Source organism: Anoplopoma fimbria, chromosome 24 (genome assembly GCF_027596085.1).
Source record: "Anoplopoma fimbria isolate UVic2021 breed Golden Eagle Sablefish chromosome 24, Afim_UVic_2022, whole genome shotgun sequence".
NCBI classification, from domain to species: Eukaryota; Metazoa; Chordata; class Actinopteri; order Perciformes; family Anoplopomatidae; genus Anoplopoma; species Anoplopoma fimbria.
In genome coordinates this window covers 5,085,264-5,229,442 of record NC_072472.1, presented here as the reverse complement: position 1 = coordinate 5,229,442, position 144,179 = coordinate 5,085,264, and the positions used below count along the sequence as shown (strand labels likewise).

The window sequence follows — 144,179 nt, the reverse complement described above, 5'->3', positions numbered from 1 at the left end:
GATTAGGAGATGAGTTTTTTAAAAACTCACAGTCAAGTGAGGTGAATTCAAGATTATGTTACTCTATTAAAATAGATAGCGTCGTCTACATCCCCGTCTGGCACAATTTATCGTAGGTGTTAATGTCCATGTACAGAGCTCTGCACAAGGATAATATATCTCAAATAAGTTGAGAAGAAACTGACAAGGTCAGAGTGTTACATCCTATCTTTACCTGTGTGCACTGATGCGAGGGAGATGGAGAAAAAAAATAACAGTTCAGATCACTTATGCACCCTTTAAGGCCACAGTGGGGCCTTGCTCTAATGGATTATCTCATTTGAAAATAATGGGCTCATGTATGTGAAGAGAAGCATGTAACACATTAGCATGATCAAAGGGGTCACCGTGTTGGGCGGCTCCCATACACTCATTTCCAATTCTTTAAGGTAAATGTACAGCGAGGTGAAGGGAAGGGGAATGGATCCCCTCTGGGACTCGCTGCAGTTCAGGGAAGCTGGTGTGAGGACGAGCCAGTGTGCAGGTGCAGCTAATACACCGTGTTGAAACCAATGTCTTCACTCACAGTACAACTACAGCATAGCTTGTTTCATGTGACCTCCTTCATCATTGTGATTGATTTGATCCACCAGAGCTTGTTACATTGGGGAGAGATGATAAATGCTCAACGTCTCCTTTACCTCCCAACGTATGCATCTTCGTTTTAAAAGAACCGGAAATATTATAAATAGAAAAAAAAAGATATCATTTTTCTAGTTGGCATTTGTTTTGGTCAGCGACCCTTTAAAATAAAGCGATGTGTACTCGGTAACTTGTCGTGTACTTGCCATTGATTGTGAGCGGTTCAATCAAAGGATAATGTCGCCTTCTCAGACTGGACTGTTCCTGTTGAATATGTTTTAAAAGCTTTCAAAATTGACATATTAATGTATGTATATGAACCCACTCTAATAAAACATACATCTCTCTCTGTTCCAGACAAAGCAGCCTCCTGCCAGTCGAGTTCTTTTGCTCCTCGTTATCGAGTTTTATTTTCCTTTGAGGGTGGCAGTTGTAGCAGTTTATTTTTAGTTTAGTAATTCACAGTGTTTTTGATCGTTTAGGAGGATGCTCTGCTCCTACTGGCTGGCCCAGCCTTTCTTTGTATTTTTGTTCCTTTAGGCCAGGCCTCCAGGCTCCCATAGTTTTGGTTAATTTCTGGTATAATTTATCTCCGGTATGGCTTCCTTAAGATAAGCTGCTGATCACAAGGTTGGACTAAACGTTTTCTTATTAGACCAACAAAATATATATATTTTTTCCAGACCTAGATCAATACCAATGCTATGCTAACCTTTTAAAGCTAATCAAAGGCAACAGTGCCTTCAATGAGCTTAAAAAGAGAAGCTTTGTACTTGGCTGGACTTCAGCACTATGGAGAGAGACACTGTTTACCTGCTACCAGCAAGACAGGAAGAAACGGTCAGATTCATGGAATTAACCTTTTTTTTGGTTTATTTTCTTTTTGTGCTGTTCTTGTTTATCTTAGTGCATGCTGTATATGTTCCAAACTTTGCTATTTCATGCAGCTCAGTCACGCATAATGCGTGTGATTGTTGTGATTTAGAGGGATTCATTTTGTGCAAGCACTCAGACGACTCTCTGTGTAATGAACGCAGATGCTTTTCAAAGTGGTGCTGGAATTCATTTTTTTCTCTTAGAATTGGACAATAAATAGAGGCAATTGATTGGACAATAATAGCACAGTCTTGCAGATTTCAATCCACTACAGTGGCTATTCCAGTTAATGGGTCTGTGTATCATTACAGCATGATTTCACGGACCTTAATGGAGAAGAACTTAAAGTAAAACGTTTTTTTTTTCAGACATACTCATGAAAAGATTAGGTGAAACAGATCAATGAAAACAACAACAACAACAACAACAATCCATGAGGGTAAATCTCAGTGTGCATTTACCTCTCCATGCCTGACTGCATAACACACACAGAAAACAACCCAACAGCAACGAATTAGGAAAAAAATGAAGCAAAAAAAAAATGTTTGGCAACTCCAGGGACAAATATCCGTTTCCTGGGTGACAATTTGTCATTTAATTAGCGAGTGCACAATACCAGCAGGACAGTCACCCGCCTTGGCTGTGCCATCCATCATGACAATATGCCACCAGTATTGTATATCCATAATCATTCTCTGCAGATGGAGAATGGGAAAACAATAAGCCACCTTGCGTTACTCCCTCCCTCCCTCTCTCTCTCTCCCTCTCTCTCTCTCTCTCTCTCCCTCTCCTCTCTCTCCCTCCCTCTCTCTCTCTCTCTCTCTCTCTCGGCACCAAAGACGAGGTAAAGGTTGGCCTGTTGTTTCCGGTTGCCATTTAGAGGACATCTATTATGGAGATGGCAGGGCGCTGAGGGTTGGGCTCCCACCAGGAGCCTCCAGCAGGCAGACACAAGTGAACTTTGTCGCAGCGCTTCTTTCCATCTCCCCTGTCACACTCTAGCTTCTTAGCTAATAAAGTAGAACTGACTAACCTTTAATAACAGAGATGACCTTTGAGCAGGGAAGCATGTGAACATGTGGGGATATACGGTCCAAGATGGTGGCTGTAAGTTGTCGGGATCATGAGCTCAAGTGGCTCTCCAATTTGCCTGTAAAAGAAATGCACGTCTATAGATAGACATGCTGGAGGTGAAGATATAAATCTGAAACCCCTTCTTTTTATCTGCAGTCTGGCCTTTTTTATCCACACTCAGCTGGCATTTCCAACAACCACAAAAGTTGTTTTTATGGCATGTTCAAACTGAATTTGTTGATCAGGCAGAGAATTAAGCCAAGAGCTTTTCAATTACACTGATTATCAAATTTTCACCACCATGGCAAATGTCTATCCATTTGGCATCAGTGTTGAGAAACACATTTGTTTCACCTACAATGTGGTCTGTGCCACTGCATATTGGGGCCATCATAATAAAAAATAAAAAAAAGGAATTACAGAACTGAAGGTAATGATCTGCAAAAAGTCTCAGGTTTCCAAGATCACAGTTGTAAATTGAGTAAGAAAAAACTCAAATTTGCGACATTATTCAGTCATAGATTTACCGGCAACCTTGATATTTTCTGAGATAAAACAGTCAAAGGTGAAGAGAAAAAATATTATACAGTAATATATTACAATAACAACAAAAACCTTGGAAAAAGAGTGGAGTTAAAATTCAAAAATTGCTTTACTTTGCAAGGTTGGACACACAACCTCATCACACCACAGATGCGACTGATAAACACTTCAAGCTAACTCTCAGGATGTTAGTCAGCCATCATCTGTGGTTCATCACAAGCATTTATGTTAGGTGCTTTTTCTCTGTTGTTTTCCGTTCACACATTGACAGTTGGACAGTTGACAGTAACTTATTTTCAATAGTTGGTTTTGTGTTAGCTGCTATGAAATAAAGGACCAGCCTTCTTGTAATCAAAAATATTAGTTTTTCATGTCTACTTTAATGAACCTTCTAGATTATAAGTATGTATTTATGTTCATGAAAGAACACGTAAAAAACATAAAAGAAATAACACAGAAACAGAATTCAGACGGCTGGCGTTACCATGGTTTCGCACTCAACAATGATTATTTTCTTGTAAATTCATGACTTTTTGATCTTGCAAAATATTTGTTATATGTTTTGTGTTGTAATTTTACCACTTTAATCTGAAACCTAATAATTACCCTCTCCCTCAGCTCCATGATAATTATTGTCTAACCTACAATGGTCCTAATACGCTTTGGTAGCTCTGGTAGGACTCATTTTCCATTTGGGTGAAGCTAACAGGCAACTGCATGAGTTTAAAGCAGTGATCCCTTTATGGGTTAAAAAGTGGCAGATCATATCAATCAGAGTCAGCATTTAGCACATAGCAGTACAGCTACACTTTGCTAAAATGAATTGAAGTGAAGTGATTATCTGCTGTGGCTTGAATAGATATTTGACCACAAAGGGGTAGAAGAGGACACACTGCGCTGATGTGTAAGCAAACAACACCTTCCAGTAAATGTGCTAATAAAGATACAGAAAGTAATTAAGACAAGATAATAAAAGACACAAAACAACAACAAAGAAGACACAAAAGAGGATTTTAAAAAGCAAAAGTAACAATAAAGAAGATTAAAAATGTAAGCTACAACTACCAGAAGACAAATTAAACAGCGGATTGAAAATTACAGTGCAGCTACCAGAATATAATAAATAGTCCTGCATAGCCCCCCATGAGAGGTCTGGAGCAGCAGGTCAGAAATGTATTTTGGCCCAAAACCATTAAGTGCTTTATAAAGGCAGAAAAACAACGAGCTAAGAGAGGCTAATTAGCTCTCTGGAGCCCCAGAGCTGGGAAGATGTCTCATCACTGCCTTCTCATATAAAACACAGAGCCATCTGATTCAATGTATGAAAAGATATTGATTACAGCTATTCTTTGCTTTCATTACATTATAGGCCAGCACTTATGTGGTTTAAACTGCTCAGATGCATAAAAAAAACAACTTTAATCGTGCTGGCAAAACACAGCAAGTGGAGAAAACAATAAAAACTAGTAATAGAAATAAAGGAGTGGAAAAAAAATCCCTTTGACTCACTGCCTCCCACTTTAGCAGCATGATTGGAATATTGCTCGCCCTTTAGGGGGCTGTAACATGCATCTCTGGCTTTGATGAAGTGATTAGCAACATGCTGTTACCTCCAATGACGGCCTCAAGGAGAGAAGGAATGAACGCTGCAGGCTGGAGAAAGAAGAGGAAAATAACCAGAAAAAGTCCCTCAGCTGCAGGAGGAAACTGTGCGTATGAACATTTGGAAAGAAAAGTAAGTGGGGCACTTTCAGGATTTATCTGTTAATAAAAATGTTTCGGTACACTTGATGAAATTGCGTCACCTCCATCTCTAATGGGAGACTGCACCATAGCTGTTAAATGTCCACCAATGACATGTTTATGCTGCCTAGCTTCAGGCAGCCATTTAATGCTGTTAAGGCCTCGATGAAGTGATCAGCACCACGCTGACCAGAAGGCAAAGACAGCGAAGAAATGCAGAGTTTTCTACATCAACGTGTAATGTATGCTGTTTGTTCAGCTCAGTTTCATTTGAGCCCAACAGGTTTTGCCTCCAGCATTGTCCAGACTACACTGTTCAGGGACTATGTGGTTTTAAAGGTGCCCTACAGATTTTTCATGTAAACACATTCGTTGTTTCTCACAAAACACATGTTGTATTATTGAGGCGTAACAAACTGTTTTATGGCATTTCCCCGATATAGACTTATACCTGAGGAGGTGTGTGATGGCTCATTGAAAATGGAACAGTATCACCATTAAAATTGGCTTAATTCACATTAAACAATGGATTTATAATATTATCAAGAACAATATCCATTACTTTATCAAATTATCATCCAGGTCATGACCAGACAAACACAACAGCCCATCCACTAAACTCTTCAACTGCCAATAGTCTTGCTCGCGGCTACTGCTTCATAAAGTCCAAACCAGGTTCTTTGGGGTTGCACCAATGGATTAAAGCATTCATTAGCCGTTCCATTCAATTGTCAAGCATCCTATATTTTGTCTTCTTATTTGTATTTTTTTTTTTTAATGGTTTCAATGTCATCGGGAGGTTTGCATTGCATTTATCTGATTTCCCTGCAGGTTTGAAGGAATGTTGGCAGATTTGTTTTGTTGTATTATATATTTATATATTTTCTAGTTTACTAAATGTTTTGCTTGATTGTAGAAGTGCACATTTTACCTTTGTTACAGAAGTGGATACTCATTAATCCAAAAATATGGCCAAGGACATGTTACAACTTTTCACTAAGATTGATGAAAGAAACTGTATGAGAAAGTACATTGAGTTACAGGAGCCAGCGTAACCGAGGCGATGGCTAGGAGAGGGGGCGTGACTCCAAGGGTCCATAACTCAAGAGTGATGGGCGACCGTGTTAGCCTATAAAAAAGTTGATTTGTTGGAGACAGTGTGTGTGTCATTAGAGAGAGAGTTGGCCTGAGAAATGCTTGCGGAGCGGGACTTTAAATCTACAGTAAATCTTCCTTTCTGGCAGCAGCTGCCTCTGATGGAGTAAATATTAGATAGTAAATGAATCACTGTGGAAGGAGAAACTGTGAAAGTCTTGTTGAATCACAGAGCCTGTGCTGCCAGGAAGCTTCTACAACAAAAGCATGCAAATGTAAATCACATGCAGAAGTAAACAAATGACGGGACAGATAACAGTGAGGGAGCGAGAGGAGGAGGGCTGGGGGTAAATGTCATTCCGGTGAAGGCGATGGTTCAGCTCCCCTGCTTGGTTAAGTGCCATATCTAGAAAAAGAAAGTGACAGCAGAGGCCTGCCAGCTGGAGGGAAGGCGACCGCTCGCTCTGCAAGAATCTGAAAACGTAACGGCTCGGCCGGTTTGTGCTGTTCCCCACGGGGTAATGGTTCAGCATAATGACGCCGATGTAAAGAAACTGCGGACCACCCACCAACAGCAATGAGTCAAATGTGCGGCCGTCCCATCAAAGTTCATTCACTTCAAATAAGGAAAGCTGTTACGGCTGCATCTAAGCATGGCGAATGCAAACGCATGCAAATGAGTTACTGTGCAAGGATTTATTGAGGCTAGTACAAGCTGAGTTGTTTTGCTTCAGGGCCAGTGTTGTAGTGGGGCGGCTGTGGCGTAGTGGAGAGCAAGGTAGTTCTCCAATCAGAAGGTCGGTGGTTTGATACCCGGCTTCGGCAGTCGATGTGTCCTTGGGCAAGACACTTAACCCCAAGTTGCTCCCGAAGGCTTGCCATCGGTGTGGACTGGATGTTGCATGAATGTTAGTTAGAGTCTGATGGTGGCACCTTGCATGGTAGCCTGTCATCAGTGTGTGAATGGGTGAATGATATGTAATATACTACTGATTGTAAGTCGCTTTGGATAAAAGCGTCTGCTAAATGACTGTAATGTAATGTAATGTAGTCTAGAACATCTAAACCGAGACTAATTCATGACCAAGACCAGAGTGCATCAACACCAACACAAGACCAAAACTTTAAGGGGGTTGAGACCAAACCAGGGCAAGACCGAGTCAAGACAAAGGATCAGACCAGTACAAGTCTGCATGACACAAACAAATAAGTGTAACAAATTAAGTGGCCGCTTCATTCACTTCTTTTATTGCCATATATACTTTATGTTTGTGTGTATTTGTATTTCCTAAGAAAATAATCAGAGTATTGCAGGGGGAATTTTATGTGTGGGTATTTTCCTTTGTTTTCTATGAGCAATCACAGTAAAGATGTTTAATAAATCAGACAATGCACAGGCAATTTAGTGATAGTCTCAAAGAGGACTTAACTCAACAAAGTCCACAACTGCATGGCTGAGATAAGACCAAGTAAGAATGCAGTTGATTCAGAAATGAGACCAAGACCTTCAAAGAGACCGTCCTTAAGACCAAGAAAGATCCCAACTACAACTACTACTACTACTACTACTACTACTACTACTACTACTACTTCAGGTTTGAGATTCAGTTTAAACTCTTCTGCATTGACTTAGTGCAAAAAATGTTTCTGCCAGCTTCAACAACATCTTAGTTACCATTAGCATTGAGCAGGAGTGTGATCTGTTTAGCATCCCAGGTGAAGCTGGTGGCTTTATTCCTCAGTGAAAGATGAATCAAACTGAATAAACTCTTTATCTTGACAAGACAAAGCCCCTGCTTAAGAAAAGTAATTAATGAAAGCTATTAAAACCGTTCGCATTCGTTGGTATTTGTTTGAAACGTTGCTGTGGAAACAAAACAACATAACCTCCTGCTGGAAGCATTGGGTGGTGATGTCCTATAAATAAAGCTGACCTTTTAATGCAATGCCCTGCTTCTGTGTCAAACATGTGTCAAAGCAACTTCACCCCCAGGTCTGAGCCCAAGTCCACCCGATGCATAATTCTAAATGGGAGAAAGGGACTGGGAGATGAAACCCCCGCCCACTTTTGTTTGTCAAAATCCTCAACGCTGGGTCAACAAAGAAGGCACAGCTAGAATAAATTGGAAAATAGTGATATGGGGTGCTGGATTTGATGATTTTACAGTTTTTCAGACCACAAATGAGACTAATATTCCATTCCATTCCATTTTCCGTAACCTGCTTATCCAGTTAAGGGTCGCAGGGTCTAATATTACAACCCTCAATCCCTCCGTATCACTGCCTGCCGTTGGGGGATGGTAGAAGAGCCGGAGCTCGATCAGGAGACACACCGTGGCTGTAACAACCAAAGACTGTATATAAGGATTGGCCATAGTCGTCGTGACGTCATCCATTGGTTTGTGGAATGTGGTTTTAAGATCTTGAGTTTGGAGTTTTTTAAACTGCCGCCATCTTGGATTTTGTCCGTATCCTTCTTGGTTTTTTTTGGACTGCAAAGGGCTGACGTACTCCAATCAAACCTTTCAATCGTCAGCGTTTTTACTGTTTAACAGCAACCACACAAAATACAATTACCTCAGCAGTCAATTCACATTTCTACTCTGTGAAAAGAATAAAAAGAAAAAGCCGGCAGGAGGGTGATCCAAACGAGTATTAAGTGCTCATGAATAACTGTCTGTGCCAACGGACAGATTACCAGATAATGTTTTTCGTGTACCAGCAGGGAGACGCTCGCTTTCACTGAGCACGGGGCTCTGCCTCGACAAAGTGCCTCCGCTTAGCTTTGAGGCAAAGTTTCCCCCGCCTTTCCCCGTTAAAAAAAAAAACCCTGTAAACCCTATTTAGCTGTTTTATTGAGATTAGCAGACAAATAACCCTCCACTGCTTTTTTCCTGCTTCTGTTGCTTAGAAACAGAAAGAAACTAATGGGACAAAACAATATGCATAAGACAAATGAAAACAGTCTCCATCACAACAATATAATAATAGTGTAACAAGCTCATGTGCAATTCACTGAAGCACAGACAGAGCGAGGGAATATAAAGTCAGATATTCAGATCAGCTTGTTTGCTTCTTTGATGCATTCACATTAGTTTTTACTACTGAGACTTGTGATCTTCATGAAAGAAAACGAATATTTTGAAAATCAAAAAGGAGACAGACGGGGAAAAGGAGGAAAAGCGACAAGGTTTTCTTTCCCATTAGAAGCTGTTGCTCGCATGAAACCTGGGTGTTTTTGCAAAAGTTGCCAGGTTGGCTTTCTGCAGGAAACTCAAAACATTGCAAATAAAAGCAGTTGTCCTTCAGCACAGTGCCGGTGACTAGTCCAGGCAGCTGCAAAACAGGAATCTGTTTTGATACAATTCTCAACCTTTACATATGTAAAAGTATATGCTGTTGAAGGCTCTTCAAAAAACAATAATTGGTTCTGGAGTCGGGATTTTTTCTTTCTTCACATTTTTGAAATGTTTCATAAGCAACTCGTGTTATCATATGTTTACATCTTTATGGATGACTGAACAGAATATACTTTTTAGGCTTTCACCTTTCCTTAAGATTCACCACCCATCCATCAATTAAGTGTCAATGTGTATCAATATCCAATCACAGCTTCTCTTTTCTTTTTCCTTCCCCTTTATCCATTAAACACCAAACCATAAATATTTATTTGTTGGTATTTTGTACAGATTTAGGTTGTCATTTACACAAAAATGAACACACTCCTTCATTATTAGTCATATTCACTATTCATTTAGTTTAGTGGATGGGCTGTTGTGTTTGTCTGGTCATGACCTGGATGATAATTTGATAAAGTAATGGATATTGTTCTTGATAATATTAGAAATCCATTGTTTAATGTGAATTAAGCCAATTTTAATGGTGATACTGTTCCATTTTCAATGAGCCATCACACACCTCCTCAGGTATAAGTCTATATCGGGGAAATGCCATAAAACAGTTTGTTATGCCTCAATAATACAACATGTGTTTTGTGAGAAACAACGAATCATGAAAAATCTGTATTTAAAACCACATAGTCCCTGATTTATTAAAAAAGTTAAGAAATTGTTAAATATGAGCAGAATGTTAATGTGACCTTTAGTGAAACAACTGACATTTAAATCAACATAATCATTAATTAGAATAGTCATTTTAATGAATAAATCTCCTGAAATGTTAAATATTGCTGAGAAAAACTAGTTATTATGGCATTATTGCAAACTGGTTTCAGCTGAGGTCCCATGTGGCAAAGTGCACTGTTAGCATAACCACAAACACCTACAAATGTTATGAAAATGGCGTTCATTTATAATACTTATTAATAGAAAAATCTAAAAATGTCAACAGATGTGTGAGGTGGAATATACTGGTGTTCCACAATGTCTTAAGTGAGAGATTTAGGCTATCATATCGGCAAATAGCTATTTCTGAAAATGATCATTTTCTTATTAGAATTGAATTGTTTCTAATCTGAAATTACACGCAGGCCGAGGGCAAGGTATTTAAAATAAACCAGAGCATATGTCGGCAATAATCATCACCATTCTACTCATATTCACCATCATAGCCATCACCGTCATCAGCTCCATTATCATCATTTCTCTATTTTTTTGTGTCAGCATACACCTACAGACTGCACTGTAGCCGGGCAGTGTGGCTGCTCAGTAATCACACTCTCAAATCTGCTCCCTCAGACTCTTCAGTCTCCGGGGATTAACGCTGACAGCTCTACAGGGAGTGGAGTAGATAAAACAGTGTGGTCCGGCTCACACAACTGATGCAGTTACATGCAGGGTCTGAACACACACAGCATTTACTTCTGTGGCAAAGTCAATTAATGTCAATGGAATCGCTGTGATAATGGATTTGCTCATGGGGCTGAAGTAAATCCGCACACCTTTTCTCAAATTGGTGAATCAATAGGGTTGGGTATAGCCTTAAAAAATTACATCGTCAGTACCAATATCAGTAGTCTTAAAGGGATACAGATGCAAACAAATAGTCATTTTTTTCTAGATCAGGGCACAAATAGGATCGATTGCAGGCACCCTTTGACTGGAGACGTTTCAATACTTCTTGGTACTGGATTATTTTGGCCTATACCTTAAAGGTATTGAGTAGCGTACTTTAACCCAACCCTATGATCCAAAAATGTTGGGTAGTGGACCGGTAGCAATCTGTCTTTGCGGTGCTAACCTTTGAGGGAAAAGGTTCAGAGAGTAGAAAATAGAGGAAAGCTATCGGGACTTTTTCGCTGCCAAACAAACACAGGTCTTTCATCCAGGAGACAGCTGTTCATGTCCTGTGCAAAACTAAAAGTAAATTTCGACATTTTGTCACATAATGACTCATTTGCCACACTAACTTCATGTGCTGACTGTCTGAATGCATTTCTGTTGTTGGTATTAAAGGGTTGATTCACTAAATAACAAAAAAAACTTGTATTCTCATTTACTTTTGGTGGTATACAGTCATGCAGATAGTTTCAGGTTCATAGGCTAAGATTGTGAGATATACTTTATATATACAAAATTGTGATCTTGGAGCAGCACAACCTAAATTCGAATTACCTCCATTTGATTGGGATGGAGATATACAAACTCAGAGGCAGGACATATAAAACCAAATCAAAGGAGATATATTTAATGCACATCACATGCAAGGCATCCGAAAAAGACCATAGAAGTGTACACAAATAAAAAAAGACCACAGTGTTTTGGGTTAATGTTCTGGTGTTAAAAATATATCATTGTAATTTGGGTGAACCGACCCTATAAATGGCAGAGTAACCATAATTCCTAAAATTCCATAAATCTATCACGTCATCTACGTCGGTTCCCTTTGGAGAGACGCTCGTCTTGAAAAAGTGGAACGGGCCACATTTAAATCACACAAAAATTAAGAATCCTGTCCTTGTCTGAACTTGTTCAACTTCATTCAACTTAACTTAATTATCCCCGTGAAGAGGTCCCGATTTCTGACAGACTTACTTTGTGCAGGAAATAAATGTGGTGGAGGATGTGCAGTTTAAAACCCCCGAGCAGTGGATGAATACTACCCACCTAGAATCACTTAACCTTGCGTATGCTAATGTGTCGGTGGGAAGCTGTGACACAAAAGACCAATTATATAGTCAACCTAAACCTTATGTGCTTAAATAATACTCTCTAAGCACCATCAGCTGACGAACAAATTGGATATATCACATTTTGGAAGTTAACATTTAATGTGTTATCTTTCTTCCTCGACATCAGCTCGGCTCTTTTATCGGTAATCAGATCTTTTATCTTCCGCGGAGCCAAAAATACCCCCAAAAAACTCATCTCTTTTCCGATATGGTGTCCTTTAGTTTCTGTGTGTTTTTTGCTGATAAAACCACTGTGATGTTTTCACCATGACTTTTAATCAGACGCACCTTCCAGCGAATGCAGCTTCCTCATTAGCATTCACTGCGTTCACCTCGGTGCACCGCTGGCTGCTCTCGTTCCCACTCGCAGCGCTGTCTTCTTCACTGTAGGATATGATACATAATGCATGTACTGCAATGACTCCCCTCTTGCTCCCTCTTTTTCCTTTCCCATCTCCCCATCCTGTGGTCCAATGAGAATAATGGGTTAAAGGATGCAATATTAACACAAAGAGAGAGATTTATTCCCTGCAAAGCCTACTGAGCTGAAGGCTTATATGAGCAGCAAACATAAGCAAATATATGAATTACCTTTACCTTTGGCAAATATGTTTTTATGTCAACATACTCTGTGGACTGCTGAGGATGAAGTGATAAAACATAATAATGGGCAAACACATCAGGTTAGTACAAGACTGATAAAATCATGTTTTTACTGCCAAACAAGCTAACAATGTCAAGACAAACATAAAGAGATTACAGGAAGTAGAACTGAGGAAAATAAAAGAACGTTGATGTAAAAGCTACATTTAATCTCACTTTCAGGTATTTGGCTTACTTTCAAAGGATCAATCAGTTTCTTTAAGCAACGTTAATTGACTTAATTTGGCCATTATTATATTAGGCAAACTTATCTGAAAGAAGAATCAGGTATTATAAAGGACGTTTTGGTTGCACTAGGTTTTGTTTTTAATCCTATATAAAGTGATTTAATAATCCTGGCTTGACCTTTCTTGTTTGCAACCTTCCTGATTGTCTGATGTCTGTTGCCCTATCAGACTTAGTAATTAAATTGGCGAGTGCAATGTTATCCGCTTATAGCAGTGGTCCAAACTGCTTGAATAAAACCCAATTGGTCTGGAATTATTCTCGAAATGGAAAATAGTAAAAGATCAATTGTACCTTGTTAGATGGGCGAACAACCAGAATGTATATTAAAGAAAAGGAATCCAACATGTCAATGGAAAATAAAGTGTTTATTGCAGTAGGGTAGCATTGTTGTGCATTGTTTTGACAGACACCATTAAGCCCTTTTTGTTCTCTTTTTAAATTTTTAGGATGCATATATTTCTATTTTTTATAATTTTTTACAATTTATTAATTTTACGTCTGTACTCAGTTAAAGGAATGGTTTGATGGAAGGAATAAAAACGTAACTGTTAATGTACGAATTGATTTGCAATTTGAAAACCAATATATATATATATATATACAGTACCAGTCAAAAGTTTGGACACACCTTCTCATTCAATGGTTTTTCTTTATTTGTATTTTTTTTTTTTCTACATTGTAGATTAATATTGAAGACATCCAAACTATGAAGGAACACATATGGAATTATGTGGTAAACAAACAAATGCTCAACAAACCAGAATATGTTTTATATTTTAGATTCTTCAAAGTAGTTGAATGAGAAGGTGTGTCCAAACTTTTGACTGGTACTGTATATATATATATATATATATATATATATAGTAAGAAAAAAAGATAAATTGTAGAAAAAAAATACTTTTAGGTCCTTAAATAACAAAAATCTCTCCTCCGCCTTTATTCAAATGAGCACAGAGGTGGAAATTGTATCAACTTCATCCCAATGGGAGTCCGAGAGCAGTTTTCGATTGACAGCTGCTTTTAGAAAAACATCCCAGATCCAGATTGGGCCTGTTCTTTCAAAGAGGAACTGATGTTCACCATCTGCGTGTCCACAATTATCTGTGATGTAGTTTTTGAGCAGAAAGATGGATGCAAATGCATGAAAGAAAGTCTTCAGAAATGTGGGGGGTGAAGATGGAGAAAGTGTGGACTGGAGGAAGAGGAGTCATGCTGGATCACATTGGACACATTTTAAGTGAAGCAGATTTGCCTTTTTCAATGTCATCTCAATTTAGTGGTGGGTTATATCTACAAATACTTAGTCAATGTGACTCACATGTGACCTCAATGATCTCCATGTGTGAAAAAACCAACACAAAATGTACTGGACTCCTCGATGTCAAGAGGCCAGAAAAAAGCCCCTTGGATAAATGTCTTAAAAAACAAAACAGCAAATCCAGTTGTATCGGTACTTCTAAGTGTGCCTTTCTTTATAAATCTAATGATTTTGAGGATTTCTTTGCGCTGCACAGATGCATCATATTTATCTGTCCAACACTCTTCACAGTTTTTAAATAAACACATTCAGGAGTCTGAGCAGAAGACGGGCAGACGGTACATTCGTTTGTGTTGGACCAGTAAACATTGGCCCAGCTTGTTTCACCAAAAAAGAATAGCAGTAAGAATGTGGCTTTGAGTGTTTCCTCTGAAACAGTTGCCGACTGTTTGCTTTCAGCGAGTGATTGACAATAGCTAATGCCATTGTATTAGTTGCCTAGCAACAGTAAAAAGACGCTGCCAGTGCCACTGCCTGTGCAGACGTCTTCAAAACAAAGGCAGGTTGATGCTTATCTGCACATTCCTTCGTCTTCTTCCCGTCCTTCCACACAGGACATCTTGTAGGTGGCAACAAATTCCCTTCAGATTAGAACATCCATTACACCCCTTTATTTATTCACCCTCTTTCTCTTTCTCTGTGTTTCTCTCTCAGTTACCCAGCCTCCACGGTGCTTCTCTCTAAATAAACCTCATCAATCTACTGCAACAACAAAGTCTCCACAGTCTTCAGAGTCGGTCCACATCATGCTCTGCTGCTCCTCAGACACCGTTCAGCTCCAGGCTAGCGGTGAGGATTCAGACACTGTTAAGGCCGGCGAAAACGTTTCTCTGACAGATGACAGAGAGCATGTTTCAGGCCAAGAACCTTCAATTCAAGACCCTAGCCTGTGTGTCTTAAAAAAGGACCTTGTGCCAGAGGATGCTGCCGATGGTTGCAATACAGATCTCACATTGGACGAGTACAGAAAAGCAAAAGCATTGGATGTTTGTGGTTTCTATAAACCATGAACACAACCTTCCCTCCCGTTTCAACCGGGTAATTTCAGTTGCGTAAACTAGAGCAAGCTTTAGAGTTTGATAATTAGAAAACAATCATTAGAATAAAATGTATATTCTTAGCTGTCAGAAGCTATTGTCCATTAAAAACAGCTCTACATCTTCTTAAAATCTGAAGTAATACAAGAAAATGAAGAAGACATCTTCACCAATTTGACAAACGCTGCATATATAAACAACACATCCAAAACCCAAACACTGTGTTTGAAGCTGTCACTGTGTCATTGTACACAGTGACATAAGATTACATGCTATAAAATCCTGAATTAAAGTTCTAAAGGGCACGGGGCAAGTTCCTTTAGGGTTCATCCAACTCCACTTAAACTGCACAAAGTAGATGAAAGTAAGAGGCAAAGGGGTTGCCTTTAGTCCAATAATTAATCATAGGTGTGATTTGGGCGTAATATTAATCAATCAAGCAAATCACATTGTCATATCTTCTATCAGGTGTGCCTGCCTCTGGCCCATTGCTATTTAAATGGTGGAAGCAAGATTTTCTGCAGTGAAAATCTATTTTTTGAAAGGCTAAATGCCAACAAATATGGAATGAAGCTCAACATTTTGTTGGATACATTTTTTTTGTAAATTTGGAAATGATAATATACTTTTTTCTTTCTAAAGATTTGGACTTTTGGGCTTTATAAAGCGTTAGAGTTAGAGATATTTTAAATGTTTGGATAACATAATTTGTGACAAACCTAGGCAGCCAACCACTGGAGCCAACCAATCATTCTTCAAATAATATAATACTAATAATATCACTGTAGCCCGATCTTTATCTGCAACTGTGCAGAATATTGAATTTAATGAGAATGAATAAACATGCAAAAACAAACAGCATTCAAATGTTGAACTTCAACTTTATGAGTGAAGCTTCAAAGCTTTTAAGTATTTGGTACAGACCTAGAATTCTATATTGTGCTTACTGATTCTGAGGGCTCTACGTACTCTATTTGTCGCTGCCCGTTGACAGAGGGGGGCTTGACCTCTATCCTATCAACAGCTCCATTAGAAAGCATAGAAGCAAATTCACAGATAACCCATTTAGCGCCATTGACTATACACCAGGTTTTTGTTGGTCAAAGGGGCAAAGGCACTCTACTGCCTCAAGAAAGCAATGCACCAACAACGCACCTGACCACCACACCTCATGTAAAAATGTAAAAAAAAAAAATTGAAACTAGCAATGACAGTTGTGTTGCACTATGCACTGCTTTGTGGTGGGTGTCAGCTATAACCCAAAATGATAGATGTGACATGTGGGCTGCTATATTTAGTAAGAGGAGGCTGAACATCAAATAAACAACATATAATGTATCTGTTTTTGTGATTTTATGAGTTTGTGAAGTCATATTTACAGTTGAAACTACATCTGGAAAGCTCGGAAACCATCCAATTTCTCTGATAATTGAGAAGCAATTATTCTGTGATATAAAATAGTGTTTTTCTTTATTTCAATGATGGAGTCACTGTGAATGCCGCTAATGGAAGCTGCACTTCCCACTCATGCATCCTTACTATTTGAAAATGGCTTCTGTGATACTCATTAGCACGCATTTCATGCAGGAAGGAAAGAGAGAGAGAGGGAGGGGTGGAGAACACAAACAAAGACTGAGTAAATGGGCAGATTGGAGGCAGAATAGTTTAGTAAATGAGCTGACAATGAGAGTTTCACCCATCAGCTGAACCAGGCATCCAGCCTCCCAGGGATCCTGCTGTGTGAAGCTGTTCACAGAAGAAATTAATGTCAAAGTAATTATGCGAAGTGCTTAAAAAAAAGTAAGAGGATGTGAAGATTATGCATTTCTCGTCTTTTTTTTTCTTTTTCTAAGGAACCGAAACAGATTTAATTCATAACGAGATAACAAAAGGTATTCTGTGTCCACTATGGATTCTGCTGAGGGATAAATTAGTTTTTTAGGAGGTGCCATGTTTCAAACTGTTAGTATTTTTCCACACAGTCTCTTGGCAGTTTGTGAAATTATCACAAAATGCAATCTATTGGTTTTGAGCACGTGGACATGAATTATCTTTTTTTGTGTCGGTTTGCACAACTTCTGTTTCCTGACGACATTGCGCAACAAAAAGACACCAGACTTGTGGCTGAAAGTCATGGGTTTGTTGGACACATCCACCTCCCCTCCTGCCCAACTTAAGGGGTCTTTGTCTATATTCAATACTTCAGCACTAGCTCTGACCTTTGCATAGTCACATGGATCCGTATTATTTGTGTGTCCACCATGAAAAAGCATCCAAATTTACTTTCCATTGGTGTTTTTTTTGTGCTGTCCCAAAAAAAAAAACGGCAGTAAATTTGTGTCCATGAGTGCAAAACCAATAGATTATTATTTCACAACCTGCCATGATACTGGGCTACAATATTCTTACATAAACCATACAAAACAAAGTATGTTTTATTAGTATTTTTTTTTAGACAAATATTACAGTACACTAATAATAAAATATTGTATGTACACTGAAAAATGTCCTTGTTCTTTACTCTACTCTTCTAATTGCATCTGCATACGTCTTTGTAAATGTGATGTGTTGCTGCATCATCAATTATAAACAGTTTAGCTTATTGTCTTTGGCTTTATTGAACTGATTTGGTCTCAATTAAGCCCTAACTCTTTTAGGCTCCACCCCAATTCTTTTCGACTCATGAAATTGGAATAACAACGTACTAAAATGATTTTGCGTAAATATGAAAGTCTTGAGAGTTTGTGCTCCATCCTACATGTTGCCGATCTGAGCTTCCCTAAGGATCGTCACGTCAAGGGGGATGGATGGAGGGCAGTATAGCGTGTTTTTGCAGAATTATCTGTCTGATACAAATAATTCAAATTAGGTGTCCATTCAATTAATATCCTCTAGGGACTTCCACTAACAGGTTACGCTTTGCACGCCTCTGTACAGTTTATGCAGAGTAAAAACAGACACACACAAACAGCCCACACAGTCACATCTGTATTAGATAAGGAGCTATGGTGGACGACTGGTCATAATTTCACTGCAGCAGGCGGAGTATCTTCTGAGGTTAAAGTGTAGACTGCTCAGGGCGACTTCAATCTGCCCCAGTGCTTCTGGGGAGCAGGAAGCCTCGCCTCTGCCCAATCTAATCTTCAATTTAATCCACGACCCGACTGCTTTCCCAGCACCAGCGTCTGCACCCACCGCTTGATCGGTTCAGCAGCAGAAAAAAAACCCACAGAAATGGTCAAAGAGGCTATATTTGTCACTTAGTGCCCGACGGAGCAATGCTTTTAAATTCAGGCTGCCTGAAACTCTGACGGTTTCGTCTCACTTAATATCAAATCCCAGTGGAGAGGGAGGCCACACACTCGTGTTTGGCGAGGGAGGAGGTTAGCAAAACCAGGGATACTTTATTTTTGGCTCTGGTGCTGTATGTTTGAAGATAAACACAAGTCGGTCGTCAGCATCTGAGATTAAAACCTTTAAAACTTTTAAGATTAAAAGTTTTAAAGTATTATTAAGAAAAATATACGATTTTATAACAAGCCGTAAATATCAGCTTGAATATTTACCTTCACAGTCAGTTAATTGGCTAAAGTATGCAAAATCACCAATATAGTTCTCATTCTGTAAATCATGCTGGACCTTCAGGTGGCTCGATTTCTATAAACTCACAACCAGAAACAGAATATGTGCCTGAACCTGTCCAACACCTTATCACTACAAACTCGTCAAATATTGACGCTTGGTCAGTGGCCCCTAAGTCTCAAACTATGATGTGCTAAGCAGCCCTCTAGCTACGTAGCGCTAGAGGGCTAGCGTCAGGGCCGGTGTGTCAGTTTACAGTCGTTACGTGCACAGTGTCTTCACAAAAAAAACTTCCATCTTCACAGTAAGTTAGGTTTAGGCAACAAAACCACTTAGGTAGGTTTGGGAAAAGAGCATGGTTGATGTTTACTTTACTGAAAAACGTGCTCGTAACTTGCGTGTGAAACAAACAGCGGTCTACCTGATGAAAGTCCTGTGTTTGTTTGACCCAACCATATCCCCTCTGCCCTGAGTGGACTATCTCTCTCGTTATACCGCGCTATTCCCCTGACCGTCTAGTAATGACTTGGGTTGGTTTGCATTGGAGACAATTGAAAGCCAACCATCGGTATTTGGGAGAGACTGGATTGTCCTCTCATCGACCATGGGAATAGTTTAACAACCAGAACTCTAACTTTACTTTAAAATGAAGAATTAGATTACTGGGGAAAGTTTAAATTGCATTTTATGTGAAAAGAAAACACTCATATTCAGTAAGGTCATGTATTATCAGCAGATTAAAGCATATAAAAGGTTCAAATTTCAAAGTGAGGACAGGCAACAAATGACTTAATTTACATTGGAGAGCTGCTGAAGTGACCTTAACATGAGCCAAGACTTCATTTAGAAAAACAGCTCAAGTTTTATAAGTGTGTACAATGGTTTTAAATAGATAGACCTTGAAACTTTAATGGATTAGTCTCACTTATCACGCTGTCTGCCTGCTCTACTTACCAAGATACATGTTTATCTTTAAAAAAGGACAGGAAGTTAGCAAGCTCAGGGTAAATATTTTTTTTGTGTGGCGCCTGGGCTTTATGGTGATATTCAAGGTGAGGGGAAAATTGAAATTTTAATGAATTAGTTCCACTTGTGCATTATAGCGGTTTATGCACATAGATGGGCCATGCGGGGCTTATCGAGACGATGATAAATCATATGGTGGGAAGACATTCAAGGTGAAGGCAGAACTGTTGTCCTCTGAGGAGAAAGTAAGAGGCTGAAACTTTGCTTTTAAAACCTCAGACCATCTGATGCGCCGACACTCAGCAGTGAACAGACTCCCGATGAAACACCTGCAAGAGAAACTCAGACTCACAAAGGGATTGAATATATGGATGAAACAACAAAGCCCACTTTAGTTTAAGTTGTGTGTTTTGTATTGGCAGCTTCTACCTCGTAAGCAGAAAGCACTACAAAGTGGGAGCTGAGCAACAAATGTAATCGGTAAGAAGATGAGACTGCTTTTAAAACCCAACGCTGTCTCACAAAGGAAAGAAAACAGCACAGCAAGGCAGCTACAGCTCCTCAGGGAGTTATGGACAGGAAGTAAACAGCAGTGAGTTGTAGCTGTCAGGCAAAATGAAGGTCAGCCTCACTTTGCCTTTATGTGTCCATCACCTAAATGCACATTTTTATACAACAGTTAACGTCAGACAGAAAATAGTGTGCAGTCAATTCTCTGTTCCAGTGACTTGAAGGTTCATTCCATTAAAGCTGAGATCCATACACTTTTATACGGTGGAAACTTTCTAAACAATGTTTTTAGTGCGTCGGGGCTGCAGTGAACAGCTTTACAGACTCGACCTGCTAAATGCTGAATGATGAGGTTTAAGTAGCCTTGATCAATTTTTGGCCACTAAAGTGCAAAGCACCGTAATGGGATGAACAGCCGACACAAATCACTGGCTGAGAACGTCCTTTTGGCTAATGTGTTCGATTTTTTGTTTGTTTTACTTACAGCCTTAACCACCTGAAAAAAGACCACCATTAACTGTGATTTTGAGTCCTATTTTTGTCGAATTTAAGGTCTTACATTCTTCCCCTTTTAGGTCTGGTTTGGTGCGTCACCAACTCCTAAGGAAAAACTACTTGTTAGGCTAGCCAAAGATTGTGAAATTAAGTTGCATGTTCAAGTTTGCCTGGTGTAAAAAGTCAAATAGGTTGGATGCCAATAGACACTCTGCTGTTTGCTGCTGGGTAGATTATGTACAGTGGGTTATTCAAGACCTGTTGGATAAGAAGAGTTGACTACTTGGGCTGGAATTGGTTTGAGAGCGCTGAGTCTAAAGCAATAAATGTGTGGGAACACCAAAGGCGAAGGACCAACAGCTCCCCATTTTATTATAGTATAAGGCGCTAGCATCACTAATATATGGATATATTCATATATGGTTTGAATGTTTTTGTTGTGTAATTAATGAACTAATTTGGAATTCCCTAGTAAATACAGCTAAAAGTCTTAATCATCAATTACTCAGTAAGTTTTTCTTTTATGGTAAATTGTTATCATCTTCTATATAGTTCTTAATTCAGAGTTACTCAGGTACTATTTTTGATGAATTATTAATTATCGTTGCTGATTCTTCTTCACTCCTCCCTCAGTAACTACTCACAATGTTGTGTACTGTTGTAAAGGGTTACCACATGTTTAATGACCACGTTCTTTGAATTGAATTGAATGAACTGACCTGGTTTTGTACCAATAAACAGTGGCTGTCCGTTCTGTTCCAGGTGAATTTCCTTACCTGAACTGCCGTCTCTGAATCAAATGAATCACATTCTGTTCAGCTGTGTGTTCTGTGGTAAGCTTTCTGTCCATTTTCAGGGACACTGTGAAGCTGAAAACCTGTTAAGATCCTTTGTGATACCAAGAAAATGTAACCTATGGAGAAGAATAAATTCGTGACGGGGGGAATTTCACCAGTGGATATTACAATGATAGCATGCAGAGCAGGTTCGGCGCACAATAAAAGCATGGAAGCATTAAACTGCGATGTCAACAATAGGTGCTTTACATTCAAAAATATTGGGGTTTTTTTTCTCAGGAACGAAAAACATAATACAAAGTAAATAAGTGTGTTAAAAGGCTGCATGTGCGTCATCAGGCAGAAAAAAATATTAAATATAGCTGCTAGCCCCCAGAGGCTTATCCATCGCCAGAAAGATAGTCAATGGGTGCCGAGTTGATACAATGGCTACCGCTGATAACGCCGTCCCTTGACCCACAGTGGCGTGACCGAGTTAAAACTTTTAGCTCTGTCAAAACTGTTGCCTTTGCAGTCGCTGTTCCCTCTGTCAGCACTGTTGGCTGATTAACCACCAGGTCAAACATCTTAGTGTTCAGAGTCGTGTGCAGGCAGGCTGTAAGGGTTGGCCCTGAAGCAGTAGTGGGCCAGTCACATGTCACATTAAATCAAAGAACACATGCGGGGATTGGCTGCAAGTAAAACCATACAGATATTCTTTTTTTTCTAGATCGGGGCACAAAAGGGACTGATGAAGACATTATTTGACTGGAGAAGTTTCATCATGCATGATACTGTGTTATTTCCGACGTTACATTAAAAGTATCGAGCCCTTGGTATCAGTATCGAGTACCTAGCCGTGAAGCTGATTTGGTTTTACACAAGACAGGAACAGTGGTCTCCTGGGTGAAAGTCCTGTGTTTTTTGCTCTTTATCCTACGCCCGTTGCTCTGACCATCTCATAATAATGCAGATGGGCTAGTGTGTTTCATTCTGATGGGTGCACCGAGGGGAAACGACCAAGCAAAAGTATTGGAGTTGGGAGTGAGAAAGCGCCATGAGTGCTGTTTTTCTAAATCCTAGCAGGGTTTTTTGGGGGGGCCTTTTCCAAATAAATGCCTAAAAATAAATATACCAAAAGATAGTCTTGTTATTCTTGACAAAAGCAAGTGTTTTCCCATCTGGTTTAGGTTCCAAATCAAGCAGCGCAGCACAATGTTCTCCACGTCAACACTAACAACGAGTTCACAGAGGAAATGCAGCAAAGCAACAAAGCCCTTTTTTCTCAAACAATTACAGGTACATGGTTCCATATCAGTGCATTACTGGACTGTGTTTTCAATACCCTACCAAAAGAACATAAAAAAGAAAAATCTTCTCAGCACTCTGAAACTGTTAATCCGTGGAGATCTGTGCTGCCTAACACCTCTCCTTCCTTTTTCTCTTTTCTTACCTTTCCTCTTTTCCCCTCTTTTCATTCCCTCTGTCTCTGCAGTTACAGCGGGTTGGGATGTGTCTCTCTCTGCTCTCAGAGCCCCTCTGGTGCCCAGTTATCAGTCATTTATTCTCTAATCTCTCCATCCAGCAGCAGCAGCCATGGTCTGGCTCCATATGGCAGAGAGCTGTGGTGGCAGCTGGCCCTTTATCACAGCACAGAACCCGGCCAGGTTACACAGCCACAAACTCTCAGTGAAAACACCAACATGCTGGAGGAAGAGGAAGCAGTGAGACACACTAATGTACACAAACACACACGTAAAAGTATGTAACACATTTTGACAGTTTGAAAATCTACCGCAAAAGAGTCAACAAGCATCCTGGTAACAATACACATCAAGTCAGAGGGCAAATTGGAAAATAGTCCAGGAGATGTGTGAGCCCAACGCCAGCTGCTCATCAGGGTTGCTGCAATTTTTTGCAATTGCTAAAACAGAATCTCTGAAACTTGGGCCTTCTTTATCAAAACGCTATACACACAAAAAACTATGTGTATAACATAAATTATACACAAATTATAAATCTTACATCTCTCGCAAAAGTCAACACTTAATTGAAAACTCCATAAACTCTTCTAAAAATAGTAGTTTTGCATCCACATTTTTCCACACAAACGCCAAATGAATAGTTATTTCCACATGATAACTGCACACTGATGTGCTAAGTATTAAACACTATTCTCTAGATGTTTTCCTTTCTAACATGCTGTGAATATGGCCACAAATGTGTTTATTCTCACTGCTCAGACACTCATAAGAGAATCAGACACAATGACTTTAATGGAAGATGACATGAACATAGTTACTGTACTGTATATATAATACAGTATATTACAAATACAGTCCTCAAGCTCTCCTAAATTGTCTTATATTGATGTGCACACCAAAGAGTAAACCTGAATCCTGTTTGTAGAGTTGAAACTCTGATTTCCAAGTGATCTAATGGGTTACAGTTGCTTTGTCAGGTGCATTCTGGATGCAGGTTATTGAGATTTGATTGAGGTATTTCAATGCACAGTGTTTAGCAAACAACCCACACAGGCTTTAGGTTTTTTAAGCAGGTGTCTAACGATAACCGTGTGTGTGTGTTTATAATTGTTTAAGAATTTCAAACTTAGTGTAAAACCTCCTTTTTACTTTGAGTACAGTTTCTGAAATATGCTTACTGAAACAAAAGACTTGCCCTTTGACTTAGATTTTCTTCTCAATGTGAGGATTTAAAATCCTTTTCATAATCAGTTCAAACAAAGTTGAACCTGTGGAATATGGGGTGAATATTTGTAAAAAAAAAACATCAAATATCTCAACAACTATTTGATGGACAGCCATGACATTTGGTGCAGACATTTAATCCCTCTCACATGGAATCTCAATAATGTTGGTGATCTTCTGACTTTCCATCTAGCGCCATTACAAACTGTAAAACGGATGAAACTGACTTTTCCTGTGTTTAAATTATCCACATTTTCTGATTTCAATGAAGCTTGAATAACATAAAAGACCTGTAGTTGAATAGTTACCCTGCTTTCTCTGATGTGAAGGTCTGCAAGACGACTTGCACATTGCTCACGTAAACCAGACAATATGTCTGAAGTCTTTACAACACACTTCCTGCTGAAACAAGCTTTGGCTTAAAAACCCCTATGTGAACTGACATCGTAGGCAGGAAGACGCCCACACAACCACACTTATTCGTTTCATCTCTGAAACAACTTTATTTTATGAAGCTCACAGAGAACACATTAGTATTCCATCAATGAAGATAAACTGATGAAAATGGCATTATTACTTTAGATTATGACCTCATTTGAGGTTAGATACAGACAACACTTGTCTGAGTCATTTAATTCGGTCTTTCTAACAGGCTCTCTTTCACACACAAATGCACACACATTTTCTCTTTAGAGGGCCCACCATGCCTCCATTGTGCAGTCAAATCCCTTCTAGTCAAGCATCAGCAGCCATTGTGTTTGTGTCCTGTTGTCTGAGTGGAAGACTGATTGAATGAGCATTACAGCAGTGAAAGGGACAGGACCCTGATGACAATCACCACCGTTGGTCTATGATAATAATAATGAGGCATAATGGACAGTTAGTCTCATGGAGCCTGCTGTTTTTCCACACCTGGCCAGCAGCTGTAAGGGACAAAGACCCCAAACCCCCAATGGAAAACACAGAATCCATTAAAGCTTGTCCCCGATCTGGACCTCAGCTAAACAGGCTGCCAGACTGACCTGAGCCAAGTCCGCCCATAAATAACGGGGGGAATGCACCGACAATACCTGATCCCTCATCTCCATGGAGTTGCATAACAATCAGTGCATGCAGTGATTAAGAGAGAGCAGCCGTTCCTAATTCCAAATTGTCACATAAGGACAGGTCAGGATCCTCTTGGCGTCACTTTTTAAGGCACTGGGTACTCCTTGGCGTCACAAAAGCATTTGGTCAGGATAAGTAAAAGCATGGTTTGGGTTGAAGTGTGTATTATTACAAAGGCTAGTTCTGCAGGCTACTTAGGTTGCAAGTTAAGTTAAGGTAATGGTGGCTCAGGCTCTTTTATCTGCTTTACATCCTCCTGGATCCATCTTTTTCAAATATGTTCCCCTTATATGTATCATGTTTTGTCGTATAGATTGTCTTTGTTGTCATCTTATTGAGTCATTACTTTATACTCACAACATCTATACCACATCTGTCTGTGCTAGTAAATGGGTTTTTCCATTTTTTTCCCCTTCATTTTTTTTTTCTGCTGATTTTTCCTTATGTCTTATGCTGCACAGATGTTAAAGCTGCCTCTGGCAAATTTGTAATATTGGGTTATAAATAAACTTGACTTGACTTGACTGTGCAATGAAAACTTCCTACATAGAGACGAGGGACATAAGTTTCATGAAGCCATACCGGAGGAACCAACCACTTTTTCTAAAGTTTCCCCATAAGGTTCGACAGTTTCTTGAAAAGTTCTAAGAAAGACCATATCAGCGCTTGAACACAAACAAACTATCAATATTGTTTTGTATTTCCTTTTTAAAACACACATCAGACCAGAAATACGATTTCTACATTCCCGTCTAGAGGCTAACAGTACACCTCCTCTCGTGTTGAAACCCCAGAATGAGATTTCCGGAGGAGCCATAGATAATAAGAGTTATGAATAAGTAAGAGGTTTCGCCACCAAACGCTGCACTTCAATTTAGGTGGAAACGAGCTTCTCAAGACTCCACAGCACAACAGAGGATTGCATCTTTGAAAATGTTACTACTTTGTGACAAAAGCATCCCACTCTGAGAATCACTTCAATGCCCCTGCCACAGAGAGTTCCATTTGCAACAATCATTTTGTCGGAACAGGTGTCCCATTTTCAAACGTTGAATATCTGGCTGTGAAATGAAGCTTTTCAGAGGAGAAATTCTCCTTTTTGCTGTGATTTACGCTTCAATGTCAAACAGTTGCAGCAGCTATGTGATTACTGCTTCCGCATCCACAAGCTACAAAGGGATTTTGTTCCCCCTCAGCTTTTTACACCTGGATACCAAAATAATAGCAAAAAAAAAGACATACTATATGTATGAAAAATGTCTTATTCATGAACTCTCTGTATTCAAATAGCACACACTCTGATGTTTAACGCACGTTTCTGTGCAAATGAGTATCATAGGTGTGAAGACAAGGTGAAACTTTTGATTAGACTGAAATTCAGAGTTAGAAATAAGGCTTCTACGCCTTGGTTTGCTGCTTTGAGAAAAACAGCATGAAGAATAGGAATACTTTGAAGGATTCTTTTCCACTTCAACGCTCTGTTGGTAGAAATTAGGTTATTTTAAGACCATCACCTCAGTCACCCACTCCACTCTCACCACCTGTCTCACTGATATAAAATCATGGATGCAACAGAACTGTCTCAAACTCAACTGCAATAAATCTGAAATACTCATCATCGGCCCTAACTCCCTCACCCGCTCAGCCCAGACCTTCTCTCTCAACATTGATGGCTCCATCGTCACCCCCTCCACCCAGGTCCGCAACCTCGGAATCATCCTCGACCCCACCCTCTCTTTCCTACCCCACGCCAACCACATCACCAAAACTGCCTTCTTTCACCTCAGGAACATTGCACGCCTCCGGCCCTCCCTGTCCTCTGCCACCACCGAAATTCTCATCCATGCCCTCATAACCTCCAGACTCGACTACTGCGACAGCATCCTCTATGGCTCTCCCAACAAAATCCTCAATAAACTCCAATATGTTCAGAACTCTGCCGCTCGACTGCTCACCTCCACCCGCCGCTACGAACACATCACCCCGGTCCTGCGCCACCTCCACTGGCTCCCGGTCAAATGCAGGATAGACTTTAAAATATTACTCACCACCTACAAAGCCCTAAACAACCTGGCCCCTCCCTACCTTTCAGACCTCCTCCCCCTCCACGCCCCAACCCGTTGCCTCAGGTCCGCCGGCGCAAACTCTCTGAAGACCATCAGGACCACCTGGGGTGACAGGGCCTTCTCAGTTGCTGCACCCTCCCTCTGGAACGCCCTCCCCATCCACATCCGTCAGGCTCCCACCCTATCATCATTCAAACAAGCCCTCAAAACCCACCTCTTCAAACTCGCCTTCACCTGCTAACCCCTGCTCCCCTTCCCTCCCTACCCTCCACTACATGACTCATTCCGCACAGCTTCTCCAGTTTTCTTTTTTTTTTTTAAATGTTCTGTTTGTTTGTTTTGTTTGCTCCTTTGTGTTCTTTTTTTGTTTTGTTTGTCTTCGCCCTATGTAAAGCGTCTTTGGGTATCTAGAAAAGCGCTATATAAAATTAAAGTATTATTATTATTATTATTATTTTGTCAAAGTACTTTGACTCTTAAAAGTTTCTTCTGTTTCTCTCCTATGTCTGTTACTTACTTCTTTGAAGTCCAAGTCCATATATACTTTATTGCATGAATTGATAAAAGCCATGGTTGCCAACAAATAGAAAAGTATAACATTTGAAAGATAACAAGAAAAAGACTATATTTTTCTCAGATTAAACCAGCAGTATTCATCCTGTTGTCTGCTCCATGTTTCCCTGCCACCTTAATAACTCTCTTGTTGTTGCAGATCCAGCCTCTCCCTCCTCAGCTGCAGAAGCCTATTTTCCCCATTTCCATCACCTGAACTTCCCCTCCCGTTTAATTACCTTTTTCCCATTTACCTAATCACCTTGCAGTATATATACCAGCCCATCTCAACTTGTTCCCTGATATGTTGCCAATGTTCCTATGTGCCTCGGTTACCAACCACCTGTATTGAAACCTGGAACCTGGAACCTGGAACCTGGAACCTGGAACCTGGAACCTGGAACATGGATCTGTCTGCAAGCCTGTGTATCTCACTTTGTTTATAAATCACTGAACTCTCTGTCTCTCTGGACTGGGGGACATTTGGGTCCTTCCACTGCTGCTGCCACCCACCTTCTTGACAGGAAAAAAAAGTGAATTCTGATCAATAAAAAAGAAAAAATCCCCGTTTGTATGCACATATGGGAATTAACATAAAAACGCTTCAGCACAAAGTGTAAGCAGAAATATTGATATGAATGTTTGCAGAAGGTTTCTTAAGACAGTTGCTTATCGAAGACACAACACAGATAACAACTAAATTGTTTATCGTGCAACAAACGCACTTCATTTGCACAAATGGTAATTGTTTCCTTGCACCTATGCACTTTCGCTCACACTTAGAGCTCCTTTTTCTTAGCATTCACAATTTGTTCATATCTTTTTTAGCTAATTGATTGTTGTATTGTTATGTGTGTGCTGGCATTGAATATCTGTGCTCTGCTGAAAGCCAAATTTGCGCCCTGTGGGACAATAAAGAATGGAACTGAGTTTTGGAAACATGGTATCCATCTGTTTAGTAAATCTGGAAACCTTGGTTTGAAGTTAAAAAATGAATTAAAAAATCCACCTCACTGGGTTCAGTATTCAGCCGTGGTGGCTGCTGCTTGATGTCGCAATAACGGATGAGGATGTAAACCTTTATATTGGAGCATATGCACACGTCAGCTCTTATCATTGTTAGTTTAGTTGTTATCTGTGTTGTGTCACGGTGCGTGAGGTGCATGATGCTGCACCAACTGATCAGACCTATTAACATGCAGGTTGAGTCCCGTGTCCCTTTTTAGATTCAGTGTCTTAATTTAACCTTCTTGAATTACTCTTCTTTGTACGAAAAAAGCGCCTCACTTTCAAACACTTTAAAATGTAATCGTTGCACTTGTTTAAAAGACAGGCAGGTGCAGCTGGGAGGATGAGGATGAGTGCCAGCGTGACCTCTCCTCACTCACTCCTCTTCTTCATCATCTGCTCCTAAACACATTCACGCTTATCCATCTTTTTAACCCGGCACACTCTTCTCTGCAGCTTTGCCCCTTTTCCTCATTCTCTCTCTCTCTCTCTCTCTCTCTCTCTCTCTCTTGCTGTGTCTCTGCATCAGGCATGATTAATCGCCCACAGACGGCTGTTTACACAGTCTGATGGTTTGAACAGAAGGAGGTGTCTCTGAGGCAAAAGTCAAACTCCCTGCCTCAGCAGAAACAGAAAAGATAAGAGGAGATGAGAGGGAAGAGTCTAAGTGTCCTGGAGTGGGAAAGTTTAGTTCTGCGTTTTGGAATTGTCAATTGAATTTAATTGGCTTTAATTTCCTCACTTAGGTTCTTCTTCAGTACTTCTTAAGAGCAAAATAAACTTTTTTGTAGTAGATTGCATAGGCTCCACCCTCTGAGAGCCGTAGCTATTGGGTTCAATCCTGCGTTGTGCATATGCTGCTGTGAAGGCCTCCCTAACATCCACACTGTTCCACATAGAACAGACGTTCAATAGGGAGGAATTGCTCCCCTACCGTGTCCCCATCTATATTTTAAGCCTATGCTGAAGCCATTACATCCTGCCAGAAAGGCTATTGATACATTTTCAAACGAGTCAGTCCACAAAACACCTTTCGTGTGTTCTCTGGAACCACAGTGGGATTTACCGCTCATGCTGCTCTTGTGGATCTGACTTTTGAACCGATAGCCCAAATCCCCTCCCCAGACAGCGCTCCTCCTAGCCCCAGCATTGGCTAAAAGAGTGAGTGACGTATGCACGCTGTCTGTCTCGCCCTCCTGTCATTCTATTTGAGAGGACGGAAGCGCTGCAACTTGACAGCCAAATGCCTCAATTACACCTGAAGTCTTATCAAACTCCTTTCAGTCCAGAATCTTTTCTCTTGAAGGGTTTTTCTCTTGACCTCATCTGGGGGAGGCAGAAGAAATGAAGAATAACTCAACAACACTTTAACTCTTGTTTATACATTTTGTTCATATTTTTTTCATATTTACAACTATCATTGAATATGTTGTCCAAAGCTATTTTCACCTTTGTAACCTCAAAATCCACATTTGACCAAACAAGGTGACAAATCTGTAAAATGATGTTGAATTATGTTGTCTGCAAATTCTAGTCTGAATGCTGCTTCAAAGTGCTCTCTCACGATAAATGGACATTATGCTGGAAAAATGAATCTTTTCATTTCTATTTTGCTCGAATATAATAGGGAAATAAAAATGACGCATTTATATTTTCAGATATTTAGAGCGAATAAAATCCAATCAGACTTTTCCAAAACACCATGTGGAACTCAAATGCACCCTCAAATTAGATTAATTATGACCAAGGAAAGTTCTCTATGTGTTCTCAATGGCAGACATATTTTAACATTTAACAGCTTTTTATGAATCTTGTCAATGGAAATGCATGAATGAAAACTAATTAGCAGTTATTATTCAATCTGTTTGGCACTCTCAATGTTCTCCTCCTGTTGTCCAGAGCTGTTGTCACTTCAATATATGAAATAAACATTTCGGAAGATTTCTTAAAAGATTCAAGAAGTTTAAACATATATAAACAATTTAAACATTACCTTTAATCTCTGTTTGTGGTTTCTCTCTGCAATTCAGCGATTATTAATGTATGATTTATTTTCTGTGGTTTGCCTTTTACTCTATCCGATCTCCGGCATTAATATGCTAAGTGTTGATATGTTTGTGCTCTCTCGCTGACTTGGTCTTAAAATCACACAGCATGAGAGAGAATTATTTATCAGACACCAGTTTCTCTGACTGCTTCCTACTGTTGTACATTAACTGTTGCACCACAAGCTGTTTGTGCAGATTATTAGAGGACGGTGCCATGTGTTTCTACAAAACATCCTGCAGCAGGAGGAGAAAGGAACACCCTTCAGACTGGAAAACCAATCTACATACCCCAAAAAAGAACCTTTACTCCTATTTTTAAGTTTCTGTAAACTAAAGGAATAAGAGAAAAAAAAACAGCCAGTGCATTTGTAGTCCATTTTTAGGTGGGTGTAGTTCTTTCAAGTGAGATAAGTTGAGCTACAATGCAGTTTGAATCAAAGAGTGAGAGCTTATCTCCAAAAATGACAATTTTCCCTGTAAGGATGCTTTGTGTATGAAATGTTTTTGGTTCAAAGCAACGTCGGTGCTCCTGATGATCATAGAGTTTGTCAAGAAACCAATCTGTATGAGCCACATATATAGTTTTCAATACTATTTATCATCTATTTATGATCCATCTATGATCTACGAGTTCCAGCTACATTATCCAACAGAACAACAGGCTGTCAGTATCCGAACATTTGATTTCCACACATGGTTTTATGTATCGCTGATGATGGAGGACGATTGTGATTTATAGTGTATTGTCAAGAGGCAGACAGGATATGGGAGTTGAGGTACTTGAACCAAGGACATTGTATTTTTTTGTTTTTGTATGGTCTTAGCTCCTAAAGGCCACCGTGATGCCCCCATTACTTCCTGTTTACTCCAAATTCGGTTCATTTGTAATGATTAACACCAAATGAACCAGAGGTAAACGCTAACAGTGTGTTTCTTTCCTTTTTCCAACTACATCAACTGAACTTCAGATGTCAAAGATGGTGAATTATTTTTTAAAAAGCAGCGAAGGAAAAGATAAACTTCCTTTTCATTTTGTAGTTTTTTGGGTTTTTGATCGTCTTACCACACGGACATGCCTGACATTTGAAGATTAAGTTTGTAGATGAGCACATTTGTCAACCAGCTCTGTATACAGGATGACATTCAGATTTCTCAAGACATGAGGAGGAAATCATTTTGTGCCAAATGCTATAACTTTGCTAGATTCATAACTTAATTAACAATGGTACCATGTCAGTTATTGCTGTCTGTACTGTGAGTGTTGTGCTATCTATTGTATGAGTCGTGATTTACGAAACTGTGAAGTCAATGGCAAATTTCTTCATTGTTGACAATAAAGATGATTATCAAAATATGACAATGAAAATCCTCTATCATGATCACGATGACTTTGAGTCCTAAACATTTACTAGCAGTGATTGGAGATGCTGAAGGGTTATACATGTTGATTATTGATATCCAGTCAGCTGTCAAGGTTTTTTTCTTCTGCCTCAGCAGCTTTGTGTTGCTGACAAAGCCCGGGTTTAAATTCTTGAGTGAAGCATTGCGTCCATTGACATAAAACTCATCGATTCGACACCGGACGGTCTCGCCAGTGTCGATCCGCTCGACTTCAATCCCAGGTGGTTTTCCATCAGCGTTGTCATTGTAGCATTGTCCTTCTGTGCTGGTTTAAGCAGTGAAATCGCTTTCTCTATGGCTTTTTCCATTTTTGTTGGAGCCCATAATTACATAAATACTACCATTTATGTGCGATTTTTACAACTTGAAGGTCAGCCTAAAAAATGTTGAAAAGAAAGAGAAATCTCTTGCCCATATTTGTGGGAATTCAGACTGTTGGATCAATCAATAATTGGTCATTTTTTCTCTTGTCATCAGAAATCTTTTACAAATACTCGCTGCCCATGTAGGTTTAAAGTTTAAAAGTCTGAAGCTTTCTCCATCTTGGAGGATTGTTGCTCATGGCCGTTCCACTTTCCTACTGAAAAAAAACCCTGCCCTGTCTGCTAGAATTTACTCTCCCATACAACAAAACTATGAAATACGTTTCTGGGGAAAAGTATTTTGTCTTGGCTTTCATTTTCTTTTGACGTGTCACAAATACGTTTACGGGTACAGATGAGGTCAGCTTGGTGGATGGGTCACAACACAAGGCTTTTACCAAGGAGACTACTGCTTGTGTTCTGTTTGAACCAACTACTTTTGTTGCATTTTTGTTCAGATATCTTCCAATTTTCGTAGCGATTTTAATCCAACCATGATGTGTTTTTTGTTTTGTTTCAATTGACAACATTTACCACATATTTAAAACAGTTTTTAACTGCAACCGTAATGCGAGATAAAACATATTTTTTTGAGAGTAAAGTTTATTTGTCTGGGAATGTCATTTTGTAGGAGACAGGGTTGGAAAGGGTTTCCATAGGTAGTCCTTGCAGTATGATGTACTTTTCCAGTATGTCTGTACGGACAAAAAAGACATATCGGATGTATGAGGATATATCGACATTGTCATGTCTATATGCCCTCTATACTCTAAACACGTTAGACCACCCTTCACAGCAAACACACTGAGACACACAGTGCTCCTGCCCTCCCACTCTGTATTGTAGTCCTGCCCCGTCTGTACGACCAGTGAGATGATGAATGTTGTTGTCATTTCTCCACAGTACTGCAGTTCTGGCAGGAGGGGAATCAATGTGAAACCCCCAGAGAGCCGTCCTGCTCTTTATATCCCTGCCACCGCACGCACACACACACACACACACACACACACACACACAATGACCACGGCATGAGAATTCCAACGACACCTCGTTCATCATTCAGTCTCTCTGTGTAAAGACTTTGAATGTACTTTTTTTCACCTTGATTTACGTGGAGGACAGAGTCAGGGGCATGTCGGGTGCTCGGCCGTGTCTTCTGTCCTGTGAGTTTGAAATGATGGAGCATTCACTGCGCTCTGCATTTGGAGGAAAGTCCTAACTAAGTTTTTTTTTTTTTGGCTGCTAAACTGAATTCCCTTCTGATGCCACATGACATGATATCTGGATACTCAGGTTGAAAGACCATCTTACTATCAATAACTTTCTTTTCATAATGGTTTAGCACCTCCCCAACTCCCCAAATCATTTAGAAAAATCCAGAAAAATGCATTCTGAGGAGGACACAAGACCCTTTGACAATATCTTTCTCAATATGGTGCTCAATATATACAGTATATATAATTTTATATTTTAGTTTCAATGAGTCGCTGGTGTTAGTATCATATCTTATACACTTTATATTTCTACTATTGAATTGTATTCTTTTTTTCTTATTGTCGTATTTTACTTTTCTATTTTAATTGATTTTTTTACTTTATTAACCTGTTATTGCTATTCTATTTATTTATTTATTTATTTATTTATTTATTTATTTATTTATTTATTTATTTATTTAAACATTCCACCTACCTCATGTATAAAAGAAACATTATTATTAAAGGGGACCTTGCTTTCCAAAAGAAGTAAACCTGTTTGTGCAGGCAGCTATCCAGAGCTAAAACGGACATTAAAAACATGACACAGAAACATTATTCTATTCTTTTTTTTTTTCAAATATAAAATCTTAAAGCAACGTCATCAGGCCAAGACTCTGCTTGTTTGTTCTAATTTACTTTACCTGCTTTTGTGGTCTTTTTTATTTTCACACAGGTATTGACCTTCTCATCTAGTTAAGTCTCAGCAAGAAGGCCAATAAGTATATTTCCCAAAATGTCAAACTATTCCTATAAAGGCCCTACACGTCCTGCTTAATTAGAAGTCTGCTCCAGTTAAAGTTGTGCAGAGCTATGACCTATTTGCATGAGCTCACTCCATGAACTAATGAGAACAATAACAGGTGCAACACAACAAACCGGAGGAGCGCAGAAGATGTCAGTCAATCACTGTCTGTACACGCCAACACAGTCCTGAGCGGGGGTTTAATCAGGGATAATAAGTGAAGACACCAGTGTGGGTGGACTGTGGGTACTTGGAGGATTTCAACATCAACAGACGCCAGTGGGTGGCTGCTATTCCTTATAAGGTGACCTGGAGGTCTAAGTATGTGAATAAACAAACTGGTCACACTCCAAACTTATCTGATACCGACACAAACCGCGCTCTTAACCAAGTCCAATGTAAACACTACCAGCGTCATTATTAGATGGTCGGACGTCAGCGACTGACGTGGTATGAAGAGTGAGATAGTCCAAACAGGATGGAAGGACGGGAGGAGGGTGGATGGGTCAAACAAACACAGAGAGGCCGCTGTTCAAGTCCTGTGAAAAGCTAAATGTTAACATTGAACTTTTGTCAGGTCAGTTGTTAGTCATGTGACTCACATTGGTCGCTAGTCAGTCAAGTTAACGCCAACCACGCTCTTTTCCTAAACCTAACTCAGTGCTTTTGTTGCCTTAACATAACATCCTGCGTAGATGGAATTTTATTTTGAAAAAACAAACTGCCCTTGATGCTAGAGGGGTACGTAGAGCGTCACAGTTTGAAGCTCAGGCCCACTGACCAAGCGACCGTTTTTGACAGTTGGGAGTGAAAATGTGTTGGACAAAATGTCTGATCTTGTTTTGTTTTGTTCATTTTTCTGTCTTTCAAAGCGGTGGATCTTCTCTCGTGTATCCTTTTCTGTGTGTTCCGTTCATACTTCCTGCCATGTAATAAAATAACTAAACCTCTGCCAGGTGCCGGCTCCTCTGATGAATAAAACAAAACAACTTTCCCCGGCACACGGCGCCCCAAGCTTATTGTGGCTGCCAGAAATCAGCGTGATGGCAGCGGACACAACAGGTGATTTATCTTTTATCTTAACATTAATGCACAATATGTAAGACTTGGAGTTATGTTCTCACCTCTGGTCTCATTAAAGATGATTCTCCTGTGATGGTGCTGTTTTTTATCTATTTGTCTGCACACAGCGAGGTGTGGTCTGGATTTTATTGACATCTGGCTGTGTGGACTGTTTGTTTTTTGTTGTGAAGGCTAGCAGGCGGTCGGTTCTGTCTCTGACTGAGCTTGTATCATCCCTCGATGACCAGAGACTAAGATAACGAGACTCAGGAGTTCAGATGAGTCACTTGGCCGACCGGCCTCACACAGACACACTCACACACAGAGATATACACAACGCACTCCAGCTGGATACTCCTCTTAAAAGTTGTGTCAGTGGCACCGAGACGTTTTTCTTCGAGTAAATCTTGAACTTCAATGCCTAGAAATTCCTGCAGAGTCTCATCAGTAAACTGCGCACAGCTTGCTCAGCTTTTACAAACCTGCCGTACACCAAAGAGATGAGGAAGGGTGAAAGATCTAACGCTGTTTATTGCAGATTCCTCTCAGCAGCGGTGTTGGAGACTGCTGATTGTGAAGCAGTTCAGATTCTGCCTGGCCGAAGCAGTTCAGATTCTGCTGTTAGTGGGTAGAGAAGTGTTTTTATCAAACACCACAGCTATTCCTGCTTTAAAACCAACATGTTCGTCCTGGGAGGTCAACGACATGGGGTTTCTTCTATTCTATTCTTCTTCTATTCTTGATAAAGGATGTCCTGAGCTAGCCTGCAACATTGTTATCATAGCCAATATGTCCAATTGTGCTTAATTTATATCTGATAATTAGATTTTTTTTTGAAAAGCGATTTTGATTATCAACATTTAACAGGAAAAAATTAGGTTTGAGGATTTTTTCATTTTTGTGAAAGTGTTATCTTTTGGGTTCTGGACTGTTGGACAGACAAACGAAGCTATTTGAAGACCACCTTGGGCTTTGGGAAGTTGTGATAGTTAATTGTGCTCCCAGGAAAAATAAGCCTTATTGCAAAAAACAGGCCAATTCGCAGAGATCAGCACCAGAGGGAAATTATGAGCGTCTTCAGAGACATGGTTGTAACTGAAGCAAACTTATTTTGACAAACTGGGATATAAAATCTAAAATACGATTTCAATTTGTTTAAATCACATCTGCACCTCGTCGGTCAGGACCTGTAGCTCACGGCCTGTACATTTTCTTTTTACCATTGTTCTGATTACTGTGTTCTTGGTGCAAAAACAACAATCATACTTTTCCACTTGGATAATTGCACTAAGCCAAAAAAAAGGCACTCAAATAGCACTCAGCTGAAAAACTTTCTGACCACGTTTGTGCTGTAATTGTGATGTAAGTAACGTCTAATGGGCCACACAAGACGTGAAAAAGCACCATCACCAGCAGCTGGCGGAGCACGCAGGATTATTACACTGGGTGTCATTACTCTTAAAGAATCTTTCTCTGAGGACCATAAACGTCCACAGAAAAGTTCATGGAAAGCCATTCTTTATTTTTACCAAAATTCACCAAAATGATAAGGACTGGTTTGTGGAGATAGCTGGAGGAGTAAAGCGTTGGACTAACGGAGCAACATTGCCACCATCAGCATATATGTAAAGTTCTTATCGGGCTGTAGACATAATATTTCACTTGCAAATGAGGGAATTCTAACAGCAGAGGGGATAAATTAGTCTTTGGTTTTCTCTCTGTCGAGCTTGAAAGGGAAATAAAAATCTAAATCCCTTCTGCACTTCGGAGTTTATATCCTCTAGGACACGTCCAGGCTCCAAAATCGTCTTGAATATAATGCGGTGCCTTAATATACCCACGGTCCTTCTCCCGCTCTCCGAGATGGTGTGACAAGTTGAGCATTATATGACATCTCATGGGACTCAGGGAAATGGGCCACGCTGCAAAAGCAATATCGCTCCGGCGTTGAACACATCACTGACAGCGGCAGACTATCAGAGCTCGTTGGATGCCAAGGGAAATGATTATGGGATCAACATTTAGAGGAAGTGTGTTTTAGCAGCATCAGTGAGGGAGACGATTAAAGCAATATAAAGAAACCTACAATTTGGAGTGACAAGGGAAGGAAATGAAAAAGCTTTGGGCAGCAAAACATTCCCAGAGGACTTATTTAAGACGATGATCATGTCTGGAATGATGGAAAGGAACGGGCCTGTGACACAGAGACAACTAATTCAAATACAGAAGAGTACGTTAAAGGAAAATAAGATATTAGCTTTTAATTTAAACTTGACAGATAACATTTATGTTACATTATTACCGTTCAGGGGCTTGTATGCTCTCACTCACACAATTGTTATTACAGATATTTGCATTGTGATATGATAAATTGATCTAAAGGGAAAGATCTTTATTTGTATTGAAATGGCATTTATTAAAATAGCAATTATATGTATTATTTAATAAGAAATAACTGATGAGAGCAAACTTGATTAGGCTTTGATAATTTTGTTTCATTGTTTTTAGACAGAAAAAGGCACTTACTGTAGGTCCAGAGCAGGTATTAAATGTGAAAGCCATTCTTTCATTCCTAAGATCTGGGGGCTGTTTCAAAGAAAATAAGCAGCAATGGATTTGAGGTTTAAATGCGATACAAACAATAATCTCAAATAAGCAAAATAGAGTTAATGCAAAATGTGTGTAGCCCTCAATTATGCACGATCAAATCTCACGAACACGAACCTCCTCGAGAACAGGTGGCAGTAAATGTAAATGTAAATGTTTAATAAATAAAATGTTAAAATGTTAAAAGTAAATGTTTGACGTGTGCTTTGACAAACTGCTTTAGCTTAGCTGCTAAGCTAAACCACTGGTCGAACCCTGACAGACCTGTCATTCATCACCCTTTGAACATTATCAAATACAAATATACACTCTCACTCTCTTAAGCTTTCTGACAGGAGTCACATTAAATACATCACCTGTGAATTGTGCAGTTTGATCTTTAGTGAAGGAATGAAGGGACTGAGGAAAGAGAGAGAGAGAGAGCAGCGCTAATTGGCTCTCAGAGGTCGTGACCGTGTCAGGATGCTATCGATCAACATGACTACTTCTCAGACGAGGAGATAAGGACACGCCACTCAAAACCTCTCGGCCTCACCCGCCCCCTCGCTGCCAACAAGGCCTGCGTCCTTGACCTGTCTGTCTGTGCCTTGAGAAGTACTACCCGGAGCCTTCCTCGTAGCACTTATTGCACTCGTATTAGTTGCTGCACTTACTGTATTCGTATCAGTTCGCTGCACTTATTGAATTTGTATTTGTTTACTGCACTTATCCTATTCGTAGTAGTTTGTAGCACTTACTATATTCGGATTAGTCTGTTGCAATTATTGTTTTCGTAGTAATTTGCTTCTGCACTATACTTTTGCTCTGGTTTATGCTTTAAGATGCTTGTTTAAGAAAGGAGATGCACTTATGACTTCTGGTGACTAGTAGTTCTCTTGAATACCTATGTTGAATACACTTCCTGTAAGTCGCTTTGGATAAAAGCGTCTGCTAAATGACTGTAATGTAATGTAATGTAATGAGTCTGTACAGAAAGCAAAGAAACATTGTTGAACACACACATGCACATACAACATAAAACGTTGGGTGATGACAAAGATGGAATGCAATAAATGCCCTTTATTGTATTCCTATAAAAAAGCATTCTGGTGATACTTAAAGTGGAAGTGTGATTGCTGTGTGATTGGCGTACTTGTGTACTTGCAATTAAAAAACTGTTTTCAGGCTTAAAGAAAAGCTGTTATATTTTTTCAAAGCAAGTAAGCAACTATTAGGTTCCAAATATGTGATCAGTGTATCTTAATAAGGCCTATTTGGAGCTATGAGAGGCTCCTGACTATGATACACCGGCCTTTTTTATTTTTTATAACTTGGCAATGGGTTATTATCATGAAATTATCATATATCATCCTCCCACATATGGTTAATGGAAGTATACTCAAAAGCCATCTGATGCCCTAATGTAGCGTCTGAATAATACCCACTAATCATGGCTGTTCAAATAAATTAAACAATAAGAGAAATCATTTATCCAAAGATGTGTTAACCAAAACAAAAGCTGACAGAATTTTTTTTTATTCTTAACCACTTTGGCCCCACTGTTGGCAAAACTACACAGTTGACTGAACATAGCTTGAATGAATGAGTGGGTTGTTATAACCTGTACTACTGTACATTAAATAACTGGCTGCAGCTTGAGTTGTAGTGATTCAACAGGAAGCATTCATGCCCTCACCGCCGGCTCCGCAGGGTTTTATCACTCAGGGCGAAACACTGGCTCTATATTGATTTATATAAAAAATGCAAAGCAGCAAGCATCGATATTAAGTCTGGAAACTGCCCGAACGCCGCCGAGCCCCTTCGCAGCTCAAAATGCGGTGCATTAAAATGTCACCAGAGAGCCAAAGTGCAGCGAGTAGGCAGGCAGTTAAATCAAGCAGCTCAGCCACTGACAGGAAACAGCAACCGACTGTGTTTGCATTTCATTTAAGATCAATTTGTATTCCAGTATTTGTTTAAGTGCCTGCTCATCCTATTTACATACAACCATTGATGTAATGTTTCTCCGTCTGACTCAAGGGCATTCATATTTTTCTGTTTTGAAGCATTACTCGCTGGTTTCTCTTTGCATTAGGAGCACAGCTCAGGGGACTGAAAACCGATACTGTTGATGTGTGTTCATAATGATGCACACTGTAGTAAAAGCTTTTTTTTTTTACCCCTCCTCTTGAAACTCATTTAGATTCTGTTTGTTTTGTTGTTTTCACAGAAACCGTTTACTTAAAGCTCTGCTAGTCAACATTTTTTATATAAATGAACCAAAACGACCTTGTGAAGTGAGAAAGGGGTCTCGCACTCGTAGTAATGAACCCACAGAAAATGAACACGATCAGCCTCTCTAAGCTTATTGTTTTGGTTTCACAGCACATTTACTGTACGGTTCAGTCACTCCTTCAGAGTTATTTTTCAGCTATACAAGGGAGACATGAAATATTTAACATTTGGTAAAAAATTCTACAACTGATCAACGCCAGAAGTCAAAAGATATTTTTATTTGGCACATTTTACAGATTATATTTAATACTTTCCATCATAATAGATCAGTAAAAGATTTTCTGGACATATACAGTTTATTTAGTTTTCTGTGTAATGGTGTCTTTATGTCTATTGTTGAAGAAGAGAATTATATATATTATAGTAGTAGTAGTAGTAGTAGCAGTAGTAGTAGTAGTAGTAGTAGTAGCAGTAGTAGTAGTAGTAGTAGTAGTAGTAGTAGTAGTAGTAGTAGTAGCAGTAGTAGTAGTAGTAGTAGTAGTAGTAGTAGTAGTAGTAGTAGTAGTAGTAGTAGTAGTAGTAGTAGTAGTAGTAGCAGTAGTAGTAGTAGTAGTAGTAGTAGTAGTAGCAGTAGTAGTAGTAGTAGTAGTAGTAGTAGTAGTAGTAGTAGTAGTAGTAGTAGTAGTAGTAGTAGTAGTAGTAGTAGTAGTAGTAGTAATAGTAGTAGAAGTAATAGTAGTAATCGTAGCTGTAGAATGTCCTGTTCATTGTTGAGCTCAGACAAAGGATTAAAAAAAAAAATTAAATGTCTAAGTTCATGGGAAGAAAAGATACAAAAAACCAAGGTCAAAAATTCACGTTACCAAGCAACTTGTTCTCATAAAGTGTCCATCTATTACATCCATCCATCAATTTTCCACTTATGATGCAGCAGGCTTAGCGGAGTCTCCCAGACGTCAGCTCCAGCTCCTCCTGGAGGACCCTGAGCTGTGTGTGCTATAAGTGTGCGGTTGCATAATTCAAAGCACAATAAGGTAACAGTTAAGATATTGCTGAAAAACATTTGCTTGAAATTCAAAATTCTAACAGCGCAAAAAATCTTGGCAAGGATCTGGAAGTGAACTCGAGGTTGACAGGTTTCTCTTAAAACCTCACACCTTCATTACCAGCTCCCTATATAAAAAAACACCTTTTTTTTTTAAAACCAAAATATAAACACTTGTTTGTCATCAAACACAGCGATAGATGTTGATAAAATTTCTCATAGGTTTGAACTTAATTTACAAGTGGTCCAGACCTGTCATAGGGGTCATGTGCAATTACTCTGCTGTTATTCATTACAGTACAGTCATTTAGCAGATGCTTTTATCCAAAGAGACTTACAGTCAGTAGTATATTACATATCATTCACCCATTCACACACTGATGACAGGCTACCATGCAAGGTGCCACCATCAGACTCTAACTAACATTCATGCAACATCCAGTCCACACCGATGGCAAGCCTTCGGGAGCAACTTGGGGTTAAGTGTCTTGCCCAAGGACACATCGACTGCCGAAGCCGGGTATCGAACCACCGACCCTCTGATTGGAGAACCACCTTGCTCTCCACTACGCCATAAATTACACTTCATAATTATGTTGACATTACCCTGTTAGACTCTGCAATTTGAATTACGAGTTAATTTAATTCCAAACGAAATAGCCTAACAATATCAGCATTCATTTTAATTGGCTATTGATTCTATTGTGTAACAGTAAAATACCGATATGAGCATCTTAAACTGCAAAACCACTTAAATTATTTGACTCCCTCCCGTTACAGTTATTGATTGCCATGCTGTGGCAAGGCGTTTTTTCATATGGAACCCTTTCTTTTTTATTTCAGTCACAGGCCTACCCTCAGGTGACACATTATTAACAGCATTTGTTATTTTTCTGAGTTTTTCTGCTTTAGCACGTCCCTTAATTCCTCTGCTGACGCTGTTAAAAATAATGGACTTTTTCAATCAGCAAAATGCATCATGAACATGTCCTCATTCACACACAGGTGGCATTAATCATGTTTATGCTGGTCATTTACACAGTTATTTGAAGTTAGGAGCATTTGCTGAATCGAGCACACTTTTACGAGCCCACCGTCTGAGAAAAAGTAAGAGAAAGTTAAGATAAGAATATAAAAATGTTCTTGCATGAGGTCCACCTTTCCATACGCTTTTTGGGAACCTGCTAAACCAGTCCAAAAAGGTAGTACTGTATGTTTTTTTCAATATCAGAATGTATGTGTGAGTAAACTGCAGCCTCTGGTCAATACATCAATTGAACACAATGCGATGAAAATTTGAGGGATTAATTTCTGTTGCCACGTCGATAAATTCAACGTAATCAGTCCAGAGTTCTCCAGCTCATAAACGCCAACACAGATAACACTGAATCAGGCCGGCCAATAACAGGTAGTCCAGATGCCACCAGTAAATCTGGACTTCCACCGTCGATGGCGACTGCTGCTGTGCTACATTATGACTGGGAAGGCTCAGGACAGTGTACATGCTAAACCGGCCATATGGAGCAGATGTTCCAATCTAATCAGGCACTTCTACTGTGGCCTTTTTATTGCATCAATATCGAGCAGATTATATGGGCTTAATGGACAGGTGGCCACATGGCTGAGCATGTGGGAGGTTTAAAATGCCCGACTGAAGGCCGCAGGCATTCTTTGCAATCAACTGAACAAAGAACTGTCTTTGAACATCCACTCATAGTCTGCTAATAGAACTGTCTTTGAACATCCAGTCATTGTCTGCTATCGCTTAATACTTTCACCATTTATCAACTTGGCCTCTGCTGAGGCTTCTTTGAAACTTTATTTTGACACAACATTTGATAAAGACTGGAGGTTTGGCATGGTTACAAAGATCTACAATTTCTTTCACTTTGGTTTTCAGATTGATTGGATTCAGTTTGTTTCACATGGACATGAAACTTGGTGCAGAATGCCTATGTATTCCTTTAAAGCAAACACTTCATCAATGGGATTGTATTTTTGGTTGTTTTGCAGTTGTGCCCAGGATCAATGTAGATGGATTTGAGGATGCTTCAACATCTGTGATTTTGACCTTTGAAAGCAAAAAAAAAAAAATGTCCCATGATATTTTCTACAATATTTATGTCTGCTTAGTGTTTATCTTTAAGGTTTGATTTCCAATAAATGCACCCCTTGATGGCAGAGCAGCTTACTCTCAGGTATCAGACATTATCCCAGAACACATCATCATATTTGAAACTAATATTGGTGGAAAGTAACTAAGCAGGGTACATTTCAGGGATAATAATTGGTTATACGTCTAAATGATAGACTAATAAATTACAATCCACTGTTAGAGACTGAACTATTTTGACTTTCGACCCCAAAAAGACGTTCTATCGAGGCGTAGTTTTCCTTCAAAAGCCCAAAGCAGTAAAAAAAAAAAATGTATATATATGTGAAGTCTTTGATAAGAGAAAAGTTAAAAAAAATAACAGAAATATGTACTGCAGAACTCTTTATTTTCTCACTCTGAGACCATTTGTAGGGGGATGTTCGACTAAAATACCTAACTGAATAGAAAGTTGTTAAAACTACCTGCACCTCCACCATGTATTTTTGATGGGAACACCTCACCGTGCTTGTTTTCCGTTACATGAAACAACTTGTCCAACCATAGAACCAGACATACAGAAACTAACTAAGGGCAACCATCTCAGAAACAACAGTAAAGTCCCAGAATAGACAGTTAATCATTGAAAGAAATAACAACCAAAACCCAAACAGCTCGAAGCTTGCAAGCAGTTGCTGTTTTGCAGTTGAAGTTTGTATGAATACTTCATATCCGTGTCTGGGCCCTGGTATTCAGAGCTTCAAAGATTTTGGAGGTTCTGTTTTGGGAAGACATTTTTTTTTCGTATCATTTAACTAACCCTGATCCCCTGACTCTCAAATCAGCCTACAGATCTTCAAGCAATATATTTTAAAGCCTGGTGAAATAATATGAATGTTTTAGTGTTTTCTCTTTTCAAAACTTTTGAATTCATCTTCTAATGGACTCTTGCTAATCTTAGTATCATAAACAAGCGAGTTGAAGGCTTTGGCCGACATTGATTCTTGCATTTGACATCCAGATAAGTAAAGGGTCATGGAGGGCAAATATAAGCCGCAATACCAGAGGAGGACGTGAAGTCAGATGTGTTGCATTTGCTCTCCGTACTAATCCCGCTCTCTCTATTCCAGCTCAGGACTCACAAAGAAAGAGAGAACATTCCTCCCTCGTTCTCCTCGTCTGTACCAGCCTGAGTTGTGACAATTCAATCTGTTCGCCGTCATGTTCCCTCATGAATTATGGATGAACCCTGCGACCTCTGAATGTGTTGGGGGCTTTACGTTGATCGAGCATCCCTTCGCTCTATAACTCCACCTGATGGTGTCACCCGGCTCGGTGTGAATTTGAAAGGGGTCGGAGAGAAATCAAGGTAATTTGCAAAGCATCAAGGCAAAGCGTCCTGTTAGCATGCCTTAATTCCCCTGTTGGCAGACTAATGACTGACTGTTGTGGGCTGAAACCCATTAGCTGTGCTTAGCTGTGCTCATTCTGGCATTGAGTCCCCTATGATAACAATTAGTAAGCATCATTCCACTTCAGAAGCCAGTGCTCTGACAGTAGAGTCGGGGTCAGGTAAATAAAAGCCGTTGATTTGTGGAAACATGTTTTTATGTATAATCTGGTGCAATCGAGTGCAATTACAAAACATTTTGAGAAGTGATAACAGAATTATAATGGCGCTGGAAGATGTGAAAACTAAAAAATTGTAAGGCCGTATCCTTTTAACCTCTGATGATGATTCCCATTACCAGACCGCAGCTATTATTTACCTGTTTTCATTTAGTTTTTTAGCCAATCTGCAACATGGCTAAAGGGACAGCAGTGCTAATCTGTTGGGTTCCCCTTTGGTCCAGATTCTGGTCCCGACTTAAATATCTCGAAAACAATTGGATGTATTGAGAAAAAATCTTGTGCAGATATTTGTGTACAGAGGATGAGGCCCACTAACTTCTTCTGTTGAAGGAAAGAATCATAAATATCTCTAGATCTACAGAATGGATTGGCACAACATTTGGTACAGGAATTCATGGTTCCCAGAGGATGTCTTCTAATGACTTTGGCGATGCTCTGACTTTTCCTTTAGGCTCAGGATGAAGTTCACATTGCTGGGTTTAAGTAGAATGTCTTGATTGGACTATCAGATGGATTCCTGTGAAATTTCACTGTGACATTCATGAATTTTAATAACTTTTCAACTAGCACCTTTAATCAAACGTTCATTTTGTCCAATCAATGTCTATCACCAAATAACAGCAAAACCGATGACTTACTGTTATGTAAAGGCAGCAGTTACTGTTTATCACAGTGGGATACAGGCTGTTCTCGTACAGCGTTCAAATCTAAAAGTTTAATGGACACAATCATAATACACAGAAACATCCACTTCTTTCAAACTCACTGAAACAGAAGCATAAAATGTGCACCCATGCGCCGAGGGGCAGTGATCTCAATAGCTCACCTGTGATGATTGCAGCTCAGCACTGAAATGACTTCAGTATTGCCCAAAGATTCAGTCAGCTGATGATCTGATGACAGGTTTTTATCTGATCGTCAGCAGAGAAGAGTGATAACAGTGTGCAGTTTGTCATGAAGGATGACCCGAGGCTTGTAGGACACAATTCATCATGGGAAATGTGTCTGGAGCTTCACTCTATGTTCAGTACTTCAAGTGATGGAAACCCTACCAGCGGTGAAAAGTGGGAGCTGACAGGTTCACATTGTTCCAAGTCTATCTTAACCCAAACTCTCACGTGCCCATTAACAGTATGTGTATTGCAACAGTTTGTTTTTTTGTGGCCACAAAATGATCCCTTTCAATTGCAGTGGATATGAGATGGGAGCTGAAATATAAAGTCCTTGTTCTGTGCAAAACTGCATTATACATTCCAGCTGAGGTTTATATAAGGCTTCAACAGCATGACTTCGACAAATCAAGTGGAAACCTTCCAAAGTCAGAGTCTCTTTTTCTTTTGTTTCCTTCCACATGTTGTTTTGCTGAGTCACAGTGGAGGGGAGCAAGTATATTTTGCTGTGTTCAGACTGCAGGCAAAAGATCCTTTTTTTGTTTTTTTGTTCTTGCTATATTGTTGCAGTTTACAATAAACACACACACAAGGCATAAAACACACAGTACAATTACACAAAAGAACAGAAAGATCGACAGGGGATACATGTCAAGAACAAATATGATGCTGCCAGACGAAGGCAATAATTGTAAAGCAGGAAAATGACCCTTCTGGGTAAAAGAAAACAACGACAACAACAAAAGATATATGAGTAGGGAGCTGCCAAAATATCAGTCAGCGTGCAGAATGAAGAAGAGTTTGCACAAATAAAAATTCAACACAGCAGCAAAGCTTGTGAGCTATACAGATAGCTTCAAAACCTCCTGGAAATAGCTTTTGTGAATTAGGTTTGCTAAAACGTATCTGTTCCATCTCAGCAATAGAGACATTTCCGTGAGCCACCTCCTGCAACATGGGGACGATGGAGACATCCAAATTTAGTAATATTATTTTAAAAGCTGCAACCGTGCCTGCCTTGAGAATCAGTTTTTTTTATGGGAACGAAGGGCCCTTGTCCTGTCAGAGCAACCAAATATTGACAAATCACAGTCTGGCTGAGTGTTTATTTTTCCTATTGTTTCGAAAAAACAATTAAATATGTCTCACCAGAAATGATCCATACTGAACAGTGCCAGAATGGACCGTCTCTGAATTTGAAATATGATATGAGGGGCCAGACTGAGACACATCGGTTCAATTCAGATTGGAATCCGATTCCAAACCACCTTTAATTGTGATTTTGAAAAATCATATTTCATGTTGTTTTTTTGCTGTCCAGACTTCCTGAAGTCAATCTTGAGATGCCAAAAACAACTTTTTTTAGCTCTCAACCTAAGCAAGGCCTTCTTCTATTCCTCAGAGTATTTTTGTGTGACAAAGTGAAGCAAAGCTCTTTGTTTTTACTAAAACCAGCTAGTTAGATTGGCTCTGAGTCTAGATCTGAGTATATGTCCAAATACCAATGTGTGTTTCAGATTTTGCACCCAGGCTTCTCTGCCAGCATGGTTTCTGATTTAAGAACATGTTCTCAAGTTTTCATTTCTTTTGTGTCAGACACACTCCTATGTCTTGACTCCCATCGATTTTTGCCAAGCACTTTCTAAATCCACAACACTGTGGGTTGCGTGCAGACATATTGAAGCTGCGGTGGACTGGTGCTAGCAGGCAGCAGGTTTAATACTGACGCAACAAAGAAATGAAAATCACCAGGCATAGATCAGGGCATCACAGTAAAAAAAAAAAAAAAAAAAAAAAAAAAAGAAAGACCTTTTTTACCTCTCTTGTCATTCTGTACTGCAAACCAACATTAAAAATTTCATCTCTTGTCTCCAAGGTGTCCAAAGAAAATGGAAATATTAGGAAATGACATGTGATACATTCCCATAATCTTGCAGATGTGTGATAAAGGATAATCAGGAAGCTCACTGATCTATTTCTTGCTTAATTACCAGTGAATGTGTTTCTTCCCGTTGTATTCTCCTTTAACTGTAATTGAATTGATGTCCTTCCGGGCTCATCTCCTCCACACTGTCGCAAGTGGATCTAATCCAGGACCGAATCGGATGCATGATGAAAACGAGATACAACGTTGGAGGCGGGGCCCCGTTCTATTATGTTGCTCAGTGGCCCATTAAGCAACAAAAGTTTGACATCTGAGCATAACATTTTGATGAAATCAGCCAGATCTTCTGTATCCATACGGTCCATAGAGCAAGTTCACTTGCATTCCCTTTAACCCCGCCTCCCAGCCTTTGGTCTCGGGGTCATTCACATGGACAGGGGAAGGAAAATAACTCTGGATTCATCTATATTACAACTTTATAAAATGAGTCATATAAGTGCAATTCAAGTCTTTTGTACTGGGAAGTTGATATACCCGTAAACAATATCTGTCTTTCCCATTTTAAGTCTATGGAAAAAGTCTTATTGTGATCCTATGGCATCACATGACCGACCCAGAAGTTGGTATTCCACTGTTTGGCCACTATGTCACATTTTCGTCATAGCCCAATGCTCTTCCTGGGGCTTGGCCCAGACTTGGACTGACAATGTGTAAGGTTTTTCAGCCCAAAAAAAGCAATAAAACACCTCGAAGTTAATGAATGGTGTGTGTGTAATTATGTAAATTATAACTGAAGCCACGTTTTTTGTTATTTGAAAGTCTTTCAAATCATAATTTTAATAGAAACACAATTCATTGTCGAGCCTTTGAAACCAAAATATTGCTCCAGCAACAAGAAATATGTTTGGAAATGCACTGACAGATGCTTACAGCCAGTTCTCAACAAACACACTCCGGGCTTTATTCTGTGTTTACAACATAGATGTGGTGGCTGCTTGGATTTCCATGCAAGACACAGTTGAGCTTCACTTCCTCCTCCGCTGGCTCTGGCTCATCTGTGTGGAAGGGGCAGCAGAAGAAACCTGCTCCAGCAGATGGTTGTTGTTTTGGACCTCACTGGATCAGTAAATACTGTTTTTCAGTACAACAGCTTTGTTTCGTTGACATTTCCAACACGTCTGGAATGCACTGAGATCTTATTTTGATCGTGTTGGAGCAACATATTTGTAGTGCTCAGTCATTTTTTAAATTGGCTTCTGGCCACTTAAATTCTATGCGTGTTAAAACGAGTTAAACAGGTTAATATTTATAGAATATGGCAAGGTTGTGAGTTTTTTCCGGTTTTGAGGCGGTGTTTCTCAGATGCTTGTTTTGTATTGCACAAACCAAAAGCTTTACGTGCGTCACGAATCAACCAGGTGTGGTGACAAAAGCAACAATCCCTCTGCAATGTCTAACAGATTTTGTACAGTTCAGAAATATGGCATCCGTCACCACGGTTATTCCCTGCAGAGTGACAAACACAACACAGTCAGCATCTGCCTTTGTGCTTTTCGCAAACGCTGCTAAAATGATAACGAGCCATTGTGCAATCAACTGCACAAACAGATTCATAAAGGATGCAGGCAGAAGACTTTATAGGCAGCAGAAGGTTAAAGAGAAGAGACGCAACATGAGGCGACAGATTTTTTTAAGCATGAATGAAACTCATTTTACAAATCTGTTCACAAGTCCCTGAGATCACATCATGTTCATGCCATGCCCCCTGTACTGAAGCATATGCCTCTGTTAATACAATTATCAATTCACATTTTTCATTTAATTCCTCACCCATGTGAAAAATGTGGCAGGAAGCTAGCCTTTTCTTTCATTCTGTTTATGCAGAGATGCCACCTGTTGAGAAGCCACTCAGTGTTGGTGATGGGGATTTGTATTACATAATAATGTAACATTAATGCGCAACCTTCATTTACACAGTGACATTATATGTTTGCCAAAAAATGGCATCCACCTCAATTACCCTGAATGGTAATTAAGATTTCGAAATGTCATATTGGTAGACAGATTTACATTTAGTTCAGCAGTGACAGGAAAATCCATCCAATAAGATCTGACAGCAGAAGTTGAAGGTTTGAACCTTATTTGTTTATGATAAGCTTAGTTTATTCATATAATGTCGCTGCACTTATTGTATTCATATTCGTTTACTGCACTTATCCTATTCGTAGTAGTTTGTAGCACTTACTGTATTCGTATTAGTCTGTTGCAATTATTGTTTTCGTAGTAATTTGCCTCTGCACTATACTTTTGCTCTGGTTTATGCTTTAAGATGCTTGTTTAAGAAAGGAGATGCACTTATGACTTCTGGTGACTAGTAGTTCTCTTGAATACCTATGTTGAATACACTTCCTGTAAGTCGCTTTGGATAAAAGCGTCTGCTAAATGAATGTAATGTAATGTAATGCTTCTCCTGTCCTGTCCACCCCTTCTTAATCAGCATCAAACCAAAGATCTGACAAGGATAAAGGGTCAAGGGAAAGGCTTTCAATGGACTACTGATTGTAAGTCGCTTTGGATAAAAGCGTCTGCTAAATGACTGTAATGTAATGTAATGTAAGAAAATATCTTAAAGTCATTCAAATCAAGTGGTTTCAATATAATATCACGCCTAACAAAAGTAATTTGCCTATTTTCCAGTCCGAAAGTACTGCTTACAGCCTACAGGTGGTAGAAAACAGCGTTCGTCTGATTTCCGAGGTGCATTTGAAGGCGGCACAACTGGTCAGCTTTTTTTTTTAATGATGATTTAGTTTCACTTTCTACTGCTGCAGTCACACCTGGCATGATGTCCTCAATGGAGCTTATGAGATGAGTTGAACTCCTTTAAAACTAAATACATGTCTTCCAATGTTGGCTGAAACACCACCACCTCCACCTCCTCCTCCTCTTCCTCCTCCCATAACCAACCCACCCACCTCCTCCCAGCTCCGGCTGAAAGGTGAGGCGGTTCGCTCCCTCTAGCGGCGGAGAGACTCGCCGGAGCGTCACAGCGCCGGTGTCCGTCCCCCCAGTCAGTCACAGCCAAAGTTGCCTCTGCTCGGGGGAGGAACAAAAAAGAAAAAAGCAAAGCGAGGGGGTAACGGGGCTCCATAGTTTTTGTTTTTTCTCCCACCGCCTCCTTTTTCTCTCTCTCTCCCCGGCTGAGATGAGGCGGAAGGAGAAGCGGCTGCTGCAGGTCGCCGGGCTGCTCATAGCGGCTCTGCTTTTCCTCCCCAACGTCGGGCTGTGGTCTCTCTACAGGGACAGAGTCTTCGACAACTCACCGGAGACTGCGGACGGTCCTGGAGGCATCCCCCAGATACAGGTAGGGGGAGCTCGGCCGTGGGTTGATGTCTTTCCATGGCTGTGCGTAAATGCCATAATGCGTAAAAACCATAATGCTTAAAAACCATAATCCCATTCTTCTCGCTGCGGTGTTGGCAGAGACTTCTGTGGGTCAACCCCTCCCTCCCTCCTCACCAATACCACCAACCATGACATTCCCATACTGTGTGTGTGTGTGTGTGTGTGTGTGATTTACAAAATGGACCACTAGCAGAGGCGGTCAGGAGGAGCCACGTCGCCAACCCCGAAGCTGGTTCACAGTGAAGTTACAATCACACCGACTTCAGGAAGTTGTCCTACTATGTGGAGCATAGTGATGCGTTCAGGGGTTGACAGGCATCACTGGCTTGGTATGGTTATGTATTCACTTCAGTTTGTTTTGGGTAACACCCCCACCCACCCCACCCCAATGTAATCATCTTTTTGACATATGCATTGTTTGTAATTGCTAGGTCTGCAACTTATGGTTTATTCCATGATTATGATTCATAATTGAGTTTGTAATATAATAGCAACTGTAGCTGCAATGTTAGGTTCCCGGAGGCCGAAGGTGACTTGTTGAAATTGCTCGTTTTGTTTTGTTCAACCAACAATATTCAACTTACCGTACAGAATCAGCAATTTTTTATTTATGTTTTTGGTAAACGAAACTATTACGATTGTCTTTTATTTTATTTTTTAATAATTTGATTAATTTAATTGTTTCTTTCAACAGTGTTTTCATGGTATACGTTATGGTATGTAGCAAAATGAAAAAAGTCCATGTGACACCAAAGTCAAAAAAAAGTTCAAATCCCACACAGTAAACTACTGGGAGACAATGATTTATCACAAATACGTATAAGTCCGTTTGTTTTGAAGACAAATCAAAAATCCTTAAAGATTCCTTCAGCCAGAAAACAAACTATGGCCCCTATTGTGATTCAACTCAACTGAAGTGGCAGCCAAAGCATTGATGGACACTTCTTACACCACAAAGTTTTAGGTTTCAGGTTAATTTATCTGTATAAATGTTATTTTCTATTTATTATATATTCATATCTAATGATGTATTCGTATTTTTTCATATGTCATACAACACAAAGAAGGAGATATTCCATTTCCTGTTGCCATGTTGCTTTGGTTGAGGTGATTTCGTGCACTTTTAAAAGAGTTTTGAAATCAATTTGTCTGAACAGGAGACAGAATATTTCTGCACCAGAGGGTGAGAGAAAGAGTCGTAAAGGGTTTTGGAATAACTTCAAATGCTTGGGGTTTTAAATGTTCGACTTCTCTCTATTTTTTTTAGGGGAAACCGTTGCTGTGGCTTGAATTTAATCATCAAAGCCAAAGTCTTTAAAGTATAAGAAAAAAAAAAAAAAAAAATGAATTAATGGGAGGCACAAGCTGGAGCTTGGTTGTTTTCACGGGTCCACTTAAAAATCCCAAAAACCTCGCCAAACCAGACCCTATTTGGCAGACAATAGTAGCTCCTCTCATTCAAATGAGGCAACTCTGCTGAAAGGAGGCTTTCAGTGATGGTATGTGTGTGTATGTGCATGTGTGTGTTAGTGTGAGCTGTGGATGGTGGTGTTGTTTGTACAAATCCAGCAAACCTGCGCGGCTGGAAGGATTGTAGAAACTTAGTGAGAAAGACCAAGTGAAGGCATTCAAGTACAATAACACTGGAATGAAGGGTCAAATAGCTCCGTAAACAATTATTGTCATCATCAATTCATCATTCAGTCTCTAAATGTTCACAAGAACCCCCTCAAATGATTAAGCCATTGTGTTCGGCACAGATTGTCTCCAAGGATTACTTCTTTCAGCTCCAGATTGTATTTTATATCTTAAATGACAATGAGATATGCTGAATGGGATGAAGGACACATACAAGGCCTGTTGCATATTAGCTCAGTCCTCCAGAGCAGCTTGGAGCCTACAAGTACCAAGAACAGGAAATCAGTTGCTCTCAATTCAAGATGACAATTGCTAATGACTACTCAGCCATCATTATGTCTATTTATTTATTTTCTTTAACTTGCGTTCCTTCTAATGGCCATCAGGGGCAGCTTCTCTAATTGCAAAAAAAAGAAGTGTGATTGTATAGAGGTCTATGAGAAAATGACCCTACTTATCATTTGATTTATTTCCTCAGTAAACATGAGTTTATGCTCTCAATCTCTAGTTTCAAGTCTTCTTCAGTACAGCATGATGTTCATTTAGCAAATTATGGTCCCATTTAGAGTCAAATAGACCATATAGTGGAGTATTTGATTGACAGGTCCCTGCCATATCCGGCATCTTAACTTCACTCTTCCGCATTCCAAATATGGTAACCTCCGTTCATCGGTTCCAATTAACCAAGATGGCGACGGCGAAAGCGACAAACTCAAGGCTTCATAACGGCAGTCCACCAACCACTGGGGGACCTCACAATGAGTACGTCCACTTCTTAGAAACAGTCTGTGAACCGTATACAGAGTCTCTATGACTAGGTCACTCCTCCACAGTCCAAATACGTTCACCACCGTCCACTGGTTGCAAAAATCAAGATGGCGTTGGCCAAAATGGCGAATTTGAGACTTCAAAACTGAAGTCGACAAACCAATGAGTGGCATCTTTGGCAACCACGTCCATTTCTTAAATACAGTCTATATCTTCTGCACGTTTCTACAGAACATGTACGTTATATTTCTTTTGGTGGTCCCTGTACTTTTTCAGCATCTAATGCACCTACGTCTTGACCAACTGTTGTCTGCTTCATGACTTGTCACCAGGGCTTTCATTTTTCATTTCCCTTGAACAGAAGGCCTTCCTCAGATGTAGATATGCAGCTGGAATCCCGACCTAAGCACAACATCACAGTGTCTCTCTCTCTCTCTCTGAGAGGTTGACCCTCTTGACTGTGCTAACACTGCATTACCCAACACAGTGATGTGGTAGTAGTGTAAGCTGTAATCATGTGCCCCGTGCATACGCTGCGTGGATGAGTGTATTTCCTGCCGCTCTAGCAAACAGCCTCACAGCTTCCCCGCCGTGACAGTGACAGAAAGGTAATTTGCACATTTTCTGTGTCTTATTAAGGACGCCTGTTGAAGCAGAGGTGGCTCAGCTTCCTCCTGTCTGCTCCAGCAGCTCAGGTTAAGTGGAGGTTAGAGAAGATGAGAGCAGCAGGCAGAATTAAAACAGGCATATCAGCCACATCAGTCTGACCAGCTGCTTGCTGTGCTGCCCGAGCTAACTGTCTGACAGCGTTGGCTGAGATGCATTGAATGTCCTCGTGACAAAAACATGGCAGACTTGTGCAAATGGCATTCCCTCCCATTCAGCTCCGGTAAATCAGGCAGGGTGGGGACATCACTGAACATACAAGACCAGTTGAGCTTCATACTGTACATATTTCTATTTCAAAGATCATAACCATGATTACGTCATGACGTCACAGTTATTTATAACGATTATTGATTGACTTCAGGCAGTCGTGTGAAAACAGGCATCACTCTGGGCTCTGATTAAATGATAGGCGCTTGATATTTTTGATAGTTTGACTAAGTAATTTGACAATTGTATGAAAAATAATCAATAAGGGGTGCAACGGATCATAAACAACTCACAGTTCGGATCGTGTCATGCTTTTGAGCGACAGAAGGACAAACATTTGAACTTTAAGAATGCTCCCATCACCATTTTTTGCTGCCTTAACAGCTCATCGATGAGCTACATCGGCTGATAAAGGTTGTTTTTGTTGTTGTTTTGTTTTGATAAAGAAGCTCGTAAACAAGGATCTCCACCAATTTTAAACGTGATTCTTTTTTAAAGTCATTTATCGTGGTTATTTGTATAAAACATGCCATTTTTTTGTAGTTTTAATGATGTATTACGAGCCTCTTAGCTAGTGTTAAACAGGTCACAATCATAATTTCCTCTCTAATATCTATCTTATATTGCTGTGAAAAAATCTCCTTCAAACTGCAGTTTCACTCCAAAAACGACATTTTACGAGATAACATTTGAACACACATCAAGATAAAGTTATGATTTACCTTCTCCCAATGCTCCTTTTCACTAAATAGAGCATGAACGCATCACAATGTACCTCAATGCGACCTCCGTACGGTAGCTGTTAGCTCTGCTGTCGTCTGCAATGTGGCATTATCAGGGCTGATCGGCAGTGAAACCTCTTTTCACACTATATTGTTTGGACTGTGTAATTAATCTGCGGTTCATATTGTTATTAAGGACTGAAGGAATTTAGATACAGTAGAGCTAAACCTAGTCTGAAGTGTTCAAGGTGTGTTGGCCCCAATCAAGAAAAACATGATTGGACAACATGTCGATATATTTCTGTATATATCTATATATATATGTGGGTCAGCGTCTGTTTTTGGTGAAACTTGTTGGTGGATGTTCCCTCTCGCTAACTGGATGCAATCAGCTCTGATAAAAGTCCAGGAGATAAAGTGTGCTCTTGAAAGGGAAGTTGGTGGAGATTCACGGCCGTGTCACAGAGAAATGAGAATCATCCAGGCTTCCGTACACTGGAGGCTACAGTTATGAGCCACACACTGTAGGCTGGATTACTGTTAATTCATCACGGCAGGACCTTGTGCTTTTCCCCTCTGACACACGTACAGTACACTCCCTGACTCACACACACACACACACACACACACACACACACACACACACACACACACACACACACACACACACACACACACACACACACATTTATATAGCCTATACTGCTTTTAGAGCCAGTAGAAGGTCGGTCAGCGACAGTCTGGTTTTATTAATGAGTAGAGCTCAAAGTAAACAAGGACATCTATGTAGAACAGCTGAGGACAAGGTGAAATCCCTGCTGAAAAAAAAAAAATAAGAACATCTTTAAATGTCTTATTTCCGCCTTAGAAGTCACAGATTGTAGAACCGAAGCATGCCAGGCAAATCATGACTTTTATTTATTTTTTTCATAAACACCCCCAGTGTTTCAGTCTGATTTTGAATTCCCAGGCTGTCTGCTTGTGATGTATTCCTACCCCACAGTCACAATGCAAATCAGATATTTGTTTGACCTCTCTGTCTTCCAGGGCTCCCACAGGCCTCGGGGGGGAAAAAAACAACAAAAAAAAACATTGAAAGTCTGACATTTGTCCTTTTGAGGAAAAAATAAACAAAGCCTTGAAGCTTAATTCATTTACTTTTTTATCTGTTTCCAAAACCTTTCGGAGGAACACATGTTGGCTTTAATTAGGCTGCAAGTGCGCTCCGACAAGATTGGACCCCAATGAAACTGTTTCATGGAATAATTTGCTTTGTAGCCTGCGATATCTAATATTTTTCATAGCGGCATATTAGGAGGAAAAACCGTTAACTCCTCTTGTAATGTTATATAATGTTAATGTTCATTATGCAGCAATTTGACAAAAAAAAAGCAATTGACAGTTTCTCCGTTTGATTAATTATTTGGTTGAAAACGAGTTGACATGTTTCTCATCATGAAAACTGAATCCCAGGAACCGAGATAACCGAGACACATGAAGTCATCTTAATAAATCCGATTCTGATGCTCTTCCTCGGCTGCTCCGGCGGCGTCGAGCTACTTTGACCCGCAGCTCCCTGTCTGTTTCCCCTCTGCTGCCATTCTGGAAAAAAAACCAAAAACATTAAAGATTAATAAGAGTTTAGCCCCTGGTTCTGTTAAAAAAATCTCTCCTCTCTGCTCTATTGACATCCTGCGGGAGAGAGGGAATGATGTTTCATGCCAATAGCAGGCAGTGGTTTGAGAAAAATGCAAGGGGAACCTCAAGGCCGCGCCTTCAGGAAGCAGAGAGTCCAAAGTGCACGGAAACAAAATTTAAATTGAGTGGGTTTAGGCTGCCTCTGGCCGATTGCATGGTGCTTGCACAGGGGGAAAAACTGAGATCTCCTCAAGGCACAGTTTTTTTTTTTGGGGGATTTGGGAATAAATGCAGTCTGCAGTGAATTTCCACAAGTGAAGGGGGGGGGCTCTCTGCAATTAAGAGAATTGCATCATCTCTATGAATCCTGTGAGATGAAGAGCAATTAGAGAGGCTTTGAGAGTGGGATTAAGACAATTTAACGTGGTTTGTGATAGCAGTTGGGAGAGTTCATAAGAGTTCATTACGCTGTACAGTGCTAAATGTTTTATTTTTTGTAAAAAAATAGGCACATCACTGCAAGGATGTGACTAGGAGTGTTCACACTGGATAGGATTAATGTCAATGAGAGGCCAGTCGGGTCATGGTGAAGTTAGTCTCATACTTAAACTAGGGCAGGGCATTATATCAGTATTATATCTATCTAGTGTCTTTTCATAGTTTTAAAGGCTGCATTACATTGAAGTGATGTCATTTTCTGAACTAGCCAGACTGTTCTAGACTGTTCTACGATTTGCCGTCACCCACTTAGTCATTATATCCACGTCACAGACCATTATTTATCATAAATCTCATTGTGTATTCATTTTGTGAAATGTCAACCCTTCTATATCGTCGCAATATTGAGATATTTGGTCCAAAATATAGATTATTTTTGTGATATTTGATTTTCTCAATATTTACTCAAACCCTTTTCAAGTGATCACGACACAAAAAAGCTGTGAAAAGACTTGCCTGTAAACCAGAAATCCACTAAATCCAGTTTGGTTTTGTTTTCAGGATAATTCTAGTTCATAACAGCTCATATGTTGGTTTGCTTGGTTTGAAAATATCAATAAAGGTCTGCGCGCTTTAGACTAGTCTGCTGGAAGCGTCACTCGTGGATGTGCTAGTAAATCACAATAAAGAGAGCTGCAGTGTGCCGATCTTTATCTCTCTGTTCATCTCTGTCTTGTTTCTGGTCGAGCAACAACAGTTTTTGGACGTGAGCCACCACTCTACATGACTTAGTTTTCTTGGTTTTGGTAATGATAACAATGTAAACTTTAACTTATTTGGAAGACAAATGAATGCAGTATTTTTTTTTAATCAGTAGAATCACATACATTAAGTTAAAACATTTACTTTTAATCTTGGAAATATGATCAGAGAGATATGGAAGAAACTCTGATAGCAATGTGTTACTACCCACAAACCTATTCAGATGAGTAACAGTTTTTATTACTTATTATTGAACAACATTTTCCAACAATTGTTCAGGATATGTGAGAGTTTAGGACAAAATGCAAAGCTGAGAAATGAGATGTTGTCCCAGTGAGCTCATTTAGAGAGACAATAGGTATTGACGAGCCGTTACCTCGGGCACCTGAAGCAGTCTCACTGAGCTGTGGGCTCGCTGTGCTGCCAGACTGGGGAAATGAGATTTTATCTTTAACGTGTTAAGCCTCTGGAAACGGAGGACACTGAGGGATGAAAGTCATTTGCAAAGACAAGTGGAGTTACTCGCCGCAGACTTAAGTCGTTGCACTTTATCACTCAGAGCTAAGAGAGGGAAAGGGAGGAGGTGGTGGTGGTGGTGGGAGGAGGAGGTGGTGGGAGGAGGAGGGGGATTCGTGAAACACCTCGGGAGAAGAAGGCAGAGCGAGCGGGTAAAAGAGGTGTTTGTTCTCAGGCTGACTTTGTTGGAGAGCGTTTCCTCCCCAGGTTCCTCACACAAGGCAGACGTTGACTCCTCTGCTGGCTGCGGCGCAGACTGAGCACGTGCAGAAGCTGCTCTGTATGCCTGTCAGGGACCGGCTGCCCCAGATCAGTGCACGGAGCCAAATAAGGGACAGGTGCAGCAGACAGCCCGCGGGTACGGAGCGAGGAGTCAGGCTTTTAATTACAGCCACGTGGGCCGTGGAGACGCTTTCTTTTTTTTTCTTCTTTTTTTTTATTTTTCATTTTTAATATGCTTAGATGATTAAACTTATCCCAGGATGCCAATTAAAGGCCAGCGCCGTGTTTCACAGGCCGGAGCCCCGTAGAGAATGAGATGCATGAGATGCTTCACAGTCACACTGACCTCAGAAGGGTCAGAATCCACAGATCCTGGGCTCCAGATTATAAACCTGTGTGTGCACAAAACCTGAAACATCTGCAAAGCCATGCATATGTAACCTTCAGCAGAGTACACTTGAGACAATGTGAAACTGTGTGCAGGAGCATGAGCTTAGTAGAGCTGGGTTTAATACTACTATACCTCCATCAATGTATCACATGATATCAGTGTGCTTGTCACAAGGAGCGCTACTCAAACTGTCAAAAAGAGTTTTATAATGTCTTCAATGTCTCCGAATGGAACTTTAAGTTTATTAAAGTCTGACAAAATGACGCCCTGGTGATGTTTTCAGGGTTTCCTCTGGTTTGGCTTGAGACTACTTCGATACTAACAGAAAGCATGTTTTACAAACTTTGGAGTTTAAACGATGTGGACATTTACCAGGCATGAAGGAACTGAGATGCATTAGAGCAATTATACTGTGCTCTTTGGAGCCTGATCCAAATTTGGAATTAAAAGTGGGAATATCTTGGTCTTTGCTTTGATTTTGACCCTTCTTTAAAAAGATGCTGTCTCATGGAAGTCCGCCCACGTAATCTAAATCACTGTAGTTTCCCTTCAAATGGGTCAACTATCTTTTTTTCTGAGTAATCATGTTTTTTTCCCCCATCTGTTTGGTACGTCCGATGGTCATACTAGGGCTGCTTGTTTATGGCAACAATCATAATCCTGATTATTTCTGATTTTATTGTTGACATCACACTACGACTACGTTGGAAATCAAAAGTTTTGTAGCTGTTCCGAAATGGCGTTGAGGGGAGACGTGATGTCATGGTCCTACACATGGTTGTTCACACGAAGAAAAGTGACACAAACAGTTGTGTCAAGAATGAAAAAAGAGAGCTGAGAGAAGTTCACAGCCTGGCTGCTGCCTCAGCTCTGCACAGCTGGTCCGTCACAGCGTGAAGAGTGCAGATGTTAGATTATTCGTTTCGGTAATTTTACAGGTTGAACACTTATCATTTCCAATTTGGACTTGGAACAGAATGCGTTCTGTCCAATGGGAAGGCACGGAGTAAATCAGTAGAACGCAGAAGAAATGTTTCACCCAGGTCGTCAAACTCCTCCGCTCTATCTTGAGCTCACTAAATAACTCCATAAATTGTAGATATGAACACCGACTCCGACCCTCGTACTCTTTATTATCAGCCGCTGGTAATCTGGATGAAGTTGGAATTAAAGGTCACCGACGGTTAACCGCTGTTATTATTACCGTTAGCCGTCGGATATACTTCTGTCTCACCCTCGGCTGATAAATGGACCTCGACTCTTCTTCACCTCGTGTTGTTGTGTTCACTTATGTAATTGTTGCCTGGGAGAACGAGTTTAGCTTTTTTCCTTGCTGAAAACCCCCCCCGGTGTACTTGACCACAGCACCTGATCTGTGATGAGTTGAAGGGAGACTCACTAGTGTAGTTTTTTCAAGAGATAATTCTGTTTTTCTTCTCCCGGCTGCATGCTTTGATGCGTGAAGTGTGTGTCTTTCTGTAGCTCTCACTCTTGGAGTCGGCGGCATTTAAAGGCAGTCCGCTGTGAGCTTTGTGCATATGAGATAAAAGCTCTGTGTGTGTGTGTGTGAGTGTGTGTGTGCAGAAGACAAAGCAGCATGTCTTCCAGCAATTCCAGTGATAAGGCAAACCGCAGTCATGGCACAGTCATGGCACAGTCATGGCAGTAAAATCAGCAAAGCTTCATGGGTAAGGAGGAGGAGCAGTTTGAATGTCCCGAAGCAGATTAACCATTTAACCCAAGGCAGGATGTTTGTTCCTCTCTCTCTGCTGTGTCTTATAACAGCCTCTGACCACTGTGGTGCGTTCACATGCTCTTCAGTAATGTGGTTATTCTCTTCTTTGTGCAGTTACCTGAATCAGAATTGTCACTGTATACAAGAAATTTGGTTTACTTTTATCGAAAAAAAGGACATTTCACCTTTATTTTGGTTTGTTAATGCCTTGTCCTTTTTTTCTGTAGTTATTGAATCTGCATTATAAGGTGCTTGAAACTCCTCCTATGATTCTACTATGCTGCAAATGGCAATAACTAATGAAAATGTTCATAATCGCTTCAACCTTTTAGTCATTTGTTTGGTAAAAGTGCCCTAACTTTGCATGGTTTTATTACCGTCTGTCAGACAGATGAAGCAAGTTGCAGACACCACTTTGGAATCTAGAACCTTGTGATTGGCTTTCGCATATATTTTGGTTGTTTTATATAAAAAAAAAAAAAATGATAAAAAGTAGCAACAGGATGGTTTTCATCGTGAACTAAACTAAACATGCTGATGCAGCGCGTCTCAACAATACTCAAGAGCCCCTTTTGGACGGAAATAACTTTTTCCCCAGGGTCCAGGAACCTTTTGAGGAACATGAGGGACATCTTACCCCCTAAAAAGGCCCTGGTTTGGGGTTAGTAGAAGAACTTAGAGGGAGGGGTTTGCAAGGATGATGGTCGCCGCTGTAAGTACGGCTTCATAAAACAAGGAAGTACTCTAGCATCTATTTAGGACCATTTTAGGAAAAGGGGAGAAAATGTATCTTTGTTTGCTAACATTCAAAGTTAAGTTAGGCTTTCCACATGTCTTTGAGTTGTGTCATGAGTTTTTTTTCTGATAGCAACCAGCAACCTGAAAGTACTTCAGACTAAATGGAGGAAAAGTTGATATTTGCAGTCTGCAGCTAGCTGAATATATGCCACATAAGTTAAGTGAGCTACTGGGACTCATGCAGGGAAACACATTGTGTGGGAAATGAACAAGTACACTTGTAATAGGAGAGAAAGAAAAAAATTGGACAGCAGTTGAAGTCAGTGTGTCTAGACTGCCTCCCTTCCTCGATGCAACTTACATAAGAGTGACATTGTGCCAGAAACCAAACAGGTTCAGCAATCAAGGATATTAGTTGGTGTCATAATTGATTCACTGTAACAGCAATCAGTATCTCTTAGAAAACTCTAAGCAGTCGAAATATTACACTTATTGAAGGATGAATTTGAGCTTTTAACAGCGCTCAATAAGGAGCAATAAAATGATTAATGAAGCCGTATCATAAACATTGATTCCTCCATCTGCTATAAACAACAATTGAGAAAATTCAAGGTAAAAAAAAAAAAGAAGAGAGAAAGCTGCTCATATGAAGCCAGGTGCTGTGCTGTAAATGCTTATTGATCGTATTTTTTCTTCTTCTTTGTGTGTGATTGTAAACGTGGTGATGGAGGGTTCAAGCCCTTTGCTCAGCAGCACCTTGTCATTCAAACTACCAAGTCTCCAGCTTCTCCCATCATTAGGCCACTGCCGCTCCGCTCCTCTGCCTAGCGCGACGACTTTCTTTCATTTTGACAGATCATGTCGCAGTAGATGTTTCCCACGGCTCAGAGAGCTTTCGAGGAACGTGCTTGAGCCGAGGCAGTCGCCCTCGTTCCCGAGTCTTAAAGCACTTTTTCTTTTCAGCAATCAGACTGCAGCCACACCGGCAACTTTTGGGGAAAACAGCTGTTTGAAGATTGACACGCTGTCTCCGGAAGAAATTGCTGCATTTTTTGCTCCGCTAGACCGCGGCCCCTTTCCTTAGCGAGACACTCGCGGCGACAGCAGGTTATGTCACTGTTAGTATTTATAGGGCTTTGATCACTTCAGACGCACCATATACAACACCACCCCACCACCCCCCCACCTGTCTTCATCTTGGATCATATTCAGGGGAAAAAGTCTCCCCCCCTTCCCTCCCCCGCCGTCTTGGAGAATAATTTCATTGGCATTGATTAGGGGTGTAAAACGATGCGTGAAAAGACAAGCTGTGTGGTTAGCTATGAATGCTGGGAGTTTTGAGGTGGTAGCTGATGCGACGTAGGAACAGTCTGCTACTTTGCTGACGGCTTTGGATGGATTTTAAGTTTACTTTTCTTACACTGGATAACTTTTGATATTTTTTGAATTTGCTTTAAAACCTTCATCTCAATTAAGCAATACAGAGCACCATATTGTATTTAAAACGTTTACAAAATGCAACTTTTTCCCCCTTCCCATATACTTTCCTCCTCCTCCTCCTCCTCCTCCTCCTCCTCGCCTGCTGCCAGCTCCAGACATTCAATCTCAGATGCTATCAATACTACTATCAGTAGTACGTCAGCTGCGCTCTCTGATGTTATTAGATTGAATTGTTCCTTCATTGCATTTCTTTTTTTTTTTTAGAGTCAGCACATACAGAGCCGGGTTGGACTGTGGACGCAGACACACTTAGATAAAGAGAGGAACATTTGTCCATGCATGGCCTTGCTAAGTATGTTCCAGGGCGGATGGTGATGGATTGACAGTGTGTGGGTGGTGCGGTGGCTAATATTAACATGTCACTAGCTACTGTGTGTCACGATAAAGTTATAGCTTTTTAAAATGTAATAGTAGCACTGGCTTATAACAATGTATTTTTCTTGCCCTGCAGCATGCTATTTGAGTATTTCACCCATTTGCAATTCTTTATTTATTGGATGTATTTTAAATGCCCCTCAGCAGGCTACTAATATTGTATGCTGTGTTTTAATTTTTTTTAACCTCAGCTCAAGTGTGTCAGCATGCAGGACTAATTTAATTGTATCGCTGTATTTAGCTTGTCAGCAAGATGGGTGGCAAACTATAGTGGTTAGCGAGCAACCAAGCATTCCGTCCAGCTTACATGCTAGCTAGCATTTTAGGAAAATGCTAATTAGCCATTACTGTCTGAGCTTCAAAATATACCAGTGAAGTAGATGTTAGGCCATACTTAGGCCTGTGTTAAGGTTAAATCAAGAAATGTAGCAAAGTTACTGAGAAAAACTGTCATGATGTGGAGTACAAATGTTGGACATAACGACAGAAACAACCAGCACTAGACCTGCAGTAAACACTTTAGAGAAGTCCTCTTGAGTCTGATTCAATTCCATGGCTATTTTTGAAGATGTTGTATGAAATGTTAGTCATATATATATAGCACCACCCTTAAAACTTTTCACTATTCCCACATCACAATCCGTTGCAGTGATTGCGTATGACACTCAAGCTGTGCAGGTAGCGAGTTTTCTGGTGTCTTTATATGCTGCCATTAAAGTCGAAATGTAACCTTAAGAAGTCATTTATAGAGAAACGGTGGATGTCAGCCTTCTAGGAAATGTAACACACACTGCTAATTGGTGACTCACTTGCGTAGCTGCTTGTGGAAATGTGATTTGCAGTAGTTGCTTTCAACTCCCGGTGTGTGACTGTGTAAATTAAGCTCATGACGAACACGTCATGGTGAGGGGGAAATAATTCACAGCCTTAGCTGCTATAAAACGCAACCATACTGCCAACGAAGAGACTCAAGATGATGTCACCAATGTCAACATATTCTTTGTCGTTCTAGCAGCAGTTCCAACTTCTAAAAGAGTCCAAGAAAAAAAAAAATCAAAAAGATTAGATTTCGATGGAGTGAAAGGAGCCAATTCATAAAAAGTATTTTCCCTTTGGGAAGAGGGTCAAAGAGGGTCATTGTGTGTTTTCAGACCTTTGCACTGAATGTGGGTTTGGGGAATTTTCTGAGAAGGCGAAGAAGAGTTTCATCATTTGCTTCTTTTTTGAGCTGTCAAGCTGCTGCTATCACACTTTAATAGAGAAGCTGAGTCTCCCTTCTCTGTAAACCGCTGTCATGCCCTTCTTGGACAAACCAAATGTTTTTGTCCAAAGGAGAGTACAAAGCCTGCCCTGTAGTTGCAGTTCTAATAGACTAACCAACTGATTGCAGCAAACGTTTGACCATGTTTCTTCAAGCGGCAGTTCTTCCGGAATGTAAAAAGCAAAACCTTTTTTTTTTTTTTTTCTTCTTTCTTTACCACTAAAGGTATCTAGCCATGCAGAGGGTGTCCGATTTATGTGCACAAGCTTTGATGGTTCTGCCTCTGAAACAGCTGTACCACCACAATATAATGGAGGTCAATGGGATTTAATTTGTCTCAATCAAAACATAAAACAAAAGAAAATTAACCAAAAAACTCAAGATGAGCATTTCTTTCCAATAAAATTTGGCTGATGTTTCAAAGATTTCATGGAGACTGAAACGTCTGTCCAATAAAAAAAAAACACAGCAATGTCTTTGCATTGTCCAGTCATTTAACTGTAGACTTTCTTTGGTTCATTTTTGAGTATCAGAAAAATATCGGAAAATAAGGACAAATGCATATTGCTACCATTCCAATTGTTTATTATCTAAGTTCTATTAAAGACCTGAAGGCATACAAAGCATTACCTGAATGAAGCCTGTGAGGTGTCGTTGGAAGCTCTGAATGGCTGGTAAATTGACCGTTGAGCTTAGATTAGCCTGTTATATAATGATGAGGGACCGATAAAAGCATGGAGTAGCTGGCTTTGATGTTTATTTAAATGACTTAACACGGTCGGATGACTAAATATTAGTCATTTATTTTAAATTTTGAAAGGCTCCTCTTTCAATTTTTCCAAATCTCCATGGTTAGATACCACTAGAGGAAATAGTAGGCATGATAAATGCTGCTTCTTTTTCTGTAATATTAATCTTGAATCTGATGAGTCATTCCTGCTCCTATTGTCGGGTCTGGAGAACTGGCGCTCGTCATTTATCTCTTGCACTCATCGGTGATGTGAGGCAGCCGGCTGAAACAAGTTGGTAGATTTTACAGCATGTTATTGCATTATGGACCAGCCACTGAATGGCGCGGGGTCGGGGACAGTTCTCTGCCCACTTTGTTTCACATAATGCTCTCATATTGGACTGTTGTCAGCTGAACCCCGGGCTATCATCCCGTGGCCTGATTGTCTCCTCGCTGACAAATGTTGATAATTGCCTTCCAGTGGAGCTGAAAAAGCTCTCCCTGCTGAGCTCATTGATTCACTCTCCCCACCACTAACCAACGTTGGGAAAGGCAGCAGCAGCAGCAGCAGCAGCAGCAGCAGCAGGCCTCAGGCTCTCAGGCTGTCTGGCTCTCTGGCTCTCTGGCTCTCTGGCTCTCTGGCTCTCCACGGCACAGTAAAGCTTTGGCGCAGCACGACAAGGGCAGCCGTAGGGAGATGTATGGAGGGATGCTAGCAGGATTAGGGCCACTGAGATAACTGATTTTGCTGATCGTTATATAAGCCACATCTGTCCTCCGTCCCCTCAGTGGCGCCGGGCCCTCCCACGCTGCAACGACAGGATGAGACAAGGCTCTGAGTTCTGCGTCCGGAGAGGAAGCCTGGGGAAGGAGTGAATGGGTGAGGGAGGAGGGAGGAGGGGGGTGGAAACACACTCCAGGCTGCTTGTTCGTGGGAGAAAAAACCGAGCAGATGACATGGGTAGCTGGGAAAATGGTGTTCATGTAATGACCGAATTGCTGACCAGCCAAGTGTTTTCACATTGTTCTTTGGCTGTAAGCTGCAAGACAATGATTCTCTGCATCAATCGGTCAATTTCTTCCATAAACTGCTTAGCTTGTAAATTGTCGTAAATTGGTCAATTCTGTGTCCAGGGCTCAACCGTAACTGTTAAAATTGGTTGCCCCGCCTCCGAGCAGGCATCAGCTTTTGTCTGCTGAAATCTAAAATATGGTTTACATTTTTTGTAAGCTTATATTTTGAGTAATTGAGATATGTTGAGAACAATTTGTTTGCACAATAAAGTAAAGCAGCAGAAACACAACAACAAAAGAAATAAAGACATAAAATCAAAAAGCAACTTGAAGAAAGCAAGGATTAGTATCTAATAAAGATTCTATGCATTTATATGTCAGCTTCAAAATGAGAATGTAACTAAACTAAATTCCTTGTAGTTTGTGTTTTATCTGATACGCATAGTTTAAATCTTAATTGTTCATCAGTTAGCGTGTCCACCCTCAGTTCTTTATATACAAAATAGCAGCAGTGCAGCCATGTTCTCCACAGATCACTGGTTGCTTGTTCATCCGTTCTGTCCCTTTAAACGTAGTTTTCCTGGGCCTTTGTGCTGATTCCAACCACAGATCCATTGGCCGTTGGATTGTTGGTCCCCCCCCCAAGTGATACCAACATCAACAACATTGTCCATCATCTCTACTTCCAGAGATGACCTCCAATCCGTCTTACTTAGACAGCTGAATCCCCTCGCACATACAGCTGAAGAGACTGGGAGAGCCAACATAACATAATGTGGCTCCAAATATATAATGTCCAATATTTAAATACAACAAATGCAACTTATAGCCTCAAAAAAATAACATGTATGTATATATATATATACATATATTAATGTATTTTGGGTGCAGTATTTGCTGTCCTTTTTTTGATGGTAAAAAGTTGTTGGCAGTTATGGTAACCAATGGCAACAAATTGGTTGCCAATTCCTCAAACGTTTGCCAATTGCCAACCTGGCAACCCCTAGTGTCGTGCCCTGTTGTTTGGCCGTCCAGGAAGAGGGATCCCTCATTGTTGTCTCCTGAGGTTTCTCCTTTTGTTTCCCTTTACTTGACTTGACATGGAAATTCAAAATACCCATGAACAGGTGGATGGAAATGTTTAACTTATTGTTATCTCTCAGTGGAGAAATGTTTGCCTTGTCTCTCTACAAGGGCAGTCGTTACAGAATGGCGTCCCTAGAGGAATTACTCACTGTACTCCAGGATGTTACTGCAGGTCACATTGTTTCTGTGCCTGGACCCGACATTGACCTGAAGCTTTTAGATACAGAAGCTGAGATAGAAGCTGCCCTTTGAACCTGCAGCCTTTAGTGGCCACCGTTCAGTATTTCCCTGCTTCCTCTCCCTCAGACACGATAATAAGGAGCTTATTTGAACAGCTCTTCGCTCAGATGGGTTTGGATGGAGGCCAGTTGAAGCTGTGATCATGGCAGTGGTAACACAGCTGTAAAGCCCTTTACCCATCCATCACACTGGGCCTCCTTTAAAATTGAATTTTTAACTGAAATGGCAAAGTGTAATACTGAATACATAATCGTGCGCCACACATCTGTCCAAGTTCCATGTTTGGTTCTACAGTATTCCTCATGTACGACATGCAGAAAGTAGGAAAATATTGTTTCTCTTCTTTGTTCATGCACAATGTGTGGTACAAAGTTAGACTTATGTAAATGAAGTGCTGCTAAACAGTTCTCAAGTAAATCTCTTCGTTTTGCAGCCGACTGGTGTAGGTACGGCCAGGGCTTGTTGTTTGCGCTCGATGGCAGTCGAGATAAACACCGACTGTTTCCCTGCAGAATAAACAACCCGCAAGGGGTGAAACTGTTCACACAACATGAAAGTCTCCAAATTTGCCAGTATTTTTGTATTGTATTTTTGTGTCTGTGTCAAGCTTCCAAGAATTAAGCACAGTTCTGTGCCTGCAGAAGGCAGAGGAGCAGCCATCTGTCATGGCCTTTGTCCAGTCCTCTGCCCGGTATCTGTGGTCCCAGCGGGGCTGTGGGTAATGACTCCTGTCGGGGGATGAGGCGCTGTGCAACGACCCCGCTGGGCTCCTCTTCCAGGGAGGTCTCGGCGCCTCGATCTCCGCCTGAGATCCTATAGTTCAGCTGCCAAGGAGCAGAAGATGTTTTTCTTTCTTTTCGTTTCATTTGCCCCTTTGACTTTGCTGCTTATTTACTTTTTTCTCTCTGTCTCTGCTGGTTTTCTACCGTCTGAATGATCACGCCTGGATGGTATTCTTCTGAAAATAAATGGTTCCTTTTGCCTGCCTTCAGCTGGATTTCTTTTCCTTGAAACATTGAGTCAGTATCAGAGAAAAGTCCAACTTTTGGGGGATGATGCATCAAACTGCTGTGTAATATTTTTTTTTTTCTACACAATAACTTAAAACACCAAAGATGACCATTTTCCAGCAAAGCACTTTGGATGTGATGCTATGATTCATCCGAGTTTTGCAGTCGGATCAACAGCTTGTTGGATCTGTGACTGGTGTGGTGGTGGTGGTGGAGGTGGAGGTGGAGGTGGGAAACCGTGGCATAGTCAGAGCACTATTTTTAGGAAGCGAGGATTGTTAGCTTCAGCTTATGTTTCTGTGTGACGAGTCAGAACGGCCGGGGCAAATTGACTCATCTGTGAAGTGCTGGAGGAGAGTCAGAGTAGGAGGTGAGGTGGAATAGGAAAGACAGGTAATTGTGTCTCTAGGGGGTGGAGGTGGAGCGGCCTGTGATCTGACAAAACAGGAAGGGAAAGAGAAAAGAACAGTAAAAGCTTCTTTTTGTCTCGATTCTCGTTTCTGAGAGGTCGACCATCTCGTCGACCTCTCAGAAACGGGGAAGTATTGACCAAAGGTGGTCTGACTGGTCTGACTGGTCCTCCTCGAACAATGAATGGGCAGCTGTGTTCTTATCAGACACAATGCTCCGCTGATAATACCAGCTCTTCCACTATGCTAAAGAAAACCCAGAAGAATGTGGGTTTATTTTCAGTTTGTGTGTATGAGTGTGCTGTGCTGCATGAAATTCAAGCAGTTAAGTGTCAACTATATGTTTTTGTGCTTCCCACTATATGTAAGTGATGGGGGACAAAATTCCCAAAGTTCACTTTAGTTAATCCAGATCTGAAATGAGGCTTCTGTTAGAAACCTGTGTTTTTAATGCAAAATTCCCTCTTTGTGTTGACTATCAGTCCACATCAGCTCAGCAAGGAAACGCTGTCTGACTCTCTTGATTTGATTAACTATTAACTTGAGATTTTGTTGGGAATAAAGAAAGAATTTTTAAAGTATGAGCAGATGGAATGAGTTCAACAAGCAAAGAACTGTTTCAATGTACATGTGGGTGTTTATTGTTCTTAGATGTGTGAACCTTTTCTTTAATTTCTCACCATCAACCATTAAAAGATCAGGAACACATTACCAAAATGTCAAGGCCATACTTGTTCCATCATATTTTCTTTTCCCTACCTGCCCTGCCTATTTCCTACCTGTAGAGCATGCATGCATGCAATACAAATAGGATGTTGTGGAATGGGTGTTATGGCGGTGCTACTCTCCTTTTATAACCTAAAATCTAATTGATCAGTGCAGCCTGAGAGAATGTTTATTTTGTGCATTAAAAAGTCTGCAAAACTACGACCAACAGCAGTTTTACTGTCGGTGCAACAAGCAGGTCTTCACTTTAGGCTGATTAGAAAATGAATACAAGTAATATGTATGTTTTGTGGTTCCGCAGCAGAGCAACTCGTAACATTTACGAGAAGAAAACCACAGTCAGCACCTGATGCAAGTGTCTACTCCACATCTCTGGGCTTCATTCAAGTCTAAATGCTGAAGGTGTCGGGCAGCGGGCAAGAAAGTGAAATTGTAAACTAGAGGAAGAGAAGAAAAAAACAACTTTGTATTACTCTGCAGAGCTCTTATTTTTCTGCTTCCTTTCACCAGCAACTTTAAGGTTTATCATTCATGGGTGACAGCGACATTACCTGGGCGCTGTACCTCCATAAAGGAAACACCGCTGTGACAACATGCTGGCAGCCGGCTCGTGTTTTTGCACATGATTTTAGCCTGAGGTGGCATCGTGACCTTAGCACAGTGGGCCTGAATGCAACAGAAGCAAAGCCAAGGACGGTGTTCTGTTCATCTTTTTTAGCCAGACGACATTTATTAATAAAGATAACAGAAAGCAGATTTTTCAATTTTATTAACCAGGCTTTCACGAGAGAAGACCTTGGTAGCTCGACAGACGGACTCTGCATCTGATGATGGATAACCAAAGAATAACAACAGAGACAGGATGGAGTGGCCAGAAAAAAATTAATTGGACTAGATATTCTTTAGTTCAGAATCAAAGAAAGCGAGCCAAATGGAGGAATGAAACTTTCCCGCTGTATTACTGCAGTATTACTGCGCAGTGCCCCACAACAGCTGCTGAGAGCCTAAACCCACAGCAGCAGCACCAATCCCAACCTATCTGACCGAACAGCAAACGTAATCTGCCGTTGGGCAGATTAACAGAAGACCACAGCAGCATGGAAATGAGGTTAGGCAGCCAGGGGTTCAGAGAGGCTCTTCATAATCTGCAAATCCCTCCATCGAGGTCACCAGGGGAGAAAAGCGAAGGACCAATGTCTGACTGTGATTTTAGTGCCACCCACACACACACACACACACACACACACACACACACACACACACACACACAATGTCCTAAGTCAGGTGTTGTCCACATTTAAAGACAGAATGTGTTGTAGTGACTCGGCGGTGCAAATGCTGCTTTGTTTCATCCGAATTCAGAAGAATTAATCAGTATATGCTCTGAAGCCTTGACTATATCATAATCTTCTTGTGCAATGGCCACTTGCTTGTTGTTGCATTTAAACGGTTTTCATTCGGTCTTAAGGCCTTTACACTGGGGGTGTGGTGAATAAAACACTGGAAAATGACAAATAAACTAATATTTTGCTTTCAAACTATTCATACCGTCAGCGATGCAAATTTTCAAAAGACATTTTATTGAGTTTCCTTGAAGCAAAATGCTCTGAGTGAGTTTGTGTTCCCTCTGTTATGCAGTGTATATGTCGAGGGCTTTTATTGTGAAAGGTAAGACTTGAAGCAGGGGATCTGGTCTGTGCTGCCTTTGTCATGTTTGAAAGGAGTGATGAAGTTTTCCGTCTTTGTTCGGACTTTGGAGTTTCTCTGTTGTTTTAAACCATAGTGTATGTTTTGAATATGTCCGTTCCTCACATTGTGATTGGTCGATGCCCTCATACGCGGTGCGACAGCTCAGAAAAATCAACCGTGTTCAGATAACAAAATAGTTTTTGCCGCATAGTATTTGTGTTTTGTGTGAAAGTACTGATGACAAAAACAACAGTTTGGAAAAATACATTGAGGTGGTAATTAATCGCATGAAAAAAATAAAACCCTGGCCCCCCTTTAACGTCAATAAAATATCACGTCACATCTTATTACAGATGTTCATAGACGAATTGTAGATGTTTATAGGGCCATTGGTCACTGACACATTGATTTACGTCATACCCTGGCCACAGAAAATACTTGTTTCTGATTGGCTAGTAGACAAACTCCTGTAACACCTCACCCCCATGGTAACACCTGTTTTGATGTGTTAAACTCTAGGTAACAATAATTTACTAGCAACCATTTCTGTAACTTTCCGAACGAAGATCCAACATTCACACCCACGCCATGCTGTGGTTGGACAGCTGTTTTGAGTTGAGAAAGGAGCAAAGGTTTGAACTTCTCTATCTAGTTCTCTTTTCTCATTTTCGACCGAGCAATTTCTGTCACTTTTCATGTGAAGAAGAGGAAGTAATGTCTTAGAGTAGAGACTGCTCTAGGGTTGGGCCAGTGTAAGAAGATTAAAACCCGTCTGATATTAAGCGTTTGCTTAAGTGTCACACCTTAAGCAAACGTTGACGCTAACCTCCTTCACTTTAATCAGCGGGTTGCACCCAAGACAAAGAAACCAGTTTTAGCAGTTATTCGCCAACAAATGAAGTGAACACACACTGCACTGCTACACACACAAGCTCTCACATCTATGTCGCAATCAACCGCGTAAAGCACACTCAGCTGTGCAAGACCTGTCAGACACCAGTAGCTCAGTTAATCCGATCATAAACATACTATTATGTAAATCACCTTGTCATATTGCTTATTACTGATGATGCAATACAAGTTACAACAGAATGCTGATCTAGGCTACTTAAAGTCGCCAGTACGTGTCATAATCACAAACGCCAGTTCAGCCAGTTTGCAGGAAATCAAACCAGTTTAAGCTTTTACTACAGCACCATTAAAACAGGGAATCTACCAAACTCTAATATTCACAAAATCCCCATATTTTAACAATGTAACATCTCCCCTGTCTCTATGATGGACGGATTTTCATGCTGCCTTCAAGTGGTCGAACAAAACGTAATACAAACTAGTTCCAAGCGTGTAAATAAGAGTTCGGAATGTAGGGGATGATGTTCAGGTTCTGACTTTACGTGCTGTGTCCTGTAAAAGAGACTGCTCCTGAATTTCGACATCACTAATACCTCACTCCAGGTAGATTAGGCAACTTGCGTGTTTCTGTCTCGACGTCTTACGCAAACACACCCTCACATTTGTCAACGGACACCCTCGGCCTGTCTTTTGCAATTGACACGTGGCCCCTTGTCATGAGTTAAACATACCACTAAAAGGCTACATTAAATTTAATATGGCCTCACACTGCAAGGTGACACGAGTTACGTCCCTGTCCTCTCGGCTCTGCCCACATCGTTCTCTCGCTGCTTTTTTGTGCTTTAAAGCAGAATATCTGTTATGCTAAGATAACATTTCTGTTTTTCGTGGTGTCATTTATGAGACGTTTTATTTTTTTTTTTGGGGGGGGGGGGCCTGCCGGTTAATGAGAGCGTGTTGGATGGCGGCGACAGAGCCTGCGTGTGTGGTTTCGTGGTGTCATTCCTTTTGCGATGTCCTGTCGGTGTGTTTGTGCTGCGTCTCGAATATTAATAGAGCGGAAAAGTGCCCAGAGTGAAATGAGTTTGTGGCCACGTGGAGCCTCGGCTATGTGATGGCGGTGATTATCAGAGGAGAGGAAGGCAGCGCTCCGCCGTACAGCAGAGAAACAGATGACTGTGTTCGGTGCTGCCTTTTATTTTCAGCTCTGTTTCAACGCCTTATCGGAGCCGGAGCGTGTATGAAATAAATGAATGAATGTGCATTATCATGAGCAGGCTGAGATAGCATTGCGGTTTTCTACTCCTTGCATTACTTTTTACTACAATGCAAATTGAAAGTGACCCTGTGGAGTTTTTATCGTAAACAGAGGGGATGCTATTTTTAACTTTTCTTTTTTCTGACCCATAGCCGACCCTCGTTAACCGTTCATTAAATGGCATTATAACCCGTCAAAACTCCTATTGTTGATTAACGGTTTATCAAACATTGAATTATTAACATCTTTAATTATTTTTACATTCAACATTTACTACAAGAACGCACTGTGTATCTAAATCTACTTCTGCGCCATTTGTTTCAACTTTGATGTGCATATTTTACACGAGCAACAAAACAAATATGAGGACTGAAGTCTGAGTTGTGGCTCTCATTGGTACTTTTTGTGCCCCCTCACAGGCGCTTTATGGCTGGTAATGAACTGTCCGCCTTGGGCTGCTGTATGTCAGACCATCTGGTTGTCATTATTATCCAAGACTTCTCTCTACAGTAGAGCTATCACTCTATGGATGGCGATATCTGTCGGTCTGTTCTTCACCTTGGTACTGACTTAGTTTCTCCTTGTGAAATATTTCTATTAGAGGGATCGCTGCTTACCCCATCATGTCCTCAGGATGAATGGTGATCCCCTGACTTTTAATCTAATCCCATCATGAGTCCAAAAATGACTCAATACTTGCAAAACTAATGACATTCCCATCTGTCCCGGGGAACATGGTAAACATGATACCTGCTGAACATCAGCATGTTAGCCTTGTCATTAAGAGCAAGTCAGCAATCTGGCATTAGCATTTAGCTCAAAGCATCATTGAATACAGCCTCACAGAGCGTCTAGCATGACTCTATACTCTTAGTGTTGTTAAAGAAGAAGATGATCCTTGGGTGTACTTGTTTTCTGTTTCAGCCTGGACAGGGAGAGCAGTGTCGGTCTGATGATTGGTCAGTCCATCACTCTTTGAAGAACAGTTATTGGTTGGACTGCTATTTGGCACAGATCACATTTGGTACAGATATGGCTACTCATTTTCTTTTCATGGATGGATGGATTGTAATAACTTCAGTGGTCCTCCTTTTCATCTAGTGTCATTAACAGGTGAAGATTTCAATGTGTCCCATTCTTTGGGGTTTTGACCAAATACCTGCAAAGCTAATGACATTCCCACTAGCTTTTCTTTTTTAAATGAATAACCAGACAGCAGCTTCTTTCTGGTTATTAAATATATTTTCCGGCTTAAGTACCGTCTGTCAGCCATAGTTCATTCACAATCAGTGCAAGTTAAGTCAGTTGGCTATGAAAGGAGAGGGTGAATGTGCTTTAACTTGTCTTACCACACTTTTATTACACACTAGCGATATCATCCCCCATCTGTTCCTCAAGATTGTTCTGTCTCTTTCATTCTCATCCCGTTTGACAGTCAGTCTCACTAACTTTCTCTAGCTTCAGTGCCCGCCCCGTTCTGCTTCCACAAAACTAAACATGTGCACACATTAGCTGGAAAGTTTTCCTCTCTCCTTGTCTTGTTTTTCAAGGTCTTGTTGAGCAGCATGAAGAAAAAAAAAAAAAAAAAAAAAAGCCCCAGAGGAATATCTTGGCGACGTGAGCTGAAATTGTAATCAGGGGGAAATGGGGCGGCACAATCTCGCTTCTTTTTTAGTATGAATTTGCACAGATGGACTCTTGCTGCTTGTCAGGTCCTTGTATGACACACTGAGGGCATCTGCCTGTGACGGAAAGAGGCGAAGAAGAGTGGTGGAGGGGGGGGAGAGAGAGGGTGAGGAGAAGGCAGAGAAGAAGAAAAGAAGAGGTGGAAGAAGGGAGCAGGGATTGCGGAATTCATTTTTATATTTGGCTCCTACACGGCATCTCTGTGTCAGAGCTGAGGCCAGCCAGGAGATGGAATAATAAGCTAATACCTTCAGGCTGGAACATTGTTCAAGGATCTCCCTGTCAGGTTTTACCTAGGCAGTCGTAGAGTAACATAAAAAAGCTTTGATTCAAAGGGAAAAAGAATAAGAAAAGAAATTTTAATGAAAAGTTAGGTTTGATGTTTGATTTTAAGTGAGATCAAATTCAGATTTTTAAAATATTTAAGCTAATGCGGTCTGTCTATGCAAACTGCCATATGTGTGTGATGGGACGAGAGTGTTACCCCTAACAACACGATGCTACCAACTGCACACCTTCACCTGACCTTTACCGAAACTAAAGCCAGGATCTTGGTAAATACTCTTTTCTGATTGGCTACAGTGAAACTGAAACTGAGCTGAGCGGACTTGAAATATCTTCTGTTGCCAAGTCGTATCTAAGGTCTGTCCTATTTACCAAAGTAGGGGATATTTCTATTGCATGATTGTGAAAATGAAAATCATAGACTGTCTATAAGAAATGGACGTAGTCACCGAGATGTCACTCACTTGTTGATGGACTATGGATTTTCAAACCTCGAGCCATCTTGGCCGTCGCCATCTTGTTTCTTTTTTTTTGCAACCAGAAGTGACACAACCGAAGACATATCTATGTAACCAAAAAGATTACAAGTTACTTCCATGAACTGAATACACACTAAGAAAGAGTTAAAGTTCTAAGACAAAAACACGTATAGCTCCCAGAACAGACATCGCCGTGTCCGACCTGTCAATCCCAAGGTAGCCCCGCCCTAAAGCATATCCTGCTTTCTGGTCTATTTAACTCTAAATGGGACCATAATTTACTAAATGAACGTCATGCTGTATTGAAGAAGACTTGAAAATAGCGATTGAGACCATAAACTCATGTTTACACTGTTTACTGAGGGAATAAATCCAGGAAGAAGTAGGGTCATTTTCTCTTAGTCGTCTGAGTCGGACTTTTCCTCCGACTTCTTCTTGCAGCCAGAGCGATCGCCCCCTGCTGGCCATTAGAAACAATGCAAGTTCATGGCACTTCTGCTTTGGCTTCACTTTTCAGAAGACGGAGGTTGCTGCCTTATTAAAATACAAATTCATTGTCATGTCTTTACGATGGTATAAGGGAGATAATGCCCTTGCTCGAGGTGTCTATAATCAGGAATTAATAGACTTAGCGCCGGCAATTCTGGCTCCACCGTCGTCCATAAAATCCTGATAATGGACACCTATTTGGGCATTAACTCAAACCTTAAAACGAAGCGAGAATTTCCTAACTCCAACTCTTCAACCTGCTATAACTCGATCCACAAAAAGATTGAAGCACACTCAAGACCATCACAAACCCACCAATAGTCCTCCAACCAAATGTGTGTCCGTACAGTTTGTTATTCAGTGTCACATCCCTCTAAGCCAGCAGTCTGATTAATAATTCACAATATTTCATGCAGTCAGTGGTGCCATTTGTATTTAAGTGTTTCACTAATTGCCTCCTCCCATCAAGCTAATTATTTCTCCATTGTGCTCTGATCCTGTAATTCACGATGCCGAGTCACTGAAAGTCACCCGGTGTGTAGAATGACTAAGTGGAAGCAGAAACAGCCTCTGCCTTTTTGTATGCCGGGCTGCACTGCATCTGTCGGTATGTGTGTGCTTGTGTACATAAGGCCTCCGCGGAGCCGTGCGTCACAGCATTGATATTCTCCTCACAGGATCGTCAAGCATGAAATAGAAGAGCACACTTTCTGTGGATAAACTCTGAGCACAGCGCTGTTGGATAGTGAGAGTCTGATGCTCTGGAGAAATCTCTCTTCACTGACACCGATACTGACGGAGCAGCAGGGGAAAAAAAACGTATTGTGTGAGCTGCACTGATGTATAACTGTGGAGCAGTTCTTTAAGGCGCGCAGCATGACTTTGCATATTGTGTATATTTTACATAATTACTCAGTACCTCAGTTCCTACAAGTATTTGAGATGGCCAAACCTTTACATTTGTGGGCGGGTGGGGAAGTCAAACACATCTGGTACTCGAGATCCAGCTGCAAAACAGTTTTGCATTCAGAAGCTAATTATTAGCTTAGTAAATTGATAATATTGTGATCATCTTTGACTTACTTCTGACGTTAATAATTTCATATTTCCAAAATATTATATAATATATTTTGATGGGTATCCAACGAAATCTTTGTCTGAATTTTTTTAGATTTCATTTTAAGCCAACAAATTAACTTGGAACTTGAAAGCTCAATTAAATCACAATCTTCAGTCACTCACATTTTATTACTTAACTTTCTTTGTATTGTATCCTTTCATGTTTTGCATTTATAGACACTGTGACATTTAAGAGTTTTTAGATATGACTAATAACGTTTTCACAATATTAAGTAATCAGATTTTTCTCATAAAAACAGCTCTTGATTTAGACGGTTTCGCTGTTGACTCCCACGTCTCAGATGCCCACGGGGCCGCAAAAAGCACCAGCAATGACTCCTTTTGAAAATGCTAAAACTGTCATGGTCATCTTAGACTACATGATAAGATAATGAGTTTCAAGTATCAGCAAGTTTACTTCCATAGTGCACTCAAATTATCGAAAACAAAAAAGATCTATGGTGTTATTGAACAGTGATGTGCAGAAATGTACATGTATAGTTGATTGACTGCAACAAACCTCTGGTATGGTCCTTTTAAAACCATCTGTCAATACAGGGAGAATGCATGAGTTTGTCTGTGTGTCTTACAGCGTTCATGACCGTCTTTCTGTGCTTCTTTGTGTCCACAGGGGGTTAACCGGTTGGGGAAGGACGCTCAGGTGGGACCGGGCGGCGTGCGGAGGAAAGACTGGCACAACTATGAAGCAATCAAAAGAGACGCCTCTCGATCCGGTAGGTCCAAACCTCCTCCTAGTCCCTCCTCTAGGAGAACTGTCATGACATGTTCATCATGTACACAAGCTTCACAGTTGTGCAAAAACTGCATGCATTAATGTTTTCTTTTTTTTTTTCTTCCTTCTCTTGGTCTTATTGCTCCCCAGCTCTTCATCAGCGGTGTAAATATCTGCTCTGAGTGCAGTTCTGCTGTCATAAATACAGTGTGTTTCTGCTACAATCATCACCAGCTCAGTTTTATTTTCTGTTCAGGGAAATCAGCCTCTTTACCAACAGTGTAAATGAGTGTAAATGGGTTTATCCTTGAAATGAGCCGTTAAAGGGTAAAAAGTTATTTTCCACACTTGTTACCTTTTTAGGAGGGAAAGTAGATTATTTCCGCCTAATGAAACAGGTATGTCTGTGAATAACAAGTCATGTTTTTGTTCTCTGGGTATTCAGTGCAGCCCCCCCCCCCCTGATTCTCCTTTAATAAAGCTGCACAAGATGAAACTGTACAAATATGAGAGTTTCTCAAGCAGTTCAGCCGTTAGAGTTGATTTTCGTTTCATCTTGTTTCATCAGCGGGTTTGTTCCTCCGGATGTCCAAGCTCTGATTTATACAGACCAGGATGGTAAACAAGTCTGTTTCACATTATAAATAATTTAACCACAGCTTTAACCCACAACTTGACATTGTGTGGTGTTTTTTATCCACCATTATTGTTTTCTTGCTTTGTTTTTGGTCTTTTGCTTTTGACCTTTTCCAGGCATTTTCATTTTTTTAATATATTTTTTGGGACACTGTTCTTCTGGTGAGAATTCATGTAAACTTTAATATGACATGTTACTTTTGGCTTTTTATTTTTTTATTTTATTTTTTCAAAGATGAAATTGACCATATATTCCATTTATATTGGAGTCTTACAATGTGTCTTACCTTTGGAAAAATAATTTACGAGGAAGCCTGATTATCCGTTCTCTACATGATGGGATTTTTGTTGAGCCTTTGATCTGTGTTCACCCTCAAGAGCAAAAAACTCTTGAGGGTTTTTTTTTCTTCTTTGCTAGCTGCAGAGGAGGTACAGTGTGGTGGAATTGATACAGTGAGGTCTTGTATTTCTCTTTACATTAATACCTGTTTGTTTTTAATGCAGGTAACGGTGAACAGGGGAAAGCGTTCCCGCTGACGGACGCTGACCGGGTCGACCAGGCCTACAGGGAGAACGGATTCAACATTTACGTCAGTGACCGGATCTCCCTCAATCGCTCCGTCCCGGACATCCGCCATCCGAAGTGAGTGATGTGTGTGTTTGTGTTGTGTGTTTAGGGAGGGAAATGATTGGAGAGGGAGTGAGGGACAAAGTGTCAAGATATAAATCTAGGTATGGTCAGTGTTAACTTTAGGAATGGAACAACAGAGCTTTTGACACTTCAAAGACCTTCATATCTTCACAATTTTTTCAAGGTTTTTCAAGGTTCCTGCTAGTGCATGGGGCTTTAGAGTCATTATTGCACTTATATGTTAGAGCACAACTATTACTGTACTGGCCTGCTTGTTTATGTGAAGGTAAACTAGAAAGGCATTATCAGATTTGCAAGAACTTTAATTATTAGTTTTGGAAAAATCTTGATTTACTAGTATATTTTAGCTGACAGTATCATACAAATGTCATGTGATGAATAACTGTGTATGTTGATTAACTCACTTCAATAGAGCTACAAAAGCATCCGTCTCAACAAGTTGTTTCTTCAAATTTTTGACCATGACTCTATCACCAAAGTTGATTATAGATCATTTGATATTAAGACTAAATAAATGACAAGAAAAGCGGATTTCTACCAATAACTATCTAGCAGTTTTAGTCCTGGGACTACTTTTCTGCTGTTTGTGTTCCCGCTCGTTTCATCTAAAAAAATACATTTAATAGTATTCACTGATGCATGTTGTAATGCGTGAAATGCATAGGAGGATAATTAAACTGAGAGCATATGTCTCCTTAAATCATTGAGTGTGTTGAGAGCAAAGCCTACCTCTACTTTTAATGTCATCAAACAAAGCAAAATGCTCTCCCCTCATCCTGAAATGGTCCTTCAGTGAAGCGGAACAGGAGTTGAATCTGTTTGTGTTTGACCAACAGGCAACAAGTTATCCCTGTAAATCCCACCCTGAAAGTATCTTTACTTAGAGGAAGTTCTACCGCCCGACTAACTTTTTTTTCGGATGGTTAAATGTCCCCAGATCTTAATTTAGACTCTGGTTTCTGAGTTTGAATTGCAATGAGTTCCTTAAAAGGTTCCTAGTCTCTGGGCAAAGTTCCTGCGGTCGCAAAGAGGCTACAGATTTATCTTTTTCAGTGCACTTCCAACTGAACCATGTCGGTGTTTCTCATCCAATGTCAATCAGCCACAACAGTCGCTTTTATGGACTGTTCAATGGTGACCGTACATAAAAAGCACTTTCTTTTAGAATTTCCAGCAAAGTGCCCAGTAACCTCAGGCAAAAACCGCCGTTCTCCTACAAAGAAATAAATCTCCTGCGTTTGTATGAGCAGTTTCATCTGAATAGGGTGCAGGAAACGGGCCGCAGAGGGCCGACAGACTGCAGGTTTTCATTCCAGCCAAAGACTGCAGCGGGTTATTTCACAGATTGGCACTCCATCAACCTGAGAGGGGAAAAGAATGAATCACCTGGTGCAGCCTTTGGTTGGATTGAAAACCTGCAGACTCTCAGCACTTTGTGACAGATGGTTGTTGTTCCCCCCCAAAAATAAGGTTGACTATTGGACAAGAGGCCATGCTGATTACAGCATTGGCCTGGGAAATCTGTTTTTTAAAGGGAAGGAGACAGGAAGGCAAATGGAATTGAGTAGAATTTTGAGTTCTCTGAGGATTTTCAGAGAGAGCTGAATTCTACTGTGAGAGGGCAATGTTTGCATGACTGTATATGCATGAAATGTATTATGTTACAGTTTGACTAGACTGCAGATTTTAAGCTAAAGGACTCCTTTTTTTCTGAAGTACCAAGTGCCTTTAGAATTGTCTTTAAGTCCGTAAACGTGAACATGAAATGGACCTGACTGCTGTGAGACTTAACTTACTTACTTAAATTTTGACCTGCTGAAATCCCAGAACAATAAGAGAGAGACAAGGACGGCTGTGAATCAGAATGTGGAGCAGGTCGTCCACCAATTGGAAAAGTGGCGGTTGGATATGGGTGTTTAGATTAGATCCGGATGGGCAGGTTGGCACCTTGCATGGCAGCCACTGACATCAGCGTATGAATGAGTGTGGATGAATGTCGACATTTAGGGCAAAGCCAATGGTCTAGAGACTAAAAAAGGCACTATATAAATACCTTACATAGCGTCGCATACAGCCTGAGCATTGTAAACGACTTGCAAGCAAACAAAATATTCATTTTAATTATCCGTGTTTTAATACCCAAGAAACAACTTTGCCTTTATATGGGCTGCCTTCCAGTCATTAAAAACAAAAGATATGGAAAAATAAAAAGCGAATAATGAATTTACCTGTAAAACACAGACTGTGTCACCTTCTCCAGTTGTGACAGTATTCCGCCTCAAACACCAAACCACACTTCTAGCATTGTTTACACCTTTAATTTTCCACGCTGGATCTGTCCCAACTCATTACAACAAGCACCGTTTGGAACAATGGGTCCAATTAACAACCTGCCCGCTCTACTCACGGGAGACATGTAGCTCTGATTACACACCACACAACACCTATGTACTTTTAAACCGTGTTCTTGACAGCAATTATCAGTGTCATTGATGTCCTCCTATGTGCGCCAAGGTGTGAAGAACTGATAGAAGTGTGGGCAGCGTTTACACTGGAGCAGCTTTTATTCTGAGCGAAGGGAGATTTTTCAATGAGGGGTGTTCCTCAGGGAGAACGGTGATGATGATGGAAGCAGAAAGTCTTGTTTTACCACAATGGTCGCCGAGAGCTGACGCAATGTTCATTGTTCTCCAGTTCATTGTTCTCCAGTTCATTGTTCTCCAGTTCCTTTGTGCTCCAGTTCCTTGTGCAAATACATTTCATGGCAAACCACCTTTTACATTTTTGACATTTTTGTGTAGAGATGGACATTTTCTTCTAATGGCGGCACTAGAGGGAAGGTGAACATTGGGAAACACCCTCCTGGTACCACAGTCAGCTAGAGCCCATTTCATAGAAATCAAACCATTTAAAAAAAAAAAAAAATGATGTCACGCTTTGACCATTTAAGGTTGTTCCTCCAGAATGTGTGCCCTAATGATTTTAGGGATCAACTAACATCGTCACTTATGGAATAATAAAATGTCCACTTGTCTATCCATTTATTTGGATGTGACAGTAAACCCCCCAAAAAACTGATGACGAATTCCTGTTAGCCTTAGCATCACATTGAGATTAATGCTAATAACAGCATTGTTTTGTCAGTGGTAATGCATCCGAACCTCAGGCTCAGCTCTCTATTGATCATTTAACTCGAGTTTCTAGATGAAGGTAAACCCCCCTCCTCATTGGAAGTCGAGGGAGAGTGACATGTGTGTAACGTTGAGCGAAAATGTACTTTCCCTTTGTTGGAAACATACCATTTAGTTTAACACCTTAGTGTGATAATATATTAAACTTAAGCAGGTTATACACCCCTGCACATATTTTCTTTATTAATATACACTTGCCACTTTAATTATATACTTGTTTTAACATACTCTTATTTGTTTATTTATTTATTTACCATATTTTATTGTACATTTTCATATTTCTATTTTTTGAATTATGTCATATATTTGTACTGTGTTAACTGTTTACTGTTATGCACCAATCAATCATCTAGCAAAAACCCTTGTATGTGTAACGTACTTGGAAATAAACTGATTCTGATTCTGATGTAGACAAAATACAGCTAAGCCACTTTTTGCTGTAATATTTAAGACGTGTTGAGGTATTGATTAAGCTCTACAGTGAACCTCCTGTTTGGGCAGAATACAGTGTTAAAGGACCGGCTGCAGAGACACCGTGATCCATACAGACCTGTGACTGCTGCGTTTCTTCCAGCCCTCCTCTGACTCACTGAAGAAGAAAATACTGAGAATAAACTCACCAGCACCACTATAAATATCGTCCGCTAAACAGATTCAGACCTGCTGACCCGATTCGTCACAGATCCGCCTTCAGCGCTCTCCCTCTACCTTCTTTTGACCCTGCCGTCACTTTCATGTAGAAAGCAGTTTTAAATGTTTTCTCTCCTGAAGGTCTCACCGGGACCAAACTCCCATGTTCTCTCTCACACTTTTCCCTTCATATTTATAAATCTCCTGCATCCTTCGACCTTAGGAGGCGTCAGCCATCAAACACGTTTTTTTCACCCTGCAGTCGTCCCACCATCCTCACTCAAAACACGCTGCAGCACTTCTTTTTTTTGTTTATATATTAATACATGACAACACACATAGATGTGCAAATGTCTCATAGATGTTAATTTAGTGAGCTCCGAGGTGGAGCAGAAAATGCGTCTGTGGAGCCAGTGTGCAATAATAAATGAGACGTTGTGATTTCCATGCCTTCTGGACAGCAGCGCGTTTCTCGTTATCTCTTTGAGATTTCGGAGGGTGAGTGAAAGTTATTGGTGCATTTATCGCCTCTTTCCTCTCAGCGCTAACGTTAGAGAACCCAGAAATATCCACATAAAGCTTGAAATGATCCCGGGCTGCTTATCATAGGGTCGTTTTACAAATTGAGCTACTGTATGTAGAAGTTTGCAAAGAAATACGGATCAATATGGAGCAGCGGTGGGTTTGTTCTGATTGTGCTTTCAATACACTGAAAGTGAAACTCAATTTAACATACCAAATCATGTTTAAAGGAAAACTAGACAAAAGCTACAGCTGCCGTTGTACGATTATTAGCCGTCAATAGAAACAATCAAAGTCTTTGCTTTGTGATTGTGTTGTGTAACACTGCTAGACATGTCTTTTTCACATGAATAGAAATAACAGCTAAGGACAGGGACAATTATGTAATAATAAGCCTTCATCAGCAGACTGTTGTGTTCATTGGAAGCAAATATTTGCTTATTGTTGAGCAAAAAGTTTTTTTTAATTGGAAAGTCTGATTTGACAGGCGAAAGACTCGTTGTGTCCGACGCTGAAATCCTCTCAACAGGACCAGAGGAATCACTTGTCACGGCCGCTCTGGACCTCCGAGGTCCTATACGCTTCACGCAGGACAGACAGGGGTGTGGGTGGTGCACTGGATGGGTGGTGGTGGTGGTGGTGGTGATTGGTCAAAGTGACAGCAGAGTGACGGGTGTCTGACAAGCGGGTGTCACATCAGTCGTCAGCGGGCTCAGACCTCCCAGCAGCATCCATTCATTCATTTCACTCTCAATCACAGACTGAATGACGTGACGGAGAGATGGCCAGAGAGAGACAAAGAGAGAGAGAGGGAGGGAGGGAGACAGAGAGAGAGAGAGGGAGAGAGACAGAGAGAGGGAGAGTTTCAAGCAGCCAGACAGGCCTGAGAGACGCTGAGATAATTAATGTCTCTGCAGATTCCCCTCTCGACTTCTCAGAGAGAGATAGAGAAAAAAAGAAAAGGAAAAAAGAGATGGGAGGGGCGAGCCAGCAGGTGGTTTGCTTCATTACATCTTATTAAAAGAGCAACACGTTGTTCAGGTTGGGCTGGCTGAGAGCGCCGCAGTGCACCGAAGAAAAAGGCCACAAGATCTCCATTAGCTGTTATTGTTTTTTTCAAGCGGCTTTCATCTCATCAATATGCATCCAAATCTCCCTTTAGTTTCCACAAGGTTCTATGAATCAGGCAGTTGTTTTTTGACTGCAGAACTGAAATGTCATGAGTAGAGAGGATCCACAAACTGGAATAGACTCCCTCATGTGTACTTGGAGAAAAATACAATATGAATATTCAAGTTAAACAATTTAGAACAGGAAAAAAAACCAAGGGAGTAGTTCCACGTGCTAACATGATGCTAACACCTGTTAGCACGGTAACACTTTGACATTAAACATGTTGACAAGCTATTCTTAAGCATGTAATGTTTACCACCTCTAAAAATACTAATCATGTGATGTTAGTATTAGCACAGTACAGCTGAGGCACATCCTGGCATGTGGTATGAAATTAGTTGGAAAAAAACAAAACACTATTTAATTATGAAGAAGTGTGTGAAAGTGTTCCAAATTTCATATGAACAAATCCATATAGTTATCATAAATAGGGTTGGGCAATATATCTTTATCATATCGATGCATGATACGAGACTATATATCATAATATCATAATATGGCTTACAATTTGTTTATTAATGGTTTTAAAGGCTGCATTACAGTAATGTGATGTCACTTTCTGAACTTGCCCGACTGTTCTAGTTTTTCTTTTACTTTTATTTATCCCCTTAGCCATTATATCTACATTACTGACTATTATATAAAAAAATCTCATTTTGTAAATATTTCATAAAGGCAACCAATCGTCAACCTAACAATGTCGTTGCAATATTGATTTTGAGGTATTTGGTCAAATACACTGTGACATTCGATTTACTCTATATTGCCCAGCCCTTATTTATAACCATGGTGATTATTTAGGTCTACGTCCCTCCCTCATTTCTCCATGTGGTTTCATGTCTTTTCTTTCAGCTGTAAACTGAAGCTGTATGGAGAGAAGCTGCCCAACACCAGCGTCATCATCCCGTTCCATAACGAGGGCTGGTCGTCGCTGCTGAGGACTGTTCACAGCGTGCTCAACCGCTCTCCTCCACAGCTCATCGCCGAGATCATCCTGGTCGACGACTTCAGCGACAAAGGTAGAGAGAGAAAACACCTGACCTCTCACACACACACACACACACACACACACACACACACACACACACACACACACACACACACACACACACACACACACACTCTCACACAGATACAGGGAGCACAGCTGCAGTCAGTACGGCCTTGCTAGAGTGTTATTTTCTTTCTCTGTCTCCCTCATTCTTTCGTGCCCACACACACACACACACACACACACACACACACACACACACACACACAACTGTTCTCTCTCACACACACACACACAAACCACTGAGTCATTTGTTTTCAAGTGTTGATGGCGACTGTTGCACAAATAATGAGCTGCTCAGAAGCAAAGGCATTAGCCGGCTCCTGCAGAGGCCCAGATGTGATCACAAGACGTGCTCGCTTTTGTACATCATAAGCTCATAAGCAGACAGAGGAGGGAAGGGACACACACACACACACACACAACACACAAGCACACACACACACACACACATTCCTGCAACACTGAGTCAGTGTTGCAGGAATGCACCTAGTCGAGCCAGTCGGTTATTTGTTAACAAGACCATAGAGCAGCTAGCATTGTGGAGCTCACTGCTCTAGTCTAGTGTGTGTGTGTGTGTGTGTGTGTGTGTGTGTGTGTGTGTGTGTGTGTGTGTGTGTGTGTGTGTGTGTGTGTGTGTGTGTGTGTGTGTGTGTGTGTGTGTGTGTGTGTGTGTGTGTGTGTGTGTGTTAGCAGCTGATTTAGCCTATAACTTCAGATTTGATGGGAGTTTGTTATTGAACACTGATACTTGAAAATAAATAAAGATAAAAAACAAAGATCAACAATAACATTCATAATAAAATGAACATGCTAAAAAGGTGGTTTGAAATATGGTCTGAATAACTGTGGGACACTTCTTGTGTGTCACTCTAGGTAGGTCATAGTGGTGGTGGAGTTGTAGAGAAATTGCACAGTAGCAGTCACTGTAATAAACCCATATTTGGTCGCCAAAACGACACATTAATGATATCTGTCCAATTACAGAGCGAGTCTTAAAAATTGAAGGGACAGCGTGTAGTGTCTCATCCAACATTTTCTGGCTATAATATTATCAGACAAATTTGAGGATTAGCAGAAGAAAAAAAAAGAAACATAACAATATGCATATTTCCCTTTTTAACATTTTCCCCCTGCCAGTGGTGAAGATTTAGTAATAGCTGCATTGTCTCTACTTTAATAATAATCATTATCATTTTTTTATTTTAATCATTTTTTTTTTTTTTTTGGTCCTTAGACTGCAGATTAGTTTTCAATGCCTCAAGCCTCCTCACAGGCTACGTGATCACCCGTGTTTGGAGCTAAAGACCGCGCTGACCTCTGAACACATGCTGATGATGATGAGGGCTTTAGCGTGACCCCGCCAGTGTTAGCGAGGTCAGCCAGAGAAAAAAAAAAAATAATCCACTCTCTGATGCGGATTGCTGGTTCTTTCACACAGGCGGTTTAATCAGTTCCAACTCCAGAGTTAATGTACGGCTTTGAATCCTTGCATAATAAATCGACGGGGACAAGTGCAATATTATCGCCCGGGTCTGAGCGGAGGAGGGAGCAGGATATTCATCATTAAGCCCGGTTCATATAGCCACTGTGTGATGCATAATTTCCTGCTCACTTTTCCATTTCCATAGATATTAAATATCCCACTAAAGATATATGAAGATAGACAGAGAGAGGGGGAAAAAAAGAGGGTGTGAAGGAATATTTTTATAGGACATTTAGAGGTGAAATTCTGCTGTAGTCTGGTGTAATTCTATAGTATCTCATGTTGCAAAAGGTCTCATCATATCCTAAAATGTGACACAGGAGCATTTAAGAATAAAACATTAACTAAAAAACAAAGCAAATATTAAAAGACTGTGATCGCTCAGCTTCTGTAAATATGTGTTTGGTTATTTTGTAGCAGCCCCGTGTCGTTTGATCACTGTACGGCCGTGTGTGTCTAATGGGAGGCTGCAGATTTATCAATATATCCGTCCTGCTGCCTTCAGATGGCCTTCGGATGATTTAATGATCTGAAGGAGAAGCTACATACAGTGTCAAGCAGCTGTAAGCAACAGATTTATTACAAGCTGATGCAAAAGGATGGATTGATTTAAGCGCTTCCACTGGACGGACAGTGTTTATTTGACATAGTTATTGCCTTATTCTTTTGCGTATTTTCATCCAAGAATTGCAATTTTTTTCTCTTCATGACAAAGTCACCAAAGCATCGTGTAGTTGTGCCAAAAACAGATGTGTTTCTGAGAAGTCTATTCTCAAAGCTTGTATGTATTCTGCTTCTGATATATATGTGTTTTTAATGTCTAACAATGCAAGATAATCTTGTTTTGAGTCTATGTTCTATTTAACATCATTTTGTAATTTGTATCTTATATTGTTTTTTAGGGTGACTATGTAACATCTGTCTCGGGACTACAGATGAAAAATAGCCTCTTGGCTAACTCTGCCGCATTTACAGAAATGTTTTATTAATGTGCACTGTCCCTACCAAATAAACCAATAAAATAACATAAAATAAATAAAGCAATCTTTAAGACATTCCACCAAAATACCACCATAAATAACCTCCCACCTGTTTGCACCTCTCGTCTCATCTGGGCACCAAAAAATACCAGGAAAACCCCAAACGGCCGCCATCAAACCCCCTCAGTCACTTTTCTTGATGTCTTCTCTCTTTCTGACGTCGACAACAACACTCTCTGTGCTCCGCGGCAGCGTGTTAGCCCGCGGTAAAACCCGATGCCCTGTTGCATAAATTGATGCTGTTTTGTTTTGGTACCTCAATCCCCGACACGAGGAACATAAACAATTGATGAGATGCTTTTCTTTTTCTTTTTTTTTTCTTTTTTTCTGAGTGCAGTTTTATTTTCTGAGGTGCTAATTAGCTCCCGGTTTCTATGTCGTGTAATTATAGCCTCGCTGCAGAGCAGTGTTGCAGGAACAGCCTCTTCTCCCCTTTTTTGAAATCATAATTAATAAATCTATTCCTATTTGACTCAAAGAGTAACTGATGATTTTATATTTGCCTCTATGCCTGGCATGCTTTCTTCAAGTGAACTTTGTGGTTTTTAATGAAGCAGGAAACTTTCTCTCTCTCTCTGGGTTCTGGAAAGTCTCCGGCGGATTGTGGACTTTCTTTTCATTTCACAGCCGTTTCACCTTCTCGCGGTTTGATCATAAATGTGAACCGGTGGTAGAGCGGCGCTGTGCTTTTAGGTAAACAGAGAGTCTGAGACGCACGGAGAACAGAGGAGCAGAGTTTGAGCTGAGAGGAGCTCTGATGGTGCGTCGAGGATCATCAGATTCAAGGCGGGGGTCAGATGGGTTTCAATGGGAGTCTCTATATTTGTTTACTCCTCGCTGTGCCGGGGTTCTCGAAATCTTTTCACTCCACAGACTCTAGTACTTTACCTTCGAAGAAACCTGACAGCTCGCTCACGGCGCTTGTTGCTGCTTGTTCCAAACCTTAAAATGAAAAAAAGGGTCTCTTCTTTAAGCTTAGAAGTTTTTAAAGAACTAATGAATGTAAGAAATGGAAATAAAGAAATGACCTCCTGTTAAACGCGTTCTTATTTGCATTAACAGTGGTCACTGATGCAATTCCTGTTTTCTGCCTGGTGCTTCACAAGTTTTAGATAAAATGATAATAATTGAATAAATAATAAAAAAAATTAAAAAAATACCTTCACTGTGGTTCACAATAACCACACTTCCCAGCACAAGCTGTTCTGTGGCAAAATCTCACCTGTGAGTGACGATGTCATTTCCAGGTGTGTGGGCGAATAAGAGCTAAAACATCATCTAGCAATATTTACATCCATACCCATCTGTTCTTCAGTAAGTATCACCTTGTTAATGTAAAATGATCTCTCCGTCTTCATCTTCATCCTCTTCCTCGCTCTACCTCGCTCGCTCTCTCTCGCCCACGCTCACCTCCTGTATCGGCGTGGCATTTCATTCTGACTCACAGAGAACATGCAAACACTGAAACCTGCTGTTTCTATCTCCTCGCCTCATCTTCCTTAATGTCTCTTTTTTTCTTTCCTCCTCTCCTCTCGCTGCTCTTTATGTCTCTAATCTCTTCTTTGTTTCCTCTTGTCTCCCTTTTAACTTTTCTATATGTCTCTTTATCTTTGGTGCCTCTGTCTATTTTTTGATGTTCACGCTGTTTCATCTCTTGATGTCTCTTTTTGTTTTGCCACTCTCTTCTTACCTTGGTGTGTGTGTGTGTGTGTGTGTGTGTGTGTGTGTGTGTGTGTGTGTGTGTGTGTGTGTGTGTGTGTGTGTGTGTGTGTGTGTGTGTGTGTGTGTGTGTGTGTGTGTGTGTGTGTGTGTGTGTTGTGGTGCACTGAGATTTTTTTTTGTTTTTTTGCAGTTTCTCTGCAGAGTTTTAATTGTGTTTTTGATCTTTTTTGTCATTTTTTTGTGCTTCTTTATATTTTACGTGTCTTCTCATTTATCTTCCCTTTACCTACGGTCTGTTTTCCTTGATATTTCCTGTTTTGATTTATCTATTCCTCTTTTTTCACGTCTGACTAGTGCCATTTTGACATCTATTCAATGCATAGTTTGATGTCTCGTTTCATTTACCTTTATCGTGTTCTCTTTCATCTCTCACTTTTCTTGAAATCAGCTTCTCAAAGATCTGATAACATACTTCAGAAAAGCTAAGATTTCTTTAATTAGACACCTTGATTGTAGTTTCTGAATTGTGGCATGGCTTACAGCTGGGCAAACTATGTTTTTGAGACAAGACAAACACAGAATCCCACTTTATTCCCCCAAAACCCTTAAATTCCGTGTGGCTCACAAACCAAAACTAAACTGTAAAACTGTGTTGCTCTAATGCCCAAAAGATTGCCAGAAATAAGACGCCACATCAATTTGTCAAAAGATGAGCAGCTCACCTCAGGATGACACCAGCCTTAAGCATTTTCCTGTCAGTTCATTGTATATCCTATGTAGCAATGGCAGCTTGTTAACTTCCTCCCTGGAACACAGTTTCTAAACTTCCTAAAACATAAGTTTGACATTTTTGCTTTGTTACTTTCTGTTACTGGTCAGCCGATACATTGATGCCAAATGATATTTGACCAGATAAAGTTGTTTGATAATATTTGCCATGCTGATAAAACAAGATAATTAGGTGTTTCCCTATTTTTTTCCCACTTGGGCTGCCATACATGTTATATGTGAGTGTGATATCCATCTCTTCCAAGAATAAGATTTAAAAAAAGCTTCTAAATAGGACCCTGGTTGATCTGTCAGCTTCGGTGCTAATCTCTGCTGCTATCGACTCTGGAAACTTTAGTGGAAGATTGTTGACAACAGTAAATGTCAGGTTTCTGTGTCAGTCCCTCAATCAAAGAGCAAGTGTTGTTTTCTTTATTTTTCTATCCCCACTGACATTCAACAATCATAAAGACAGAAATCCATCATAGAAAAGGCAGAGGGTTCAATCTTTCTTCCCACAGTCACCTAATGGGAAATAATACCACGCAGCCACAGCACCTGCTGGGTTCTGAGTAAGGGGCTCGGTCTGGGGAAAAGAAAAACAAAATTCCTGCTGTCTCTATGATTTTTAGTGCACAGATATGTTGCTTGGGGTCCAAAATGTGTCTTTTCTTCTCTGGATGAAAGGAACCATCAGCTGAGGTGTCATGGCGAGCATCAGGTTGATCGCTAAGGGGAGTAGCGCTCACGCCTGGTTGATGGTAACGTGTGGAGATCACAAAAAGATCATTTTTCAAGCACGAGGGGAAAGTTTATGATAAGCTTTTTATCCAGAACTAAATCTATATCACACTCAGAGAAGAGGATGCTGGGAGCTGAATCATTGAAACATGTTTGTATAGATTAAAAATAAACTACCATATTGTAAGTATACTAAATGATTAAATGCGCCATGAAATAGCTTCTTTACTTCCCTAAAGCTATGTATTGACAATGGATGCAATGAATACATTTTAAATGAAACATTTTGTTTAGGAACCCACTGAGATGCAGTTCCCCTCAGATCTTTGGAAAAGTTTTTATGTTTAGTTTTACAGCCCACAACTTAACTGTTTCGGTTCATGCTCACTGCTCTTAACAGCCTTGTTTCCTGCCACAGAAGGCAGTTGGGTTCTGTTAGATACCGGTGTGGTCCTTACCCTTCAATACCACTAACAACATGCTGTCTGCCTGTGACATCAAGGCCACAGAGCAAGTGTCCTAACTTTGTCTCTCGTTCCCTACAGTGTAGTCTGCCTGCTGCTGTCAACCAAACACACAAATGCCCCTCCAGCCGACTAACAGGAGCATGTCTGATATTTCTAGACAAATGTTTATTTCCTTTTATATGAACACAATATATTAACAATTCATTTAAAGCACGTTATTATTGACTTCAAAGATGGTTGAACAAAAGGGATTTCAGGTGGACTTTAAAGTAAGCATTGGCGCTTCCAAGACGAGGTGGAAGTTTTTTTGGAATGGACAGTCTTAGAAAACCAAACATACCGTCGTGAATGAAACTGGCTCGGTTGGTCACCACCAATGTCAGTATATTTACACGGAAACACACCATGAGCAGAGGAGGAATGCGGCCTGTGGCGGCGGCTCCAAGCTTTTCGATTCTTCGGCGATGTGCCGCCAAAATAAAAGTCAGGGATACTTTAACTTTTAGCATAGAACTGTGGTCGGAGAGCACCTGCAGCCAATCAGTCACCTCTTTGGACATGTTGACCTTTGTTACAAAGAATTTTGTCTTGCTTGAAACACATGAACCCGCCTCCCAGCGGCAGAACACTTCCCAGGTGCAATCTCGGCTTTAGTTTCTTGTTTTATAGTCGTATTTCTCAAACTTGCCAATCTGTCAATTTTGAAAAGCTGCCAGCTGTTCGTTCAACAATCTCAGCTGTGAGTTTTGATAAGACAGCATCTTTTAGAACCGCGTTTGGTGTGTTTGTGTCCACTTTTGTCAGTTTGAGTCATGCAGTGAGGATTTATTTGCACTTCTGCTTGCACTGCCGTGTGTGTCATACAACAACGTACAGGTATAATGGAAATCAAAATACCAAGAAACCACTTGGTTAAAAAAAAAATTTGTCAGCCAAAAGAACAGCTTGATATTTTCCTTTCATATCTCATCTCTGGCATGTAATTGGGCCTGGATGTCTTCATAGCGGAGTTTCATTAAAGCGGGGACGGTGGGAGCCCAGATGGATCCATCATGGTTAACTGTGGTCGGTGACAGAGACAATCGCTCTCAGCAGGACCACTAAGCCACACTGCAGGAGCACCTCCTGCCATAGAAACCTGTCACTGACCCCTGATTGATCGTCCAATTATTCAGTCACTGTCCAGTGCTGGATGGGATCAAATAGACAGCTGTAGTAACTGTGAATGTTTAACATGACAGAAATATTAATACAGGAGAAATTAAGTATTAAATGAGATACAGATTATTTTCCCCAAACGGTTGTGTTTAGTGATTGAATTACACATGTTTGTTTGGGTTTTCAACAAGTAATTAGTTCTGTGTACTTGGTTGCCAATTTGTAGCCCGCAATTTGAGACAACATGACATGTTTTTAATGGAGGTTATTCCGAAAAATGAAAGTGCCGTTCAATGCGGAGGCTAGGTGATAAATGGGCACGAGTGATACGTGTAGTGACAGAGGGAGAAATGGAGCAATCAAGACACATTAAAGACCATTCAGAGAGGGGGTGGGAGGAAGCTAAAAGCAGAGGAGGTGAGGTGGATGCTTTAAAGGGGAATTAGGTAATGTATGACTCAGTAAATAAGGTCCACAGTTCAGATATCTATTCCACAATGGAATGAATAAGATAGCTAATTAGAGCGAGGTCATTTATCACCACACATTATATTACTGGCTTTCTGTGTGTGTTTGGGATGAATTGGGCCCTATTATGCTATTTTCTGGGTGCATATTTTTATCTTAAGTGACAGTTACAACATGTTTACATGCGTTAATGCTCATAATCCTCCTTGTTTTTCTCATCCTGGCTGTCCTGCAGCACCTCTTCTCACCTTCTCTCTGAAATGCTCCGTTGTAGCGCTTGCTCCTCCCTCCAGAAAGCAAAGTCTGCTCTGATTGGTCAGCTAGCCCGCTGTGTTGTGATTGGTCAATGTTTCACATTTCAAAAAACTCTTCCCCCAGAGCTCCAGCTCTGTCTCTCTCGTTGTTTGAGGGCCAAACTAGCCGGAAGGAGTTTTACGTCAGTTCTGTAACATTATGACCTCATAAAGTTACAGAAGTGAAGGAGAGAATTCAATGGAGCCGTTTCAGGCAGCTCAGGAGCTTCTGAGGGGGAGGGTAACTCCTTTTAGGCGTGGACTTCAGGTTTTACACTCTATGGATCTTTTACATATACACAAATATACAGCGGGTAAAATAAGTATTGAACACGTCACCATTTTTCTCAGTAAATATATTTCTAAAGGTGCTATTGACATGACATTTTCACCAGATGTCGGTAACAGACCAAGTAATCCATACATACAAAGAAAACCAAACAAATAAGTTCAGAAATTAGGTGATGTGTAATCAAATGGAATGACACAGGGAAAAAGTATTGAACACATGAAGAAAGGGAGGTGCAAAAAGGCATGGAAAGCCATCATGGTGTGGGGCTGTTTTTCAGCATACGGCACTGGCAAACTTCATATAATTGAAGGAAGGATAAAAATCTGCTGCCATCTAGCAGGATGATGAAGATGAAATGAGGGTGGACATTTCAGCAAGACAATGATCCCAAACACACAGCCAAGGAAACTCTCAATTGGTTTCAGAGAAAGAAAATAAAGCTGCTAGAATGGCCCAGCCAATCACCTGAGTTGAATCCAATAGAAAATCTATGGAAAGAACTAAAGATCAGAGTTCATAGAAGAGGCCCACGGAACGCAAGATTTGAAGACTGTTTGTGTGGAAGAAATGGGCCAAAATCACACCCGAGCAATGCATGCGACTAGTTTCTCCATACAGGAGGCGTGTTGAAGCTTTCATTACCAACAAAGGCTTTTTTACGAAGTATTAAATAAATTTCAGTAAGCATGTTCAATACTTTTTCCCTGTGTCATCACCTAATTTCTGAACTTATTTGTTTGGTTTTCTTTGTATGTATGGATTACTTGGGTTGTTACCAAAACCTGGTGAAAATGTCATGTCAATAGCACCTTTAGAAATATATTTACTGAGAAAAATGGTGACGTGTTCAATACTTATTTTACCCGCTGTATATAACACACTAAAAAAAGAGGGAAAAAGTGGAAAAGCATAATAGGGCCACTTTAAAAAAATAAAAAAACATCATTGCAGTTATTGGGATATTGTTGTCATGTCAGTTCCTGGCGAACAAATACAACCGTAACCAGATTATCTCGTTTGTGTTGCAGTCTGAGTGAGTGTGAGAGCCGGATTGCCTTTCTCTTGGCAGCAGGGCAGGTGAAACATTTAAATCTGGCCAAATGGCTGTCATGATGATGAAAACAAACTCCTTTTGATGTTTCAGTCTTCTTTTATATTCCTTTGCCCCCATCATCAGGGAAATCATAATGCCAGTTAAATAAATGCTTAAATCTATCCACTGCTTTAGTAAATGTGCTTATAGTCATCTGTGCTGATAAACTGCATGAAGTCTTGATGGTATTTCTGTGTGAGGGGGCAGTGGAAACCAATGTTCTGAATATCAAATGCTGACCACTTAAGGGTTTGAAAGTTGTCGGACTGGAAAGTATTGCAGGGAAATCAATTTGTTGATGGATTTGCTCCGAGGGTGAAATAAATCAGCTTAAATAGTTAGCATCAAGTTCAACTTGGACACTTGAAATTGTTCCTTTGACCAGTAGCAAGCTATGTTGACAGTACTGACCTTTTCCAAAACAGAGGAAGCTGTTGTAGCTTATTAGCGGTGGGTGCATCACCGTGAACTTTGACTCAATCCTCCACTGTTGAAGTAAAGCCGCTCCACAGAAGAAGCATGACTTTTGGACACTGTTTTGACACAGGATTTTATGTTGAAAAAGGCATCTTTTGCGTAAACTGTGTGAATTTATTGTCTAGCTAGAGATCACTGACAGTTTGCCGTTAGCTCGTAAGGTGGAGCAGCTCACCAACTAGCCCTGCAAGAAGGCCCTACATCACCAAATCTCCTAGGATTGCCTATCTTGTGAGGACAAGTGTTTTGTTTTTTTGCTGCCCCATTTCCTGGTGTCACTACGCCTTTGCTATTAGTAATACTGTATGTAAAGCAAAACAACAGTTTTCAATTGTGTTTAACTGATTTCTCATACACCTTCCATGTCATGATATATCAATATCAAGACAGGAAAAAGAATATGCATATATTATATTGTGGTTAAGTTTTTTGGGAGTTTTTTGTTCCTGTCATATTTTACTCTCTTTGGCCTCATTTTTCGCTGCTATTTTTAAGTCATGCACCTCTATGGAATCATCCCAGACATGGCTGAAAGTAGAGAGAACTCTAACATGTATTTTGTGCAGTACAAAGTTAGTTTTTCTTCAGTTTTTTGAAACTGAAGAAAAAAAGAACGCAAAAAAAGTTAAAAAACAATGGAATCTTTATGTCCAACATTTTTCCAAGTGCCCACAAGTGTAACCAATGTTGGAGAAAAACTATGAGGCTCAATATGCTGTATAATTTCAACCATTTGCATATTTACAACCTCCACTTACAACCCACGTTTTCTCTGCTCTGTGTTCAGCATTCTGCAGTTCAGTCGAAGTTTTTTGTCGTATGACTGTTGGCCTCAGGCGAGTCAATCATGGCTTCCCAGTTGCGATGAGAAGCGCAGAATTTAATGTTTTTTTACAGTATCTCGTTTATTTCTTGCTAAAGTTTTAATGAAACGTGTAGAATGATGTGTTGGTAATGAAAAGCCGTGTCTGACAGAAGCGTGTGTCACCCATGATTTTTTCAAGGACCGTTGGAAAGTTAAAAATCCTACAAAGATGTCTGTTTTTACAGCTTCTGGTTATGAAAAACTGAATATTTGTGGCAAGTGTTTGAAGGAAACATGCTGCCTTGGGTTTCAAAGTAAATGTCAGCCGCCCTGCCTGACTCACATCCTACTCAGTGACATGGACCTTTATGAAACAGACTAAACAGGTTGCAGGGCTCATTGAAAAGCAACACAGAAACATGGATGACCTGTGGACAGAGACACCACACGTCTGGCTGAAACCAGTTGTACCTGCTAACCTTCCCAGCTACAGTCAATGATGAGCTTCAACTGCATGAGAGATGGGAGGGAGGGAGGCTGAGAGGGAGGGAGGAGGAGGCAGAGTGCTGATGGTGAGGGGAGGTCAGCTCACTCTTCATTAGGCTGTAATTGAATTTCCGCGGCCAGTGCGGGGAGGATGTTCAGCCCTCGCTCCTCCCTGCAGGGGAGTGTTGGCTCACTCCGGCTTCCCAACCTCCCCGATACTTTCAAGGTTAGCTCAGCTAATGGGCTACTTTCTCCACGGAAGTCTCCGCTCGCCATCTGTCATGTACATGTCTGAACGTGTAGTCCCACGGGTACACGCGCCGCCACGTGTTGCTGCGGAAAAAAGAGTGGAGCGAAGTATGGGAAGTGTGTACCGCAATGGACCGCTTCAGAACAGCTGACACGCTTTGTGGCAGTGACTCAACGAGGGACCTGCAGTGCTTCAGTGTTAAAGCTGACCACGCAGACTTGGAAGGGCATTCATCATCATCTCCCCAAAAAGTTTAGAGGAGGATACCGTGAACAAGAATCACAGCAGGAACAGAAACTATTTTGAAAATTGTAAAAAAAGGTTACGTTTAATGATTTGCTTGATATTTTCTTATTGGTTGTTTGATTACTGCTACATTTTTGCTTTTGTTTTATACATCCAAAGTTGATGTCTGGATGTGGCTGTCTATGAGGGATGCATTCAAGTTCATCCCAAAACGGTCGGGCTACTAAATGCACCATGGAGTGAAATCTTCATTTCATTAATGTGCAATATTTCCAGTTGAAACCTCATTTTATAAACATCACCCTTTGATTTGTTTGAAAGGGTGAAGGGAGGTTAACTTGAAAACTGCGATGGCTTTTGTTTGGATTTTACATTCATGCTTTTTCATTCATGCTTTTTCATTCATGCTTGCTTTTGCAAGATGGGGTTGCCCTTACAAATTACTGTTTTCTGTAAAGTTGAAGAACCTATTTCAAGAGATTTCCTTGAACTGTTGGTGAAAAATTCCATCACTGAAAATCGTATTATATTGTGGCTGAAAGTCCCCACATTTCCTTGAGTGTGCATCATGGCCATGACCGGTTAAACTTGCTCTGCTGCGATGTTAGCCCAATGCTAAGGCATTAAGCTGTTGATCGACATAGAACAATGGCCCCACTGTGATCTTTTGTTCTAAAATTGGCTGTTGCATCCTACTATGATCCTCCTCTCACATACAGTACAATGGCACATTTTCAAAAGTGACCAAGCAACTTGTCCCTTGTTTGTTCCATTTGTTTTGTTTTGTTTTTAACATTTCTTTCTTGTGATCATTTTTGTGCTGAAATGACAATTTAATTAATCGTTTAACCTTTAGAGTTCATTCACAAAGCAATATTGCAAAATAATCCCTAGTCCACCTGCTCAAATCAAAGTCAATTTTTACATCATTGTAACGGAATATAGTTTTATTTCTGAAGGGGAAAAAATATGAATTAAATTGAACCCGAAAATAATCGTTAGACGAGCTGTCGTGTTTTCCAATCCCTTCATTGAGCCCTTTTAAAATTGTGTCCTTCGGAATGTTTTGTCACAAACTTTCCGTTTTTGCAAGCACAGCTATGCCATTTTCCGAGGTTATTTGTTCAGATTATGTGCTGAAAATGTAGTTTTGGACACACACAGTATTAACTGGTGGAGAGGGTGGTCCCGCTCATTCACAAGGGTCAGGGTTTCTGCTTATCATCTCACAGAGCGTGTTCAAAGGCAGCAACAAGACACATTTCAACACTATTAGTCTGCATTTGGAGCATCTTTTATCCGTTTACTCTTCTCTGCCTCGCTCTCCAGCCACTTTCTGCTAAAATGTTTGTTTCCTTGTCAGTAAAGCTGTGTGTTCAGGGCCAGGGGGACAAGTGGTGGCATTTCAGACGAGAGGCTGCAGGAAGAACGTTATCATGTTGTAGCAAGTGTTTTTTTGTTTAGTGTTTTTCCCCCCTTTCCTTTTTAATTGGAGTGTAGTTTGAAGATGAGAGCTTCTCTCAGGGGGAGGCTGACTTCATTAGCACCTGTAAGTGTCCAGGCATGTTAGCGGAAAGGGAGGGATTGAGGGAGAAAGGCACATTGGGGGAGTTATCTTTAACGATATTTGATTGTCAGGAAATCATTTCGATGTGATATGAAAAACTGAGTGGGATGTTATCTGATGCTCCACCTCCACTTCCCTGTGAGCCTCGATTCACGCAGCACTCTGAAGTCATTGTCTCCCACGTAGGACCAACTTCACAGCGTGGAACATGCTCTTGTTTTGTTTCCATAAAGCGAGCATTATTATTATTATTGCTACTGTTTTAATTGAAGTTTAAAATGAGAATAGGTGCTTCTCCCCAAGGAGCGTCATCAGCATCTGTAATAGTGGACGTAACTGGCATCCTGCCAGCGTAATGATGCCGATCTTAGTACCAAAACAATCATAAACGCAAGTTAACCATTAGGCAAAAGGCAAAAGAAAAGGGGTGGAAACGAGCAATGATGAGAGCAGTGGCCAATAAGAGACAGGGTGTTTGAGCTAAAGACTAAATATTCTCTTTAATAGTCTTCCCTGGAGAACGACATTTTTGTCTGTTCAGCTGGTTGCAAAAAGCAGCTATAAAGGATGGACGAATGGTGGCTCAGGAAACATTGGAGCATTGCTGTACGTTGGCTGAATGTAGTGATTTTAAGTAGAAGAAGGCCGATGTTTTATTAATCAGGCTACAAAGTGCCACGATTAATGATGCCTATGAAGATGGGCTCTAATGCAAACCGAGTCTTTCTTATCTTTCCTCTCCGTGTTACGTTTTTCCTTTCCTCTTCTTCTCCTCTGTGCTTGTACTCTTCTCGTTCTCTTCAACCTTGTTCACCTTTTTATGTTTGTTTTCTCATTTTGTCTGGCTCATGCATCTTTTATAATAACACTTTAATAATGAAATGCATTGGACCTTTGAGTGATTCTGGTTCCAGATGGTTTGGAAAATCTCAAGTTAGCTTTCTAACACCCAATATGTGGTTTCTCTTGATAACACATATCTTTCCATAGCTATAAAGATACTGGAGGGGCTTAGGTCCCAAGGTAGAATCCCTCCACAGTACGTGTGCACTAAGAGAAGAGTCTAAAAACGTACAAAGTTAAACTACGATACCTGTTCATCCCAAAGCACTTGGAGAGGAGCAGTTAAATGTAATTGCTCATGTTAATTCTCCACAGGAAGTGTAAGTCCTTAAACAAAATCTAAATTACAAAATACTTGTAGATACAAACACATCACAGAAATGATGCCGTGTTTATTGATGTTGCTTTTTTGCAATGAGCAGAAGAAAAAGTAGATAGTTTGATGCATGTTAGAGCCAGGCATATATATATATATACATATATATATATATATATATATTTTTCTACATATGTATAGATATATATTGAAGATATCTATATATATATATATGGATATATATATATATATATATATAAACCATATATGTTTTATATATATTCTTATAAGTAGTTATATGTCCAAACTTTTGACTGGTACTGTATATATATATATATATATATATATATATATATATATATATATGTGTGTATATACAGTACCAGTCAAAAGTTTGGACACACCTTCTCATTCAACTACTTTGAAGAATCTAAAATATAAAACATATTCTGGTTTGTTGAGCATTTGTTTGTTTACCACATAATTCCATATGTGTTCCTTCATAGTTTGGATGTCTTCAATATTAATCTACAATGTAGAAAAAATGAAAATAAAATAAAGAAAAACCATTGAATGAGAAGGTGTGTCCAAACTTTTGACTGGTACTGTATATGTATGAAACATTTATAGTTTCTGTAGGAGGCACTTTGCTTTGAAATGTTCTGACAGACAAAAGATTCACAATTCACACCTTCATGGACATTTAAAGACATTTAAAGTGGCAGAACCACATGTTGGGTCACTTTTTATTCAGACGGGGTTGGTTATTTTCTATATGATCTAATGATAAGAACTTGATAGCTCTTGTTATTATGGGGCCACTTGAAGTTTGAAACCTTAAAAATGGGATAATAGGCCTGAAAAGTTTTTTTTTACTCTTCCTCTCATAACAGAAGCTTGACGCCAGCAATGTGTGAGAAAAACTCGAACTCGCAGGTCTGAGCTGGCATGCTGCTGTTCAGACTCTGACAATGACTCTCAAGTACTAACAATCCCCACAGGGATATTTTTACAGCGGTACGAGAGCAGCTCGACAGGATGGGGTTTGGGGATTTAGAGTGAACACAACATCAGTGCTGCCGTGTTAACACTGACTAACAGTGACTGTGTCTCTGTTTCTGTTACTGTTCTGTCTTCATGAAGTATGTTTTCCTCTGTTGTATCACTTGGCTTCATTTTGTGAACGTTACACTTTAGTATCTGCAGGCAAATAGCTAATTTTTCTTAACATTTAACACCTGGCATTGAGCTTGAGTTTAATTCTTGCACCATCTTTCTGTTATGCATAACTATAAATAGTCTGATGTCCTCATGCCACTAGGCCACTTGTCCCAGAGGCAGAATATTCCTTTGTTTAAATCCAAGAATCAGAGTCTTCATAAAACGTTACGACTTTCTAACTTTAGAGAAGCGTTCTAAAGCAAAATGGCTTCTTTTATATAGGGAATAATCACTATAAAAAATTCTGCTTTCACATGTAGAGAAAGATTTTGGCATCGTAAGCATCCTGGGGTCTGTTTGTAGCCCGAAAATAATTAGATTCTTCAAAAAAGCTTTGGTTGAATGCAGGTAAACAGTCCCGTGTAGAATAAAAGAGACAGAACTCATTGGCCGAATGGTAATCTCACAACGTCTGACGATGATTAGGCTTTTTATTGGTTTAAAATTAGCTTGTTAGCTGGCTACTTGTGAAACAATCCTGTCGTACATGTCGCCTCTCAACTCCAGCTCCTGTCTTTTATCTGAAGTTGCAACTTGGAGTAAACTACGAATAACAAGTATACCATAAACATCCATTCATCCATTTTGAATTGTGCAATTTCAGTTAAATTTCTCTGCCTTTTTATAGGCGCTGTACTTTAACAAACCCCTCCTGTAGAATTAGCCAGATTGACTTCAAATTTGGTCAGTACAAAAAAATGATTAAGCGTTTGCGTTTTCATAAAACATTGTTGGCGTAGTTGGGCGACAAAAAAAACGCCTTACGCCATGAAAACAGGAAGTTGTTGTACTTTGTCAAATGTGCTTCAGACGTCCAATGTAGGATAAGGGTCCAGGTTTGAGGACATTTACATGCCAATAAACACTATAGTGTTACTATCTTGTTTAAGCTTGCGGCTTTAATTGTTCTGTTGGATTTGACTAGTTGACATTAAGCACAGAATGTATGTCAAAACTGAGAATTCATATTTCCTAAATAATAAATAAGTGGGACCTTCATTTTTAAATATGCAGCAGAAATACAGCGGGGCCTGATAGAGATGTCAGAGTGGTGGTTCTACTGTGAAGCAGTAGCCTGTGTGCGTGTGCTGTAAATGTGTTGTGCTTGAAGGCATAGACATGAAATCGTCCGTCCTCTCTTCAAAACGCTGCTATCATCATTTTTACGTTGTGGAGGCAAACTGCCCATCTGTAATACATCTCTTATCACTGCTTCAGTGGATATATAAGCTGCATGTATTTTTGTGTGACGGGAGAAGAGAAGGAGCGGAGTGTAGCTTCAAAATCCCCCCACCCCCCAGACCGGCTTATATCATCACAGACTCTCCCTCAGAATCCTTTTCTTTTTTTTCATGTGTTTTTTATTTTTTTTACTACGTTTGCAAAAAAGCAGCTTCAAATATTCCGAGCCTGGCACTCGGTAAAAAAGGAAGGATGTTTGATGGAGTTCACAGTAGCAGACGAAATATTTTGGAGGAATAAATTAGCAGCTTGGCTCTTTGGTGTTGAGCCAAGACTTCTGGGAAGTAATCCAGCACCTTGGAAAGACAAGATTCGGATGCCATATTGGATCCACCATAATTTGAGGTTAATTGAATTGAAAATCCCCCTCTGCCTCACCCAAAATAAATAAATAAAGACAAATCTCCAGTAGGGGACGACGAAACTGTATGTGTTACAGAAAATATAGCAGGTATTTGATTACTTATAATCCTGTTTTCTGAACCAAAATGAACTTATAATGGTAAATTGTCATCAATATGGTATTTCCCTAAACGAATACTTGTGGAGGACAGCTGGGCACACTGTGATGTGTCTTCCTCTTAACTTAGTTTGGGTGTTTGTGACTGAATTCTAATTAAAGGCTCAGAATAAGATGCAACACGTTGCTGAAGCAGAAAACAGATGGAGGGCAGCGAATATTCAAAGAGTTGGGTAAATGGGGTCCACGGAGGTGACCCAGGCATCGACGTTGTCTAAGCCCTCATCATGTCCTGGACTTCACATTCTAATAATGACTAATGTGTTTGCAGACATCAGCCTGCTCTCATTAGGGTGATTTATAGCCTTGCCAATTTTCAGTAAACCCGAGGAGCCATATTCCAATTTATTCAGGTCAAATTAACCGTTCACAATTAGACGCGATAACCTTTCCCGCTTCCCTCTCCTTGGCTGAATGTGCTGTACATACAATACAAATGTTCTTTGTTTAATCTCACTGGCTGTCATTAGGAGGTTGGAACGTAGATGGACTTGTAAATCGAGAGCTTTGCCTTACGGCTCAGCTCCTTCTTCACCAAAACGGTCCGGTACAACGCCCGCATCACTGCTGACGCTGCACCGAACCGCCTGTCCATCTCCCGCTCCATTTTACCCTCACTCGTGAAGAAGATCCCGAGATACTTGAACTCCCTCGCTTGGGGCAGTGACTCACTCCCAACCCAGAAGGTGCAATCCACCGTTTTCCGGAAGAGAACCATGGCCTCAGACTTGGAGGTACTGACTCTCATCCCGACCGCTTCACACTCGGCTGTGAACCGCCCCAGTGCGTGCTGAAGGTCACGTTCTGAAGGAGCCAACAGAACCACATCATCTGCAAAAAGCAGGGATGTGATTCTGAGGTCCCCAAACCGGAAACTCTCCTCCCCCGGCTGCGCCTTGAAATCCTGTCCATGAAAATCACAATCAGGATTGGTGACAATGGGCAGCCCTGGCGGAGGCCAACACGCACTGGACTCCAAGAAGGCCGCGTACTCCGAACTGCCGTTTGGTGCATAGGCACAAACGACAGTCAGAGACTTTCCCCCTGCGATTCCCAGCCGCAGAGAGGCGACCCTCTCGTTCTCCGGGGAGAACTCCAGAACAGCGGCGCTCAGCCGGGGGCTTGTGAGTATCCCCACACCCGCCCGGCGCCTCTCACCCTGGGCAACTCCGGAAAAGGAAAAAGTCCAGCCCCTCTCCAGGAGTTTGGTTCCAGAACTGCACTGTATGTTAATGTAACAAGAGGAATTCATCTTCACTCTTGGTAGTAATCTACCGTTTTTCTCAAAGCTATTGGCAGTAATTCAGACACATGGAACAGGTTCATTTGAGACCAGACCACTTCAGGCAGGTTGTATCCCAAATGGGGCCTTCAGGATTAACCAGCAGAGGCCTGTGTGACAGTTTAATAGACAGCATTCTTCACTCTAGTCTTGATTACTGCTGTTCTAATTTGTTTTGCTCTGCTTTAATAATGTCTAGTCAGTTCTGGTCTTGCCCAAATGCTGGACTGTCTTGTCCGGGTGAAGTGATGGTGGGTTCGGGTGCTGTTTGACTTGAAGAGATAGACTGTCATTTAATCAGGCTCATTAAAAAAGTAGATCACAGGAGAGAGAAGATAAATAAGGATGGAGGGAGGCAGTGGGAGAGACTGATCTGAGGACTTGGCTTCGTGTTTGTTGGTTTTGGCTGGTCCCGCTGTCTTCGGTGTTTCAGCCGTCCGTCGGAATCAGGAGTGTCACCCCGAGAGGCAGCCGCTGCCAAACGGCATCAAAACAAACCAAAGACGAGCTGAGTGATGGGAGGGAAGATGAAGAGAACTAACAAAAGAAGGGACCAAAAAGGAAAGCCAGAATGAAGCAGGAAGGAAACAACAAAGTGCAGAGATATAGAAGTTATGTCTGTCAGCTGCAGTTTAGCCTGCGAAAGTTTGAAAGCACTGCCGCTTTTCCTCCATCCTCTGATATTCAGAATCCAATTAGGTGGTTGTGTTGGAGGGGGTTTGCTCAGTGACAGCGGCCCATTTGTAAGACATGCTATATGAGGAACACCGACAGAGGCAATATTTTATTAATGTCCGCCTGTATTCTGCAAATAATGGTCCTTTTTTTGTGAGGCGTTGCACACTGTTTTTGTGTAGAAGTTTAAAAGCAAATGGAGAAATCCTAAAATAAAAATATTTTCATTTCAGAACTGAGTTACAGGGTAAATGGTACATGGACTGTACTTGTATAGCGCTTTTCTAGTCTTCCGACCACTCAAAGCGCTTTTACATTACTAATCATTCACCCTTTCATACCCAGCCTTCGGGAGCAACTCAGGGTTAAGTGTCTTGCCGAAGGACACATCGACATGGACTGCCGGAGCCAGGGATCGAACCGCCGGTCCTCTGATTGGAGGACGACCCTGCTCTCCACTGAGCCACAGCCGCCCCCTGGGTGAAGGCTTCCATTGCATTATACAATTGGACTGCTGAGAGTGAAAATGTGTGTGTGTGCAATCTGGTATTTTGGTCAAAGATAACAATTTACCTGCACAAGGGAGTTGCACAGAGGTAAATTCATGACATATTCGCATGACCGTCAATTCTGCTTTTTAAATATCGTCACACAAAATTGGAAAATAATACAACTTTCAGCTGGCTGACTTGACTTTGAAGTTGGTAGCCCCATTCATACAACTAATTAGGATAGTGTTATTTTTATCAATATATGAACAAGAGAAAAGATAAAACAAGTTGTTTCGTGTTAAAACATGTCGGGCTGAATGTTTGCTTCTGAAGAACCCTTTTATGAAGAAGGAGCTTTTCAAGGGTTCTTTGTTAGACTAATAGTTCCATTTCAAAAGCCCTTTTCATCCTTTTTTGGAAGAAAGAGTTCTCCAGGGATTGTCGAGAGCAAGAATGTTAAAAGATCCTGCCTGCCCACTCACCCAAAAACTGTGATTGTGATCTATGATTGTTGGGGTTTTGTGCTGCACGACATCAGCACCGGCCCTTTAGACACCTCTTAAGGCTCAAGGCCGCTGGGAGTGGTTCCCATGGCACCGGGCTAAACTGTGAAACTAAAAGCATGGCTTGAAGCAGTAGGTTCTGGTTAGCACCATTAGAAGGTGGAAAGGTTGGATAGAAATTCCAGAGAAGGTCCTCGGTGGAACCATTACACCATAGAAGGGCCCTTTGTAGATCCTTTCATAGGGGGTTCTGGGTTGAACCGTTCACAGATGGTTCTTTGTACAACCCTCTATGTTGGGATTCTCCTATGGTGAAAAGCCCTTTTATTAATGTATTAAGAGTGTGGTGCTGATAATATATCTAAACATATTTCTCAAAAGTTCTGTTTTTGAATTCAACAAAGAAACCAACTTTCTCCCACATTATATAGTGTATAAAACATAAGCCGCACTAGAAGTATTTGGCTTATAATTTGTCCACATTTGACTTTAATTAGAACTATTCAAACATTGAATCTGACCATTTGATGCCATCACCTCTCCTTAGTTTACTTACTCTGTTTTTCTCAGTTGTTGTATACGTCTGTGGGATCATGGTTATGTTATTATTTGACACCATAGACACAACAATTGAACCAAGAAAGCCTAATATTAACACAGAAAGCATAAAATGTTTGTCCTTAGGCATTTATTAGTTTCTGACTCCAGTGAAAGCGTGATAAACAGTCAAATTCCCCCAAACTGCTGCATCTCTAATCTACTTTTTGACTAGCTAATGTGATATTTTTTCCTGTGAAACTGTTTGGAGCCCCCCTGGGGAGGCCTGTCTTGCCCTTTGAAATTCTCTGTTGTCGTCACAGCTTTGGTTAAATGAAACGGTTTGTGTTCCAGACAGACCGATAAGAAAACACTGATGAGTCACGTCTCTCTGGTGGAGGCACGCACTCATTATCACATTTTCGTCGTCTTATTTTCCACATGCATCTGTTGTTTGTGTCCTCAACATGATACCGGAACCATTTTTGGCCAGCCGGTTTGCACCGTATGGTATTTTTTTATCACAACCTTGTGCGGTTAAGATGGCATTAAATGCAAATGAAGTTCAGCAACGTGTTGATGACTGAATTTCCAACATGCCTTTCTCACACGGCTTGAGAGAGATTGATTTTACGTTTGATAAAATTTGAGGTTTACTGACCATTTTCCAAAGTGTAAAGTTTTAAATTGACTCGAAACAATTCTATCGACTATCAAATCAGTGCTCTTTACTCAAAAAAAATGTAAGTGCTAATACCACTTTAGTTGTCAGGGATACAAAGACATCTGGACCATGGTTGATTATCAGTTTCACTGTGTTTCTCTGTGACGGCTGACTGTGTCTGGGCTTTAGAAACACAGTAACAGTAGACAGACAGCGAATGAAACATGGCCTTGAGTCTGGCTTTCCAATTTTTTTTTTATTGACCTGTCAGACCTGACTTGACGTTTGAGCAGAAAGATTTACAGGCTCCATTAGGGTCAGGATTGATTTCTTTCAAAGGCAGCTCTGAGGAGAGGTTGGAGAAAAAATGTGTTGTATATATATAACCTTCTCTTTGATTGATTAACGCTTTCTTTCACTTTTTTGGAGTTTGACTTTTCTTTCCGCATCTCTATATTTTGTCACCTTCCAGTATATTTTCTATTTTAGCAGAAGAAGTGGGGGATTTATAAGTTCTTGCCGTTTTAGAAAGTCTGGATATCAGTTTTGATTTGAACTGACTCCCATGTGTTGCACCAATAACTCTTTCTGCAAGGGATTTTTATAAAAAATGTATTTAAAACTCTTGCGTTGTGTTATTTGCTCACTGACAATAAACTGAACTAATCCTTTGGCGCCGCAGTATCTGTAATTCCCTCATAGGGCATAATGATTTTTGTCTATTGAAACGATCATGAGCATCACTGTAACGCTGTTTAGTTTTTTTAACAAAAGGCTTTATGAGCGCACGTTAGGAAGGGCTGATTTAATATTATTCCTCATGGTTGGATTATTTCTCTTTAGGGTAACATTCCGTCTAATGACTACAGTAAAGATATATAAAAAGAATTTAGTTGATCTTTTTTCACTCTGGGTGAGAGTTTGATGTGGGGCCTACAGGGAAACATTTCAGTATGGAGCATGTGGCATAGGCAGATGTCTTGTTTGATGGCGACTGCTAATGATTTAGTTTTTGTTTGATCTCTTTTGTAAGAGAGCACGGAAGTGAGGTTTTGCAATTTGTGGACAACTTTATGAAGCTCTGCTCTTTTATGTCACTACGGCCAAATTTACCCGACGATCCTACCGTGCTCTTTTGGTGACGTCAAAAACATTCCACAATATACTGATGAAATCACTGTCTCTGTCTCTATTTCTGCAGAGCACCTAAAGGTGGCCCTCGAGGAGTACATGGTGAGGTTGCCGAAGGTTCGAATCCTGAGGACCAAGAAGAGGGAGGGGCTGATCAGGACTCGCCTGCTGGGAGCCGGCGCCGCTAAAGGAGAAGTCATCACCTTCCTGGACTCCCACTGCGAGGCCAACGTCAACTGGCTGCCTCCACTGCTGGGTGAGGAAAACAAACGCACGCAACTCATCAGCATTACATGTCCACACTCTGACTTTCCCACTAACATGAATCCCTATTGTTACTGTGTGATACGTTGCCAAATTTGAATATTTTTGCGAAAAAGTCCTGATAAAGGATAAAAGTACAAGAAAGCAAATCTGACATTCATTGATAGTCTTCATAACCTTGCTGGGTGAAGGAATATCTGCTCATGTACAATGTGTCTTCATACTGTAGAAAAACATGATCTAGCTTTACTGATCCCGATCCAGTATTTTTCACAATACCATCATGTATGCAATAAGCCTTTATTTTCAAAAAAGTATCAAAGATATTTCATATTTCTAAATAATCAATGCATCTTCATCAAGAGCAGCTGAAAAATGGAGAAGCTGTGGTGGTCAACAGTGCAGCAAGTGCTTTCTGGAGTTTACGTGTTTTGCATATCCACAATCTTTCAAGACAATCGCTAGTAGACTTTTACTTTTGAAGTTTTAAAGCCAAAAATCTTAAGAGACACTTCTACATACCATCTATTGTCATTAACTGTGTACCAACAAGTCTGCCTGCATCTGTGTCTCTCAGACCGAATCGCTAAAAACAGGAAGACCATCGTCTGTCCGATGATCGACGTGATCGACCATGACAACTTTGGCTACGAGACGCAGGCGGGGGACGCCATGCGAGGGGCGTTCGACTGGGAAATGTACTACAAACGGATACCCATCCCTACAGAGCTGCAGAACAACGACCCCAGCGAACCCTTTGAGTGAGTGCAGATATTTATGTGATGTCTTTTGCCCTGTTTCCACTTTCATACACATATCGGCTATTCCACCTGCATGCTGCACAGGACGGGCAATGACAGGGCTGCAGTTTGGGGCTTAATGGTCTCCATAGCATTAGACTACATTGACGCTGATCCGCCGGTAAATCGGAAAATGCATATTTTTTTGTCTCCTTTTTGGCCTTTTTTTCACACTGAGCTGGCAGATAAAAAAGTGACCTTCAAACATTAGTGTGGACGCAAGATGTTTTCAGATTGATCCAACTTAGTGTGGATGTAATCTACAGTAAGTGACAGAAGACGTCATCTCTTGGGCAACACATACTACGAACACCAGGTTATATGCAAATTCAATATGTCTGCAATCTGTACAGAAGTAGTTCCATCAGAACATATTTTTTGGGTTGTAATTTTTTACCAACAGTCATTCTCTGTGGACATTTTTTTCTTATTTTTCTTCCTCTTTGGGGAAAAGAATAATGGAGTCTGGCCAAAGATTGGATGTTATTGTTCATATCAATCATCTTAAGATGGCGATACAAACTTATTGGGTTATTGATTGTGTGTAATGATGTCAAGATAATATAACTTTCATTTGAAGAAAAAAAAGGAATACATTTGTTGTTGGGGTTATTGGGAATATATGAATATTGACCGAGTGTGAAATTTCATTCTTGACCTGGGAAACAGTAGTTTGATAAAGTAGACGGTGAGATGCAGTCAAAAGCTCGAGGAAAACGTGCTCATTTACACCATAATGCTGAAATATTTACACTACCTAGCTAGCTGTAGGAGGAATTCCTAACCACATTTGTGATGCAAATTCAGCTTTACAGTTTACAGATTCACAGAAAAGGATTATGTAGTGATTTATTGAGGAAAATGCCAAATTGCAGCTTCCATTCTCTCAAATGTGAGGATTTGCTCCTTTTCTCTGTTTTATATAATTGTTAATTGAATTTTAGGGGCTTAAGTTCTGTTGTTGTTTTTTGTCTCCTTGGGGACAATTATAATTTTAATTCATCACAATTTGCAACAATCTATACTCAAAATAATGAATCACTTAATTGCAAAAAAGAAGTCAAGAAAAATTGGTCATGAAAATAATCACTAACTCTAACATTACTCCGTTGCAAACAGGACCAACAGCTTCCTTGACAAGCAGCACTTTCATGGCAGCTAACCTTTAAGTAATGGAAGCCAGAATAAATAAACTATACCCAGAGACACATTTTGCCATTTGTAAGGCCAAATAACTGCATGTAATGCCAGACACTCCATTTGTGAGCCCCGGGGGGGATTGGTGGGACAACGTTTCTCTATGTCTGGATGCCAAAGACTATTTGAGTGTCCTGGGAAATAGGTATCATCAGGCAGGGGCGGCTGTGGTGCAGGAAGATAAGAGACTAAAGAAGAAGGAATGAGCTGCAGAACAATCAGAATCAATCCTCATTTCGTGAATTAGTCTGCTCTTCTTGCCCAATGAAATGACCTTCATCAGTGCAAATCCAATTTGAGTCGCAAAGATTTTCATTTTCATTCTGATGGACATTGACGCAGCGGAGAATGAGGCACGGTGGGACGGCGAAATCCATCTTGGAGGTGTGTGTGTGTGTGTGTGTGTGTGTGTGTGTGTGTGTGTGTGTGTGTGTGTGTGTGCGTGTGTGTGAGTGTGGGAGTATGATTTCACCCCCGTTCTCATGCCTCTGTCACTGTCTCTTTTGTCAATGCCATCACCTCTCTCCCCGTCTTTTCTTTTCTTTCGTCATGTCTCTCTCTCTCTCATCCCTCCTCCGGGCTTCAATGTTTCATTTAGCAATAAGCTGCAAGGTCAAGAGACTGAAATAGAGAATGTCAACTGGAGCATTTCTAATTAGTCTAAATTGTGAGTCGGAATATTCATGGTGCATCGAGTTGAATCTTTTTATCCTTCGGTGGACTAACGCTTGCCAAAGAACAGTGACTTAAGAAGACCAGCACGGATTTTTTCCAGCTGAAGAAGTGAATACCTGCTCCTGGAAAATGTTGTCAAAACACAAGCAGACCTACAACAGTTTTGGTAAAGTGACATAGAATACATTTTTCTCAAGTTTAGAAATTTAGATTAAGAACTTTCTATCAAATAATAAGAGAAGAGTACAAATCTAACGACACATTTAATCCCAGACGGATTTAGCTAGTACAGAAATGGGGACCTTTTTTTTTTTTTTATTAAACAAAGTATGCCAAACTGTACAGTGTATCAGTTAAAGAATGACGTATAGATAAAATATAGCCTACATTTAAGAATAAGTAAATAGTATTGTATGTTTCTAGTTATTTTAAAGCTGTTGAGGTCAGTTCGGTCACTGCTGGTCAATGGTAATTCAGTGGACCTTTTTACTGGCTGAAAGTCTGCAATTGTACTTTCCAAATTCAATTTGACACTGTGTTTCCAAACTGATTTCCTTCTCTGAAAACCCCAAACAAAACATCAAAGTGGTAGAGAAAGTAATTGCAGAAATTCAGAGCTGCACCATTCTCTCTACAAGACTACAACAATTACTTTTAGAATAACTTAGCCTTGTGGTAACTTAGTTTACCACAATGGATGGATGGATTGGTGGGTGGGTGGTAGTGTTGGGTGGATGGATGGATAGAAAGATAAATAAATCGATAGAAAGAGGGAAAAAAAGATAGATGGATTGAAAGAGCATTATCTATCATTTGTATAAATTCCATAAAATGCCTCCCAGCAGAACAATGTTTAACCAAAAAGCAGTTCCTGAACATCAGCTAAACAGAGCAGTTGCTAAGCAATGGAGCAGCTGCAGAAGTATGATTGGTGACTTTGGGTCAGGGTACCGCCGTTTAAATGAAGTGTTGTGCAGCTGGAGAGGTGTGTTCACCTGGTATGCATGAATGTTTGTGGGAAAACTGCCAAAAACTACCGCGCTCTGCCTTTTGTGACTGTTTGAGAGTTTTTTCCTGCAGATACCAGAGTCAGACATGCACGGCAGCTTATGGACCGTATGTCAACTAACTAGAGCTGTACTAGGGTTATAAAGCTCAAATCAATATTACAATATTAAAAAGAATATGTATCTGATATTGATCACCATACGTCAAATGTAATAACAAACAAAATCATGACATGGCGTAACATTCTTCACATATGTAAAAAAAATAAAAAAATAATCTAATAACCATTTATAGTCAATTAGCAAGCAAATGATAAACATATAAACTGAAGGAAATGAATTAGGCTGAGGCTTTAGGTTTCTTTTCATTTCTGAGTATTCAATTATTCCAATGATATGTTGAGTAATGGAATGAGTATCATCAGTGGTAAAGGGCATAGTAAATATTAAAGGAATTCACCAGATGAGGTCTCTTATAAAATAAACAATGACGAAAACATCTAAATATTTAATATTACAATTCAAAATTCAAGGGTTTTTCCAGCCCTGTTAGCTGTAGAAGCTAAGCTAGTTGCCAAAGTTAATTACAGCTCGGTAAGTTAATTACAGGCTAATTACTGCTGTGTCAAGTGAACACATTAGCTTTCAAAATTCAAACGCTAACAGTGTGATGAATTCTGTTGTTTTTATTACAACCTGACTCTTTTTTTCAAACCCTTTTCTCTTTCCTACATTTGAAAGCCAGCGTCAGCGGCTGGTGTGACAGTGATGAATGTCCACGCAGTCGCTCGCTGTGTGAAAACTCTGCAGGTTATAAAAGCCTTCTGGCAGAAAAGAAAAGAAAACATATTCGCATTTCCTCAAGTAATAATATTAAAACCCAGATTTAATAGTTGGTGGCACCCGGTGGTTCAAGAGTTAATGCTGAAAATAAACGGTTTATTGGAAAACATTTGTGGCCTCTGGCTGCTGTTCAATGATCCACATGTTCACCACCTTCACCTGAGTTGTGTGATATCAGTGTTGTTTACCCAGAAGCCAACACGTTTCGCTCCGCGCAGTGTGTTTGTGTTTTCGCCATCCGTCAAACAAGAGCCGACAATCTCCACCACACAAATCAGTGCCCACACGGCGTCCGTGCTCTGTCTGTTAGGCTCACACACTCAAGGGAAGTTCAACAGCTTTAAATCACTGAACTTTGTGAAGTCAAACACACAAACACACACACACACACACACACACACACACACACACACACACACACACACACTCATGCAACTCACGCCTCTCCGCTGTCCCCCTGCAGCCATGTTGTTTATCCTTTGTCTCCTGATGAAAGTCTGTCCACTGCATTCTATTCAGCACTAACACAAGAAGTGTGTGTGTGTGTGTGTGTGTGTGTGTGTGTGTGTGTGTGTGTGTGTGTGTGTGTGTGTGTGTGTGTGTGTGTGTGTGTGTGTGTGTGTGTGTGTGTGTGTGTGCTATGTGTTTACATCCTCCAGCATACAAGTAACAAGTCTCATATAATGACCTGCTTAGACTTCACCACAAGAACTGTCAAGCCTAGATCACAGTTTTCTCATGATTTTAAATCTTCACTTTATTAGAAAGACAGGAAAAATACAATGCAATCAATAAATATTGGAAAAGTCATGAAAAAGGTCTCAGAGGGCTGTCCACTATATCCCCCAAACAAAGGGAGGCAGGGGAAGAAGAGAGGGATATTCTTTTTTTTCATTTTGTGGATTTTACAAGGTTTAATGTGTGATTATTTGAGGGCTCACTCATGTTTACTTACTCCTTGAATTCATAAACTTTCAGCCCTGTGTCTGATATGATTGAATGTCAATTTCTTTGGCTAATTTCACTTTATATCTTAGTTTATTTGCTCAAAGTTTCAAACAAACATGTACTGTGAGTGCATGTTAATTCTCCTCAAACTGAACACCAAATCTTTAGATATCTGAACCACTGTCAGAGTTGGAGTATAACATTTACACAATTCTTCTTTTCCATTATGAACCCATAACCCCACTGGAGCTGGACCAACCAATCATGTTTCTCAATCCCTAGGTCTACACAAGGCATTGTTCAGATTTTTGAAGTATCCACCTCTTTACGAGCCAATAGTTACCCATTACACCCATCTTTTCATATATCCACAGGGAGGTTTATCTTTGAGCAATAAATCCAGCCTTAGCTTCTGACTGATCTCCAGTTCTTTCTACTATTGTCTCAGTTTCTCTCCTTACACACATTTTATCTGATCCTTCATGAAGTGAAGTCATGGAGCACAAATTCAAATGCTGAAGTAAAAAATGTTTAAAGACACACAAACGCATCAAATCAAATTTTCTCCACTTCCCTCTTTCTATTGTCTTTCTTTACGATCACACATCCTCAAAATTCACTTTGCCTTCAGTGTGAAGACACCTGACAGTCTTTTTTACTTTGTACCCCAGCGCAATGGATTAAGATGAAACAATCTTCTATACAGCCAAGCATGATGGTTAGCCACCACCGTCTGTCATGTAATATATCACAGATCAATACAGAAAATCCTCTCATAATGAAGAGTTTGTACTGCTCTTTGTGTTTTTCTCCCACTGGTGTCCTCACGAGAAGCTGTTCAATACATTTCATTCAGTTCCGGTGGCGGGAGGAGCTCCTTATGCACTCTGAGCTGAGGACCATTACGTCTGATGTTTTTCATATCGGACAAAGATCACAATGGTTCGGATGGGTTATTTGGTTTTGCGCTGTGAAGACTGTCACTGGGTTTCTAAACACATGCAGGTTACATCAGGCAGGAATAGACTCTGACTCTCACAGCCTGTCAACAGTTATAATATATTAGTCAGAACTGCATTTATCTTGATTCATTTAATCCCCTGTGGTCAGAAATAGGTCCTTTCGATTTACTAATTTTTGGGATCAAACTTAGCTATTAGAAACTAGTAGAAACCTGGCTTGGTCAAGCAAATCAAGTTTAGTGAGGGCGAGGAAATAAATCAGATTTATGAATCATATACCTTGTATATGTACTGTCAGGGCAAAGACTTTAAAAATTGAATCTCCACCTCCTATAGTCTTGAAAGTTGTCTGTTAAATGTTGGTAGTGTCACAATTGTGCATGAATATTGAGTAAGAGAGAAACACAAATATATCTAGAGTTTCCTTTTTTTCATTATTCCTGTCCTTTCTGTATTTGCCTGCTTCACTGTTTTCTGTCTATTCTGCTGAGACAGTCAACAAATATGTCTATGGCACTATATTTACTCGACCATTTTTTGCTTTGCCTTAAAAGCCCCACAATGGAACAAAAACGTATTGTAAATAGCATAGCACAACTTTCTGCAGAAAAAAACCCCACACAATGCAATGCATCACATACCTGCTGGTGATGATGCAAGTGTCTGAAACCTTGATTTACTGCTTACTATAGCGTAAACTGTTGAGTGAGCATTGTACAGGGAGAGCACACACATCACTCTCGTTCTCTCTGTGGTGCTGGACACCCTGTGTCTGACTCTGTCCACAAACCCTCAGTAAACGTCATACAACCAGGACTATACGCACTGCCTCTGTTACTATCACCCACACATGGTTCACCCTGGCAACCATGCAGTGCTCCATAGCAACAATCAATATGCCATGACTGTGATCCTGAGTAGATCCTTTTATGTGAATGTGAACTCCTACATACTGTTCGTCTGTGCGTCCGTCCGGTCCATTCTCGTGAACGCAATATCTCATAACACCTTGAGGGAGGAGCCTTGTTTGGACTCAAGGATGAACTGATAAGAACAAAGGTCAAGTCATTGTCACTGTTAATTTAAAAAAGCACATTTTTGGCCATAACTCAAGAATTGATATGCTACATATGACAATTTCACACATAGTCGATGGGATGAAATGATGAAGTGATGAAATGTTGGACAGACTAGGATGTAAATTCCTCGCACACACAAAAAAAGGTTGGCAGGGGTAAGAAGCAGTAATTCTAGTTTTTATCTGCTTGTGTTTTTGTTTGTTATGAGATCTGAGAAATGATGAATGGAGAAAAACTTTGGCAAGAGGAGAGCTCCACTTAAACGCTGAGTCTCATTTTGTTGTTCCTTTAGTGGCCCTAACAGTGAGTGATCTTCTGTGTCCTGCAGGTCTCCAGTGATGGCAGGTGGACTGTTTGCTGTGGACAGGAAGTGGTTCTGGGAGCTGGGAGGATACGACACGGGTCTGGAGATCTGGGGAGGAGAACAGTACGAGATCTCCTTCAAGGTAACAACTTAAAAAACAACACCACCTCACACAGAACTACTGTACTGTTAGTGTAGAACATATTTAATAGAGTCACTGCAACACCTCCGTGTCAATCTTCAATGTTGAGTGTTGTCATGAATTCCATAAAGTGGGAGGTTCCTTTCTATGTTTGTCAGCCTGTGTATATTTGTAATGGATATTGCATAGTAGTATTGGATACATGTGTAGATTATAATGAGCACTATGAACTTTGTGTTCTTTTGTTAGAAACATGAGCAATATTTTAATTTGCATTTGCAATTTATAGTAAGTTAAACTGTCAAAACAATTATTTTGATGTATTTGATTTTTATCACCATTCAATATTGTTGTCCACATTAATTGCACACATATATTTTGCATGGTTGTTTTGCATACCTTTACAACAATGATTTAATTAAATCAAACATATTTATTTAGCTATTCGGGGAGAACATATTTCATTGGTGCTGTAATCATAGTTGTTATTTTGAATACCCAGCCCTTCTCAAAAGGCTTTCATGTTGTTATTCAAGTTCTGCTCATATTGTGCAGTTTTATTTACAGTGTATCACAGAATGGGAGTAGCAGGGTTTCAACAGTTCTTCCCATTTATAGTTACTCATTTACAGCTAAGATGCATCTGAACGCATCTATATTGTGACATCTGATTGCTTTTTAAGGAGGAAAAATGGTGTTTCACATGTTTCTCCTAATTATTCATTTGTTTATCCACGGCTCTTCAACTAAATAGCTAAAGGAAAAAAAATATGTTGAGCCCATGAGACATTCCTCATTATGGTTTCCACTCTTGTTTCAGTCATTTGAGCTGAACATACTGCCGCATGGAGGACTCTCCACATTAATCATACTCAGAATATCATATTAGATCATGCTTTTGTCTGGTGCTTCAGCATGAATTATTCTATTGCATCGCCATAACTGCTCGCGACTGGGCCAGCATGTTAAGAACCAGCCCCCCCCCCCTGCTGCCTCCGTCAGCGGGCTTCTGGACGGACAAAACGGCCCGTCACAATAATTGAATTCTGGTCTGAGCGAGTAAGGACTTTTGTCGTCTCACTCAATTAAGCACAAAGGCTACTGCTGGGTAATTTAATTTGATTGGACATATTCACCTTCTGCTGCTTCGTTAAAGTAATGCATTCACATTGCGTTACTCTGTTTTGCTAATTACCTCCGCCAAGGAGGTTATCTGCAGGGTTACAGAAAAACTACTGGATTTTCATGAAACTTGGTGGAAGGGTGTAGCATGGGCCAAGGAAGAACCTATTCCATTTTGGATTCACACATTATTGTTCACGTTGGTTAAAGGTGCTGTACATGACATGAAGCGTCTGGGCCGGGATTGCCTGCACACGGCTCTCACCTTTGACATCTCCAGCAAATATAGACTTGTCTGAGACGAAATGGTGGCTAACAGCGTTAACAGTGTAGACTACTGCAACAGTTCTGACAAAGCTAACAGTGTTAACCTGGGGGGCGGAGTGGGAGCTATGCTTCCGGGCCAAGTGGCAACCTCCAGTTTTGCAGAGTGATCCAATGCAAGTGTCTTAAAACAGTCATTCTCTCCTCTGGTTGCAAAAAGAAGTCTGATTGTATAGAAGTCTATGAGAAAGTGACTCTACTTATCACTTGATTTATTCCCTCAGTAAACAATTTTAACATGAGTTTTATGATCCCAGTCGTTTCAAGTCTTCTTCAATACAGCATGATGTTCATTTAGTAAATGATGGTCCCATTCAAAGTAAAATAGACCATAAAGCAGAGAATACCTTATGGCAGGCTTACTGTGATTGACAGGTGGCTGCCGCTACCAGAGCCATATACGGCGTCACTACCTCACTCCTCCGCATTCCAAATATGGTAACGTCCATTAGCTGGTTGCAAAAAGCCAACGTGGCGACAGTCGTAATTCAAGACGGCAATGGTTGAATCGCTGAACTCAAGGCTTCATAACATCAGTCCACAAACCAATGAGCGACGTCACCATGACTACATTCACTTTTTATTGACAGTCTATGTTCCAGGCCGACATCGTCCCGCCTCCTTTGGCCAGGACAGCGTTATCAGCTGTAACTGCAATATGGACGCAGTGCAGAAAGTCAGAAATAGTCAGATTAATCACGCGTATGTAAATGCAGTCAGTGTTGTTAAGGGCATATGAGTCAAATATTGGCTGGCACAATTTTCATTGCACTTAGTAACTTATCTTTTAAAAGCACTGTATAAATACAATTATTATATTATTCTAAAAGAGATGTTTTGGTGGTGTCGTTTTCATAGCTTTGAGGTGAGCAGATTGTAGAGGTTGTGCGTTTGAAGCGAGTGATAAGACTTTCAATTTTATCTGAACGTCGCTGAACTCAAACTCTTGATCCCGCCTGCAGCGAGGCGCCCCTGTTATTAAGATCAAGTGTTTCAGTCTGGGATGAATACGATGGGAGGGATCCGCACAGCAGGTCAGACCTTCTCCTACAGCGAGATGTGGAGAAGGGTGGATTCAATCTGTTATTTCCCACGATCCTGTTTGTCCAAGCTGGACTGGTGCAACGAACTTGACAAGGAGTAAAGCCACCTGATGTCCGCTCTGGAGGATCAGGAAGGGGAGTGATGCAGAACAACAACAGACTGACTGGAAATGATCAAGTCCAAAAGGAAAGTCCATCACAGGAAAAAAACAACATTTTCACTCACATTATTGACCCGCTGAGCTTCTAGTGGTCGGCCTACGTCCTTGAGAAAGAGGCCAAACTCCGACCTGTTAACACATCGCCTTGAGAAATGTAGATTATATGGAATCAGTTCTCCGGACTAGAACTGACAGATTGTAGGCACGACAGGAGTCGGAGTAGGATTTGCAAGATGTGGGAGCTTGTGGAGGAGAGTGTGCTGCAAGGCGGAATGATGGGTCAAGATAAGTACGAACAAACTAGAATTGATTCGATCGTTGAGTCACAAGAAGCCTCCTGCATCATAGTTTTTAAAAGTTTGACTTTGGATATGATTCTTTTGAATAATAGAAAATACACTGACTGCACAATCAGTTGAAAAGGGGTTCAAATTGATGATTTCCATTCATTTGTTTAAGATCAATTACCTAGAAGTTTGTTTTGAGGTCTCACATGATAATGCCCTTACAATAATGACATTTTAATTGTGCCTTTGAGCTTTCTTGTGATTTTCTTTTCTGCATGTATCCGTATCAAAAGAACACCTCATAAAACTCTTATTGAGGGCAGGAAGCACTCCTTCACCCAAACATGTTTTGATTTCTCCGACAGTTTTCAACGAATACTATTAACTGATAAAAAGATAGACAGCAAGGCTAAGCTGTCTCACACTTTAAAAGATTTCTGCAGTAGAACTAGTTCAGCAGTGCCCTGGCAAGTGTTTCTTAAGATGTTGAAAGAGGAGATTCTAAATATGCATTGACTTATCTTATCTTAAACCAACTTTAATGCCTGACCTTCTGACCTCACGCTGTGCTGATTAAGTTTAAAATTATACATCCCAAATCTATCTTTTACATTTTCTTTAAATACTCACACACCCTGTGGAGTTATAAAGCGGCGCTGCCTTTTAGAAGTAAGCATTACAAATCCGATTTCAGTCTTTGTCATTTAGCTAAGCATGATTGACTCGTTTCCCTTTGATGCACATTACTCTCTCTGGTCCCCACGCAATCTACAAAAACATGAACTTTGGAGTCTTTTCATGGAGTTGTTTTGAATAGTGTTCTCACTCCTGCACTCTCCATAAAAGAAAATGAACATCTGCAATTATTCAAGTTTTTTATCTAACCTAACACAACATGAATCTGGTCTTGAACTTGAGACTGACGTCTTTTTCCCTCCCTCTTTGCTCCTAAGATGACCCAGTCGCTCTGCCATCCTCCCACTCCTCCCATCCTTCCTTTACTTTACATCCTAACCTCGTTTGCTCCGCATTGTTGTTTCTTCATAATGTCTTCCCACGCTTTGCCTTGTATTGAGAGTTTGTGTCATCTCTCTGATTTGTTGACCTCATCTGATTTTTTTTCCCCACTGTTCAGTTACACAAACACCAGCAACCTTGACCTGATATTATCTTTATCACTGCTGAATCTCTTTCTCTCTCTGTGTCTCTCTGTAGGTGTGGATGTGTGGTGGTCGGATGGAGGACATCCCTTGCTCCAGGGTAGGACACATCTACAGGAAATATGTCCCCTACAAAGTTCCTGGAGGGGTCAGCCTGGCCAGGGTGAGTCTTGGATCGTTTTATAGCATGTTAATGTAGACACAAGGACACGCAAGGATGTCTGGTTTGTTGCCTTGGTTTTTGTTTCCGTGCAAACAGCTCACGGTTAAATCTTTGCATTGAAAGGGAAGAGGTAAATTACATCGCTATATATATAATTTACCATCAGAACAAAGTAGTTCCTAATCCGAACCGCGAATGGCAAAGGTCTATGGATCAGCCTGAGTAGAATGGACATGTTTTGAGTCTCTTAAAGCATCACTAATCACATTCACCTTCAATGTATTGCGGTCATGACAGAAATCTTGTTTTTCTGGAATTTACTCAAATGCAATTACATATATATATATATATATATATATATATATGGCAAATACTTTAAAAAATGGTAGATCATGCAAAGTTCTTGTACGGCTGCTTGTGATTAGTTAACATGTATCTCTGGCTTCTTTTGTTCATCGACTTTACACATCAAGTTCTGAACCTGTAGCCCGCTCCTCATCGTCACTACAGGCTAGCGGAACGAGGCTACATTAGCCGACTACTAGCATGGCAGCCAAATCCTTGAAAGAACTGTCTGTGGGGTGAGTTGCATTGTGGGTACAAATAGAATCCCTTTATCCTCAAAATAGTGAGCTTGAGATTCTTTATTCAACATGAGCTTCGACACCTCGACACAGCACGAGGAATGTTTTAAAAAGTGTTCCTGTAGCTGAACATTATTCATTATGCATGACTCAGCCTCAGTCTGACACCTGGCTCTGCTTGGCTTGGCTGAATGTGTAATTAAACCTCTTGGTCTCTTGGTTTTTGCCTCGTTGGACTGACCATTAGCCCCTCACTGAGGCTGTACTGAATGCTGATGTCAAACAGGCAGCAGGTTTAATAAAACTGAAATACTTCCTCTACCTGATGCTGTGAGGAATTATGATATGTCCCCTGTGTTGTAGTTTCAAAATCGGGCCTTTCCCTTTGAACTGCTTGTTGTAGTGACCAGTGCCCAGTTGGTGAATATAGTGGAGCATTTAGTAGCGGAAGAGCCAGAAACGGAGCTAAAAGAGATTTATATTTTTACTGACGTTCATAAGGTGGACAAAAATACTACTGATTAAAGGATGGAGTTGCTGCATAACTTCTGGATGTTTAACGAAGAGGCTGTTAGCCATGTCAAATTAAAAGGAGGACATGTCAATGTTGTGTTCATAACTTTAATATCATGTAATTGATGTGACAATTCAATTTGCATTATCCTAACTTGACTGGAAACAACAGATTGTTAACAGAAAGATTGAAAGTCATGGGCATTCACCAGGCAGGGAAAAAACTCTATTTCCAAAAAGTAAATTTAAGTCCCAGGAATACTTTTTAAAGGAACTAAAAGGTTCCTTCAGCCCATTGTTGTCTTTCTGCGTTTCCATAGCAGTCTACAGACCTGTGAAGATTAGGCAAATGATTCCTCTTACCAATGAATTAAGCAACATAAAAACGGAGTGGTCAAAAAGCAGTTCTTTAAAAGGTTTTTTAGTGCCTGCGGAAAGTTCCTGCAGTTGAAAATGGGCTTATGGAGTCGCATAATGGAAAATGTAGGAGCCAGTGTTTTTGAAGGTAGTGCTCAATCGTATTTATTGCTCAAATCCAATTTTTGTTTTTATTTGGCCAATATCAGATTCCAGTATAAGCTGGTCCAGGTCCTGAACTGACTCGAATGCTTAAAATAACAAAAATGTCACACTGCACTGCACACTCTCAAACAAAAGTAAAAATGGAAGCCACTGCAGTCAGCGTTTTTTGGTTTCACTTGTAAGTCGATGGAAGCCAGCGAATTCTTCTGCAGATGATAACGAGGTTGATTTTGAATCATGGCTTTTTCGTGGAGCAATGGCTGTTACTTCTGTACAGAGTTTAGCACGGATGTGGAGTTGGAGCTAGGAGATGTGGGATGGTGACATGAATTGTGCAGTATTGTGACGAATGACGATCCAGAGTGATAAGTCGCATTAATTCTGATATGACTGTTCAGACTGAGGTTGCATTGCAGAAATCCAACCTTTTCGGGGCCACATGTGGAAGTGGCCAAATCCAGAAATGAAAAGATCAGATTCCATGTGATTAGTGCTTTTCACATTGCTATTTAGCTGCATGGTGGTGTAGTGGTTAGCACTGTCGCCTCACAGCAAGAGGGGCCCGGGTTCAATTCCCGGGCCAGACAACCTTCTGTGTGGAGTTTGCATGTTCTCCCTGTGTCAGCGTGGGTTCTCTCCGGGTTCTCCGGCTTCCTCCCACAGTCCAAAGACATGCAGCTTAGGTGCATTGAAGACTCTAAATTGCCCGTAGGTGTGGATGTGAGTGTGAATGGTTGTTTGTCTCTATATGTCAGCCCTGCGACAGACTGGCGACCTGTACAGGGTGAACCCTGCCTTCACCCATTGACAGCTGAGATCGGCTCCAGCACCCCTGCGACCCTTAACTGGATAAGCAGGTTACGGAAAATGGATGGATGGACATTGCTATTTACAAACACAGAATCCCAAAAAAATCAGATCAGGGCCACTTTTGCCTGAAGTGTGCAAGAAGCATTTAAAGTCTGTATTTGTTGTCCGCTACTTTTGCAAAAGACAAAAAAAAAAAAAAAAAGAATAGTCCAACAACTTAATGGATATACTGTAGTACTTCTTGAAGAGTTTGGTAAGTGTTAGGATTTGGACAGGGTTCACCAAGAGAAGCTTGAGTCTTAATCAACATTCTTCTCCTGAGGTGAATGAAACCAATGCATTCATTGCCCTCTGTGCTGCCTCACAATCAAAACACTGTCTATCTAGCCGTTTCATGGTGAGAATAAAGAAAAACATTCTTTCATCAAAGTTATTTTACAAAACACCACTAGAGCCGACGAGTCCCTTCAGCAGATACAGATACAGAACAAAAGCCTTCCAGACCCATTCACAGACAATCCAGTGTTTGTGAATCAGCCATTCCACAACGTGTAGAGGGAGGAAGTCTAGTCAGCATGGGTGGAGATGCAACGACTGAACTCCACTTCACCTGGAGAGCCCAAGTTTCGCTGCAGGCAATGAGCTCTACTACAGAGAGTCTGAGAGTTTCTTTTTTCCTGGATGACTTGTATTTATACTTTCCTGGGAGGCTCGTTGAACCTGTATTCTCATTCATTCCACAATCCATACCTCCAAGGCTGCGACCATCTGTATTCTCAGACATGCGTCCGTACCGCAGAGGCCGAACGGCTGTGTTTTTTGGGGGTTTTTTTACTGCTTCACACCTCAAAGGCTTCCGATGGATGGATTTCCCATTACTCGAGTGTAAATCTTTCATGTTTGCAATTGTCTGAGCCTAAAGAGCCTGTTGGAGAAGCGGTGTGCCCTGCAGCCATCGTTGCTTACAGTTTTAGCCACCTGCTCATCCTTTTTTTTTTACTCAGTTTCAATCTGAAATGACACTTTGCTTATTTATAATACTTGTTTTTTTTTTTTTTATTTTTTTTTTTTAATTTTTCATTTTTTTATTTTTATCTTGTCTTTCTTTACTATGTCTCTTGTGTGCACTTTACTCTCTGCTGCTGTAAGCCTGCAAATTTCCCCGCTGCGGGACTAATAAAGGATTATCTTATCTTATCTTATCTTATCTTATCTTATCTTATCTTATCTTTCTTGCAAACATTAAACTGCCTGTAATTTCAGAGTTTTTTTGTTCTTCGCAGTCTAGTGGAAAACACTTATGACACAATATAAATGCAGTCATAAAAAGACAATTAAAGATGAAAGAAGAGCCAAAAATGTGCAGATGAGACACAAAACCTGAAGGTACTTCTCACCTAAATAAAATATGATAACAAACAAAATCAGCTCCCATGCCAGCAAACGTTTTGGGACAAACTGTGATCTAAGACAAGCGCTCTCCATTTCCTTGTATTATGTATGTATGTAGGGCACACGAACAGACAGACTGCACAAGAAGGCTGATTTCAGGATATTTCCGCCTTGACACTTTTGTTGTCATGTTGCTACCTCGTTCTTAAAAAGTTAAAGCGATTAGTCTTTTTTCTCATATGCTTTGCACAGTTCACACACTCCCATGGCACGTTATTTTCCACAGGAAGTGGTCCCGTCAAAGGCTTAACACCTCATCTGCAGGTGGCTCAGTGAGACAACCTGCTTCAAATCCCTCCCTTTATGCTGCAGGCTTCATGCTCCAGGCTTCTATCATCATTACCGCCAAAACTGATGCGACATGATAGTGCTTCTATAAAGAAAATTACAATTTACAACTAGTAAAGTATTACATCAAACACACAGAATGTTCTACTCATTTCCCAGCGGTGCAGTAATTTGGGGAAATACTAGAATTTAAAGTCCTACGTTTGAACAATGCTTTTTATTTTTTGCTTAGGTCAGACAAACCAGTCTTGTGGTTTGCATTCAGTTCAAAATGAGGCTAACTTCTTGTTCTGATCAGCGTTTCATGACATTGTGTAATAGGCTGCATCTGTCAGAGAGAGAAAGAAACAGGCCTTTTAAGAGGCTACCCTGTAAATTAGCATGTAATTGACTTTAGTTCTGGAACTGCTTTCATGACTTGAGACAAGTTTTCATCTCTTGCCTCCTGGGACATGATGACGGGTCCTGTGTGATGACTGGCCGCCTTTCTACTGAGCGGCTTTGATCATTTTGCTGTGTCAGATGAATTAAAGCATCAAGGACGGCAGGATGAAGTCTTCGTCTGTGTTACCGTTGTAGACACAATGTCCAGAAGCACAGGGATGTGCTAACATGACAGCTCACATTTAGCATCAACAATCATTGGCATTTATATCACATAACATATTACTAAAATAAGTAGAGAGTAAGAGTATAATGACTTTGGATGTCTTTATTTCTACAAGATATTCTCCAAACGAGAATCACTAGACTCTGGTGGTCTAAATCGGTGGTAGTTCAAGAAATGAATTAGATATGTTGAAGTTGGACTGAGTTCAGATTGTCTTGAACAACAATTTAAGGCTGCAATAATTCATATTTTTTCTTATATATATATTGCCAGTTGATTTTATGACTGTGTGAAATGTTAGAGGGCTTTCTCATAGTCTCAAACTCGCAGATAATTACCTCCTACCTTGCAGTTCCCCTCACCTCTACTGAGCATTTTACCATTTTTCAGCTCAATGTTTTGGTTTAACGGCCCGTGAGTGTTCAGTAAAGCAGGCAGCTGTTTTTCAGTAAACAGAAAAGGTCTGACAAACCCACTTTTCACTCCATGCCCTGCACCAAACGGCAGACAGACAAAGTTATTGACCAGCCTGTTAAAATAGTGGAGCAAGAAGTAGAGAGCAAAACCATTGAGACCTCCATCATTGATATTGGCCTTCCTTGGATGAATTGGCAAGAGACACGACTCCAAATGAAAGCTCATGTTGTCAACTGAATATATAAAAAGGCAACTGGTTGCCAACGAGTTCACCCTTATAATGTTGTGTTTACAGCTTCCGCAACCCCCAATTGGCTTGAAGGGTGGGTAAATAAATCAGTTTATGTCAGTTTAAATTGATTGATTATTGTAGAGAGTAAACAACTCTGCAAAATTTCTACTTCAGCCACGTTTTTTTTCCAGTACAAACTCAATGACACTCGAGCAAATTGGGTTGTGTAACGAGGTCCAGGATGTGTTCACGTTAATGTTTCATCATAGGAGAAACTACAATCATCTGCTTCTTATTCTAAGTCTGAATGAGCAGCCTGACTGCTACAAAGATATTTTGGTCGACGTCCATTGATGAACCAGCAAATGCCTGTTGGGCCTAAATCAGATCCTTTATTCCCTGTTCTTTTATTCCTAGCAGTCACAATAAGATTGTCACCATGGCTGTTTGCAATCCTAAGAGTTCCATTGTTAGTAGTTTCGTTGTAATGAAACGCTTTAACAAACGGTTTCACTCCGATTTCAGAACCTGAAGCGCGTGGCGGAGGTGTGGATGGACGAGTACGCCGAATACATCTACCAGCGTCGGCCCGAGTACCGACACCTGTCCGCGGGAGACATGACGGCCCAGAAGGAGCTGAGGAACCGCCTCAACTGCCAGAACTTCAAGTGGTTCATGAGCAAGGTGGCCTGGGATCTGCCCAAACACTACCCAATGGTGGAGCCTCCTGCTGCTGCGTGGGGAGAGGTACAGTCAGCTCCCATACCTCAAACACAAAACTAAATAGTGAAGGAGATTTGTCTAAAAAGTTTGTTTTCGAGATTTGAAACCATGACATCATGAGGTACAAGATAACAAACTTCATCCAAGGCCTCTTTCTCTCGGCTCCCTTTTAATATAGTTTTTCCTTGCATGTGTCTTTGTTTGAGTCAGAGTTTTGATCATTTGTAATTGGTTGTTAACAAGTCTGTGTGTAATGTTGTTTTTTAATAACAGCAATTTTATTTTTTTTGTTTGTTTGTTTGTTTCATATGACATTTAAAAAAAATACTATTCATCATTTATCAAACCTCAGATGCTGAACATTTTTGTTTTGGTATTTCAATACAACCATCAGAGCAAAAAGTCTGGATCATTTGTAGCAGCTTCCTCTAAAACGACTGATTAGGCTGTCAAGAAAAAGTTGGCCAGTTGGCTCTAATAATAATGTCAGTCTGTCGCACCAGGCTGCTGCCTGGAAATCTGCTCCGACTGCACTCAGAGAGGAGAGAGCACGTTTATGTACCGCGAATCAGAGGATAATCTGCATGTTATTGCCTCCAAGAAATAAACCAATCTAAGGGTCCAATTGTAAAACTTCAATCTGCCTCAACATACTTGTGCGTAATATCCTGTGTGATTATGTTTTTTCTAAGAAAACCTCCAGTCACTGCTGCACACTGTATGACTGTCCTCTGTGTCCTTGGTCATGACTCTGCTGTTATGTGTGTTTGTGTCGCAGGTTCGGAACGTGGGCAGCGGCATGTGTATGGAGAGTAAACACTTTGTGTCAGGGAGTCCCATCCGCCTGGAGAGCTGTGTGAAGGGCCGGGCCGAGGTCAGCTGGAGCCATGGACAGGTGAGCAGCAAAAATATGACATTTTCATAAACAGCCTCGTTCGAACTCTTTAGGCTTCATTTAAAAAATCTGGTGAAGATTCAGAAATGTAGGCCTTATTTGAAGAGCTTGAGTATTAGATTTCTAGATGAATTGTAACCCTTTTGTAATTACAACAGAATTTGAAAGAATATTAATTAGTATTTTTGTAGAACAGACGAGACAATCAGGACAATGGAAACAAATAATACACAAACTGAGAGACACTAAGATACATCTAACAAATTAAAGGTATAATATGCAGCATTTTGTAGTTTGGTAAACACACAAAATTCAAAGTTTTTACACTTTAAGTCCCGGGGTCACTGCAGATAAACCACCACACGCTTCTAATGGGTCATAAGTGATGATTGAGATGGATCATTTTTGGATGAGTCTACAATTTGTATTTTAAGGAAAATGCTGGATAATATACCTTTTAATAGTAATTACTTATTTTTAATACTCAAAATAAGTCAATGCAGTAGAGCCTAAGTTAAGCACTGGATCAAGAAGAGCCAAAATTCGTAAACGGGACATTAATGTACAGTGTTGTTTTTGCCTTAATTAATTAATCCCTTAGTTTATCATCATGTGAATATTAGATAAATTAGCGTTATGGGTAGAGAGACCCACCCTTCCTTTTGGGCTGGATCAAACAAAGTCTCAGGTCTGTGTGTCAAAATGTCAGATAGCTGAGTGGATCCAAGCAGAGTCATCTGGACAGCTCTGATCATGTGATGCGTCGTCATGACTACAAGAGAGAAATACTCTGTTTGATGCTGATAAATATTTTCAACTGTTACTAGTCTTTTTGACTGCAGTTGCTTCTTAATGAGTGGAGCATCATGCTGCTTCCTGTGCTTCTGTTCTCTCTTTATTTTGGTGTGTTCAACCCCATTCTGGATTTGGTCTAATTATCCTCTAGCTTTTGGGTTGTTTTTTTTCTGCAGAGTGTTTGATTGTAATCAGATCCCTTCAGAATAGGGTGTCTTTGTTTTGAATATGAATGTATGCAGGTGAAGTTCGGGCAGGTTTTCTATAGGTTAGTGTTAGATTGGGTGTAAAATTGAAGTTACAATCCACCTGAGGCATCTTGGTTTGAGTAAGAACCCTTCAAAAAGAACTGTTCATGGAGAACCACTGCTGAGAGTTATGCGATTTTCCAAGAGGAAAGTTTTGTTGTTAATAGATCTCCTTCGTGCATTTCATTTACTAAACAAGCATCCGTGTCAAATGAACTCACACAGACACACAGACACACAAACAACATACACACTGCGCTGCCTCATTATCTCTGCATTGTTCCAAGAGGACTTCTTCACACTGAAGATCTTTAAACCGAGCTCACAATACAACCTTAATGGATCGAATGTCTCCTTTTGTCTCCGCAGCTGAAATAGTGCGCCTCAGAGCTCTGACACTTTAATTGCTTTAATCTGAAGATGCATTGTTTAATCTGTGTTGCAGTTGCAATCTGTATTCAGCTCCGACGAGAAATTGATTCACTGCAAATCACAGGAGGCCCTCTGGCAGCTGTGCTTTTTGATTTTTTTTTTACGAGTGGAGCGGACGAACTCATTCAGGAAGTCTTAGTAACATTCGTGTTTTCTTTTCATTATTGTCAGATAACAGAGTTTCAACATTAATAATAGAGCTTTTTTTTTAATGAGATGACAAGATTTCACGTCTTTCGTAGCTACGCAGATGCTAAAAATTGTATTTATGCTTTACCAGCTGTTTCCAGAACTTTCAATCACTGGAAAGAAAAGATGGTCTTTGTTGAGTAGCTTTGAAGATCAATCTGTCAACATAAAAGTTAACTGTTTTGATTTCGCCCAAAGACTTCATCGTCATTTTATGCTTTTCCACTTCTTCCCTCTTCTTTAGTGTGTTATGTATATTTTTGTACATGTAAAAGGTCCGTAGAGTGTAAAACCTGAAGTCCACGCCTAAAAGGAGTTACCCTCCCCCTCAGAAGCTCCTGAGCTGCCTGAAACGATTCGATTGAATTCTCTCCTTCACTTCCGTAACTTTATGAGGTCATAATGTGAAACGTTGACCAATCACAACAGAGCGGGCTAGCTGACCAATCAGGGCAGACTTTGCTTTCTGGAGGGAGGAGCAAGCACTACAACGGAGCATTTCAGAGAGAGGGTGAGAAGAGGTGCTGCAGGACAGGATGAGAAAAACAAGGAGGATTATGAGCATTAACACGTCAACATGTTGTAACTGTAACTTGAGATAAAAATATGCACCCAGAAAATAGCATAATAGGGCCTGTTTAAAAGTGAAGCACTGAAGTCCAGTCTCTACTTTGGAAATATTTCTTGATTTAACAATCCCAACATAAGGTCCACTTACTAGCTTTAAACAGAAAACAGTGACAGACTCTTCATCATCTGAGTTATTCATGTTATACGATGCTGTCGTGACTTAACATCTGAGATGTGTTCCCTGCAGGTGTTCACGTTCGGATGGAGAGAGGACATCCGGGTGGGCGACCCCATGCACACTAAAAAGGTCTGCTTCGACGCCGTCTCCCACAACAGCCCCGTCACCCTGTACGACTGCCACGGCATGAAGGGGAACCAGCTGTGGCGCTACAGAAAGGTACGGCAGCCCTGACTGTAAAACACAGGCTCGCTTTTCTCATCTTGTTCTCGTCCTCCATTCCTTTTTTTCTGTCCAAAACAACAAAGCTAATAACACAGCTGCTTGAAAATAAATGACTTAAAGGCTACTTAATAAGTCTATAAAGTTCTGCACATTTAAACAGTTCCCTACCCTCCAGCTGATGGATATTCAAAGGACCTCATTATGCTGCTGCGTTTAAGCTCCGTTAATAACAAAAACATGCCAAACAGGAGGCCACATTTATATTTTACACCTCTAGTGTGTCACGATGCAGACAAGCTTGTTTGCGGCAATAAACACATAAATGCAAAAAAGCAAGTCAAGACAGCAAAATGTAAAAGTTTATGACAAATACAATGATAAACATTCATGTACTTATAGATCTGCTAAGCACACTTTTGTGTGTTATAGGCATGTATTTATAGGTTGTTCTGCTTTACAAATGCTATAGGGTAAGATTAATGTGTCATCACTATACTGTGATGGATTAAAAACCGTATGCAAGTTTCAACACGTTATTTCATGCTTTGGAAAATGGATAATGGTTGTCTCTAAGGAAAAGTTTGTAAGGTAGGTACTGAGTGACCGCGATCCTCTACAGGGGATAAAAGAACGAAGAGCCTATAGATGTCAATGCGATTTGTCTTTTTTCCTTTGTTATGCGACGCACAATTCCATCCCATAAAAAGGAGGTGCTGCCTTGGCGTTTGCTATGGAAGCATTTTAAACTGGAAAAAAAAAGAATCTAAATTTAGTTTTTTGACATTGCTTCCTGTTCCTCCCTCCCTCTGTCCCTCCAGGATAAGAGTCTGTTTCACTCCGTCAGCAACAGCTGCATCGACTGCAGCCCCAGCGAGCGGCGGATCTTCATGAACACCTGCGACCCCTCCTCCCCCAGCCAGCAGTGGCTGTTTGAGAAAACCAACGCCACCGTGCTGGAACACTTCAACCGGGGCGCCAACTGAAGCCCCCGGCAGCTTCCAGAAAAAGAAAGAAAAAAAAAAACAGACTCCTGACGCACGCAGACGTGGAGCTGCTGCTGCTGTGAACTCTGGCTCCCCCTTTACCTGGCGCCGAGGTGACAGCTGTTTCTCTTTGGGGGTGCTAAGACCGAGGCATGATGGGATACCTCGGGGGGGAAGTTGGTTCAACACATCAGCAAGAGGATGGACTGAGTTCAACTCTTGACTGATGGGTTTGTGTTTTTTTTATGTGTGAGATGTATTTGTTCTGACACAGCGGGTCTGTCTCACTTCCTGCTGTCGATCGGTTACCTGACATTCCTCTCCTTCCTTTTGTCTATTTCAAATTTTCTCTAGCTTTATCTATTGCCTTTCTTTCCCTTGCACAGGTTTTTTTTTTTTTTAAATCTCTATTTACCCTCTCTGTCTATCTACCTTTATCCTCCGTCTCCACCTCTTCTCCCCCCCACCCCTCTCCTGTCTCCCCTGGTTCGGCACCGTCTGTACGTCCGACCCAATCTGCCTGCATGACTGCACCTTTGCCCACCTTCTCCATTCTCCCTCTCAAATCCCGTTATGTCTCTCCAGCTCTGACAACTTCCCTAGGGGAGGGTGGTGGGGGGGAGCTTCCTGCTGAGCCAAAGTCATCCTGACACCTGGGTGAAGCCAGGCAGAACCACTCTAGAAATCACCCGGTGAATTGATTCTCCTTTACAACAAACCCCCCCCCCTTTGGCTTGTAGTAGACTGGTCCCTGCTCTCTGTGGGCCGAGCTGCTTTGAATGCAGCAGGTGGAAGTTGACAATGAAAGGGAGGGCAACTTTTTCTAATGCCCCCTCGCTCCTTATTCCTCTTTTCTGTCCTTTTCCTCGCTGCATGAGTCGTCAGCGGGTTTGTCACTGTGCCACATTCTGCTTTCATTCCTCAGAGGCGAGGGCTATCTAACGCCAGGGTTTGCTTGGGCCAACTCTCTATGGCTAAGGTCTTGTTTGTTGGGGGGGGGGAGCTCCTGTCCCTCCCTCTCCCCCACAAGACTCAGCAGATCAGTCACCGGGAACGACCCCGTCGCAGACTGCCGAGCACGGGGGCGGGGGGGTCACATCACGGCGCCAAGCAGCAGGCAGGACTGCAAACGGACGCCTGCCCGGTTAGGATGACTAGCTACGTGACTGGCAGGCCAGCCGACTCACCCGATTGGCCGGCCGCCGAGCTGACACATCACTTTAGAGAGGGGGGAGACGAATGGGAGAATTACTCTGGATAGGCTCGCCGAGGTAGCTCTGGGATTGAGACGAATGTGGGTTTAAAATGCATAAAGCACTTATGTGATGATAAACTTGAATGAAATCTTTGTGCCTTGTTGGAAGAGGATTAGATGCAGATGTGTGTATTTTTCAGAAAGTGTGTGTGTGTGTGTGTGTGTGTGTGTGTGTGTGTGTGTGTGTGTGTGTGTGTGTGTGTGTGTGTGTGTGTGTGTGTGTGTGTGTGTGTGTGTGTGTGTGTGTGTGTGTGGTCCAAAATGTCCACATCGGCAGAGGGGACAATTCACTCGATTCAGGAAGTGATTTTCCTTAAAAACTGAGAATCTTTTCGTTGAAAAAGTTCTCCGGAATCACATTTGGAATTGAACGTTAATTGACCGCCACTCTGGTGCAGGACATCAAGACACATGTAACTGTTGGCTGTGAATAGAGCTAAAGATACTTCTTTTCCACCATATTTTCCTCCTGCCTTGAAAAGTTAACTATAGCCCTAAGAAGACCTCTGTTCTATTTTAATCACGATATGATGCTGTTGTGTTGCTTTTCCCACTTGTTCAATCCAAAGTACTTTCATGGGAAAGGGAATCGTTGCTGTTTACCATCTTTTTTTTTAACTCTGTTGTTTTTATTTCTGTTTTTAATTAAATGTTATTTTATCGTTTGTTTTCAGTCCTGTGGTTCAGCTGATGATGATTTAGTTTCCTGCTCAGCGTGATGTTCTGGGATGTTCTGGTCTGTTGCCTGCCCCCATCCTCTAATCCCATTTTGTAAGCAGAACAATGTAGAGTTTGTGCCATTTTATTAATCATCCCTTCCAGGTATTGCGCTCAGTTAGATTTTAAAAATCAGTTTTAGACCAAAACAAAATGTCATATCCTCAACATGCCTTGTCAAGGTACTTTTAAGTCACAAATTAAGGTGGATTGGACACATTAGTTTGATAAAAATACACTTTAACTTCCCAGGTGAATGATTTTGTCATCCATAACTCAAATGTCCGTCTTTTGACAGTTTTTTTCATTAATTTCCGTTAAGCAACCAATTTTGCAGAGTGTAACAATAGAAATGTAGCTTTGCTGATGATTATAAGTCTTCAAATGAACAATTCAATTAAAACTTCAAAATCCATACATCTGAGCTCCAGGAGATAAGTGAGCACTTGAAATATAAAAATGCTAAGTGATATTAGCTTATCTTTGGAAAATAAAGCATCTAGAGAGCAGCTATTAAAAGATAGCTATCTATAGCACACAATTTGGCAATAGATAGCATAACTATATAGCTAGCTAGCGGCTAATTAGCAGTAGATAGCTATGTATGGATAGCAATTTGGCAATAGATAGCGTAACCATCTAGCAAGTTAGCAGTAGATAGCTATATATAGCTATCATTTTGGCTATAGATAACTATCTAGCTATCTCAATAATGGAAAACAGGTGCTTTGGTTTGAGCATTGTTGTGGCCTGCAGTTACAACTATTTATAAATGTCAACTCTATGTCTACCCGGCACCATGACACAACACAAATGCCCTCGTAAGATTTCAGGCCTTCTTCATGTGTCGTTCTCCCAGTCAGTGATGGCTGATGGATGAGGTTCTGTAAAACAAATCGATCGCTGAAGTGTAGCTGCGGAATAGCCGGAGGAACAAATACAATTTAGTTCAAACCCAAGGTGTAAAAAAACGAAACGCAGCTGCATGAGGTGAATAGACTTTTATTATAAAGTTGGCAGTCAATGCATCATGTTTGTCCCTAATCTGTGGTTTGACCAACAAATCTCACATCGCTCACAGTTATTGTTTGTTGTAAAATCCATCATCCGTCACCATTTCAGTCAATATAGTCACCTGTCTTACTGGGAAAAAAAAGATCCTGATGCTGCAATCCTGATAGGAGAGTTTTTAAATTGAATTCATGGTTCCTTTATCACTTGACCTTCTGTAGTTCACGCAAGGACAACTTGTCCATTGTCAGATTTTGAAGAGGTGTGTGAAAATTGCTGCTTCAGACCACTTAATCATTGATGTAGCTAGGTTTCCACTTCAGGACCAAACTGAAAACCCATCTGACCTTTTCACACCCTGAATCAACTTCTTTTTGTCCCACAGCTCTTCTTTTTTTTTTGTTATTTTAAACAATGTTATTTGGGGTGATGTTGCTATCCTGATCGGATCAGTAGTGCAATCTGGGCTGTTCAATCATGTGACCTTAATGTGAAGGACTGTTGTGACTGTTTAATACGAACACTGTACTTGTGGGCAAAGTTGTGTAGAGGGCTGAATACACAAGGCAACATTTTGGGCAAGCCCATTTCACAGCGAATTGTGGACGCAGTCTTTTTAATAATAATGATTTGGTGACTGTAATTTGTTTCCTGTCAGCTAAACCTTGGATTTAAAGGATGGCAGATTCTTGCACATACCACACAAAGCAGCTAGGCGGCAGTGACGATGATGATGTAAGTCGAATACTTAAATATTTCAGAAAAACACTGCTGACAAACTAGCTAGTCTTCTAGTACTTTTTCATGAAAAAGGACACTTTGGCAATCATATTGGAAGCATCTCAATGGATCATTTTAGCCTCTTTTAGCTCCCTGTTTTGGTATTTGGGCACGTTTACGGTAAAGTTTACTCTAATCAGTCCCGTTTCCAGCTGCAGCAGTAAGCTGTTCTCACCAAATACGATCAGATAAACCCACTCTATGCTTCCTGCCCTGTGCCAAAGAGCAGACAGGTAAAATCATTGACTACCTGGTGAAAACAGTGGAATATTTAGCAGCTAGAAAGACCCCTGAGCAGCCAGCATATCAAGTAATACCACCTTAAGCAGTAACTCAATAAGTACTATGTTGTACACTGTACCTGCCGTTTGACAACCACTAGTTCACAGCCATCACTACCGGTTTACAGAGTACAGCCACTGTTCATTTGAGCTTTAGAGAAGAAAAAAATAATCAATTTTCCCTCTAAAATATAAAATTTAATTGATCTCTTTGGGGAAATTGGGAAAAAGTATTGCCCAAGATGTTGCTAACTGTATCCCTTGAAGTAAAGTCTATTACTTGTGACCTTTTCAGAGTACATCGTACCTTTCCATTGCACATGTAAAGTATCTTTTTATTACATCAAACTGTAATTTGGGTTGATTCTTAATGGTGACTGTTTACATTTGCTTTATTCCAGCTTTCATACACTGTGGTAAAGTATTAACATCTATGTGTGAATCAAGTAAATGAAAATCTCCTTGATAACAATTTAACAGCGTGAAAGTACAGTATGTAAACGTATGTAAATGCTTTTTATTTTGTATTCACAATACTTTGCCACAGTTTATGGAGTAAAGCCATTGTAACTTCTGCCATTTTTTTGTTCGGTGAAATTCGGTGAGCAGTGTAAAGAAATCTTATTTTATAGGCGCAAAGGTTTTTAATGTCGGCAGCCAGCGTCGGTCAGTAACACCATGATGTGTTCATGTGTGTGTAGAGGAGTGTACATTTTGTATCTCATACAAAAAATCTCCAATATTTTTTTCTACTGACATTGCAACTGTAAAAGTGTATTTAGATATTTAACAAACTGTACAATTAAACTGGAATTGTATGATATTTTTGCTGAAAATTGTAAAATAAAAAGGTTTCTATATTTGGATGAAAACGTGTCTGAGAGGTACTTGAATATGCCATCATGTCTTTGTTTCCTGCTTTTCATCTAAAATTTGTGAGAAAGTGACAAGCTGGTTCATTTGTCAGTCATGTCCTTTAAAGCAGCCCGACACCCTTCTCTAGATTTGTTGTTCATCTTCAATCTTAAGATTGAGAAATCTAAAACTGTTCAGGTTGGGGCACAATCTGGTGCCATCACAGATCTTTTTTGACCAAATTCATGTAGGTTTTCTCATCTGAGCTTTACCAACAGAACATTTAAAAGAGCTCTTATGTTGTGGGTGAAGCAGCGACCCGTCCACCTGGAGTTGACAGCGCACCAGGTGGACAGAGAGGCTGCTCATTCCAGCCCCAATCGTCTTTTAGAAATAACCCTCGGCACGGACGTCGGCTGCCCAGAGTTTTATTTCCTCCCCTTGTCACTTCTTGTTGTAGCTTTTGTATTACTTTAATCGCTTCTGTGAGTGATGGTGCAAAAACACACTTTCCCCAAACGTTAATCCCATAATCATTTCCCCTGGCAACCCGCTAACTCTGATAGCTTTCAGGTTTCAGTGATTTATTCGTGGCTGGAGCGATATTGCTTTTGCAAGTTGGCCCATTTCTCCGAGTCTCCTGGGACGTCACACATAATGCTCAACTTGTCACAGCGGCTCTGAAAGAGGGGGAGACCATTTTGGTTTGGTACACCGTGAGAACCCTTATAGCGAGATGTTATGGGAGCTTTTTACATAATTACACAATTACATTAAATGGAGAACTGTTTAGCAGTAAAGGCTAATTAAATTGTGTGTTTTTTCGATTTTTATTTATTGTATTATTATTGAAACCCCTGGTTTTACATTTCTCAGAATGTGCAAACTAAAGTCATGCAATCAGCAGGTTATTTTCTGCATAACGGTTTTTCCATCCATATTTATTTCCTGTTAATTAGCAAATAATCAGCATTCCCTCAGACTCATGAGCTGTAACTGGGCCAGAGATCAGGCTATTACATTAGCACAGCGTTCCACTGGAGATATCCATTAAGTTTCTTTATTGGGCTCAGCACTATTATAAAAAGAAAAAGGCAATCCAATTGTCTCTCATAATTCACTAATACCCCCCCCCTTCTCTCTCTCTCAGTCCACAGCGTCCTACAAGTACACAGTAAAATGGGGAAACTTACTTTGCTTTTTCCAAGACTATTTTTTATCTGTTCTGCCATTATAGGAGACAATTAAGTGGAGAGAGACGAACAAGTTTAGGATGGTGACAAGGAGGAGGTGCAGGAAAGGTTCTACCCTGCTGTACTCAAACCAGGACAATAAAAGCAAATGTGAGTTGTTTTTTTGATATATATTTAGTTGATAATTGCTATCGGATATAATTTAACGCAAATAATTATTTATTTAGATTATAATTAAACCTTATTATACGGTGACCAGTCGTCCCAGTTTGTCTGCGATTTTTAAAGCTGGGTGTCACGAGTCACGACAAATATCTGTAAAACACTCAAATGTCCTTTTTCCAACAGTCACAACCAAATTGTCCTGGTTTGACCACATTAAAATGAATATAATACCCTTCTTGTTTTTGGCGCTAACATTGATGTTTTTCATGTTCTGTCCCACTTATTATTGCGTAACCCTATGAAAAAATATAAACTAATACACGACATGTCTGAATTCAACACTGACTAATCTGTGTGTGTGTCAATCAATCAACGTGTCCTTGTCAGGCCTGTTGCTATGACGCCCGTGACTCTTTCAGACAGTTAGGTGTCATGCAGAAGTAAAAGTCTGTCATTTCTTAAGAGCTACAGCAGTCCTTCTTAAAGTACCTGGATATGAAAATGTTGCATTCTGGACATTTTCAGTCATAAACTGTGGACATGCTGATTTAAACAATCAAGAAAGCTGGATAGCAATAAACAATAACACGTCTATGGTGCGTCCATAAGTGCATACGTTTTAGGGTATACTTAAGGCTCCCGGTTTGGGTGGGGGGGCGCCTTGAAAATATGGTCACCTACTCCGACCTCCCCCCTATGCAAATGTATTTCAAACCCATCGATTAGAAACACATTTGAAATACTTAAAAAATAACGTAAGCCGGGCAAAAATACCCAACACATGGTCTCACTGATTAAATATCTTCCTCGTGTTTTAATAGCCTTATGCTACTATGCAGCAATGTTCTTTTCTCTGACAGCTCAACAGGCATTTAGTTAAAGCTGAACTAATCCATATGTTTTTAATTAACGGTTCAAATGACTTCATTTTCTGTTCATTGTTTTAGTTCTACAGCCAACAAGTTTATTGTTTTAGTTCCCTTTTCCTTCTTTGAACCCCGTTTCCAAGGTAGCACGCTTATGTTTTCATCCAAAAAGCTCTGATAAATCCACTGCATGTGACCTTCCCAGCATCAGACAGCAAACAGACAATCTTAGCAATAGCTGGAGAACATCAGGGAGCATTTAGCAGCAGAATCGACAGATATTTCCCTCAGGAGTTGGAGGACCAACACAGAGCTGGGAGAGTTGATATTAGACTTGCTTTTGCCAGGTAGCCAGAAACACGACTCCAAATTGATGCTGTTGCTCCGTGTCTGCTGGCTGTGAAAAAACTGTTAACATGTTCCCCAGAACAACTTTTAATGATGATAGGAAGTATTCCCAAAGTCAGTGTTCACAGCTTGTTGCTCTCCACGTCTCCAACAAAGTCAAAAGGAAAGATTAATCACTTAAAGCATGTTTGGCCCATATATGTACAACAGGCTGTTCTCATTCAGCGTTCGTACTCATACCTCTAATTATGTAAATATATTACCCACTAGTCTTGAGCAAGGACGTGCAGGGTTGTTGTTGAGATATAGATGTAGTATAAAGAGCAACAAGTGCTCATTGGAGGAGGTCAGGGTCGATGGATGGGTCAAACAAACACAGGACTTTTAGTCAGGAGACAGCTGTTTGTTTCGTGTTTAAAACCAAAAGCCAACTTTCGTTTCAGAACTTTTTGTACTTAATTTACGTTAACTATTATGTAACAAAATTAATTTACATAACAAATATAATATTTTAACATAAACCACAATGTTTCCCTGAATTTAACCAACCACTTTTTTGCCTAAACTCCACAGGGGTACGTGCAGATGCACTGATTGCTTGAAAGATTTGATAATAATTTGAATTAATTAAGATGGGATCTATTGATATTGTGCCTCAGTGATGCATATTCCCAAACTGAGTTATAATCCTATCATTACAAAAATCTTCTAGCCTTGTGTACATATCATTTGTGAAATGCTATATTTTACTCAGACACACTACAGCAAAAGAATGGCATCCCTCCACTTTGTAACAGCGCTTTCAAAAAAGAAGTTTTGCAGTTGAACAAGCATGCTCACCATACAGACCAAAGGCCATGGAGAGAAGAAAATGTGTCCTTTTACTTGGACAGGACCTTGAAAACTTCGACCCCACGTCTTTACAAAACACCACTAAAATAGAATTACATTTTAAGGTGTAGCGTAGAGTTTTCGTTTGGTGCAAGCAGAGTTTGAATGGCATGAATGAACAAAGAGAACAAACTAGTAGTTCCCTCCATTCATTTCTGACTGTAGTCTGGGGGTTGAGGACTGTGCGGCTCCAATGTGAGAATGACAAGACAAGTGAGTTTTTTTATCCTTGCATTGATTAAATAAAAGGTCTTAACGTTTATTTTTAGAATCATTACACACGCTGATATACTGATGTGGTTGTTTTTTTTTCTTTCTTTCAGCTGGTTCTGATTGATGAATGGGCCCCCATTGTGATTCTAACATTGTGGGTATTGTGGCTGTGCTGTGGCGGGCATACAAAGAGCAGGATGAGTCTCCAGTGACTTTGCATTGATTCTTCTCCTACTAGAACTGCAGCAATACAGAGAAATGACATTTATCATCGTCCCGGTCGTTTGACACAGCAGAGTGGTGATAAAGGTTTAGGTGGAGCATCTGGAGTCTGAGTCTGGATGTATAAACCGAGCAGAGTCTTAGAGAAATGCTGTGGAAGGGGCGTGACGTTTACATATGCTAATGACTTGAGAAGTGAGTAATCCTTTTCCTCTGCATGAAGGGATTACGAGGAGGCACGACTAGAAACAGGAGGTAGTTTGACATTTAAATATTGCTTGGGAAGTAAGAGGATGCAGATTTACTTTTGGAGCAGCTTCAGTTCCAACCACACAGGTTAAGTCTCCTAATCACAGAGCTTATATCCAGTGAGTTTAACTGAATCCTCAGCAACTCAAATTTTACACATTCTCATTTCAACTCGTCACATATTCAACGCTTTGTCAGAGCCCTTGGCATCACTTTCTAACCGACGGGTTGCCCAGCGCGTGGTTGACGTTGTGAATTAAAACGAAAAAAGTTGCTTAAATTTAAGCTTAATCTTAAGATTAGTTAGGTTTAGTATAAACACCATCTTAAGGCCTGAAATGACATTTTAAGCAATATTAAAAGGAAAAAATATGACATAAGTACGGAAAAACATCACAAACATTACTTTACTTCTAAATGTATAATACTGGCCCATATGTCTTTACATTGTAGTCACTTGACAGCCCGGTGCATCTCATTCAGAAGCTACAGGGTGACTTGTGCGTTGGTATCTGATGCCTTGGGAATGAGACCTTCACTTGGACATTCTCAACCTTCTCTGGCCCATTTATCCATCTCTAGGTCGACAAATTCTCTGAATATTATGCACCAAACTCAAATTTGCATCATTTTTAAATGCTAGAATATGGAGAATATGGAGGGAGCTCCAAAATCACTGTATAGAATAGTTATATTTGAAACAACGATTTTCAAACAGGAAACGACATTAACTCTATAATTGCTGAAATAACCCCCCCACCAACTGATAATGTTCCTCTGAATTCCTCTGAATGACTGTGTGTATCTGCAGTATAATATTGTTCTTATCTGTAATATAGTATGTAGTATATTTATATTAGATAATGTCACTCATCCATATGTGAATACAAAGATGTAACAGCACGCAAAAGAAAATTGATTCAACATTTTGTATTACGATTTATTTTTCATGATGCAAAAGAAATTTGATTAAATTTTTTTTATTACAATTTTGTTTTAAGGCACAGCCAGTGTACTCAGTGTTCAAAGAATAATATAATCTGCCTTGGCTGCATGACGTTCCCCTCCACATTGTCCAAGCGATAATAATCTTACAGATTTATGGGAGGACAACGTCAGATAGAAGCTATTAAAGCAAATATAAATTGGACAATAGATACCAGATTGAAGTGGCAAAAAAAAAACTGAGTGAGGGATGAGCAGATGGGCAGATCGCTGAGCAGAGGTGATGAGAACAGAGATAATAATGGACAGCAGAGAAAATTAGAAGCTGGGCAGAGGGAGACAGGGGGAGAAAGGGGAGGAGAAGGGGAGGGGGGAGATTAAAAGGTCCAGGGATGCACCATGGCAATCCTCATAATCCATCCACATTGCTGTCCGGGTTTTAGCTATATCGAGCCAGTACAGGGCTGACACTTATTTCTGGTTTGAGTTGAGGATTCATGTTGAAGCTTTGCTGCAGAATTTGTGCCAAATAAATAATGATGCAGTCAGAAAACAGACACGAGGTTGGAAAGGCTTCTAAAAAATAATTAAAAATAAAATATAAAGACACTTAATTTCAAAATAAGTTAACTGTACTTTTGTACAAAAAAAATAAATATATATATATATATATATATATATACAGTATATATATATAGAACAGCCATGACTCATCACTTCCTTTCTTGTGATGAGTCATGGCTGTTCTTATCAACCCACAATTCTCATTATTTCTGAAAATCCATTAGTTAATTTAGTTGTTATAGAGACAAACTTCTATCTTCATCATTAAATATTTTAGAGCAAGACACTATGCCGTCCTGAGCTGATTTTTCAATAGTTGCTCAATTTGACCAGGATTTGATCTAAATCCTTTTATCTCCACGTAAACCCTTTATTTCTCCTATGTTTCTTAAATTTTGAAAACAAAAAGAACGGCGACCTCAAACATAGAGAGATCACTGAAATAGTTGAATGCATGAAGAGCAACATGCCAAAAGACAGACAGAGAAAGTAACGACAAAGATTAATTCAATATGGAATACGGATGATGGGACTCTAATTGAACAGGACAATGAAGACAGGAAGAGTTCAGGTAAAAGACACAGTGAGAATGTAAAAAGAAAAGGAAGCAGAGAAGACATGAAGTGAGACAGAAGCTGATAGAAGTAAAAAGTGACAAGTCGACAGACCAAAAGAAAGAAATAATGACAGAGAAAGATGGTGGCCACAGGTGGATAAAGTATGAAGAAAAAAAAGTCGACCAGACAGTATAGCTGTTCCAAGAAAAAAAGAGA

At 40.4% G+C, this 144,179-nt stretch overlaps 1 protein-coding gene across 1 annotated transcript; it reads left to right on the top strand.

The window, feature by feature from the left end:
* Positions 1–51,438: 51,438 nt before the first annotated feature.
* On the top strand, positions 51,439–132,993 carry LOC129113582 (polypeptide N-acetylgalactosaminyltransferase 10-like). Its single transcript, XM_054625969.1, has 12 exons — positions 51,439–51,698; positions 79,024–79,126; positions 80,266–80,404; positions 86,782–86,948; positions 109,775–109,960; positions 110,546–110,729; positions 117,808–117,925; positions 122,078–122,185; positions 128,139–128,360; positions 129,115–129,231; positions 131,713–131,862; positions 132,687–132,993. The coding sequence occupies exons 1-12, from the start codon at positions 51,540–51,542 to the stop codon at positions 132,849–132,851; spliced, it is 1,818 nt and encodes a 605-aa protein (XP_054481944.1). The 5' UTR covers positions 51,439–51,539; the 3' UTR covers positions 132,852–132,993.
* Positions 132,994–144,179: the final 11,186 nt, after the last annotated feature.

Coding starts and splice junctions, on each gene's coding strand:
- LOC129113582 (XM_054625969.1), top strand. CDS start 51,540: ATGAGGCGGAAGGAGAAGCGGCTGCTGCAGGTCGCCGGGCTGCTCATA. Junction 109,961..110,545: donor CTGGCTGCCTCCACTGCTGG/GTGAGGAAAACA, acceptor TGTGTCTCTCAG/ACCGAATCGCTAAAAACAGG. Junction 131,863..132,686: donor AGCTGTGGCGCTACAGAAAG/GTACGGCAGCCC, acceptor CTGTCCCTCCAG/GATAAGAGTCTGTTTCACTC.